The sequence below is a fragment of the Canis lupus genome, chromosome 24 (assembly GCF_003254725.2).
Source record: "Canis lupus dingo isolate Sandy chromosome 24, ASM325472v2, whole genome shotgun sequence".
Taxonomy (NCBI): domain Eukaryota; kingdom Metazoa; phylum Chordata; class Mammalia; order Carnivora; family Canidae; genus Canis; species Canis lupus.
In genome coordinates, this window is record NC_064266.1 from 28,525,909 (window position 1) to 28,670,087 (window position 144,179).

The following is a 144,179-nucleotide window of genomic DNA, read 5'->3' on the forward strand; positions in this document are numbered from 1 at the left end:
AATTCCTGGGGGAGGATCAGAAAGACCACCCTCCTCCTCACCCCCCACCCAGATAGCAGGTTGCAGGACTGCCCATTTCCCCAATGGACTTTCTAAATCAGCCCAAGAGGTCCGTAACCCTGGCTGACCTCCTCCCCTGGGAGGGCATGGTTTACCCCTGTGGACCTCTCCTTCTTCCCCTATAGGAAGCCAGAAGAATTCCCTTCTGCCTGCACCCCGCCCCCCCCCACACACACACAGGGAATCCAGCTATGTGGGCAGTCAAGTGGCCCAGACCAGCAGGAGGGCTGTGAACTGGGGATCCTGGCCCCAGGCTAACAAGGCAAGACTGCGCTCCTTCCCCTGACTCCCCCCCATACCGTCACTGCTGGAGCTTCTCGGAATTGCTCAGGAGCAATGTCTGACCCGCTTTCCATGTTGGAAGCTTTTCCTCATTCCTACCTCAGGCCTGGCTGGGCCTCTTTCTTGAGTGTCCATAGCTAGATGTGGAAAGCTGCCAGGCTAAGCCGGCTTGCCCAAGAAGCCTAGAACCACCCCATCCCTTTGTTAGCACTTCAGGCTCATTGGCTGAGCTGCCATCCATGCCTACCTGGCGGCTAGCAGGTTAATAACAGCAACTGAATAATGTTTCCTGAGCATTTACTATAGTCTGGGTCCTGACCAAAGTCCCTGACATGGAGAACTTCACTTAATCCATTCCCCCTGTGGCAGCCTAAAGGAGCTTTCTGAAACACAAACTGATCCTACAGCCCCCTAGCTGAAAGCTCTGCAGGGAGTTCCCCCTCGGGCTTAGAATAAAGACCCAAGCCCTTAGCCAGGCCCCTGAGGCCGCCTGCAGCCCCCTGCCCGGCCCACCCTCCCTCCCTCCCTGAACTCCAACGACCATCCTGGGCCGGCTGCCGGGGGTCTGTGGCAGGGCTGGGGTGGGCTTGTGCTCGCTCAGAGACCACGGCAGAAGTTTGTGGGCTGTCTCCCATATTGACTGGCTGTCCCCACCTCCTTGCTTGTCACCCAGGGTGGAAAACACGAAGCGACCAATTATTATTCACTGTGACTTCACACACGGAACACCAGCACAGACACACACCCGAACACTCTTTCAGCTTTTAAGCTTCTTCGACGTTGTTCATACTGCAAGTCGCCAGAAATTCCCAGTGGGTGCTCCCAATTAGGATAGTTCCCCCGTACAGACATCACTGCCTGGCTGGCTGACCGAAGGGCCCACCTTCTGATGAAGGGACGCTCGCGGCCCGGGCCCCAAATGCAACTTGTCCCCCACCCCATTTCACCTGTGTGGAAAATGCTTTCCCCTTCCCCTCCACCAGCCCCGCAAGACAGCCACGCTGATCCGCAGTCCATTATCATGCCCACTTCGCAGCTCGGGAAACTAAGGCTCCGAGAGGTAAAGCAGCTCACTCATAGGGTCCAGAAGCAAAGACCTGCGCTTTGAACGGGTGTCAGCCTTGGAAGGTCAGGTGGGTTGTGCTTTCGAGGGTCTGGCTGGAGACGGGGTGCTGGGAGAGTGAGCCCTGCCCTCCTAGAGCTTCGGGGCGCAGTGTCCACAGACTGCGGGGTTGCCTCCCAGCCCGGCTGCTGCGTGAGAGAGCGCGGGCTCGACCTCTTCTCCTGGCCACTCTGCTTCCCCTCGGATGGTTCACAGCTCCTGCTTCTATGTCCCAAGAGTCGCGTGTGGGGTCCTCTCTTTCTCACCAAAGACCTCCCAGGCTATCCTGGGGTCTGAATGATTCCCTGAGAGACCATTTCTGGGGTCCATTCCGCAGAGGCGCCTCCAAAAGCCACAACCACAGGCTATCCACTCCACCTGCGAGGTGTTTCCAGTTTGACTCTGCCCATGACTTGGCCTGGCGCCTGCTCCAGTCTGCAGTCTTTGAGCTGGGCTAGGGTCCCAGCCCTCCCTGGCCTCCCGGCCTCCAGCCTGGCCCTGTCCAGGCCAGCCAGTCCCCCTCCGTGCAGAGCTGGGAGCTTGTGCACGGATCGAGGCACAGCTGCATCACTGGGTGGTGGGTGCGCCCTGCGCACTGGATGCACGGGGTCTGCATTTGGGTCTCTCTACCACTCACTCATTGAGCAAATTACTTTCTGGGACTCAGTTTCTTTGTCTATTAATTGAGAATAACTCTTTCTCTATCCTTTTTTTTTTTTTAATTAGAGCGGTTATGGGAATTAAATGGGTTAATAAGTCCTTAGAATAATGTCAGGTACTTAGTATATGCTATTTTTTCATCTCCCTTCCTAAAGCCTCAGGGGCTGCTACTATACTCCCATCACCGCAGAAATTGCTCCTGATGATTGCTCCTCACACCTCCCTTCCATCCTTCCCCTTGGCTCCAGCTCATGACTCACAACTGAAATCACCAAAACTGCTTCTGCCTTCCCTGCCCAGCACTGGTGGTTCCCAACAGAGGTGTGATCACCTGTCTGGGGTTCTTATTCTGAGGCTTCCCTGACTCACTGTTTCTCAGATTATTATTATTATTATTATTAGTGCTCTAATGCTAGTGTAGCTCACGCTTGGGATCCTGAGACCCCAGATCCCACTCCTGCATCTGAGGGAAGGGAGCCACCTGAACCCAAGCCTGGCATTCAGTCTCCATCACCTGGAGCTCTGTTCTCTAGGGCTGCCTCTGACCACCTGCATGATGTCATCCAGGAGCTGGCCGAAAAGGTAGATTCCTGAGCCTTACCCCAGGATGCTATAATTTTAACAAGCTCACCAGCAATCTGCAAGCCCCTGGAGCCTGCGACCACTAAGCCACAAGCTCATCATGTGATGCAGCCTGATGCCTGTGGAAGCTGGGTCCAACCTGATTCTCCATCCTCATCTGCCCCATGAAGTCCTGTGCCCAGGGGCCCGTTCCCCTCAGTCATCTAGGGAATGCCTGTCCTTCCTCCCAGGTGCAGCTCCCTTGCCACCTCCTCTAGGAAGACTATCTAGCTCCACAAAGCCAAGCCCCTGCCTTCCTCTGGATATTTAATAGCAATTTGCTTATCATTGCATGATGTGCCTAAATTCCTCATGGGGCCTGGAGTTCTGGAGCTACCCAGGCAGGGTCCCCTTCCAATCAGACAGGATCATAGGAAGATGTCAAGACAGTGACCTGAACAGATGTGGCCTTTCTGAGCAGCCCCTATGCATATTTGCATTTTTGATGGCTTTGATCCTTCTTTCTAAACCTGAGGTAGGCACTGTCCCTCAGATTTTACAGATGAGGACACTGGAGTTTGCAAAAGCAGAATGCAGAGACTGCACTGCTTATAAAGTAGCAGAGCGACCTTCAAAGACAGTGAGGACATCACTCAGAGCTGGAGATGGTGTCATAAAATGGCTGATAATGGACCAAAGACCTTGTTTCTTCTGCTGGGCATGTTCAGTCCCCGAGGACCCACCTTTGCCTGCAGCACATCGTGGCTCTGAGCCAGGCTTGATCCCGGGGTGATGCTCGATCCCCAACATCATCATCACAAATGTGGGATCCATCTACCATGTGGAGTTACAAGCTGGCTTCATACGCCCCCAGAAACACAGTCAGAGATGACCCTCATGGGCAGCCTCCTCCATCAGAAGCCTGTGTGACTTCCCTCTTTATTACAGGGACAGAAGGGTTGGCCTGACAGGCGAAGGGCAGAGAGGGAGGAGAAATTAACTTGATGTCAGGTTTCCATTGCTGAGCTACTAATCTAATCAGTGACAACTTGCCCTCTGAGATGTACGGCTTTCCAAAAATTAGAAATATCCTCTCTTTTCCAAAAGGCTGTTGGAAGAGGAGATAATTACCCCAATACAATCTGTGCTTATTCTCATAGTTGTGTGTGTGTGTGTGTGTTTTTTTTTTTTAAACACGACAACATTTCCTACATGTGTTCAGTGAAGCTGAAAATGCTATTTTGATAATGGGCCCACAGAACGTTTAACAGGCCTGGATGACAATGTGAGACTTTCTTAAGGAAAGAGAAGGCAATGAAAAGCTATTATAGGAGTCATTAATGGGAACTGGGAGGTCTGCCGGAGACATCGCTGCAATTCTCAGTTTTGCTGCTTTCTTAATAAGGCTTTTTGGAGATCAGATCAGAAGTGTGGTCTGTATAAAACCTGGAGCTGCTGCTGGCCCATCCTTGCTTAGCCTGACCCTCCCCATCACCAAGATTGAACATCCCTTCTTCAAACACCTCCCCAACCACTGTTTCATCAAAATTGACTGAGTAGTTACTATGAGCTCATTCACCCATCATGTACAGGTGTCAAGTTAAAACTTATCTCTGTCAAAACAAACAAACAAACAAACAAACAAACAAACAAACAAACTTATCTTTGTCCCTGCAGTCCAGAGCCCTAAGGAAGGTGGAAAAGAAAGGAGAACAGTGTGATGGGTTCTAGGAGGGGGCAGCATAGAACTCTGTGGAATTAGAGAGTGGGGAATAACTCCTAGTTCCTGATCTTGAAAGATAAGTAGTACCCAGCACCAGAAATTGAGCCTCCTCAGCTGGGTTTAGACCCTGATCCATCCTTGAACCTGAAGCTGAGAGTATGGGAGACATTCTGATTGGCCACATGGTCACATGTCCATCCTTGGAAATGACAACAAAGTCAACCCCTGGGAAACTCATTGACTGAGTATAAGGGGAAGAGTGGTTCCCCAGTGGATGTTGTGGTCCTATTACCAGAAGCAGGGGAAATGGATGCCAAACAGGCTGAAGGAGCAGCTGCCGACTGAGAAGGTAGCCCCTTAGTATCCCCAATAGAGGTTAATACCATCTTCCATGTTCCGTAGACACAGGAACACACACCTCCAGAAACTTGCCCCCAGACCAAGTTACTCTCAGCCAAGGTGGACTCAATAAAGTTCAGTCTTAAGCCAAAGGTCCTGATTCTCCCTGGGATCAAGGGGAATTTTCGTCTTTGAGGTTCACGGGCACAGTCATTCTTCCAGAGGGAAAGAGGTGAAAATTACCTGGCCATTCTCGCTGATTTCCTACAATAATAAAACCAAGGTGAGTATCTCAGGAAACTTTCCAGCCACACTAAAAACAATAACCCAGCAGGGATATAATACTCTGAAGTGTATACTCTTACTCTAGAAGCCCCGAGAAAGGAGTAATAAACCTTACTATGAAATGAGTGAGGAGTGAAGTAAACTTAGAGAGAAGAAGTCTTGCTAGGAGCAGCATGTCATCCTTATAGAAATGAATCGTGATAAATGGACCCAGGTTGGAAGAACTGATAAACAGCTGTTTATGCTTGGGGGTATCCAGAAACTCTCCACACCCATGACTTCACTTAATGCTCCAAAGAAGCTGGAGAAGTGGGCAAGATTTCTACTTGAGAAAACTTGTAGCCCCAAGAAATAAAGTAAATTCAGAATTAGTTATGGGGGGAGGGTAATGGAAACCAGAACCAAGGAAATCCATTAGCATCTATTGTATTGAAAGGGTTGTAATGAAGTAGAAACCATTGCTACTCAACCAGTGGAAGTGGGAATTCCTTAGAGGGAGGTAACTATCCTTGTGTGAGAAAATCCTTGGTAAGTTCCTAGTAGGCTTGGACAACCCCAAGGTGTGGAGGTTCTTGTGCATGAAGCAAGGGGGGAATGTATGGACTTTCCTTACAGCACGGAGGAGGGGAGGAGGGTAACGGGAGAAGGCAGAGTGTGCGGGGAGGAGGAGGGAAGGGGCAGCTCAAAGGATCTCAAAGCATTTGCAGAATGGGACTTATCCCTTTCAACTTGTTTATGTTCCTGGGATGGAAACACTTCCTCTTCAGTTTGACCCAAGCACATGGCTGAGTGTTTGTTGTGGTTGTTAGGGTTTGTGTGTCAGTGTTGTGTTCAGTAAAAAGAAGGGAAGAGCCTTATCTGACGTCGAAGTCAGTATGGTTCAGGACAACGATTGCAGATTTTAGAGCAGGAGGCCGTGAGTCAGAGCGACTATGAGAATTGGGGGAGGCCTTGGAGAGGGTCATGGAAATGGGATTTGAGACCCTCTTATCCCAGTCCCATGGGGTTGGCTGACATCTGGGTACAGAAATCAAAACGGAAAAAATGAAAGAATGACTTTTTGTTCACGGTCCTTTTCACTGTAACGTGGATATCTCCTGATAAATCTGGGGAAATGTTATCTTTCCCCCCAATCTCAGGCTTTCTAGCACATTAACTTCCTGCAGGTAACCAGGCCCTCCAGGCTCTGCTTTGCTCAGAAGGACAGTTCTTTCTGTCTCATCCTGTTTTGATTTCCATACCTTTCTATACCGGTGGACTTTGTATGGCAGCCTCTGCCCCCAAACTTCCTAGAACACCTCTAGTCCCCTGCAAATGCCCTTCGCCTTGCAGAACTGCAGAAAATCAGAAATATGGGGCAGCAACAAGTGGAGACCCAGGAGGACTTCAGGAAAGCCCAGGAAGAAAGCCAGGATTCCACCTCCCAGGGTCGAGATGTGATCACCCAGCCGCAAGCTCCATGGGGCAAGAATCCTGTGTGTCGTGTCCACTCCAATGCCCACTGCCTGCTCCCCAGCCACCTAGGAGAGGAGCTGGTGAAATGCAGAGCCCTCAACACATATTTCTTCAATGAATAAAGAAATGAGCAACTCATCAGAGCCCCATGAATCAAATACTGTGATTCCTAGAGGCCAAAAAACTGAGGGGAGGTGGGTTTCTCCAAGTCACAGAGTCCTGGGGCCAGCAGAGGAATTCAGGTGAGTTTGGCTGCAAAGCCTGCCTCATGTCCTGTCCCCTGTGCTGCCCTTTCTTCCTTTTTAAAGAGATGAGCTTACTGCTGACTTGCACTGCAAACTGCTTCTTGCAGGGAGTTCACCCTCCACCCGTTGTAACACTTAGAGTGGCTGGCCACCAACAGAAGGCCTTAGGATCCCACAAAGAGCGGAAAGATTTGCAGGTATCTGGACTCCACTCCCAGAAATACCAGCACCTCTGTCCGTTTGAGAGCAAGGAGCCTACAGGTTAACCCTGGGTCCGTGACACGGCTCTTCCCTTCCTAGAAGGACAACTTGGGAAGTGCAGGCAGATCCTCATCAGACCCCCCTTAGCTTCTGTGGTTCTTTTCTCAGGGGACCACTCTTGTGCTGCATGAGCCCCCTCTTCCCACATATGCAGGAAACGTATTTCCTAGGAGTATTATCTCCCTGGGAAACAAGACTGTCGTGAGAAGTTGTGTGAAACCCCAACTCCCTTCTTCCAAGTCAGGACACCGCTAGAGCTTAACTTATGCTCCAGTGTGGTTGTGGCCTCAAGCTGAAGTCAACCCCGGCAAGACTTAGTCTGAGAACACATCCTCACTCGGTTCCCTACCCTCTCCTATCTGACTTCCCCTCCTTTACCTATTTCCCTTCATGAAAGTCACCTACACATGAATCCTCATCTCAGGGTCCCCTGGGCTTTGGATTTAAGACATACTTCCTGCCTTCATCAGTTTTTCATTGCTTGTGCCCTGCCCATGTCCCCTTCAGAGCTTGGTCTTCTGGGAAGTTGAATATACAAAAAGGGGTTTGTCAACTCCTAATCAACACAACTTGAAGCTTCAAAGTGGGCTCTTCCTACACTCCCTGGGGACCACATGATTTTTGAGTTGACAATCCTTGTCACAGAGGGAGACAAGCTGGAGAGTGGGAGGGCATGGGCCTTTTCCAAGAAGGCAGAAGTCCTAATCTCCACCTTCAGGGTCAGGAGAGTTGGGTCTGAACTGCCAGCGAGGGCTGATGTGCCACCACCCATCTCCTGGGAAAGTGTCCCTTCTGTCCAGCAAACCTGAAGTGAGGTTGCTCTGCAGAGACCCTGCCAGGCTGAGCTCCTTTTTCTCTCCCTATCCCCTGTAGGAGATGTGAGCATGACCTCCTCATAAAGACCCAGAGTTTATCTGTCGTATTTTCTGTGATTTCAAAAAAGAATTGAGAGTAGAAATGTATTTCTTCATAGGGAACCGCGTGACTGAGTGACACATCTCTGTTGTGAAATCTGAGCTACTGTCAAAGATCTGGAAGAAAAGGGAAGAAAGGGCCAAGGTGGCCTGAAGAGGAAGCACTCTCGCTATGTATTTGCATTTCTATGGAAACGGCCTTGGGCAGACATGGCCTTGGTCCTCTGTGGTCAGAGAGGATCATGAGGTCAGGTGCCTGGCAGTTGGTCAGAGGCTGCTGTAGAGACAGTTTGCAAGAGATGGGTTGGCACCAGAAAGCAAGCTCTGAAGGCCTCCAAACCTTCAACTGACAGGAACCAGTAACTCATGGGTTTCTCCCTCCATGTGTCCTGCTGGTCTTGCAACAGTCCCCTCCTGGGTGCACTTGCAGATAGGCCCCCCTCTTCATCCTCTCTCAAAGGGACTATGCCAGGGCACAGGGGAAGCAGACATCAGAGAGAGAAGATAATGGATGACCACGGGACCAGAGGATGGGAGAGGAAGAGGCAAAGGTTTCGTTGGTACCAAGTGGACCAGGTAGGATTGGTTCCAGGAATGCAAGGATGGTTGACTATTATCAGCATCAATCATGCAGATTAGTAGGTTAAAGCAAAAGAAAAGAAAAGACCATTGGATTTACTTTGAAAACTGCTGAAAAAAGAAAAACAGACAAAGTTATAAGAGTCAATTTCTTGTAGGAAAAACAAACAAATCCTATTAAAGTGAACATAGGAGGAAACGTTGAATACGAGGACACTACTAGAGTTTTACAACAAAATCATACGTAATGAGAAAATATCAGAATCATCCCCACTGATACAATGACAAGAAAGAGAGGCTGCCACCATGTCGTTTAGCATCCTTCTGAACGCCTTCATCCCCACTAAAACATAAGAGGAAAAAAAAAACAGGTTTAACTATTGGTAAAGAATGAGCAAAATTATCACTATTTGCAGATGAAGCTAGTATATAGAAAAATCCAAGAGACTGGGCTAAAGAATTGATATTTAAGAAGAGTAGAAAGAGACGTGACTTAATATAAATATATTTGAATGCCATTGTGTGCCTTTGTAGCATGATATATCATTTTAATCCTTACTGCAAACCAGCAGTATGGGTACAACCTTCTATTCTTACAGATGCCAAAACTCAGCCCCGGAGAGACTTAGTATCTTAGCCAGGGTCACACAGCTTCTAACTACTGGAATGTGAACCAGAGGTAACTCCCTCCTTACTCACATCCTTTGTGTGCTAGCCCAACCTGACTTTTATTTTTAATATAAATGTTACTATGTTAACAATATCAGTATTTTTTAAAGCTACCTTTCTGTTCTACTTTTTTGTGGCCTATGCTCCACATTGTAAATGAACAATATCTGTCTCCCCAAAGACCAGCAATGGTTCCTCAGAGTTCCCATGGTCAATGTACATGTTTTCAATAAATAAAAATTTTAATGCTATCAAATTACTCACTTTTACTGAATGTTGGTGTTAAGTCATGTGTAATCCATGAGCAAAGAAGGATATAATTTGGAACCAGAGTGGGTCAGAAATAATGAAGAGGCTGAAATTTATAGATGTTTGACTTGATATGCCTAAAAATTTTTCAAAACAAATTATTTATATGGTTCAGATCAAGGAGGCTGAGAAAAATAGAACATTTTGCCCAACATTCCATAGTTGGAGGCAAGATTCAAACCTACCTCCTGGTCATATATCTCAGCTCTTGCAGGAGGCACGTTTCACTAGACTTCAGACTCCCTCCCCTTCCTAGAGCAAAACTGGGCAGTTGGCCCAGAGAAGATGGGAGATCCTTTCCACACCCAAACATAATTACCCCAAACCACACCATCAGGGCCAGCTGCCATTTGCGGAGCACGCACTGTGTGTCGGGCACTGCGCCTACACAGCCTCATTTCATGCTCCCAGCAGCCTTGACAGGGAATGCTGTTACTGTTCCCATTTTACAGCTGAGAAAGCTGAGACTGAGGGAAGAGAGGTGTCTTTCCCAAGGTCACACACTTGGCAGCACAGCCAAGATTCATATCTAGAGTCATTCATTGGAAGCCAAAACCAATTCATTCTCGCCCTCTGCCGTGATCCTAAGCGTGCCGGCAAATTTGCTAAAATCTAGCCTCCACCCCTGCTCCTAAGCCCCGCATCATGCAGATTCCTAAGACCTACATCCAGAGGTTCTGATTCACGAGGTCTGGAGAAAAATCCAGAAAGCTGGAGCATCACAAACACACCAGGTGACTGCCATGTCCATTAGCCATAAGACCCTCCAGCCTCGGGCCAGGATCTGCTTAGGAAGATCCACCACCAGACAAGAAGTAGGTTAAGTCTACTTTGCCTCTCTTTGGAAATAATAGCCTTTTGAAGTCCCTGTCCGGGTGCGGCCAGAACACGTACTTTGGGGACAAGAGCAAGAATGGAACAGTTACTGTGGAAAGACTGGGTCTTGGAAGATGCCATCTCTCAGGCCCAGGAGTCACAGTCGTGCCCTCCCCAGGGAAATGGCAAGTCAACTCTTCCTACTCAGCTGTCATGACCAGGTAGAGAGGGGAACACACCAGACCCAGAGAAGGCAGGTGGGGGAGAGAGAGGAAACAGTGCCACCTTGGGCTCGGGAGACCATTTGGCTGTGTCGAATGTGCCCTGTTCATTTGGCAAGTCCTGCTGATCAACAACCTCCTCTGCTGTCCCCCGCTGAAGAATCCCTGATATGCACTGTGGAAATCCACATCCTTCCTGTAATCCACCTCCTGTGAGGAGCAGAGATTTCTCCTGGAAGTAAAGCCCGCCTCGCCATCTTGGCTGCCAGGTTGGCATCAGAAGAGCGGAATCTTGTCAGCTGCAACCCTCCCGGAAAGATGTTGCCACGTCCTGCCTTTCGCCGGGCTGCTGCTTCCAGCAAAACAAGCTGCGAGCGTGGCGCGCTGCCTTGCCTGGCATGTCCGGGAGCAGGAAGAACGTGCCCCCCTGCCAGCGTCCCCCGCCCAAGTCTCCTCCCTTCTCCAGGGAACTCCAGCTCACTGAACCTGGTACCTGGCCTTCAGGAAGACCAGAAACATCCTGTGGAAGGGGAAGGTTGAGGAAAATAGGGTGCGTGTTGGGGCAGAGAACTCTTTCCAGGTGCTTCCCCTTAAAACCTAGTGAGTGCACAGTATGTCCGCAGGCAAGTCTACACCAGCAAGTGCTTCTGGTTGAACTATTTCTAGCCGCTGATGGTGTCCTGCTCTGCACAATCAGTCTCTCTAGAGCTAGAGAGGAAGGCAAGACCCCAACTCTAGAAGCTTGGCTGAAAGTCTGTCTGATGCAGCTCCCCAACCACCATCCAAAAAAGAAAAGAAAAGAAAAGAAAATGCACCCAGGTACCTACACATGGCTACTCTTCTGATGACGAGCTGCTACCTGCAGCCCTACGGGTCCTATCTTCCCAATGAGGCTTTGCACTAGGAGACTCAAGGTTTATGATAAATATCAGGGTGGGGTGGAGACCAGATAGTCTGTTTCTACATCTACAGAGAGACTCTAATTCACTTACTCATGTGTTCATGCATCCATTAAGGCAATAAATATTTATGAAACATGCCAGGTGAGCAAGATGGATCCATTCAGCCTGGTGAGGGTGTCATAGATGATACAGCACTGCCTTTGGACCAGAGAGGCAGGATCCAATCTAGCCTAGGTGTGGAGAGTCAGGGCAGGCTTCCCGGGGAGGACAAACACCTACAATGAGGTCTGAAAGACTGGGGGTTGGTAAGGTATCCGAGGAGCTAGAAGACATTCAAGGTGGACACAGGATGTCATTAGGAGATGTCTTGTTAAGTCTGCAGAGCAGGTTTTACATCATATTGAGCCCAATGGGGACTCACTGAGATGTTTTAGAGAAATGGTATGAGCCAGTTGTATGTTTAGAAAGGCCACCTGGCTGCAGAGTGGAGAATTGACAGGAAGAGTAATCCAGGTGCCAGGAACCAACTGAGAAGACTGCAATGATCTGAGGCAAAAATAACAGGGGCACAACCATATGGAGTCAATGGATGGAGAGAACTGGATGAACCATAACTTATTTCAGAGATACCGGGTTTTTCTTTTTTTTCACTTGGACATATATATTTCCATTTTCAATGGCATGGAGGGGCTGAATAATGGCCCCCAATCGTGTCCACATCTTAATCCCCAGAGCCTGTGGATTGGTTACTTTATAAGGCAAAAAAGGAATTCAAGGACCCTTAAGGATCTTGAGACAAGGAGATTAATGCTAGATTATCCAGTTTGGCCCAATCTAATTATAAACACCCTTAAGTGGGAAACAGAGAGAAAGGAGAATCAGAATCTAAGAGACAGATTTGAAAGTGCTTTTCTCCTGGCTTTGAAAATGGAGGAAGGCGGTCAGAAGCCAAGGAGTGCAGGTGGTTTCTGGAAGTCAAAAAAGGCGAGGAAACAGATTCCCCACCAGAGCTTCCAGAAGGAATGCAGCGCTGCCAACTCATTTTGGGTTTCTGATGTCCAGACTATAAAATAATAAATTGTGCCATTTTAAGTCACTAAGTTTGTGAGCACTTGTGACAGCACAATAGGAAACATACCAAGAAAGAAACGAAGGCCTTTTCCCCAATAGTGACTGTGTGTTTAATTCATGAGTAAATGGGGCTTTGGAAGGTACGGGAGATCCTCTAAAGTAACAAGGGTTGGGAGCCCTCACGTTCACACTTAAAGTTTAAAATGGTCTCATTGATACTGGTGGGGTCTCAAGTCTGGGGAATGACAGGTCCATACATCCAGATGGAAGGGACAGCGATCAGTAACCCAACTGGCACATTCTGAATGGATGTGGATATTATATCTCAGTATCTACTCACATAGTCAGTTGTCCACTAACTGTATTTGTTGTTAATACACTCAATGAATTAAATCTGTGTTCTGGAACCTGCTTGTGCAAGCTACTCTCTGCCTGCCTCCTCCCCCTCCCACACCAAATGTTTAGCCCTAGGAAGAATTCACACCTATACCCCCTTCTCCCTTATGAACTCTGGGAAAATTTACCTGTATTCCACCCCAGACAAGATACTCAGCTGCTCATCTTCAGAAGGGTATAGGCTTTCATCGGGGTCAGGGTATGCCTTTTAGAGACATTAAATGCTAGATTTGAAGATTTGAACCCCATCCTCTACAGCAAGATGACCAACAAAAATGTATTTAAACTCCCTGAGTCTAGGTCTCCCCATCTATGAAATAGGCATCATGCTATATTACAGGGTTTAATTCATTTGCTTTTGAGAAGAATTCAATAAAGCAATATATGTCAGGTATTTGGCACAGTGTCTGCTGATAAAGAGTAGCTCCTTTTCTTCTGCTCCTTTTCTTCCGACCATGTTATTCCTTTACCACAGCAGCCAAAGTTCTCATCTTGGACCTTATCTTCTTCAAATTTGCTGTGGTTTGCAACAGATTGGATTTTTCCTTCTCATCCCCCCCCCCCCACTTTTCTGTCCCATTTTATTTTTTTAATCCTATAACTTGATATACATGCAGCAAGACAGCCACAGACCTAGTTTCGAACATAGGAGGTTTTCAATGGCCTGAACCAATGTGTGCCCCAATCCCCCTCCCCAAGGCCCTCCATCAGGGCCCTTCATCTTCATCCCAGAACAGTCTTCCCTGATCGCCTGCATTTCTGCAGCTCCTCCCACCCACAGTTACTTCCCTAGCCACACCCTTATTATGCCCTAGGACTTGACTAATTATTCCTCTGTTTTCTGTCCCCTCCCACCAGATGCAAGTTCCATGCCCTTGATTGTCACTTTCTCACTCGTAACACCATGGCTGACATGCAGCAGAAGCTCAGTAAATATGGTTGATTTATGAAAAGAATGAATGAATGAATGAATGAATGAATGAAAGCCTCACTTACATCTGGGAATGCCAGATGGAGCTGACACCTTATTCTGAAGTTTGTGTGTCCCTGAGAATACTTCCCCCACAATGGTTGTGGGACTTAGGCAAAAATATGGGTTAAAATGCACACACGGTGAATGGGATAGGAGAGAATTAAGATAGTTTAACCATCTGTGTTTTGTCTCTGGCTTGACTGGTGAGTGATGGGCTTTGAATGAAAAAGGCATTTTTTTTCCCTGGTGATGAAGACAGCCACAGGCAGCTTGCAATCATTGTGAGAGGTAATCACCCTAGAACCCACCAGTCCTGGATTCCTGACAGTGTGGAGACCCTGTGTGGGGTGGGCACCCAGCCAAAGCCATGTGTGTTGTGATCTGTCAACACCGCCAACAGGTTCAGGCAGCAAAAAGACCTGCTGTGGGAGGCGCCTGGGTGGTTCAGTTGGCTACGTATCTGCTTCGGCTCAGGTCATGATCTTGAGGTCCTGGGATTGAGCCCCACATCTGGCTCCATGCTCAGTGGGGAGTTTGCTTCTCCCTCTCCCTCTGCGCCTCCCAACACACTGCTTGTGCGCTCTCTATCTCTGTCTCTCTCTTTCTCTCTCAAATAAGTAAATAATATCTTTAACAATAAAAGACCCGCTGAGGAAGTACCAGGCCAGTAGCTGGAGCCAGGCTGCGTCCACCAGGCTGGGCAAGGAGAAAGGGGACTGGAAGAACAAGACACAGTTCCTCACGGGTCTCTGCTCTCCATTTGGGGTGGGGAAGACTTCTATAAAACAGTGTCACTGAAGACTGTCTTGGATATTTGAGACACTTAGGGCTGGGCTCACAGGCCTATCCTGCCATCTTGAGTGGGTTGCTTAATCTCACTCAGCTTTGGTTTTAACATGGGGATAATAATACCTTCATCATTATGAGGATTAAGTAGGATAACATATGTAAAACACCAATACAGTGCTCAAAACTGAGAAGCCTTCGATGAATGTTAGTTTTTGTTATTGTCAACGTTACCCTCTTTCCATACTCTTTGTGTTTAAGAGTTGTTTATGTATATCTTTATCTCATATCCTTCTCCATCTTCCCACTTACCCATGCATCCATCCATCATCCATCCATCATCCATCCATCCATTCATTTATTTATTCAGTCAGAAAGAATTGGCCTCTGTTCTCAGGGCTGAAGTTGAATCTCTGAATTTCCATAACTATTCAGGTGAGTTAGTCCACTTATTAAGCATGAAAATAAGCATCTTTTCACACATTATATACCATTGTTCTTATTCAATAGATCTGTAAGAGCCATTATATGGTTTTTAAGCCACACTAAAGTTTCTGACTTCTTCCATTTATTCAATAAATATTTCCTTTATTCAACAACTATGGACCAGGTTCTCTGCCATGTCCTAAAGTATAGAAAAAAATAAGTGGCTTCTAGCCCCAAGAAGCTAATAGTCAATGCAGAAATGGCCTAAGAAATAGACAATGATAGTACAGTGTGAAGAAATGTTGTGAAGTGACTATATGCTGTATGTTTTATATAACTGACAGCAGGCTCCTAAAGTTTGGTTTTTGAACAACAAATTATTTGGGTTGCCTCTAAAAAGAAAAAGCTCAGATTTTGATTACTGTGATACTGGCACATTGACTATTTAGTCACACACCCCCCTTAGTTCCTCTCTACACACACACACACACACACACACACACACTCACATACACACGTACATACACACACACACAGTTTCCTGCCATGTGAGTTCATCTTTTAGACTTGTGGGTCCCAACGAGGGGCAATTTTACCCCCTAACCCAGGAGATATTTGGCAATGTCAGGAGGCATTTTGGGTTGTCTCACCTTTGCATGGTGGTGCTACTGGCGTCTAGTGAGTAGAGACCAGGTATGCTCCTCAATACTCTACAATGCACCCTATCCCACCACTCACAACAGAGATTTCCAGCGCAAAATGCCAATAAGTGCCAAGGCTGAGAACCTTGTCCTGGACTCAGAGACTTATGTATGGTTATAAGTACACACACATGTCCAAGATATGGTTGGACCCAAGGATTATCTTATTTAGCCAGCTCTCTTTTTTTTTAAGATTTTATTTATTTATTCATGAGAGATACAGAGAGAGAGAGGCAGAGACATAGGCAGAGGAAGAAGCAGGCTCCCTCTGGGGAGCCTGATGTAGGACTCAATCCCAAACCCCAGGATCACGACCTGAGCCAAAGGCAGACAGTCAACCACTGAGCCACCCAGGCATCCCAAAGCCAACTCTCTAAACTCTGCTTATTCATGTCCAGGTACCAGTCTTATTCTAGAAATCCCATTTTTCAACAGTTTTGACACTTACTGGACAGCCTCTTATGAAGTGAATGCTTTCATATCCATTCTCTTATTTAAGGAGTATTGCAAAATCCCATTTACTAATGAGGAAGCTGAAACTCAGAGAAGTTAAGTCATTTGCCAAAGTTACAGAGCTATAAATTGCAAAGTCAGGGTTCAGGGATGGGTTTCACTAAATCATGGTCGGACGTCTTTCTTCTGGCCACTAATGTTTCGCCTTCTTTTGAGTAGCTTTGTCTTAAAGCAGTTTTTCTGGAGCGCCCCAAACCAACTTGCTGTGAGTCAGTGCTCAAAAGAGCCCTCTTGTTCATTTGGTTCCCCTAAAGTCTGAGACAGAGGGTGCCACCCTAAAAAGCAGACATGCTAGCTGCTGCAACGGAGAAGCTTCTATCTTTCCATGTGTTTTTGTCTCATTTTATTATTTGCATTTTTTGTAGTTTCTGTATTTTGTGCTTGCACAATTTGGAACAGCCCCGATGCCTGTGATCATGAAAGGAATCTTTGACAGACTCCTAGATATGGAAGGAGAGATTTTCCTAGGAGGGTGTACCCAGAAAGATCCTTCACCCCAGACCCCCAGCACCCCAACATCTTCTTTTCCAGAGGTGTTCTCTTAGACTTAAACAGGATAACTCTGGGGTAGCTAAAGTGACATCAAAAGTCCTGCCACCAGGCACCTTTATTGCTCCCAATCCCACTGAGTAAAATCTTTACTGCCCTCCTCCATGTACAAGTTACATAGCCAAACACAACAGGCACATAAGAAGTGCACATTTAATCTTGCATATAATGAAACAAAGAATAATTGCATAATGCATACATACCAATAAACTGGAAGCATTGCTATTCCTGGAGGCTTTGCTTTTTAAAGGCTTTCCCTTTGTTTAGCTCATTCACTCATTCAACAGATAATTACTAAGGTTCTATGAAACTCTAAGTCCCCAACTAGCATCTCTCTAGACAAAAAAAAAAAGGATGAGCATAAGCAGGCAGGCCCTATCCTCACAGAGCTTACCATCAGTGGCACATCTGAATTTTGGTCAGGTCTTTTTTAATGCATAATTATGAATCATAAGAAATGATCTGAGAAAGCGGTGTGGGGTCACTGAGGGTGTTTATCGGGAGAACCTCACCAGATCTGGCCAAGCTGGGCAGCGAAATATTCCATAAGGAGGGACCTCAGACTTAAACCTACATGATGATGCTCCAATCCGCATAAATTATCAGCAGAGCCCATGTCAACAGGCAGAGCTGGGCTGACCGCCCCCGGAGCAGTGCCTTAGAGCTGTGATATTCCAACTTTCTGCTTGCTTACTCACCAAAAGAGATTTGAAAAATTTGGTCCTTTCTTGCAAAGGGTACCATTTCTGCTATGTTGTGAATATTGACATTTTTTAGACAAAACTGTAAAATGTAGCCCATAGACTCTAAAGAAATCATAGCAATTTCATAACCACCTTCATCTATTTAAAAAAATGAACAAGCTCTTGTGTAACAGTTAGTTTACATTTTCTTTTTCTCCAAGAACTAATAGTTTCATTTTACTTCCCCCACAGAACTTTAAGCTCATGTAATATACTTTGATGCTTGAAAATCCTTTATTGATCATATTTATCCACTACAAATATATGTACATAAATTGACTTTTAAATTTTGTTTGTAATTCCTAGGGCTATTCAGTTCTAAGTATTAAAAAAGTATTTCTTCTGTATGGAGATATCATTTTTATTATTACTAAGCCATGCATTAGAACAAGATGGATACATTACAAATTTTGATAAATATTTATTAAGCAGAAATAATAAAATTGTATTGGAAATGTAACTTTTAATGAGAGGGATCCATGAACTGTTTATGTTTCTGGTGATGATTATGACTAATTACATGAAAGAAAGAGGATTCGGTATTGATCCTTTTCCTTTTGTTTGTTTCTTTATCTGTCTTTATAGACTTTAAATGCTTAGCAAATTTGTTCACAAAAACTAGCGTGTAGAAATGAAGACTTCTTTTTCAACCATTGTTACTCAAGGTATTATTACAACTGAGTTATGTACAAAAATCACACAATTATCTAGCATAATAAAATATTTTTAATGGTTTGAATTATCCCTTTATTTGGTGCCCTGGTAGTCTTTCATATGAGCGCAATGCACCACAATAAGATTCCCAATGGGTAAAAGGTATGTTGTTGTTGTTGTTTATTTTTCATTGGAAACAGGAGATTATGACATAAAAAGGAAAAATTCAAGGAGCCTTCTCAGTTAGACAAATATTAGAATTCCTTTGGTGGTTGATGATCCAAAAAGAAATTTATATGTCTTTCAGAAAAATATTTATAAATCTTTAGAGGTATATATATTTCAGCTTAAAGACTATTGGCTTTGAGGATCAGATAACAATCCACTCAACTTTGGAAGCTGATAACATCCTTGGTTTCATTTCAACCTGCTGACCTTCCAATACAGAGAAAAAAGCCATCTGTGTGGGTGTTCCTCAAACCCCCCTGCCTTTCCTCAGGATGAAGGGCTTCCCTCCAGGATTCTTCAGACCACACACAAGTGCATAGAGGAGTCCTCTGTTGGGAATTAAATACCAGGAAGGGACTGGGCAGGTGGAAAGAAGAATGGATTGTATAACTTGGTCTCGGAGGTCAGAGAAAGCTTAGCTGAAAAAGTGACATCTGATCTGAGATACAGCAGATGAACAGAAGTCAACTGGGCCATGACAGGAAGTGAGAGAGGGAGAGCATTTTAGGCAGACCAATACATGGAAATGAACTGAAGAAGGAAAGATCATGAGGGGTCTTGCAAGCTAGGAGGAAGAGAGCATATTTTATTCTAAGGGCAATGGGAAGTTATCAAATGGTTTTTTTTTTTAATTTTTTCAAATATAAGTATAGCTAACACACAGTGTTACACTAGTTTCAGGCATAAAATGTAGTGATTCAACAATTCTGTGTAATATACTCTGCTCACCACAAGGGCAGCCACCATATGTCACCATACAACCCTAGTACAATACCATTGACCCTATTCCCTATGCTGTGCCTTTTACTCTCATGACTCGTGCATTCCATATCTGGAAGCCTATATTTCCCACTCCTCTGCACTCATTTTGCTCATGCCTCTGCCTCTTTCCCCTCTGGCAACCACAAATTCATTCTCTGGATTTATAGGTCTGACTTTTTGTTTGTTTGTTTATTCCTTTGTTTTGGTTCTTAGATTCCACATATAAGTGAAATCCTAGGGTATTTGTCTTTCTCAGTCTGACTTACTTTACTTAGTGTAATACTCTCTCTGTCCATCCATGTTGTCACAAATGGCAAGATTTATCCTTTTTACGACTGTAATATTCCTGTGTGTATTTGTGTGTGTATGTACCACATCTTCTTTATTCATTTGTCTATCAATGGACACTTAGGTCACTTCCATATCTTGGCTATTGTAAATATTGCTGCAATAAACATAGGGGTGTGTATTGAATGGAGGTTTTTTAAAGATTTTATTTATTTATCTAACAGAGAGAGTGCAAGCAGGGGGTGCAGCAGAAGGAGAGGGAGAAACAGACTCCCCATTGAGCAGAGAGCCCTACATGGGACTCAATCCCAGGACCCTGGGATCATGACCTGAGCAGAAGTCAGCCACTTAACTGACTGAGGTTAGTTGCCCCCATGTTGAATGGTTTTAAAGGAGGGACTGACATGATCAGATTATCACGTTGCTAAGGTCACTCTGGAAACTACTGGTGGCCAAGCCCCCAAAAGAACCACAAATCCAGAAAGAAGGTAGACTGGGCAGCCCAATGCAGAAAAGGACTGTCACCTCCTCCATTCGAGATAGCAGACCTTGTTTTATGCAACCAAAGATCATTGCTTAACCCTTTGCAATCTCTTTGCACTTGTCTCCTTCTATCTCTGTACTCTTCAGTCACTTCTCCCCAAACCTGTCAGTGAACATTAATTTGTCTTTTTGGTCCCAGAATAGGATTCTATGATTATACCTGAACCCTGAGGGAATTCCAAGTTTAGAGAAGACAGTCTGGCTCTCCTTTCCCTTTCACTCCGGCCACAGACTTGCAGCCAGCTGCTGGGCTTCTACACATTGATCCCCAAAGCCTACTGCCTCCTCATCTACTGCTGGCCTATGCATGGATATCAGAGAAAACCACTTTTTATAAATTTTCCAAGCTATGAAACATTTATAATTGAAAATTATGATTCTGAAGGTCCTGTAGAGACCTCCATCTCCATATCTTTGTCTCTATTCCTCTCTTTTTTCTTTCTCTCTCTAACCATCACTTCACACATGCAGGCACACACACACACACACACACCAGATGTGGATTTCCAGCTCCATAAGAGATAAATAAAAATTACCAAGCCCCTATTGTACACCCAGAGTTCTGTGAAAACCTCCACAATTTCCCTAGAGACCTCTAGGCTCCCATTCCCACCAAATATTCCAGTTTGGGGCAGCCCCAACCCCCCAGGATTGTACCCCATTTGTTCTGCATTGACCCACACAACTATTTTAAATTCCCATCTAATTAAACATGAGTGGAAAGTGTGTGAGTGTATAAAAATCCTTGCTGATAACTTTGGGAAGACTCAGGGATTTACATGATAGCAACACAAACTACTTGAAATTGATTTTAAAATGGACAAGTTCCTAAAAATTACTAGAATTCTAAAACCTAAATTCCAGGCTCCTGCCTTATGCCTTATTGCTAGGAGTATTTCTAGTCTTTTTTTTTTTTTTTCTAGTCTTGACAGATTTCTTTCCTTGTTCTCTCTTCCCAAACCAAATTATTGATCTCTTCCTTTCTTTGATGACTGTTATGCCTGATGATTCATTCATTTGGGTCTCATCTTCTCCACAAAATCCTTTTCCCGATCCCCTTCCTTTCCCAAGCACAGTGCTGGTGTGGGCTGTTCAAATAATAAATATTTTCAACCCATTACACATATGATCATATGGCTCAGTATAGTACATATGATATGCTTTATAATGTAGTATAACACAACATAATATCTTTGAGAGGTAATCATAGTATATCCACAATGAATGATTTATAGCCCTAAGCAATTATATATATTAATAAAAATAATTGTGAAATGTCTATTTGACTATAAAAAGCTCCTTTTGGATAGAGTGATATTCCAGGTTAAACTGCATGAGTGTTTTATAATAGATAATGAGAAAAATGCCAGATTCCTGGAAGTAGATACATACTAAGTGACAAAATAATATATTGTAGAGTAAGTCTGGGATGTCTGGGATTGGAGATGGGAGAAACGTGATTTGTTTTCTTTCCTGTGTAACTTCCTAGAGTCCTTATCATATCACATGGGGATGCTTACAAATGTCTTGATATGATATTCAAAATTTTCTAAATATGTCCAGCCATAGAACACTTTTACCCAAAACATATTGCTCACTACTGTTCTGCAGAACACTCCTCAGAAAACACAGTAGCTGGAGGATTACTCAGATTGCATCTACTTCCTAATGCCCTGGCATTCTCAGCCCCCACCTAAACCTGTTAGTGAACCCTCTTTCTTGGTAAGAACACCCTTCATTCCCTCTTCTACCTTCAAGTCATCCTTTCTGGCCACTTCCAGGGCAAAAATATTTGGTCCAAGTTCCAGTGATTTATATTGATAACTTCTGTGTATTAAATGCCCATTTGAAACATGAAGTAGACTCAGTGAATAATTTTTTAGAGAAAATTGAATTGAATTGGATAATTTGAGCTCCTTATGAGTAGGAACCAAATCTTTGTGACCAGCTTATGGCAAGCACTCAATAAACAGTTGTGAAATGAATGAATAGTAACTAGAAGACAAACTGTCTACCCAATTCCTAAAGCAGAAAATAAGACATTGCATGAATTTACGTAGTGTAGTTTGGGGACTGGCCTTACAGTATTCATTGCAAATTTTCATTGGCCGTCACAGTCTCCATTCCCCATCAAGCCAATCTTCACATCTGTGAACTTGATGGTCATGTAAGACAGCATTCCAGCACTCCCACATCATCATTCTGATTTCTTAGAAGTTACATTGGCCTTTGACTTGTTCACACCCTATCCGAGTTCTAGATAAATGATTCAGGATAATCCTTCTCCATTTTTTTTCACAAGTTCTTGGTCAGTTAAGTTGAGAGCTGAACTGAGGAAGTAAAAAATGTAACTTGAATGTCTTAAGAAAACCACTCTAGTTTCTAAATGCATTGACTTTCTTGAGTTACAGTAAAAAGAGAGAAAAGCACATCTTAGAAATTGCTGTGGGTGCACATTTGTGCTTGGAAGCCCTCTACCCCCAAGAAACTCATGCAATGCATTTCCCAGAAGAGTACATATAGGCAACAACATGAGAGGGGTCTTCCCAGGCCACTGCCATGTGCCCTCTCTTAGCTCTTCAGTTGGGCAAGTTTTTTCTCCTCTAAGTCTACTTAAAATGGCATTTCATTCTTGAACAGAAAATGTCAGGACAGGGACTCTCTGACCTGTGTATTAGAAGTTTGGTGTCTGGTCTTGAGGCAGAAATGGGGATCACTATCACTTCACCAAACAGATGTCTGGAGACATATTTTCTAGCTGGTTCTTATCATCTTTTCCAGCGGGTTCTTACCATCTTCTCTGGGAAGCTGAGCCATGACTTCTAATGGCAGTTCCTATCCTTGGCCATCTTTGGCCAACTGTCTGTAGCCCTGTGCATGGGAGTTTGTAGGAGGAAGAAAATATAGATATTTCCCTGAGGACCTTGGACTTGCTTACTACCCAGATGAGGACTATTGAGACTTGGACCTGCACTTTATATCCAGCTAACATTGGGTTCTTTCCCCTCTAGCTCTAAGAAGCAGAATATACAAGAACACAAAATCTGGCCAAACAGACCTAAGTTCAATGCATGTTCCAGAATTTCCCAGGAGATCCTAGAATGTTCCAGATACAATGATCAGCAATAAATTTACAAAGATGAGTAAGACAAAGCTCTGATCTCAAAATGCTTCCAGTCTAGTGGGAAAGGAAGGGATGTGAGAAAATGTTTTATAGTAACTATGATAAAAATATTTCTGAGGAATACACCAATCTAGATTAACTTCATCTGTGATACTGCAGAGATCTAGACAGAGATGGGAATGTTTTAAGTGGATTTGAAATACAGGTAGGGTTTTAATAGATAGAGTTGGCTATATTTTTCTCTAAGAACAAAAATTCTCTAAATATAAATGGAAAACATAATAAAAGTTTTATTTCCTACACAGTTTACTTCTTCACAGAGTGACCTAGGTTCCCAGGCTGATTTAATTGGTTTCCCTAGGTCCCTAGGACCTCAGAACTCTTCTTCTGCATTTTCACTGGATCCTCTCTCTCTGTACAGTGAAGACACGGAATTTGAAAAGCTCTGTACAATGAAGACATAGACCTCTCAAGAGGCTTTAGGGCCCAGTCAAAAATTGCCTTACACCACTGCTATTCACATTACACTAGCCAGAAAGTCATGGCTCCACCTAACTACGAAAGAAGCTGGGAAATTTAGTTCACCTGTATGCCCAGGGGAGTGGTGAAATGGGTTTAATTAATTCATAGTACTGACTGTGCCAGAGTAGGAGAAGGAAGGGATGTTTCATGGGAAAGGAGTGGGGATCTAGCTCTGGCAGCATCAGGTGAGTGGTCACTCAATGAGAACACAAGCAGAACTTTTTTTCAAGAAAAGTATGTTTGGAAACGAATCAGGAAAATTAAAGGCAGAGCTTGAGATTATATGGGTTGAAAAGAATAAAATAAAAAGTTGGTTTGGGGTCAGATGGGACACAAACTGAGATACCCAACTGGGGTCTGCTCTTCGACAAGGATGATTTGGCCTATTTAAAAACATGACCTTTTTTCCTCCCTTTTCCTTTCATACATACAGATAGATCCCAATGCCAGAGACCCAAAGACCTTCAAGGGGGCTCAGGGCACACCCTCTAGTGCCGAGGGTTTCACCCCTGCCCTGAATCCCAGGCAAACTTCCCACACTATTGTGGCCTAAAGTAGCCAGCCCATGAGTCAAAAGTATAGATAGTTTCCAAGTAGGTCCGGGACGTTGGGTTCAAAGAAGATAACTTTGAAGAACAATGGAGGTACAGTCTGAGATATAGGTCAGGGGCCTGCACAGGAGAACTCTGGAAGAAGATGCAGACTTTGGCAATCAGAGCCAATGCCTACTACTACTGGCTTCTCACCCATCTTTGTCAGGCTTTGAGACCAGATGTGCAAACTGACCCTGATTTCCAAATAATTTGTCAAAGAGAACGCGGGGTTTTTTTTAAGTTAAAATGAGTTTCGATTTTAATTTACCTTGATAAATGATTACAAAATCCACAAAATTTCATGTAATACAAAAAAATTTTAAGTTACCTAAAATCTCACCACTTAAAAATTGAGCATCAAAATGAACATTTTCCTAGACCTTCTTTCCTTCACTCTCGCTCTCTTTTAATATTTATTTATTTATTTGAGAGAGAGAGCTTGAGAGGGGGGCAGGAGCAGAAGGAGAGGGTGGGGTGGAAAGAATCTCAAGCAGACTCCTCACCAAGCACAGAACCCAACTCAGGACTCGATCTAACAACTATCAAGGATAGTCTATCTCATAATGGAACTATACATCCTGGTGTCATGCTTTTATACTTTAAAAAAAGCAATGCTATTTATTGAAATTCAAAAGACATACACACACACACACACACACACACACACACACTCATAGAAACTGTTTTCAACTCATCCCTCATGGTAATAGAAATTCCTTCACCTAAGAAGTCTCCTTAGCCACTGAAGCCACTGTGTCACCCATCATTCTTCAGCCTTTCTTAATTTCTTGATTGACCAAATATTTACTGAGGACCTATCATGAGTCAGGCATTAGGCCAATGTAGGGAATAAGCAGTGAGCAAGATCAATACTGTCCCCATCCCCATGGAACTTAAGGTGCAGAAGAGTGTTCATTGGAGTATGGTTTAACATCTTAGGGCACCTGGCTTCATGGTATAGTGTAAGGTCCAGGAACCTGCATTTTCAGCTGCTGTCTAGCTGATATGGATGCACAATGCAGTTTAAAACCATTCTCCTGGAATGCCTGGGTGGCTCAGTAACTGAACATCTGCCTTTGGCTTAGGGAGTGGTCCCAGGGTCCTGGGATGGAGTCCCAAATCGGGCTCTCCACAGGGAGCATGCTTCTCCCTCTGCCTATGTCTCTGCCTTTCTGTGTCTCTCATGAGTAAATAAATAAAATAATTAATTAATTAAGTTTAAAAAAAAAAAAAAAACCATTCTGCTAGTAGAGCATTACCCAAAAAGGCATGGCAAGTACATATGACTGGCCCAAGACAGTAACCTATATCAAGAGAAGGCAATGAGCCAGGCTGATGGAGCTACCATTTTGGACAAAGCCCTGGTGAAATTATGGGTCTCACCTAACTTACAGGCAGATAGAGTTACCACTGAAATGGGAGGGGGGGGACTTTTTGTTTTTCACCAAAAGCAGCCTTTTTGCAGGTAATGGGCTATGGCAGATGTTTAAGGCAGGTTACATCCTTTGGGTAATCTGGTGGACACATTTTCAAGAATTTTGATGCAGGAATGTTAACCCCAATTTCTATAGAATATCTGCCAGCTGTGACTTCTTTGTTCCCTGACAAATGTCATGAGGACTTAGAATCTTTAGACAAATATTCCCAGAGGAAGAAACGGTGAATGGCTAAGGATGAGAGTCAACTTTCTGCTAAAAACTGAGTATCCTTCTTGAACTATACAGCTAAAAGATTTCTTTTCCCTTCTCTATTTGGCTAAAAGTTTCAGATCTACACTAAATGTGCAGGAGAGGTTAATACACAACATATATCCTGAGACCATGTGAAGAAAGGTCTAGGTGATGGGCACTGAGGGGGGCACTTGACGGGATGAGCACTGGGTGTTATACTATATGTTGGCAAATCGAACTCCAATAAAAAATATACAAAAAAAGAAAAGAAAGAAAGAAAGGTCTAGGTGAGAGGAAGCTGTGATTTCCACATTTAAATGACACTGCCTAGGATAGTGACATGAGACCAGGTGGGAATCCACTCACAGTATTCATGCAATTATGTAAATTGAATGAATACACTATTTGGAAGATATATAATATTCAGATGGCAACATTCAATCTTTAATCACCCTTCAGCCCTTTAAAGGTATGATTTTCTAAAAACTAATTACAAATATTATTTTATAAAATGCTGAAGCCATAGGGGTCTGCGTAAACCTCTATTACATAATAACATTAATTATTTCAATGAATGAGTAAATGAATGTTTGAGAAAATAAAATTAAAAGGCTGGCAATTCATTTTTAAAATCTCTGAAATGTTAAAATGATTATCACAAACTCAATACCTTTTTCCATGCTAGCCTATTATCTTTGTTTATACATATTACCAGCAAGGTTTAGTGTCTTGGTTTTTACTGATACCAGGTTAGACAAAGGAAAAGCTTAGTGTTTTTAGATTCTGGGAAAATTAAATATTAATTGCCACAAAGAGGTTTAACTGATAGCCCAAAAATGAGGGAAAAATGAAAAAAAAAAAACCCTCAGATTTAAAAATCTAAAATCATAGATTTCTGGTGGCATTTTGCATAGAGACCAGCAGCCCTGAATATCCTCCAATAGTTTTCAAAGCACAATACAGTGTCATAATTAATATTCATACCAATGACTTCAGGTTATCAAGAAGGTTTTGGAAAGCATCCAACTCAAAAGATGGAGAGATATCTGAAACAATTAACATTTCCTTCATGGTTACTTTTTAAAGTTTTGGTATTTTATGGGTTTGGCTTCCATGATGGGTAAAATTCACTTGGCCAGAAAACCTCTTTCTCCAATGACTAGAGTTGCCAGATTTAGCAAATAAAAGTACAGGATGTGCAGTTACATTTGAATTTCAGATAAACAACAAATCACTTTTTGGTATAAATTTAATTGCTTCCAATATCGGGGACATACTTATGTTCCATGCAATATCTGGGACACACTTATAAAAAAAAAAACTTTGTTGTTTACTTGAAATTTAAATTTAATTGAGTGTCCTGTATTTTATCTGGCAACCCTACCAATGACTCAAAGGGAACCTGGTGTTGCATCTCAGAGTTAGTACATTCTGGAATTCTTGCACTTGAGAAAGCTTGGCTGATTCTATGAGTCAATTCCATAGAGCTTTTCAGAAGAAATCTGTACTTTAGGACAAAATAACTTCTTAGGATAATGAACTCCCTCTGAAAGTCTCAGGTCAAGTGAGATCAAGGCTTGATACCTGCAGGAGGTATGCAAATAGATGTTCTAGAGAAGTAGGTTGTAAGGAGTCAGTTAACATTGTCAATAAGGCCCCTCGCTAAAATCACCTCCATGGAATGGAGTTCTGTGGTGAAGCCCTTGGGTTGTATTGAAGGAAGCTGCAGGAAAGGGCATCGTGACCCCATTACTAAAGGCACTACAGAATGTTGAGAATCCTCAGTACTCTGCTTCCCATCTTCAGGCCTGATCTCTCAAGAGAAGTCTTGCCTACCTCTCTCACACTTCTCCCTTCTCTGGGAGTTTCCATTTTAGCCCTATTTTTGCGTTTCTGTAATGGTCTGTGCTGTTCTCTGCAATATTGTGATTTATAGTAAAAGACCTATATTTGGGGATACCTGGGTGGCTCAGTGGTTGAGCATCTGCCTTCAACTCAGGTCGTGACCCCAAGTTCCTGGGATGGAGTCCCGCTTTGGGATCTCCACAGGGAGCCTGCTTCTCCCTCTGCCTATGTCTCCTCTATCCCTTTGTGTCTCTCATGAATAAATATATATTTGGTCTTCATCCCCATTTGTGCACAGATCTCCTAAGACTCTTGGAATTTCCTAAATGGTGAGAGCGATGAAGGTGTCTTATGTTAATGAGGTGACTTTTGGACCTCACTTAAGGATGAGGGCTGCTTCATCAGGAGAACCAAGGAGGTGACTAGAGGGATGTAATGTTCAATCCCACCCCCAGACCTCCTGGGAGGGGAAGGGAGGGGAGCTGCAGGTTGAATCAATCACTAATGACCAATGATTTAATGCACTGTGCCTACATAATGAAGCATCCCCAAAAACCCAAAGGACAAGGTCTGGAGAGCTTCTGGGCTGATGAACACATGGAGGTGCTGGGAACAGTGGCGCTCCTGGAGAGGATACAGAAGCTTGATGCCCCTTCCCCATACCCTCCCCTGCCATGTGCATCTCTTCCATCTGGCTGCTCCTGACTCCTCCTTTTATAATTAACTGGTAACCCGGTAAGGAATGTTCCTCTGAGTTTCTGGGAGCTGCTCTAGCAAATTAATCAAACCTGAGGAGGGGTCATGGGAACCTCTGATTTATAGCCAGTCGGACAGAAGTGTCTGGCATCTGAAGTGGAGGAGTAGCAGTCCTGTAGGACCGAGCCCTCAACCTGTGGGACCTGATTTTATCTCAGGTAGATAATGTCAAAATTGAGTTGATTTTGCGAACACTCTGCTGGGGTCCAGGAATTGCTTGGTGGTGTGGGAAGCTGTACACACACACACACACAGAATTGGATTCAGGAACCCAAAAATTTCTCTCACTAGATTCTGTAAAGGACAGGGAATGTTATCTTTTAACTTTATTTTCGCAGGGGTTGAATACTATCTAGTGGGCAGTAAGCACATAATACATGTTTGAATGGATGGAAGAGAGGTTGGATAGATGGAATGGATGGATGATGATACAGTTGAATATATTCCATTGAGTTTTGGGGGAGGAAAGTATTAGCTCTTCTCCCTGTATGAGACTATACATAAGCATTTTATTCCTATCAGCCAAGAAACTGAAAAAAGCCACAATGTCCCCACTGGTATATTAACCCCATGGAATCCTACTTGGCAATAGCAAGTAATGAACCCTAATGCACACAATAGGAATAAACTTCAAAAATATTATGCTGAGTGATAGAAAATGTACAACAGAGTACCGATATATGATTCCATTTTTGAGAAGATCTAAACGGACAAAACCCACTTAGGGCAGGAAAATACAGGAACAAAGTTTGGGAGGTGGAAGGAATAGGGATCAACTGGGAAGGGTCATGAGAACTTTCTGGGTGATGAGACTGTTCTGTGACTTGATAGTTATTCAGATTGCCTACAGGCATAAGCATTTGTCAAAACATTCATCAAATCTCGATAAATACATTTGAGATTTGTGTGTTTAATTGCAAGTAAATTTTTACCTTATAAGAAGAAGAAATAACTGTAAACAGATCTTGAAATCTGGTTACACGCAAAAGCATTTAGGAGGAATATAGTCATAGTCGCAATTTGCTTTGGAAGGCATCCAAAAAGCAAAACGGACTGATGGCTGGATTGAGGAATACACAGAAGACAGAAAAGGAAGCAGGTAAAGGAAAATGTTAATGGCAGAACCCAAGAAGCAAGCGTGGAGGTGTTCACCAGAAAATTCTGCCAATTTTGCTATATGTTTGAAATTTTTCATGATAGAATGTTGTCATAAAAAGAAACTTCTCCTTCACATAATGGTCGAGCACTTCACACTAAAAACAACTCTGAAGTTCTCAGGATATTGGAGAAACTTTCTTAGGAGGAGCAGTTACCCCTGAGGCATTCTGGGGAACTGGCCTCTCTAATGAGATCCACAAATACCACGTGGCCAAACTGGGTACAACTGGTAAGAATTCTACTCTGGTTATTTTTCATCACCCTGTCCATTGTGCACTTTCTCCCCTGGAAACACTGCCCATTTGTTTCAAAATAGGAAGAAGCCCATCCAGGGCTTCCCTTCCTCCTGCACCCAGCCTCTTGGTCTTCGACCGTTAGCCCCTTAGTGTCTGGCTGAGGGAAACCACATCAGCCTCCAGAAAAAGTTGATTAGAGGCACCTGCCTCCCAAGGTTCAAGCCGGGCTAAGCTGCTCTGTCCTGTACAAGCGGTGTCTGAAGATCACTCTCCCTGACACGTTTCTGCAGCTGCTGAAGAAGAGCATTTACTGGGGTGAAATGTAGGCCCGAGGGGAACTCGAACATCATGCCCACAATTAGAAGTGACATGTGACCCAGGATTTAAAAGCTGGCTGCCAGAGAAACGAGCGAGCTGTTTCTTTTGAGTTGGTCAGATTCAGAAAAACAGCCTTTGTAATTCCGTCTGTGAAAGGTCCAGAGACTTCTCAGTCTGATCAAAGAGAGAGAGAGAGAAAGTGAGATGGAGATAAGGAATGTCTTTTAAAAACAAAAAAATGGGGCTCCTGGTTGGTTCAGTCCGTTACGCATCTGCCTTCAGCTCAGGTCATGATCCTGGTATCATGGGATTGAGCCCTGCATTTGGCTCCTTGCTGGACAGGGAGTCTGCTTCTCCCTCTCCCTCTGTCCCTCCCACCCTCTACTTGTGCTCTCTCTTGGTCTTTCAAATAAATAAATAAATCTTTTAAAAAACACAAATAAAACCCAAAAATGTCACAGGCTCCCCCACCCCCATCCCCACCCCCTGTAAAAGGAAGATAGGAAGGTGACGAGGTCAATCCTGCTTGGCTGGAAAAGTCTGTGACTTTGTGTCACCTCCTGACTGCAGGATGTGGGAGATAAGTCACAGCGGAACACCTCCCTCTTCAACTACAGAGTGTCCCCAGCCAGGGAATTGCAGAATCAAACAGCTATGATGCTGGGTATTCCAGCCCTCTTGTCAGGAAGTCTGGGTCAGGTGACCTTCTACTCAGAGACAGATTTAAATTCCACCCACTGATACAAGGTGGGGCAGTGGGTTCCCATCACTGGAGGTAGTCAGACTGACACTGGACCGAACATGAGAGATCATTAAAGACAATGAAAGGATAAAGAGGTTTTATGGGCTGAATTATGTCCTCCTCCTATGCATATGTTGAATTGCCAACCCCCAATCCTTCAGAACATGACCATATTTGGGAATAATCTTTAAAGAAGTAATTACATTAAGTGATGTTAGAGTAGTGTTCTAGTCCAATACCACTGGTATCCTTACATGAAAAGGGAGAGACACCAGGGCCATATGCAAACAGATGATCAATGAAGAACTCACAAGAGGGCCACCATGTGCACATCAAGGAGAAGGGTCTCAGAGAAAATCAACCCTGTTGGCACTTTGATCTTGGACTTCTAGCCTCCAGAGCTGTGAGAAAACAAGTTTCAGTTATCTAAGCCCCCCAGTCTGGGTTTTTTTGTCAGGTCAACTCAAACAAGCTGAGAGTAGATGGTTTTCCAACTTCCATCTTTGAATGTAACCTGGGTGGTGGCGAGATCTTTGACTCATTCACTAGGGGATTCCAAACATCTGCCATAGTCCTCGATGGAGAGTAGGCATTCTATAAATAAATGTTGAATGAATAATGAGTCTTATTAGACTTTCTCAAGAGCTCTCTGTTAACTGGAATTTCAAAGCCAAGCATGGTGCCTTTTAATCATATATGTGGGCCCTTGATATATAATTCTATTACATTCATTATAGCATATAACATTTTTGGGGTTTGATTTTAGAAAATGTGGGAAATATAGGCATTAAAAAAGAAACTAAAGTCCTCTGGAATCGTAACCCTAAGATGTAACTATCGTGATCATCTGGCTCACTTTTGTCATTCATAAAAATATATACACACATGGAATATAAGAAACAGTGCAGAGGACTTATAGGGGAAGAAGGGAAAGCTGAATGGGAAGTCATCAAAGAGGGAGAAAAACCATGAGAGACTCTTAACTATGGGAAACAAGTTGAGGGTTGCTGGAATAGAGGTAGGTAGAGGGGATGGGGTAATTTGGTGACGGGCATTAAGGAGGTTGCTTGATATGATGAGTACAGGGTGTTATACACAACTGATAAATCATTGAATGCTACATCTGAAACTAAATACGTACTTTAAGTTGGCTAATTGAATTTAAATTTAAATATATACATATATATAAGTTTAAGACAAACTGTAGATGCAATATTTTTTTCTTCTTTTCACAGAAGATTGTAGTATATTTTCCTATCTTATTACATATTTTCTCAAATAGAATCTGTCAGGTATGCATATTATTCTACGTGAGAATGGAATATTGTTTAATCATCTAAAAACAAATATAACAGAAAAAATGAAATAAATTTACATATTAAAAAAACTTCAATTTTTGAAATTGCATTTAGGGAAGCAATGTATTTTCCTATGTTTTCATTGGCTCTCCCTCTGCAATTCTTTTTTTGTGCCTCTGTGATTTTAATTGGCTATTTGAGCATTTCCTCCTTCTTTTATGATTTTTCTGTTATTTTATATTTAGAAAAAATTTCCCCATCTCCGAAACAGTTAATTAATAACTTCCATTTTCTTTGGGGACAATGCCATTACCAAGCCAATATATGCTCATGATACAAATTTTGAAAATACATGAGTTAAAAGAATTTAAAAAGTCATCACTAATACTAATACTCTGACCTTTTATTGTTTTTCTTCCTATCAATTTTCAGTGTATATTTTTACATATTTGTTATCATATAGTACCTATAAAATTTTATATGCTAATTTAAAATTTATCTAAATGATTATAAAATGAACATCTGATCTCTGTATAAAATCTAGAGACTACACAGTGTTACTTGCAGAAAATGAAAACAAGTAAATCTGATCCCTCAGGCAGAACCACTGTTAACATTTAGTATACAATATTTCCTTCCAGTTTGTTGTTGTATATATTTTCACACAATTGCAGATGTGCAATATGCACAAAATTGCACTGATTTTAATTGTTTTTTCATCTAAAATTAATACATACTCATGATAGAAAAGTGTGTATCCAAATGCATAAAATAGAAAATTAAAATCATGAATAATGGTACCATTCAAGAAAATCACCATTAACTTTGCATATTACCTCATAGAATAATATTCACATGTGTTCTTTGAAAGTAACAAAAGAATATACTTATAAATCATATATGTGGTACATATAAGGCCATATTCACAGGTTTTCTGCATAAATTATAAGCTTAATAATTAGTATAAACTAATCAAGTCGCTTAATATTTATTTTCTTCTGTATTTTGAGAGTTCTCAGCTTTGTCCTCCAAGTTAGTGACTTGATTTTCTGCAGAGCAGTTCTATGCTCTATTCCCTCCAATGATAATTTTAATTATCTTTTTGCAAAGTCTCTTCCTGTGTCAACCAGCTTGTCACTTTTCTTTTTCCACTGATTTTTGTCTTGTGGTTTTCTGCCCATTATTCAGGATTTATATGAGGGCTTTTTTTTTTTTTTAATTTTCTCTGGTTTGTTGTTGTTGTTTAATTGGATTTTTTTATTTTTGATAATTGTAGTTCACATGAAGTTTTAGGAAATAATACAGAGATCTCATGTACCCTTTCCAGGTTCTCCCAATGGTAACATCTGTAAAACTATAGTCTAATATCCCAATCAGGATACTGACATTGATGCAGTCAAGATACAGAACTGCTCTGTATCCTTCTTGTTCTTTTATATTCACACATACCACTGTCACCCTCTCTCTGCCTCCCTTTTTCCCAGCCCCTGGCAACCATTAATCTGTTCTGCATTTCTATAATTCTGTCATAATAAGAATGCTATATAAATGAGATCATATTTTACATGACTTTTGGGGGTTGATTTTTTTCACACATTATTTCCTGACAGTCAACCAAATTGTTTTGTGTTTTTGCATTTTGAAACATTTACATAAATGACACAATTTTTTTTTAAATGACACAAAATTTTGGTGACCAGACCTTCAGGTGGTTCCCATAATCACCATTCCCTTGTATTTATACACTTGTCTAATTCTTCTTGTGTGTAAGTTAAGTGAGAGCAGCAATTTGCTTCTAACCTATGAAATGAGATTTTTAAAAAATGATACAATATATGTGATCATGTTAATGTGATTTGAGCATTTCCTCCTTCTTTTATGATTTTTCTGTTATTTTATATTTAGAAAAAATTTCCCCATCTCCGAAACAGTTAATTAATAACTTCCATTTTCTAAGAAAATGTAAGAGTGTAACACCATCTTGTTATTTGTCAATCATATCCCAATAAAGGTGGAAAATAATGCCATTTATACCAGAAATATTCCTTTGATATCTGGCTTAAAGCTATAGTGTGTGTTCATGAGAACACAAGCTTTCCTAGAAATATTTCAACACAGCTACACAAATCTAGAGAATCCAATGGAGTATTATACTCAGTGAATTGTTTTACATAGATTCATTGACTACTCTTTAACTTATTCTTAAAAGGAGGATCCAAAGTTTGCCACCATTTTATAGATGGTAAAACAGATGAGGCATAGGTGAAAGGCATTTCAGAGTCCATTTCCTTCCCTCCTTGACCATATCAGTTCATTTCTGCTTTATTTTTTCAAAGGTCTATCTTCTTCGTGACCATACTGAATTCTCTGATGACAGGTTAATGCTGCCAAGCTGGCAACTTGAAATGAAGTAATTTTAAAACCTGCATTCTAATAATGGGAGTCGTTCACTTTTGAGCCTATAACTAATTCAAAAGCAATTGAAGTCTCCCAAAGAGAGCCCACTGTAGTGGGAAGCAATCCCCCGGGCTCCAGAGTGAAGCCGTGAGACAGACTAACTCCATCAGGCAAGTATGCAGGCAGGCAGGCTGTCTCCTGGAAGAGAGAGAGCCCAAAATAGAATAGGGATAGAGTTGATCACACCACAGTCAGGCTACCTGATCAACTCCCTTAAAAGTCCATGTTTTTACAAAACAAGCTAACCCTGATCATTACACTGATGGCAAGCAGGACTTAGACATTTGTGCATCCATCTCTTGATAAATGCTAACAGAACAGTACCATTTAAGTGTGGGCCATCTGTTATGCACTGGACACTAGAAAACATAACTGCTCTATAGTTTTGAGCAGCCCACCGTGGTTTCTTTAAACACGAACTGAGTGACTTCAATGTGTTTGAGGCAGCAGTCGGTATGTTTCTCCTCCTATCAGTCTTGAGATTTCATGAGAATGCACACTGTAAAATAACAATTACAACTAAATGGAAGTGTCGCTGGGGCACCTGAGTGGTACAGTCGGTTAAGTGCCCAACCATTGGTTTCGACTGAGGTTGTGATCTCAGAGTTGTGAGATCAAGCCCTGCTTTGGGCTCCACCCTCAGCATGGCTTGCGATTCTCTCTCCTTCTCCCTCTGGCCGTCATTATTGTGCTCTCTCTAAAATAAACAAATCTTTAAATAAATAAACAAACAAATGTGTCACTAACAAAGTACACAAAAAGAATGGGGGAAACTGGCTCTGTCAGAGTAAATGTGCAATGACTTACAGAAAAGGGAGATGCTGTTTGAATGGGATAATTCCCAATAGTTATGAAAAGTGGGGAAATCCCAACTGATTTGGGGATTTTGTGTCTCTGCAGCCCTTCATCCACATGGCTGGTTTAAAACGTCCAAGAAATGGAAGGCAGAACAATCAACAAAATTAAAAGACAACCACTGAATAGATATTTCAAATGACATATTTGATAAAGGGTTAGTAGCCAAAATATATAAAGAATTAATATAACTCAACACCCCAAAAACCAAATAACCAATTAAAAATTAAAAAATGGGCAGAAGACATGAACAGACATTTCTCCAAAGAAAACAAAAGGTGGTCACCAAATATATGAAAAGATACTCAACATCCCTTGTTATCAGGGAAATGCGAATCAAAACTACAGTGAGATAGCACCTCACACCTGTCAGAATGGCTAAAATCAAAACCACAAGAAACAACAGGTGTTAGTGAGGATGTGGAGAAAAGGGAACTCTCATGCACTGTTGGTGGGAATGCAAACTGGTGCAGCCACTATGGAAAACAGTGTGGTTACTCAGGAAATTAAAAATAGAGCTACCTTACAATCCAGTAATCACACTCTGGGTATTTATCCAAAGAATACAAAAACACTAATTTGAAAGGATCTATGCTTTCCTAGGTTTGTTGCAGCATTATTGACAACAGCCAAATTACAGAAGCAGCCCAAGCGTCCAACAATAAGTGAATGTATTAAGAAGATGTGGTATATATATATACAATAGAATATTATTCAACCATAAAAATAATGAAATCTTGCCATTTGCAGCAATATGGATGGAGCTAGAGAGTATAATGCTAAGTAAACTAAGGCAGAGAAAGACAAATACTATGTAATTTCACTCATATGTGAAATTTAAGAAACAAAACAAATGAGCAATGGGGGAAAGTGGGGAGAGAGAAACAAATAAAGAAACCTTAACTATAGAAAACAGACTGATGGTTACTAGTGGGGAGGTGAGTGAGAGGATGGGTAAAATAGGTGATAGCAATTGAAGAGGACATTTACCATGATGAGCATTGAGTAATATACAGAATTGTTTAAAAAGAAGAAAAGAAAGGGAAGACAGTTTTCACTGCTCAGCTCTGGATTTCAATCTCAGAGTCCAGGACAGATAGTCTTGAGAGATACATTTCTAGAAAGAGAAAAGGATTTTCTTAGATTTCCCCAAACTAGATGTTTCCATATTAGGAATAAAAACTGGGAAGGAATAACACGTGGTAAATCTTGGGCAGACCAGGTATAAAAATGGTGAAGAGAAGTATTTCCGTTCTCCGTGCCAGAAGGGTTCAGCCATCCCTTGCTGGAGGAGGGCACAAGAAACTCAAGAGCACAAGGTAAATAAAAGACTAGCAGCTCCCTCCCCATGACTTGGAGGAGGGATAAACCCCAGTGGGCAGGAGCTAAAACATTCAGATCAGAATGCCAGATGTCATTCTTCTAATGCCACAAGGATGCAGAGGCAACCGGTGCAGGGAGCAGGGTGGGGGAGGGGCAGTGGGGGCTAGTGCAGGGTGGATAGTAGAACACTTACTGCAAGGGGTAAAGAAAATGACTGAGTCATTAACCTAACGACAGAGACATCAGGTTTCAAACGGATGATACATCTTTGATTGGCAAGTCCAAGTATTTTTCATCACAAGAAGTCCTGATGATTTGAAAGCAGGAGAGTTCAGTTACAGAGAGTTGTAAAGGTAGTTACATTCATATAAGATAAGAAATGAGTAATTTAAAAACCAAAGTAGGATGTTAGAAATATTAATGAAATAGATGAGCTCTTCAATGGTATTATGTCAAGGGAGCCTTCAAGTATCTGGATACTTAACCAATTAAATATCCCTTCCTTTGGGTTCACTAAAGAACAGAGTGCCCAGGATCGTAACAGTAGGTGGTAAGCACATTTCTTTGCCTTCAACCACAAACCAGAGTCATATTAACCCATGCTGGGTCAGATGGAGGATACTTTTTTAGAGATGATTAGTTCTCATTGGTTTCACACTTAACCACATCACTGGAATACCGAAAAAGGTGTCCAAAACAAGTCCTGCTTCATGGAAGCTCTGCATGACTCCATGCACCATTATTTCCAAAGATAAGTCTTGCTCCTTTGCAAAATGAAGGTGAATTTCCTCCCATCAAGAGGTGGAGTTTATTTCCCTGACCCCTGAATCAGGCTGGCCTTGTGATAGCTTTGATTGATAGAATGTCAATGGAAGTGATACTGTGAGGGAGCCCAGCCCAAGCCTCCCTAGACCTTCCATTGTCTGTCTTTATGCCCTTGAGACCACCATGTGGACCACCAGTCTAGCCTACTAAAGGTGAAAGTCCACATGCAAGTCGACCAGGTCATACTAGACAATAGTCAACACTAACTGCCAGACTTAGAACAAGGCTGTCTTGTATACCTCATCCCCCCTGAGCCCTCAGCTGAAGGCAGCCATTTGTGCACACCTGGTTTGAAGCCAACACAGGAACCTCCCAGCTGACACTCAGAATTATAAGAAAAAAAATAATTCTTCTTGTTTTAAGTCACTAAGTTTAATGGTGGTTTGTTATATAGGAATAGATAAATAAAACAAATAGCTAACATGGTCCGTTCCTCCTGTTGGACCTGTGTGATCAGCATCTTAGATTCTGAAAGGTAATAGCACCAACAGAGGTAGGAAGATAGAGGGGGGAGGATATAGCAGAGCAGCAACTACCCAAGGAGATCAAGCAGGGACAGGTTGAGGATTAACCAACTGATGCTGATCCACTGCGTTTTGCACTGGAACAAACTCAAGCTTCCCTTTCACTTTGCTTGTTGACGAGTGTACAGAGAGGGACACAAGCCTGGGTGTCAGGATCTGTGGGTTCTAATTACTCACTGTGACCTTTAGATGTATCGCTTAAGCCACCTGCGCTTCAGTGTCATCACCAGCAGAATGTCCTCAACCGCCCTGCCTATTTCACAGCAAGGGAGTCTGTGAGGATCCAAAGAGAAAACCACTCTGGAGACTCTGAAGCATGATGCAAACATGAGACATTTCTATAAATGAGATTCCATGCTATTAATTAGATCCATCGCCATTTATTGAATCCACAGCCCCCTCAAATTATTTGATGGGATAAAAGGAAATATTTTATGGCTGGAAGTCATCACTGCCATCATCTCACAAATGCATGCTTTTACAAAAAGGCGTGTCCAGCATTGAAACCCAGAGCACAAAGAGCAAAGTGTCCCAGAAGGATCCCTAAGCCACAGAAAAAGAGGAAAATGCATAGTAACATGAATCATCTGAACCGCCTGGCCTCATTTCCAGATCTACAAAATTGGAAAACTTAGAGCACTATTTACCAAGTTCTTGAAATGTTCTGGGGTAGAAAATGAAGAGAATAAACCATCACTCATCACCTGCCATAGGCCTGGTACTCTATGAGGATATTTTCTATGTGTACCTTTTATTATTCCTTTCAACCATCCCAGGAGATTACAGAAAAGGAAACTGATTTTCAAGGAGATAAGCAATATTATAAGGTGCAAAGGAGGAAGATGATAAGATTAGGAAAGTTTCTACAGATGATAGAGAATATGTCATGGTTTCGAAGAACAAATAAAATTTTAAGTCAAAAAAAAAAGTTAGGCAAAATGGCTAGAAAAGAAACAGGCATGATGTACAACTAAGAAAAGAAGATTCTCCTGGAGGTGTAGTTTGGCTGGAGCATAGCTGTGTATACATAGTATGGGAAGATGAGACTAGAACATGGGGTTGAGACTTTCCATCAACAAGTGTTCAGTCAGAACAGCAGAGCCAGCACAATATATATGGATTCACTAAAGGGAAATTCTCATGCAATTGTGGAAGCCAGTTAAATAGTCTCTGTAAGGCTATTATCTTTGCATCTAAAGCTGCTTCTTAAAATTAACAGGGCAGGCAGTTAAGAAGATAAGATCCAGAACAGGCGGGAATTTTCACAACTCAATAATATAAAGATAACTAAGCCAATTTAAAAATGAGTGAAGTATCTGCATAGAAATTTCTTCAAATAAGTTATGTAAATAGTCAATAAGCACATGAAGTGATGCTCAACAGCAGTAGCAGCAGTAGCCATTAGGGGATGCAAATCAAGACCACATTGAGATCCCACTTCACAAACACAATGATGGCTCAATCAAAGAGACAAGTAATAATAAGTGTTGACAAAGCCGTAGAGAAACAAGAATCCTCGTAAATTGCTGCTGGGAATGTAAAATGGCTAGTTTGGCAGTTCCTCCAAATGACTTACCATATGACCCAGTGATTCTACTCTTAAGTGTGTACCAAAGAGAAATGGAAACATATGTCCACAAAAAACTTGAACACAGATGTTCATAGCAGCATTATCCATGATAGCCAAAAGGTGGTACCAATGTAAAGGAAAAAATAAACAAAATGTGGAACATCCATATGCCGGAATATTATTGACCAGTAAAAAAGAATGAAGCACTAAAACATCTTACAACATGGATAAACCTTGAAAACATATGCTAACAGGGAAGAACTAAGACACATATTGTATGTTTCCATATATATATATATAATGTCCAGAATAAGCAAATCTACAGACACAGAAAGTAGGGTAGAGGTGAGAGGCAGGTGTATGGAAATAGGGAATGACTATTGGATATGGAGTCTCTTTGGGGGTTGATGAATATTCTACAATTAATCATAGTGATGGTTGTGTGTCTCTGGGAATATAGTAAAAACCAATGAATTGTACAATTAAATGTGTGAAATGTATTGTAAATGAATTATATCTCAGTAGAGTTGTTAAAAAAAAACATGCATGAGCTGGAATCCAATAAGAATGGCTAAAACCGTTGTCCATTCTTCTTATTTCTGACCTTCAAAACAAGGAAATCCTGCAGAAGCTGGTGTCTTCATCATGGACCTCCCCTTGTATGCTGGACTTAGAAGTCAAAAAAACTAAAGGAGGACCCAGGGGAAGGTGAAGTAATCCAGGCCCAGGTGCTGCTTAACGCCAACAAGGTGAGCCAATAGATCACTAATGATGTATGTGCGCTACAAAATGGCAGCCACTTTTCTTCCATCCTCCAGGTCTCACAAGAGCCCTCTTTGTGGCTCTGGCTCGCTGTGGCTAGACTCAGAAGAGAAGAGATTTTTGGGAAATGTAGTTCAGCCTGGACAAGCTGAATTATTCTCAGGCCTTCAGCTTGGACTGAATTACACCCCTGGCTTTCCTAGGTCTCTAGCTTGCTGACAACAGGTCGTGGGACTTGTCAGCCTCCATAATCATGTGAACCAATTCTTCATAACAAATCTCTTTGTATATATCCTATTGGTTCTGTGTCTCTGGAGAACTCTGGCTAACACAGTGACGTTTCAAGAAATGGTAGGTAATTACCTCCAAAGAATGAAGGTGGAAACAAAGATGAACTGTTGTCAGAACAGCAACTGGATTAGGACCAGAAATGCTGTAGAATAAGAGGTAGATTTTTTTTTTATCAAGTCTTCCATTAAAGAGTTGAGCCCCCACGTTCATAAATACAGAGTGAGTAGACAAGGTGAGCAAGGTAGAGTGTGCATTACTCCAAAAGCAAAGGAAAATATACCCCAACAGGTGATTTTGTGAGTGTTGTCCATAACCATGTTTTCCCTGGGTGAAATTTTTGAAGACCACACAAGGAGAGATCCAGATCTGACTCTGATGCTAACCATGGCAGCAATTTTAAAGGCAATTCACAGGGTCACCTGGGTGGCTTAGTGGTTGAGCGTCTGCCTTTGACTCAGGTTGTGATCCTGGGATCCTGGGATCAATTCCCGCATCAACACAGGAAGCCTGCTTCTCCCTCTGCCTATGTCTCTGCCTCTTTCTGTGTGTCTCTTATGAATAAATAAATAAAATCTTTTAAAATAAAAACTAAAATAATAAAGACATTTCACAAAAAGAAAAACAAAACAAAAAAACACAAGTAGCAAGACAGACAAGTGCTCAGAGTTTTCAAGAGCTGCAGGGCAGTTTTGTAGAATGGAAGACAGTTGAGTGTACTGGCAGTGATCAGACCTGGGATGATATAGGCTAATTCTGGGAAAATGTTGTGGATCTATCAGAGAAGCTGATAAGATGGCAGAGGTGAGGAATGCTGGGAAGATAACAGGGTCCATGGCGTTCCTGTTGTGCTGATCACCCACTTGGCAGGCACAAGTTACTGGCTGATCAAGAGAGCTTCAAGTCCTATTTGTCTCAAGGGGAAGCCATATTGCCCAGGAAATCATACCCCCCTGAAAATTCCTGATCCCGATTCCCCCCATTTCCCTAAGAAATGATATCTTAATTGATTTTTAATTATTTTCATTTCTCAAAGTTAATTACCCTCCAAAGTTATCATGATGGCCAAATCACTCTGCCTGTCTGTGTACGTGTGTGATGGGTGTGTATGGGCGTGTGGTTTGTGGGCTTAAGCAGGTACATGAATTTACAATCATCTGTGATTGTCCTTCTTGGTCAGAGATAGTTGTTGCAATCTTGATACTACATGTGTGATGAGAGCTGAGAACAACCCATCGGTACAAGAAAAAAACAACTGGAAAATGTCTTCATGCTGTGTCTAGGATGGAATTTCGCACACTTGCTCAGTTCATGACATACTGGGTATCTCAATAATATTTCATTTGCATGGCAAATCTGGGCCGAAAGAAAAACCTGTTCCCTGTATTAAGTTGTTAGGCCCAAAGAGCTTAATAAGTAATTATGTCCTAACAACTTAGCAGCCATTTGAGGAAAATAATGCACATAAATGAAGTTCCCAACCACCTCCACTATCTGCAGCCTCAATCACCCTATCTTTGTTCCACCACTCCTCCCTACCTGAAGCATCCCCCTGCCCAGTTCTCTCCCTACACACAGTTTCTATCTTCACAACACACTTAAGTATTACCCTACCCGCCTGTCACACCCTCCCCTGCTTCAGCCTCCCCACTTTGCCGTGAGAATTGCTCATGCTTTCCTCCATGCTTCCTGAGGACTCTGTCCGTACCCTTAACACAGTATCCGTTATTCACTGGTGATAGACTGCTTATGTTTAAGTGAGGAAACGTGTTTAATTCATGGCTCTCTCCTCAGCTCCTAATGGGGTATGCCAACTTGTAATTGCTTAATATACATTATTCACTGAATGAATGATCAATGTTAACAATCTCACCCAGAAACCTTTAGGTGACACCGTGTGAGAACTCTAGGTGCCAGGCTGCATATAAATGCACAGCTCTGTATATGTGTGTGTATATGCAAGTCTACATACACATGTGCAAGCCTATGTATACATTTGCACTTATAATGTACGTATACATTGTACCTACACATCTGCCTGCATCCTAGTTTCCTGAATATTGGTTCTGGATCCTCATCCTGGGCAGATCACAGAGATTCAATTACTTACTCAATATCACACAGCTAGTATGTAACAGAATTAGAATTTAAGCCCAGGTGAATTAGCTCCATGTTCTTAACCAATATGCTCCCCTGTGTCTCATTCCTCCTGGCTGAATTCTTTCATAGGAGCATGTATACAACAAAAAAGTCTCCCAAAATAAGTGAAATGAACTGCTTGTGATTTGCCCCCAACCTCAGCCCTACTGCCCGCTGCTTCCCCAAAGACCCATCCACTGTCATAAAATCTACAAATTCAATAAATTCAGCACACGAACATGTAGTGCCCTAATCTGTACTAGACAGTGGGGCAGAGTGTGGCCCCTACCATGGCTAAAAAGAGAAAACACAAACATCATAGACTATAAGAGGAAAATATACAAAGTATATGGGAGTATGGAATAGGATATAGCATCTCATGCTGTTAAGAAAATCACAAATGACCCCAGAGGAGGACACCAGGCTCCCAGAAAGCAAGGTCCCTGTTCAAACCAGCCAAAGTGAATTCATTCCAAAATAAGTAGTCAAATTCTGAATGATGCTGGTGCATTTGAGGCAACACCTCATTGCCCCAAGACAAAGAGACCAGGGAGCCCACCCAGCTCTACCAAAGCCTTAGGCAAGCCATACCCTAACCCTGTGTTTTGGTATCCTCCATCTGCAGGTGCTCTATGGAGTAGGCTGAACTCAACAGACTATCTTTAGCTCCAAAGCCTCAGCCCATTCTATATTAGATTCCAAATATGTAATAAAATATTCATAATAGTTCTCCAAAAATAAGAAGAAAGAATAGAATTTAAAGTAGATGCAGTTATTTTAAATTTTGGCAAAAGAACCTAGAGATCAATGGCCAGTGGCCACAGAACCCATAGGGATGTAGAGTCTTTCATGCGTAACCCATCATTCTTCTTGAGTATCAGAGCGATAACACTCACATCACTCCCTGCAGCCCCCTCCCATACTCTGAAACTTTCCTTGTTGGTGAGCAATATTTAATATCGCTGGGCACTACCTTGTGCCCAGAATTGTACTAGACTCTTCCTATCTATTGCCTTACTTCACCTTCTTAGCAATACTGTGAAGACAATCATCCTACTTTCATGGATAAGAAAACAGACTCAGAAGTTAAGTTATTTGCCAAAGGTCCCCCCAGCAAAAGCTAGTTGAGAATATTATTCTACATTTAATGGCCTTTTCACTCTTTACATAGCTGGCTTTGACAGTATGTAGTAGAGTAGAGGAGGCAAAAGAAGAAATGAGTTAATAATAAGGTAAACATTCTGAAGACAAAGCCCAGAAAATCAAAAGATTATATTACATCAAAGTTTTCACAGCATATTCATCCTCCGTTAAAAACACAGCATGTAAACTCTTTGAATAACTTACTTAAAAAGAAAGGAACCTATGTTATTTCCTTTCCATGCCTGTTTGCTGCTACCTTGCTTGCTTTTTCACATTTGCTCAAGAAAATGCCTCCACTGGATATAAACACTGAGAAGGGCAACTTTGGGTTCCTTTGAGTGTAGGATAAGGTGTGCTGAAAATCACACTTACATTCCACAGCTTGTTACACCAGCCATTCAAGAGCCAACGCAGTGTACATTGGTTTATAACCTCTGAGAAGCAAGCACCAAATGGAAGTAGATGCACAAGAGATTGGTTGGGTAAAAGACCTATAAAGATAAAAGAAAGAGAGAATGGGAGTAGATTGGAGAGAATCTTCAGACTGTAATGCAGGTCTGACACCAATGAAAAGAAGAAAGAAGTGGAGAGAGGGAAGAAAACCATCCACCAAAAGGATAGGTCTGTGGAGAATCATCATCTGCCACAAAGTTCTCCATATGAAAGATACTTAAGTTGATGGAATGAATAAACCATCTCCACATTTAAGCTACTAACCTATGCTTTAATGTCTCCCATTTGAGGCCATTCATTCATCAAATAGATACATGCATCTACTACATACCAAACATTATACTGGGTACTGGGGATGCTGGTATTCATGGTTCCTGCCTGCAAGAGACAAATAGTCATCACAAATATGAACAAATATTTATTTTTCTAAGTGCTCTGATGGCGGAATACACAAGGCACTTAGATGATTGCTATGGTTAGTATGTGTCTGTTGCAAGAAACATAAAAACAAACTCAAATTGGCTTAAATAGGGTGGTTATTGCTTCCCATAAATGCTTTGATAGCATAGTTGTATTTTCCTCTCTTTCTGTGTTCAGAAAGGGCATCTGTGACCTAAACATTTCTCTTGACAGGACCTCCATATCTATGCACCAATATCTCTATTTTTTTCTACCAAGCCCACTAATACCACAGTCTTGATAATCTCTTTTCCAAGGTGTAAGAGGCAGCTGATGAACCAAGTGAAATCATCTACTGTGCCTTTCATCCCATCTCAATCACCTCCATACTTGAGAGTATTATGAACAATGACCACTTTCTGCTACCAAGATCTCTATAATTTGAGATGCCTTGAGTCGTGAATAATAAAAAAATTTAACTCAGTGGTTTTCACTAGAAAGAGGATGTATGGGTGAATAATGAAAGCCTTGATGTAAGGAAGTATTGGTGTGATTCAGCAGCTCAACAATGTCATCACATCTATCTCTCTTCTGTTTGCCATAGTACCAGCTTCATGCTCACACAGGTTGTGCTTCTTGGTTATAAGGTGGCTGCCAACAACTACCACACTTTCATGGACCATATCAAGAGAGAGGGGAGGCATTACAAGTAGGAACTCTCTGAAAAGAATGAGGAAGTGCAATTCCAGAAACTCCTCAGAAACTATTCTTCTGATTTCATTGGTTCCAGTGGGACCATAAGCCCAGCCCTGAACCAATCACCATGTCCAGGGAATGTGGTTTTTACTAACTAAAACAGTCCTGAATCATGTACAAGTGTTTGATCTTCTTCCCACAAAGCATATAGGTTTGCATGGGAGGGGTGCTTATATCTGAATAAAAATTGGGGTTTTCCTAAAAATAGATACTAGGGCTGTAAACACAATTTCCACTATGATTATTATGATGATGCCAGCAAACATTTACTAAATGCTTCTCTGCATGAGGCCTTGATAAGAGCTGGTGAACACTACCTAGAATGGGTTTATAGCATATCTCCAAGAAATCCAGCCAGAGAAGCTTGAGCCTAGCCCTTCTGAAGCAGAAACTCAACCCGGTTCATTTGAAGCTTTCTCATCCCTTTCCCTACCTCTGAACACCCTCATTTTACTGCTTTGTTTGCTTAAAGCCTGAGGCAGACATAATTACTAAATTTAGGCAAGATCCAAAAGTACCCCATAGGTCTTTCTACTCAAACAGAAATTATTTGTTCTGATGAGCCCCACTCATCACGCCCTGACCTTGGAACTCAACTAATTTTTCACAAGAAAAATTCTGGGTGCCTCTGATCCCTGCTGTTGAAGATGTTCCCATTAAGAAGGCCATCTTGCCTCTCTCAGCAGGGACCTGATTGGAAACTAGCTATGAGGACTTTAGAACCTGGCACTAAAGGTGAGTAAGTTGGGTTTTATGGAGCACCTGGGAAAGAAATGGAAATCAGATCCCACCTGAGCCAGAGTGACCTCCCTGGTTCAGAATCATCCCTGTGCCACTAAAGTTTTCCAGGAATCCATAAGGAAACAAGCATCTGCCCAGAACATCCCCCCATCGCTGCCTCCCTTCCCTTGGCTGACTCCTCTTCATCCCTCAGTACTCACCTAGCTTGACTGTTCCTCCAGGAAATCTTGTAGTCTCTTCCCTCAACCTCACAGATTGTATAGGTTCCCCTTTTGATGCTTGCCACACTCGTCACCCTTTTTATCTCCACCGTATACTTCACCCATGTTAGCCAAATGGCTTGATGACTTACCTCTGACCCCCACTAGATTATAGATGCCTAAAGGGTAGGAATACAGTCTATTTTCAACTATATTCTTAAACTCTATATCCTTAACTATATCCACTATAGTATCTGGCCCACATTAGGGGTTCAATAATTATCACAGAAGAAAGGGAAGGAAGGAAAGGAATATGTACACAGGCACCCAGAGGAAAAATGTCTTGTTGATCCTCTTTTCAGTTCCACCAGCCTCATCATAGAGTTCTTGAGTTGAACTTGGCACTCTCTCTTTTCTAATCCTGCAAATTTTGTTGATGATGAAGTATTGTCTCTGCCTGCCTTCTCCAACCCCAGATTCTGGGAGGTCAAGGGAGTGGCTGGCAGAAGAAGCCTGAAGGGGATGATGCAACCTCAAAATTCAACTAGGAAAACCAGATCTTCTACTCTTGGTGGTGTTGAGAGCAGTAGGGTGCCCCACGGTTAGCGACTTCTTTCTCTCTGCCTTTTCCACAGCATGAGGCATTCAGGCGAAAAAAAGTATTTCATGCCAAAATCAATTGAAGAAATACCGGCCTAAATAGAAGAAAGGAAGTTTCTTTAATGAGGAATTTCTTAGAAGCTGAATATAATGCAAGATATAAATCAGTATGATAAGGATAGAGGATTCATTTTTTCCCCCAAATTAGTAACCAAGTGATTTCTTTTGGGTAGGGATTACCAGTATATTTAATCACTGTCTTGTAGAGTAGTACTTCTCAAACCATTTGTGGCATAGAGCAAATTTAGGTTTATTTTTATTTCCAATTTGCATGGCCTTACTTTGCATGACTAGAGTATAGCCCATGCTACACGCCATTCACCACATGTGTTTGACAGTATCTGCAATGACTATATTTGCTTCAAGAAGACAATCCATTGAAACTTTAGATGTTGGAGCAACATTTAAATTCTTACTATAAATTTCTGTGTTTACCTTATTGCATACCGGTAAAAAAAGAGTTTGTTGAGTAATATTGCCATTAAACACCTGTTAGATAGAATTCCTCTCTCTCAAAATCTCTCCTACTAAGTCAAATGTCCAAAAGCATTTCTCTCTCCTTCTGTCTCAGAGAAAAAAAAATGTAACTGGAGAGTGAGCTCATGAGCCACCATCTCTCAATTTCCCATATTAATTTCCAGGCTTTCAATTAATTGGTTTTTCATCATCAAAATCCCAAAGTAATAAGTAGCAGGTATGGCAGGTATGCTGGGTGGATAAGAGTATGCCATGGACAGGAATGGCATTATTAATGATCTTATCATTGATAAAATTGCAATTTTTAAAAAATAAAGCCTTAGGTTTAGCTCGCACATGTGTCTGAGACCATCTTGCATGCCTGAGAAAAGTTGCTGATCCTAAAGATTTTTTTTTCTCTTTGTGTTGCAACTTGAGCTTCTTTTGATGTTTGCCTCTTTGGATATTACTTAAATAATTAAAGCAGCTATTTTTGACCTACTTTACATATAGGAAGTTTAAATTCCATTATTGAATTAGAAAATTATCTAAAGGTTCCTTATTAGAGAGAAAATACCAGATAGATGATAGATAGATAGATAGATAGATAGATAGATAGATAGATAGAATGAATCTGGATTTTTTTTAATGAAAAATGTGGATGCCATGAAATCCAGATGATCACAAAGCCCCATTGTGATTCTCTGCAGCCCCCAGGTACAGACTTCCTGCTAACTTCAAAGGGAATTGAAGAGGAAGAAAGTACAGTGCCTTGGGAATGCACCCCAGGCTTTTGCTACCTGGTGAGAAGGTTGCAATGTCCATGTAGTTTATTTCTACTAAAGGACCTGATGGAAGAGTTCATCTGCCTTCGTGGGCAGCCATCAGAACCAGTTCTGTAGTGAAGAAGGAGCATAGCTCCAACCACAGGAGACTTTGAGCCCGGTTCCATCAATCAGGACTGATTCTGTGGAGTCCTGGACAAGTTGCCTACCTCTCTGCACCTCTACATCCTTATTTATAAGATAGAAATAATAAAACTAATCTTCTGGAACAGTTGTAAAGATTAAAAGTAAAGTTTTAAACTTCCTATCATGTAACATACTCAGTAAAGGGTACTTTTATTATTATAATAATAATTATTATTAATATTATTACATATGCCTGGGGATTCTCCTCTCCCCATATAAGATACAATGGGTCTTTTCCCTCAACCACTTCTTCATGAAATCCAAGGTTTTACACACTCAACCTGTCAGCCCAGCTTCCCTGCTTGTGGCAGCCTGGAAGAGATCCACACAACCATGACGCCAATGTCACTAGCAAAGTCACAGTGGAGATGGTCTCTCGTCATTGGTCTTAGCCCTCTCTTACTAGTTTTCAAAGGCCTGGCCTCACTCAACTTGCTTATAGCTCTCATACTTCTAGCCTTGTTGATGACAATTTGAGTGCATCATGTTATCACCTAGGATAGTACTAGAAGATGTTTAGGAGATGCAACTGTGTACTACATACATCCCTCTCTCCATTCAGAACACAACCCAGGGAACTCAGCCCTAACTTTTATGATAGAGGAGCAAATACTCTGCATATTCAGGCAGGAGAGGTCTTTATTCTATCCGTTCTTCAGTCTTGCTTCCTATGTCTAGAAGATCAGCCACTCTCTCAAAGTCCTCCTGTTCCTCTCCTGTTCCAGATGGAACTCTGCATAGACTGTCCTGTTCTGTTACACATTCCTAAGTGAAAGCCTTAAATTCTCCATTCTTATTTATGCATTGATTCAATGACCCATTACTCTAAAGGAAGGCTCTAAAGGAATCAATGATGAGAGGGAAATAAAAGATGCCATCTCTATCCTCATGAGAAAGGCAGACATTCATCAAATAAATAACATTACAATTGTGTTCGTGTGCTGTGCAGTAGTACCTGGTACTATTAAAGGAAATAATAAGGGGAATTGACTTGGCCCAGGACATCAAGGAAGGATTGTCTAAGGCAGTGATCCTAGCTTCAACCTGAAAGATGAGGGACATTAACTAGATGAAGTGAAGGCAGAAGTGGAGGTAAGAGGTTATTTCAAGTAGAGGAAATATATATTTGGAGGCCTGAAGCTATGGCGTATGCAACTGAATCCCCCGGGAAATGAGAGTGAGACTCATGAGACAAGAAGGCAACATCCGTATTATGTAAGACTTTGTAGGACCTCTCACAGATTTTGGTCTTCTGCCCGATAGCAATGAGAAGCCACTGAAGTGATGTCAGTGGTTGGAAGATGATATGATAAAATTTGCACTTTCAGGAAGATGTTATTGGGTTTTCTGCTAATTGGATATCAACCATCTTCATAGATCTACTTCCAAGACCAATCTCTCAGCTGGCTTTGAGACAGGGAACCAGGAAGCAGCATGAGTCAGGGGCTCCCTATAATTGAATGCCTCTAATCTCTGCTGCCCTGTTGGTGATGACTTGAGCGCGCCATGATTTCGTCACCTTCCTTATCTTGGCTTCTGGTGCCAAGGAACTTTCAGCATATCCAGCTTCTCTCTGCCTGGAGGGCAAGAAAATCACCACCCTTGATGCCAGCATCTTCCTCTCTGCAGAGTGGGCTCAAAATACTGAGTTTCCGCTTCATTAAAGGTCAAACTCATGGATGAGTAATCCTTACTAAAAACTTTTATCATTTTGGATTACATTCTCCCTTGCATTTATTGCCAAAACCAACATATTAATAATTAATCCATGAAGTCCATGAAAAGCAGTCCTCTTTTTCCACTGCTTTATTTCTCATTTGCTGCACAGTAGTTACTCAATAAATATTTGTCATATAAATGAACTTTAGAAATATTTTTACAAGAAGAAAACTAAATAAATCACTCATCGTCTTACCATTCTAAAACAACTTACTATTTTTTATAGAATGTTTTTGATCTAATGTTTATAGATATCTATATTGAATTAACTTTTTAGCATGTAATCCTGAATTATATATGACATAGACATTGTTTCCCATATGTTTTTATCATAAATATGTGAGTAAACCTCTTAATTAGCCACTTGGATCTTCCTGGTATGTATGCTGATGGACACAACTTGCATGCATGACAATACATAAACAGGCAAGAATATATATGAGTAAAGCTATAACCCCATAAATTAATTGGGGATCTTTTTCTCCATACAGAGGCAAAAGAAATGCAACACACCTCAAGGGAAGAAGGAAAGAAGGAAGGAAGGAAGGAAGGAAGGAAGGAAGGAAGGAAGGAAGGAAGGAAGGAAGGAAGGAGCAAGGAAGAAAGAAAGAAAGAAAGAAAGAAAGAAAGAAAGAAAGAAAGAAAGAAAGAAAGAAAGAAAGAATTGGAATCTAGGAATCAAAAGTAAACTAAAAGTTTAATTTTTTATATTATTTAAAGCTTTGAGCACCATTTTTCAAGCAAAGAAATAGGATTCTAAAGATAAATCGTATTTGTCCAAGATTACAGATCTAGGAATCTTGATCCCTGAGGCTGATCCCCTGGCCAACTCTTTGGAGCCTCTCTCACTGACATCAATAAGCAGAAATGTTCTAAAGAAATGAATAATTTTACTTAATGTTGATACAGATTGTAATAATGCATCAGAAACTTCATTTTTTAAGAGTGGCACCAGCCCACATTAACATCCTCATTTGCAATCAAAAATATTGCAAAAAATATAAATTATTGTGACCAAAAAGGATAGTCACATAGGGAGGTGCAGTTAGAAGAAATATTTTGTTTTTTCACTAAATAATAATCAGTCCTCTATTTTATAAAGTTCATCTTCTGCCTATTTTTTATAGATTCAGATAATAGTGGCTAATCTCATTGTCATAAAATCTGGGAGGTAGATGATATGTCTGGAATAGTTTGACTTAAAATGTTTTCTCTGTGACATGGGAAATGAGGGGTAATGAACATCTCAACCAGAACAGGAAAGGGGACTGAAGATCAGCATTCACACAGCCCCACAGAATGGCCAAGAGAAACCAAATCAGGACCAGAGGTAAGGGAGTAACATGGAAGATCTCACAGAAGACATTGTTAAGGGAAGTTTCTGATGCCTTTCTGGTTGAACTACCTCCATCTTGGCTCAGGTCCCTGCTGTCCCCTTTTCTCTGTCCCCAACCACACCAGGCCCCTCTTCTCACACAGGTTATGAGAGTGTAGACAACTGATAGGATCAGAGTAAGCATTAATACCTGAAAAGAGCCTGGGTGCTGGGCAGGAAAGGCTAGGATAAGAATGAAGAAATCTGGATTCTACTCTATATTCTGACTCATGAATAACCAAGACAAATCCTTTCCCGTCTCTGAGAACACCCATTACAAGTCTTAAATGCCTCCTCATCCCTCCATGGAGGCTCTTGTCTCCTGGACTCCCTCTGATGTTCTGATTATTTACTTTCCTCGGAATGCTGAGTCCTCAGCCTTGGCTATGCCTGTACCACCCAGCCACAGGCCCAGGCTTTCTGGTTCCTCCTCCACTTCCAGAGTTAGAAGGAACACCCCTGCCCCTTCCCCACATGGTGGTAGCTGGCGACCTGAGCAACCACCAAAGAAGCCAGAGGACATGATCCAGAAGTTGGAGAATTAACTGTCCATGGAATGAATCTTGACTAATGGGGAAAAAAAAAATGGAAGGGACCCAAGTGAATAAATTCCCTTCTCTGCATCCCATGAATGACTCCATTTCTCCCCTAGCCAATCCGCAGAGGTCCTTCCTACAGAGTGACCTGACCCATCATGAAGGAGTATCCAACCTAGTAATATGTCACTTCTCACTGCTTCACAGAGTTCTTTCTTGATTTCCCTATTTTCATATTCTTATTGTCCTGGGTCTATACCTCCCATGTGGAAGATATCAGACTTTAGTGTTTTCAAGAACAAAGACTAAGCCTGTGCCTTTTTCTTCAGAATAAGAGATACAGAACCTGGGTAATCACATAGTCACCTCTGGGTCTGAGATCCTGGAGTCCGGGTTCTAACCTTTAATAGAACCTTGACCAAGTGCTTCCACAAAGCAGACAAGTCTTGCGTTGCCCATAATGAATTACTCAGGTTCGGATACCACTTTCTGCAGTGGGAAACAGTTCCATGAGGTTTCTAGCATTCCTCCATTTTACAGGTGAGGAAACTGAGGCTCAGAATGCTTAATGAAGTTACCCAATGTCATGTAACTAAAGAAGAAGAGCCAAAATTCAGACTTAATCTGATTCTTTGTCCTACATTCTACCAAAGCTCCTTGATTATTGGAAGCAGATGTTAATGTGCATCTCTCTGCTCCACATGACAACTTACCAGCAGCAAAACTGCCAAGTTCAAGGGGAAGGGTCAGGGCAGTATAAAACAAGGAGGTACTCACCACTGACTGCTTTGCCCCAGAAATATGTTGCCCCTCCCTCTCAACAACTCTAACCCTCTCTGGGTTCTTGATCCTTCCCAAATGGCCCCCTCTCCTCTCCAAATAAATGCCATGAGTTTCTGTTCAGACCCTCAATACATTTGACATCTTAAGGAAGGTCACTGAGATTAATTCTTCCACACACAAGACCATTCTCCCACTTACACTTGCACACAAGCACACGACTGACCTCGTGGTTTGTGAAAAAGGTGAGCACAGTTTCAGGCCTAATGATGATCAAAGCAGGAGAAGAAGATGGTATTTGGATGTCAGAGGTGTGAGGACTACAGCTTACATAGGCCTCCGCAGCGAGCATGTGCTTGGCCTCTGCAGGGTTGAGGATTCAAACTCACATGAAGTCAAAGACTGAATTTCACATATTGAGACTGAGTCATCCCTGTAGTTCCAGGAATTTGAACATCTTAGTTTCCCAGGACAGATGATGTGAAAGTATCTCAAGAAGTATTGATTAGTTAATTGAGAGATTAACTGATTGACTGAATGAATGTATGAATGAATGAATAAATGAGTGAGTGAGTGAGTGAATGAATGAATTCTGCTGTTTCTTATCCACTATGAGCACAAATTACCTCTTCCTTGGAAGACATTGCACCTTTGATGTCAGGCAGCTTTGTGAGTCCTATTGTTAGGCTGTTAGCAAGTGACTTTACTGTTGCTGGACCTATTCCCTCATCTGAACCGAGAGGATTATAATCTGCATCTGGAAGCACTTTGTAAATACTGGAAGGCTTAATTCATAAACACTACCTGACACACAGAAGTGCTCCATGGATGCTAGTTCCTTTTTCTTCTTTGTCTTCTCCTCCTGCATGACCTGAATTCCTTAGGCCCTGATGCTTAAGAGCTCAAAGCCAAGGTCAGTAATGTGGGTTCCTGTGCTGGTTTATGACCAGAAGAGCCTATACCATAGAATCCTCAAGATCACAGGCTCTGAAAGCCAACTGTTTCCATTTGAACACCAACCCGATCCCTTATAGCTGTGTCACCTTGATTAAGTTACATTACCTCTTTGAACATGTGTTTCCACATTTGAAAGATAGGGGAACACTGCTTCCCTTGAAAGGATTTTGTGAACACACGTGGAGTTCAGAATAATGTCTAGGCCTAAGACTGCTTAGTAATCTAACTATTATCTCATACATATCAAACTCTACTTGAAATTTAAACTCAAGCCAGAAGCAAAGTCTCTTTCTGTCTAACATGCTTAAGCCTACAGTGTTTTCTTTCTTGCCTGACCCCCAAGGCATCATCTGGGATTAGGCTGATGATGGTTTGCTCTCCCTACCCATGCTGCCCACCACCCCATCTCCCCAGACCCCAGAGAGCTTGGGGACATTCGGAGCAGGCCCTGAGGATTAGAAGTATAGGGACACTGAAGCAAGCCCTCTTAAAGGATCTTCTGAAGCAAGATCCCTGTGCAGAACCCTGGTCTTGGGAACACAGAGAGGCCCCAGTGAACTTCCTCTGAGGCTGCTTCCAGCAACACACTCTGCTCCCTTGCACAGAACTCTGCAGGCTGGGTCAAAATTCATGAGGAATTCATGAGATTTTTAGCTTGATGATGGGGCCTGAAACCACCCCCCTCCCTCTCCAATTTTTCTATGTGTTTCTTTTTAGGTAAATAGGTGCATGAGGACACATTAAGGTTTATTAAGTAAGAGGCAGAAATGCTTGCAAACTTTTACAGCTCCTCTTGGACCTATAAACATTTGCCCTCAATCCCTCTTTTCAAGGCAATAAAACCTGATGGAAGTGAGCCCTGGGACCTGGGGGTGAGGGTGGCTCTGCTCCCAGCCTATAGCTAAAACCAGGGAAAAGCCCCAGCAGCTGCCTCTCCTGGTCCATCCTCCATAGGAGGACTGTGAAGGAGCCCACAGAACCAAAACTGCTAGGAGTCCAGAGAGCCTGAGTCTCTTCAATGTATATGTAAAAACTAGGCAAGGAAGATCTCAGGGAGGCTGGGGCAGCATGGGGACAAAGGGGAGCCTTCGGAGGCTCTGCAGCTAGAAACCTCTAGAACCAAGAAAGAGATAGAGTGCAGAGGATGAGATGGTGGGCAGAATCCTGGGTCCTGATGCAGGCTCTGCTACTCTCTCGGCAAAGGGCCCGAGCAAGTGATGTGACCTCCCTTTGCCTATTTCCTCCTGTATCATGAAGATAATGAGCTATCTGGATGAACACAGGAGATGATCAATGTACATCAAGTAACAGTGTGCTGAGAATATAGTAAAACATTCAAGGATCAATGACAAATCATTATGTAAACTGCAGATTGAACATGCACTCCAAAGGATTTGGAGCATAATGGCATATGTGGTTAATAAGAGTGTCACAGAGATCATACCCTGTGTGTATGTCTTGGTGGCAGGCCTGCCATCTTCTCGAAGAGCCCAGAAGATGCCCTCAAGCATGTTGGCAGACATCAGTGGTGCTAAGAAGACAGGCCAGCCGGAGTTGCATCTGAGGGACCTATCACTGCATCAGCTCCCAGCACAGGTGGTCCTGATGTTGCCCAGTGAGCACCATGAGCAGAGTCAGCAGGCCTGGGCTCAGGCTTTGGAGGGACAAAGGATAACTTGTAATCCAGTGGCAGACCACATAGCACACGGGATCCAAAACCATGGCAGCATAAAAAGAAACCAGGACCTGTGGCTCAGGTGTAAGACCCCAGGTGAAGAGTGCGAGCTCCTACTCACCAGTCTTTTCTTTCATGCTCCTTCCAAAAAAGTGGATTTCTTAATTCCAATCAGTGACATATTCATTCATTGGGTCTGTGAACAGAACCAGATTCCATCTCAAATATTTGAGGGATTCAATAGTAGATCACTGGGTGTGTACTAGTTGGGACAGTTGCATGGATATGCATTCTAGCCCACAGAAAGGTGACTCTAACACCAGAACTCAAAAATGGTGTCAAAAGGTGGCTAGTGAGCACCTAAAGCAACTAATATACAGGTAAAACCAGACCTTTATTTTGAACTTCAGACCACATACCAATTTCAAAATCAGTTTTGGAAGAGTCGATATTTAATGTAAGTAACAATACCAAAAAAAAAATTCTATACAAATACTTCATACCTCCAATTCCAGGGCCTATGAACAAAAACCACAGAGTAGAAGAGAAAAATGGGAGGATGCTAGCAGAGAAAGTAAAAATGATCTAGAAATCTTCATTGAAATGGGAAGAGCTAAATTTAACAAAGGGCACAGAAGTTTTAACAAAATAAAGAATATAAAGGTATTAAAACACTCAACAAAAAGCAAGAGACCAAGGAAAAAATAAAGACATATAAAAATAAATTCTAAATCAAGGTGATAGAAGAATGAGCTTAACAGTTATATGTATAAATGTGAGTTCAAATGTGTTAAAACAGGGGTGCCTGGGTGGCTCAGTCGGTTAAATATCTGCCTTTGGCTCAAGTCATGATCCTGGGTCCTGGGATCAAACCCCACATCACGCTCCCTGCTCAGCGGAGAATCTGCTTCTCCCTCTCCCTTTGCCTGCCTCTCCACCTGCTTGCTCACTCTCTCTCTTTCTCTGTCAAATAAATAAAATCTTTTTAAAAAATGAAAATAAAATGTGTAAAAACAGTAATCTATGGAATTGTGGAATCACTATATTGCCACTTGATACTAATTTAATGATATATGTTAGTTATCCTGGAATTAAAATTAAAAAATTAAAAAATTAATTAAAAATTAAAAAGTAAAATAAAATATTTTCAAGAGTCAGTGAAAAAAACAAATAAAATAAAATGTATAAAAACAAAGATCCTTTGATATCATCAGAATCCAAATTTAAACAGAGGTATGATATTTTTTTTAAATGGATAGTCAGTTTTAAATGAAATTTTAAAAGGAAACAACAGTTACAATGTTCCTGTCAGACAAAAGGTTAACTGAAAAAGAGAAACCCCGCTTTCTAATGATAAAAGCTCAACAGCAACAAAGAGAAAGAAAGAAGACACAAGGAATAATCATCAAAAAGTTAACAGTGTTCATCTCCCAGTTTTTAAACTACGTGTGAGTTTTATTTTGTCACTTGGATTTATGTGCTTTTCCTCTTACTTTCTTTAATGTGCATAAAGAGAAAACAGGTTGGAACTGCTTCCCTTTACTCCTGTCCCCATTGTCAAGGACGCTAATGAAGCTCAAGCATCTCCTCTCCTGGACTCCCCTGAACGTTACAAATCCCACTCCCGTTTGGACCAAACCCGGTGCCTCCTCAGGGACGTGCTGAGCCTGCTCGAGCTCAAGAGCAGGATGAGTGCCCCTTGGCCTGACTCCATGTGGGTAGCACCAACACTACCTCCTCCCAGCACCAGGCTGGTAGCTTTAAACCACCAAGATGGGTGCAGGTTATATCACAGGAATCAGCAAATGTTACCAATTCGGGTCCCCCGCTGTCCCCACACCTACAGAGAGCTGGTTGTTAAACTTTGGTGGGCAGGCCACTGCTTGTGCTCCCATAAATCTGTGTGTGGCCCTCTGTAGAGTGTCATCCTGTCCTCTAACGTTCCACCCACTTTTCTCCACCACTAACTTGTGAACAGAGGTGAGACATTTCATCATGAATCTCTAACCCACGAGGGCTCAGCACCTCGTTGGCAGAAGGGGGAAGAGGAGGAAGAAGGAAAGGAGGGAAAGAGGAAAAATGGAAGGGAGAGAGAGAGAGAGAAGGAAAGGAAAGATGTTCACTTTCTTTCTTCAAACGGAATGATATTGCCAAATTTCTCTCAAAAATATCAACTGTAGCCATTCCTTGGGGCATGAAGTTCCCCAACTAGCTATCACCCAGAAGATCACCGCTTCCTCGTTCCTGATTTCTAGGAAGAAAAAATGCTTTGAAAAGCAGCCATTAACCTCTGGATCTTCCAGCCAGACCGGGTCAGGAAGGCAGAATGGGGTTATCATTGAAGAGACATCCCTTAATCCCAGTTACGATGACAAATCCCAGTTTGACTTAGCACACTTCCCGAGATGGTACAATTCTGAGTCTGTTTCCTTATTCAGCACCTGGGAGTCAACTCTCCCTTCCCACCACCTTCTACCATTTCACTGAGAACCAAGTATTGAGAAAGGACTTCACGAACACAAAGTCCTCAGGACATTTACCTATTTGGTTCTTATCCCCTTTTCAGAATGTCCTGGAATCTCTTCAAGAATCATTCTGCAGTCATAGCCTACTAGGTATCTTTTGGGGAGTAATGTGTTCATTGTGGCAAGACACCCTAATATATGACCATTAGCGTAAACTCCCCTTCTCCAGGAATATGGAGACCCAGGCCAGAAGAGGCTGGAAGGCCAAGGAACTTGTAGAAGTTAAACAAAACAAAAGAGAAAACAGTAGCTAGCTCAACTGGTTTGGCCAGTTTTTCAGATGCGCACTAGATGCATCCAACCAAGCTGTGATTTCCATCCTCCCATTCAAATTCCTTCAGGTTGTGTGTGCAGTATGTGTGCGTGGCCAGTGCTGCTTACAGAAGGAAATGAAAACCACTAATTATTGAGTAGCCACTGGATTTGTTCATTGGTTAAACAAATACTGATTGAACAGTGTGCCAGGCACAGGCCTGGGCCCTAAGGATACAGATGAATAAGATGAACTTTTGGCAGGCACGGTTCATTGGAGGAAGGGGCCCCAGCGAAGCAATAAAAAAACAAATAAATAACGTAATATAGGTCATAATAAGCTCCAGTAAGGAATAAAACAAAGCCCCCCTGTGGCACATAGTAATGGAGAGCGATGTATTCAAGAGGGCCAGGAGAGAGGATTCTCAGCAAAGAAGACCACAGAAGCCAAGAGCCTGAAGATGGAATGGAACTTGGCACTCAAAGAACATAAAGTGGCTGCAAAGGTGAGCACAACTGTAAGCAAGGAGATGAGGAGGGAAGGCAGACAGGCACCAAGCACACAGGGCATGGTAAAGAATATAGACTTTAATGTAAGTGCAACAGGGAGCAATCGAGGCATTTGAAGCCATGAAGAGACATGAGCTGGCTGCAATAGTTTTCTTCTGAGTGTTGTGTGCAGAGCAGATGGGGGACATGGGGATGAAAGCAGAGAGATAAGATAAACTGCTGTGTGGACTCCCTTTCATCGGGTTGAAAAGACATCTAATCCCAATTAGGCAGCAGAATTCAATGCATGCTCACTAAATCCAACATAAAATTTTCAACGTGGACTCAATTGCCCAAAGGAAACATTTGGTGTCTCCACGCCTCTCTCATACTTGTAACTACATAATCTTGGACAAATTACATCACCTCTCAGAACCCCAGTGTCTCCATTTGTAGAAGCAGTTTAGCTGAATCTTCCAGAGTATCCAGTAAATGTTATACTCCTTGGGTTCTTGGAAAGGAAAATGACTCATATCTGCTGGAAATAGCCCAGGTAGCTCCAGGCATTTCCCCGGGGCCGGCCACAGCCAAGCTCGGGTGGAGCCTGAAAGGGGCCAGGGTGGAGACCTAGAAAGGCCTGGGTACCTGATCATGCAGTGCAAAGTCCCACGTCCCAGGCTGCAAACCTTCAGCTCAGGAATGCAGCGTGGGTGGGGCCTGCTAGTGATGGAAACAGCAGAGACAAAACCAGGAGGTCCTGAAAGAAATAATATAGATAAATATTTAAATAATGGTAGCATAGGAAACATGTTTTACTAAAATGAAAAGCAAAGGCACAAACCATAAAGGCAAATATTGATAGGATTTATTTTATGAAAAATCCAAGCATATCCTACAAATCAAAAACAAAATTGAGAGTAAAACAATTAGAAATAGGGATGCCTGGGAGGCTCAGAGGTTGAGCATCTGCGTTTGGCTCAGGTTATGATCCCAGGGTGCTGGGATGAGTCCCGCATCAGGGTCCCCACGGGGAGCCTGCTTCTCCCTCTGCCTATGTCTCTGCCTCTCTCTGTGTGTCTCTCATGAAAAAATAAATAAAAATCTTTAAAAAATAATTAAAAATGGACAAGAGACATGAACAGGCATTTCACAGAGGAACCATAGTCAATAAAGATATTAAAGAGTATTGATGATCAAGAAACTACAGATCGGGGCACCTGGGTGGCTCAGTGGTTGAGCATCTGAGTGGCTCAGGTTATGATACCAGGGTTCTGGGATCGAGTTTCGTATCAGGGTTCCCATGGGAAGCCTGCTTCTCCCTCTGCCTGTGTTTCTACCTCTCTCTCTTTGTCTCTCATGAATAAATAAAATCTTAAAAAATTTTTGAAAAAGGAAACAACAGACAAGGCAACAATGACCTATAATTTTATACACATTCAATTGGCAAAGATCAAAAGTTTACATTACTAAGTTTAAAGTGGATTTAGATCTACAGACTCTCTTGCTTACTCTGGTAGAGTGAGACATGCTGGTATAATGGTATTATATTACCATTTTGGAAAATAATTGAGTAGAGTCTTCTAATAATAAGTATTTATATATTCTGTGGTTCAGCAATTCCACTCATAGGTGTAATTAAGCATGTATACCAGGACACACAGCCAAGAAAATTTGGAGCTACCATTGTTCACAATAGTGAAAACCTGGAAACCACTTAAATATTCACCAATGAGAGATAGATTAGAAATGTCATATGGATCAGTAAATGGTAAAATTTCACAAACTATCACATAGTAGTCAAAATGAATAAGCTTATGATGACATGACATGCAACCATGTGGAAAAATTTTAGCAAAATTGTATTAAATTTATAAAGTACTGAAAGATTACAAATAAGTCCTTCAGGCTCCTGGAAAAGTTCTATAACTTGGAATAAGATGTAGATACATGGATGCTTACATAAGTAAAGCATTTTTCTTCCCCTCAGATTTTTGACCTATATACTTAATCCTTTGTATACTTTATTGTATGTACATCATGTCATTAATAATTGTCCTAAAAAGGATTACAAAAGGATTTTTATGAAATTACAAACCACAAAATTTTTAAAAATCTTTTACTACTACAACTCCACTTTTATTTAATTAAACTAAATAAGAAGAGATTCTAGATGATGGCAATCTAAGATAAGAAGAGGTATGAGGAAAGAAAGGCAGACGACAGCCAACCATGTTCATACGTAGCTTCTTGTCAAGTAACATACATAAATTTTAAGAGCTGAGATTCAAACACATATCAGCCTGACATGAATTCATCATCCTTGATTAGTATCAGGGACTTCTCAGTCCCTGGTCCAAGTAGGATTTCTGCTGCTCACTTTATGAACTTAACACTTTGTTTTGGATTAAATGGAGTCCTGAATGTCTCTCATTGCTCTGTTACTGTGGAGTTACTCGCACTTTACATTCACCTCCCACAAAGTGGGATGGTAGATTAAAGAAAGCCACGAATTTGCTCAACTGAGAGAATGCTGTAGAAATGAGATTCTGGGCTTCTGTGAGGTCCTAAGGAGCCTTTCAGCCTCCACCTGGGCTTTTCATACTACTCTGGGAACTCCACCAGCCTGCTCTGGAAAAAGCCCAAGAAGCCCCTTGGAAAGATTCACTTCAAGAGAACTGAGTCCTCCGGCTGATGATGCCTAGTTGCGTTCTGACACCAGCACTTAGACCTGTGAGTGAGCCATCTTGGAAATGAACCCTCCAGTGCCGGTTGAGCTGGCTCAGCTGACAGTGTGGGGCAGAGAGGAGCTGGCCCACCAACCTTGCCCCAGATGCTGATATATGAGAAAAATAAAGGATTGCTATTGCTTTAAGTTAAACCACTGAATTCGGTGTGGTTTGCTACGTGGCAATAGATGGATGAAATGGTGGGTATTCTTTCTTAAGTGATGAAGAAAGGAAAGAAAGGATGGAAGGAGAGAGAGAATAAGGAAAGCATTTGCTGCTTCGTTCCATGGAGAAATTGCACACTTTGAGTAAAATTCTCTTAGTGAGCCAATGCACCCTGGCTCCAGGGCTTCTGTGATCCCTCTGGACAGAGAGGGGTGCAGTTTGGGCTCTGCATCAGGCTGTCCCTGAGCTGCTCTTTTTGTCCTCAGCAAGATCAGAATGGTAAAAAGCTGGAAGTTCTTGGTGCAATCCTACACTTGTCTAAGCAACTGCAAGGGCAATGTCTACAGCATGGAGGCAGAAGTTTTATTTATGCACTTTCTTGTGTATTCATTTATCCTGTCAAAGGCATTTTCAAACTTGTCATTTTAACCCCATGGAATTTTTCATCCATTTTGGAATTTCAAGCACCATGTCACTGAATGGTGAAGGTGATGTAGGGGCAGCCGAGTCCATTGAGCAGCATAAATCCCATGGCCTCTGCCTCCAGGTAAGCTAATCCCTGGTGACCTGCTGCCAAAAACATTCAACCAAAGGAAGCTGGACCTTAGCCATGAAGCGACATTCTTGTGCAAGATACTCTTCTGAATGGTGGCTTCCTTCTTCTCCTTAAATTGTGATTAAATCCTAACAAAATAGACTCTTTTTTCAGGGTTTCTAACTTCTGGAGTGGCAAATGGAATCAAAGAGTCCATTGACACAAGGCTGAGAAATAAATAAATGTTCCAAGACACCTGGAATATCAGTCATTGGCCCATTTGTTCTCAGATCCATTCCCCACACTTCCTCTCCGCTCTATGTCATAAAGGGCTAAATCCTGCAAATTTCATTCCCCAAATCCCTCAACACTGGCTTCTGATTAGAGTTGACCAGTCTTCATCAGAGGTACTAATGGGGCGCTGGGGAGAAGGAGAAAGGGAGAAGCCAGGTTATCTCTCCCCATCAGTCTTCCTTTCAGACCAGTGACTGAAAATTTTCGTGGTTCCCATTAGTGCAGGGGGGCCTTGGCTCCCAGGTTCCCAGGCTCTATCAAGCCCATCTCCTCCCTTTATACATGTATACCATTTCTAAACTATTGATGTCTCATTCCGGAAGTTCTGGCATGAACACTTCGGTGTCTACCGTCATTTCTTTGGTTTCTTCTATCCAGATTGAACCCTTCAAATTCCTTCATCTTAAGGTTGCTGTAATATTTTACAGTGCAAGGAAGACCCTCATCATTCTGCCCTTAGTCAACCTAATACAATCAAATCTCTACACTTAATCCATAAGCTCATTTGAATCAATGAGGGATTGATGTGTAGAGATCTTGGAATCTGAAAAAAAAAAGAAATAAAATACAACTTCAACACTTTTTTTAACTATGTGGTTTTGACAAACTTTGCTTTTCTGAGCCTTAATTCATTTACGTGAAATAAGGGTACAAATATCTACCTCACAGAATTGTTGGTAAGGATTAAAAATTATGATGTATAATGTATCTCTGATTATAAAAGATCATCATTCTGTTATTCTATTATATACAACTACTCACTGAGGGTCTCATGCATACCTGGCTCTGTGCTAGATGGTGAAGCCTTAGATTTTCTCAAGTTGATCTGGAACCATTTAGACTGTCAACAGTCAGAATGAAATGAATCATTTATCCATGCTATGTCTCAGTTTTCTACCCTGTATAATGAGATTGATAATGACAACTACTGTTGGTAGCTGTTGTGAGAAGTAAGTCAAGCAGGCCCTCTGAAGTGCCTAGCACGGGACTAGGGATATAGCTAGCACTAGATAAGTTTGTGTCAATTAAAAAGGAAGGGGAGGAAGAGAAGGAGGAAGGAAGAGGAGTAGGATAAGGAAGAAGAGGAAGGAAGAGGAGGAGGAGGAAAGAGAAGAGGGAGGAGGAAGGAAGAGGAAAAGGAGAAAGAAAAGGGAGAAGAGGAAGAAAAGAAGGAGGAGGAAGAAGAGGAGAAGAAGAAGGTGGGAGGAGGAGGAGAAGAAAATGAAAATGATGATCCTGTTCCCAGGAGCAATTCATAGGTGCCTCTGCCTGGAAGTGAGTCCAAATAAACCCTTTACAAAGCCTTGGAAATTCACGCAAAGAAGTCTGTCCAGCTCCTGTGCTGTGAGCAATGCCAAAGGCCCATGGAAAGCAGAATCCATGATGACAGACCTGGCCTGCTTTCCATGGAGAATGAAGTCATACAAGGTGGAACAAGTCACTGATGGACCAGTAGGGGATGCCAACCCTTTGTGTGATGAGTGCCAAGACTAGCCCTCTGTGAACATCAGCCTCTCTGTGAAAAGGCAAGGATACCACAGGCTTAGACCTGACTTACTGTAACACAGCAGGACTGGATTAGATAATGTCTACAAAGTACTTTGGACTCCTTGGAGAATGGTCATCTATAAATAGCAGGTGGTGGTATTATTATTAATCAGGTAACTTCAGTTTCTCATTGAAGCTAATTGCCACTGAGGCCAATGGGACATTTACTTGGGTGTAGCATAAGAATCAAGCTTTATAGTCGCAATCCATGATTTATTCATCAATAGATTAGTAGCCAAGAAAGAAATACATCTCATAAAGAGCAGTGGTATGTATTATCTAAGGGAGGCTCAAAAGGGAAAAAAAAAATTCTGCTTTCTTGGTCATAAAGGCTTGTATTTTAGTCCCATCTCTACTCCAATTGGGTCCATGAATAAAGTGACTAACTTCACTTTTCTGAGCTTCAGTTTCCTTACCTGTAAAGGAGAAATAATAGTTCATATCTCTGGAAGGGGTATGAAGATGGAATGAAGTAGTGAAGGTTTCATCCACAAGCCTACCATCAGGCATGGGATCCCTGTGGCAGCTCATAAAGTCCATTTCAAATGCTTGGGGCTTGTCATTTGTCACCACAAACTTCTAAGCTATCTTGTCTACACCACCCTTTCCCTTTTCAAGTTTGGGATTAGGTAACCAAAGAAATGGGCCCAGCTTTCAAGCCAAAGAAGTAGAGAAAGGTATTTCAACAGAAAGCAAATAATAGGCATGCATTGTGACCCTATACCTCACTCTTCCTGGAATAAGATTGAATATTCTGGCCCAGTTTGACTCCAGTCAACAAGGAGTGACTTTTGCTGCCTGAAGCCTAGGCAATAGCTGCCTTCTACACTCACTCCTTGCTTGCTGGCTATTGGAAAAAGAAATTGCCTTACATCTTTGGCTTGACTGATGAATAAGAGACAAAAACCACTCTGAGGCTGCCTCTGGGCCTGCAGAAACCATAAAGCTGCCCCCAGTAAACATAAGTGGCCCATCCTCTGTGAGGAACTAAAGATCACTACATCATGATGTTGCATCGTATAACACAATCTGTGGAGCTCAGCAGAGCACAACTAACAAAAAGAAGGAGGAAGAAATAGAGGAAGAGGAAATGAGGGGTGAGGGGAAGAGGAGGAGAAGAAAAGGCAAGGAAAAGAAAAATAAAGAGAAAAAGAAAAAGAAAAGAAACAACCAAACCAGAAGACCACCATGTTAGTTTTCTATTGCTGTTAAAACAACTTCAAACTTAGTGATTTAAAACAACACAAATTAACATCTTACAGTTCTATAGGCTAGAAGTCCAACACAGGTCTCACTGAGCTACCATTAAGGTATCAGTTGGGTTGTGTTCCATTCTGGAGACTCTGGGAGAATCCATTCCCTCCTCTTTTCTAGCTTCTGGAGACTACTCACCTTCTTTGTCTTATGGTACATTTAATGTCCTCAAAACTAGCAGTGTGAGGGCACGTGGATGGCTCAGTCAAGGCTTGTCCAACTCTTGATTTAGGCTCAGGTCATGATCTCAGTGTCCTAGCATCAAACTGTGCATCAGAGTCCTCACTCAGCACAGAGTCTGGTTGGGATTCTTTCTCTCCCTCTCCCTCTGCCCCTCTCCCTACTTGTTTTCTTTCTCTCTCTCTCTCTCTCTCTCTCAAATAAATAAATAAAATCTTTAAAAAAAATTAAAAATTAAAAATAAACAGCAAAGTCATATTTCTCTGACACCTCTTTTTTTTTTTTTTTTTTTTTTTTTTTTTTAGGAATCTTCAGTAAGCTTTGTTAGTGGTAGTGTACATCGATTACAATCAGAAACCAAATTAAATGAACCTACAGAATGAGTAAATTCTTAACCAAGGTTAGTTAGTTGCTTAAAACATATTTGGCAGATTATCTGTTTAAAAAGTCAATAATATCAGTTCCCATTGCAAATTAATACCAAAGATATAACTGTTTTCAATTTCCATAATACTTGGAAGTCAACTATAAATTAAATAAGGTCCCAAAGACCATATACATATGACAAAATTATCCATAAACAAAGCTAAATGTAAAAGAATTGTTCAATTTACTTGGTAGCTTTTTTTTCATTTTATAAAGTTATTTAAAACAGTATGTGTTCTGTATCACACATGGAAGTTCACATCCAGATGTCTTTTCTGTTAAATCCTTACTTTTTCCATTATCAAAATCTGACACCTCTTCCATTTTCACATCCCTCTCTGACCACAGCCAGGAAAGCATCTCCATTTTTTAAGAACACATGTAATAAAATTGGGCTCACCGAGATAATCCAGGATAATCTCCCCATCATGAGGTCAGCTCATTAGCAAACTTCATTATATGCCCAATCTTAATTCTCTTTACCATGTAAAACAACATTTTCACAGGTTCCTGAGATTGGCATATGGGTGTCTTTGGAGAGTCATTATTCTGACTATGACAACCACTCAGCCAGTTGTTTCTAAATTGTAGTCCCTGGGCTATTTTTATTTGAATCATCAGATGAGGTTGATAAACATGGATATTCAAAAACCACACCCAAGACCTTCAGAATTTGACTCCTTTAGGGGTGGGGCCCAGGCATGGCAGGATTTAACAAGTTCCCAGGTGTTTCTTTTTTTTTTCCAAGTTCAGAATCCAAATTGTGTACATTTTATTTTATTTTGCTTTTATTAGCTTCAAAGGTAGAATTCAGTGATTCATCAGTTGCATTTAACACCCAATGCTCATTAAATCATGTGCCCTCCTTAATGCCCATCACCCAATTATCCTGTGCCCCTCCCCACCTCCCCTCCAGCAACCCTTGGTTTGTTTCCCAGATAAACAGATAAAGAAGATATGGAATATATATACAATGGAATATTATTCAGCCATCAAAAAGAATGAAATCTTGCCACTTGCAATGATGTGGATGAAACTAAAGAGTATTATGCTAAGTGGAATAAGTCAACCAGAGAAAGATGAATACCGTATAATTTCATACATATGTGGAACTTAAGAAATAAAACAGGTGAACATAGGGAGAAGGGAAGGAAAAACAAAATAAGATGGAAATTAAGAGAGAGGAAATTATGAGAGACACTGATTCCCAGCTATTTCCAAGGCACGGTCAATTTTAAGAACCGCTGCTCTAAATAGTCCTCCTATGAAGCCATTATCTCCCATTGACAAATTGAGAAGTTTCTGCAATTTTTTTTGCTTTGTTTGAATTTGTTTCTCTAATCAATTGATGAGGCTGCTTGTGTCTAGAACAAAAGATTCTAATTTCACATTGTCTAACAATGTATCAAGTAACCGAAGTATGTACTCTGAAGGAGATGTCACCAATTTTAGTCCAATAAATGTACCATCATATCACCAAAAAGCTTTTTTGTTTGTTTCTTCATACTTAAACAATCATTTATCCAGACCTTTGTGTGGGGATAAATCCTGTGCTTGGTGATGGGACACTTTGATTTTTTTTTTTTTTTTTTTTTTTTTTGCAGTCTATTGTAAAAAGCCCAAACTCTACTAAATGGACTCCAATGCCACTTGGCCTGGGTCTTTGAGACTAATCCACAAAGAGTTCTATTGCTTTCTTTTTTGATTCAGTGTCCATTCATTTAGAACATGAGATGCACTGCACAGTGTTCTCCATTTCCAAGAATGAAATGTCCTGTGTGCCCCATCCCCCTTAGCCGATTTCCCTGACATCAGGGGAACATCAGGACATCTAGGCTAAAAACACAAGGTGAGCAACAATGTTGGAGCTCAGGCTTTGGAGCCCCCACACCCTCAAGGCTAAAGCTGCCTTCTTGCTCATTCATGACTATAGTGAATCAAAGAGGGTCACCAAAAATAACAGTACACAACATCTTTGTGGTTCTACTATGCTGGCTCTTCCCATATTACTTTATTTGGTTGTCACAATTCTGGAAAGTGGAGCTGACTGTGTAAATTTACCCTTGGGAAAACAGAATCAGAGAGGTTAACACTGTGCTCATTAACAGCTATTAAGATAGGCCCATCTGGGATTCAGTAATAAAAAAAACAAAAAAAACAAAAAAAACCTCCTCTATCTTTCTCAGGGTGAGACATGTCCTGCATGAGTCTGAACCCTGATAGCCATCAGTGCTCCACTCTGGCCATATTTGTGAAAACCAAAACTACAACCCAGACCCGGTTGACATAAGAACTGGGGAAGATAGAATGCTTGGTTGAAATGTCTAGATTTGAGGAGATAGAATTCTTTACTTCCCTTTTATAGCAGAAAACAGGCTTAAGTCAAGGAAAGGTGTGAAATTCTGCATGCTTATGCAACTCTCAACCCTTAAGAATATGTGCAGTCAAGAAATTAGATGGTAAAAACAAAATAGATGGTAAAAACATAGGTGGCTGTCTCTCAATTAATCAATTTAATTAAATTTCAAAAGAAAATAGTGAGTTTCTACCATTTGCTAGACATTGCGAGGCACTGTATACCTTACAGAGCTTAGAGTCTAGGGATAAGTAGCCATCAAACAATCATTCGAATCAAATGAAATTGCTAACATGTGATTAACTCACCTATAGAAATGGCATTTCATATAGTTAAACGTAAAATCACACAACCAACAATATTGGAATTGTGATTAGACCTAGGGATACTCTAAAACAAGATGGACATTACATTTAAAAACTGAAAGACAAGCTGTGTGTCTAGAGCACAAGAAGTCTTAGGGAGACATTGGCACCATAGAGGAGGGCAAGATCAGACAGGTCCTGGGGACCAAGGTAAGGACTTTGTATTTAATTCTGGTGCAAAAATTTTTCATAGAAAAACTTTCTAAGAGTTGCACAATGAATCCTCATATGCCCACTATCTAGATTCTACAATTAGCATTTTGCTACATTTGCTTTGTAACTTATTATCCCTCAAACCATCCATCTGTCCATCCACCCATCTGTCCACCCATCCATCTATTTATTTCTTGACATATTTCATGGCAAGTGGAAATCACTTACATGAATACTTTATAGAAATATTGCAATATGCATGTCATTAATTGGAGTTCAATAATTGTACACAATTATGTCCACTATCTAGATCCTACAATTAGCATTTTGCTACATTTGCTTTGTAACTTATTATCCATCAAGCCATCCATCTGTCCATCCATCCATCCATCTGTCCATCCATCCATCCATCTTATTTTTTGACACATTTCATGGTAAGTGGAAGTCACTTACATGAGCACTTTATCCAAATATTGCAACATGCATATCATTATTTGGAGTATAATAATTGTACATAATTCTCAAGGAACATTTCCATGACATGAAGTTTTGAATCTTAGGGTGTCACTCAAGAACATTAAAAGATTTGCATCCAGAGGGGTAACTTAACCAGAGTGGCATTTTTTCAAGATTACTCCAGTTTATGGTATTTAATTTCAAGGAAGCATGAAGAAAGAAGATTGATGACACGAATCATTTGAGAGCTACAAAAATGGTTTTGTGAGGAAAGATGATGAGGGACTCAGTGGTGGCCAAGACAAGTGGATAGATTTAGATGTTTTAGGGGTAAAATGGACAGAACTTAGTGATAGGTTTGTGTTGGGGTGATAAGGACAGGCAGGGTTTTCTGAATGGTCGTATTGCTGTCTTCCGAAATGAGCTGGGCATTGGTAATGGGGTTGGGAGGGAGAATCGTGAGTGCAGGATTGGAAATGGACTTTCAGGTGCAGATTTTAATTAGAAAATGGTTAACACTGAATATGTAACTACCTTGCCCTTCCCAGTCAAAAAACCCTTCTCTGAAGGATTCCCGTCCTAGTTAGCATTTCCATGTGCACACCTAGGAAAGGCACCGCCCTTTGTTGGGGTTCAGAATACAGACTTCTGAGTCAGTATCTGAGCTCACACTCAGCTACTTTGGAATCATCTGGAATCTCATCTTTTTATCTTTCAGTCACCTTTGTTCATTTCTGGAAGGGCTGGGAGTTGACAAGACCCAGCCTGGCAACTCTCAGATGCTCTTCAAAAAGAAACAAGAACACAAACCTGAGGAGTCTTAATGGAAGCCAGTGCCTATAGGCTGAGCAGCCTGGCTCAAGTGTTCCCAGATGTCAGGCAGGTCCTGGAATGTAAAGACCACTCCTTTTTGTCGCCCAGTGTCCACAGGGGAATGGCCTGTTTACTCAACTCTCACACTCCTGCCCCTTAGTTCATTCCTAATGCCAAACAGATGCATGAAGGGGAAAAAAAAAAAAACCTCATTGACTACTTGGGACTTTTGACTCCCTCCTCTGCCCCGGAGGACTGGAGCTTTACTGGGCAGCCCAGCAGAAACTGGCCGATTTTTCATAGGGGATGTGTGGTGGCTCTGTCATCTCTGGTGTGAGTGCCTAGAGGACATCAGTTGCTCATCTCCATACCCACAGAGGGGCAGGAAAGGTTTGAGGAACGAGGGACAGAGAGAAGCCATCCTACTCGCTGAGCATTTAGGATATTCTAGGCACCAGTCACAGCAAAAAGATGCATCAAACATAGTCTGTACCTCGTCGAACAGAGAGGGAGTGACAGATAAACAGACATTCAGGCAGCAGCGCAATTGATGACATGATCAAGGTCAAGGTACAGAGAACACCGACACGGCCAGATGTGGGGTTCCCAGGGCAGGGGGAGTGTGCGATGAGTTTTGACAGATGACCAGGTGGACCTTCAACAAGGGAGGGACAGCATCTGCGAAGACAGTGAGGCTTTCAACGCAGCACACATCTGTCCTCCGAGGCCAGGTGTCTGAGGACTTTGCTCCGGTGTCATTGCTCTGCAGGCTGGGCACTTTCCCATACCCTTCAGACGGCCCCATGACAGACCTTCCAAGTTCAATACATGAAGGAGCTTTGAAATATTAAGACTTTTTCTTGCCCCATCACCTTTGTCCTCCTCTTGTTCTGTGTGTTGAATGACAGCAAAGCGTAGCAGAAAGGAAGGAGGTTGTGGGTTTGAATCCCAGCTCCACCTTCTAGAGTCTGTGTGGCATTGGCCAAATGAAGTCTTTCAAAGGTGGTGGATAACACCTGTCTCACACAGTGGTTGTAAGCATGCAATGAAGTAATACACTCTCCAGGCAGGTGATAACAACAGTTGATCTTCACTAGGTCCCTACTGGCTACTTGCTATGACTTTCTCCTTGGCTCCTTATGGCATGCAGATGCATAGATGCCATTGTTTACTTCATCTTACCTGGGAGGAAGCTGAGGCACAGGGGTGGGCTCACTCGATAGAAAGAGTATTGTAGCCCAGGCAGGCTGATGGCAGAAACAAAATGCTAACAGTTAAGTTACAGCCCCTTCTTGTCCTCAAGCTTTTAATGATTTGGGGGTCTTAGACTCTTCTGAGAATCAGTTTGTCTTCCAGAAAAACCTTCATGCATTTTCTTGCATTCCATGCAAGTTCAGGGGGTTCCCAGAGTCCCTAAAGTCCATCCATGGACTCCAGATGTATGACGCTTGGGACACCAAGCACAAGGCCACACTGTGTAGAACTCACCACACGCAGCCTCCACCCAGGTGAGGAGGAAGTCAAGAAAGAACCAGAAAAGTGGCCCAGGGAAGGTGCATCCAACTTGCCCAGACTAGTAGAAGCTGGAGTCTGCCAAGGGATGAAGTCGGCACAGAGCAGCCTGCCCAGGACAGGGAGGAGGACGCGTCAAATGACAACCAGAGGCAGGGTGAGGCGGGCTGGCTCTGAGCCAAAGAAGCACCTCCTAGAAGCCCAGAGCATCTGACTCAGGGCAGGGGTCACTGAGGCTATAGGACCTGCCAGGAAATCACAAGGGAGAGGCTCGCAAGAGCCGGAGCTGTGTGCAGGTAGCAGCTACAGCAGTGCTCAGCCTGGGCTGCAGGGCAGGGTGGCGCTGGGACAGCCCAGCCATGTGCCTGCCAACCAGACCAGCCCCGGCCTGGGGAGGCTTGAGGAAAACCCAGCAGGTCCCCCCTCCAAGAGGTGGCTGATCAGGACAGGCTCCCAGGAGGCCTTGGGGGGAGGGAGTGGGCTGGGCCAAGCAGGGCGACTTCCCAACAGCCTGCGGGGATGGGGCTCCCAGCTGCCCTGGGAGGATTAATTCAGCCCACCTTGGGGAGAGGAGGGGGGGGTTGCACAGATTGCCTTTTTCTACCTTCCAGAAACACCTACAGGGGTTATTTTTTCTGGCAGAGGTTTCAAGTAGTTGCAAAGATGTTTGGTTTTTCAACTTTTTTTTTTTTTTTGAATTATTATAGACTCACCAGAAGTTCAATAGTAATAACAGCACAGGGAGAGCCTTGAACCCTTTGCCTAGCTTCCTCCCATGGCAGCATCTTGTAAGTGTCACACCACAGCAGAAGCAGAAAATGGGCCTGGGTAAGTTCTGTTAACCAGGCTGCAGCCCTCATTCAGTTCTCAAATGCGCGTGAGTGCAATGCTTTGCATTTGCAGGACAGCTGGCTCTGGGCTGAGCCGCCTCCCAGGGCTGAGCCCTCGAAGTCAGGTTGGTGTCGGTGTGATTGGGAGGCCGGGCAGGAAGCAGACAGAGGGTCGGGGCGAAAAAGAGAGACACAAGCAGCAATCATTCCTCGGAAACGGGTCTTTGTAGATATAATTAAGCTAAAGACCTTGAGATGAGATCATCTTGGATTATCCTCGTGGGCCTTGAATCCAGTGACGAGTATCCGTACAGGAGAGAAAAGCACAGATGGAAGAAGAGAAGGTGTCCAGACACAAGGAATGCCCAGAGCGCCTGGAAGCTGGAAGAGAAAATGAAGGATTGCTGACACCCTGACTTCAGACTTCTGGCCCCCCAGAACGGGGACAGCATGCATTTCTGGTGGGTTTTAAGCCACCAAGATTGTGGGCCGTTCATTCTGGCAGCCCCAGGAAACTCATACGTTCTTTAATACAAATGACACTTCGCCTTCACAAAGCAGGCGGACAGACGTTATTCCGTTGCTTTCGTACCTGGGCAGGAATGTGGATCCCAGTTTACCAACAAGGAAACGGAGCACAGAGCAGTCCTCTCACTTGCCCAAGGACGTACAGCTGATAACTGGTTGTGCTGTGACCAAACCCATCTCTGGCTCACTCCCAAACCACCATCCTCCCTAAGATCTTTGAGGGCCTCGTAGAGGAACAGCTGGTTGCCTGTTGGAGCATGTTTTTGTTCTAAAACCTTTGACCTCTCTCTATCTAAAAACAAAACAAACCAATACGTCTTAGGAATCCCAAAAAGGACATGTACTGGGTTACCCTCTGGCTCACGGTGCCTCCATCTGAGACGGGAGGCCAGAGGAGTTGCCGAGGACAGGAGTGTGGGCCCCCAGCACAGCAGGCCGTAGGAGAGGAAGGTGGGGCCTGCGTTCTCTAACAGAATACCTGCTGGCTTCCACTGTGGAAGTGGAAGCTGTGGACAGCTGCTCTTCCTGAAGGATCCCCAAAGGACCCCTTGAAAGCCAAGTTCTAAGCCAGCCAGTCTCCTCTGTGCTAAAGACCAAGTCAGGCCAAATTATCCTCCCAGCCTCGTCCTGGCCTGTTGGAGCCTGTTCGCCCTGTACACTGCACATTTTCCCTCGGAGTCCAAAGACTTTATTTTATTTTATTTTTTGCAAAGATATTACATATACATCGGAGGGGACAAAATTGAATAGTTCAAAAGAAAATAGGAAATATTTGCTTCCCACTCAAGACAACTGAATTCTCCTGCCCAGAGAATAACCATAACAAGTTTCTTGGGTGAGCCAGGTCTTTATGCAAGCATGTACAGGTAAATATATCCTTCTTTTCTTCAAAAGAGAGGATCCCATCTGCATCGTCCTGCACCTTTTTCCATTTGATGTAGCTTGAGGATTTTCCCACAACACTGCATGTTCTTACTACCAGCTACCATAGTATTTTCTTGCATAAAAAAAACCATAATTTCTATAACCTGCCCCCTGCGAAGCAACACTGGGGACATTTCCAACATTTTCTCCCTATAAACAGTGCTAGTACACTTACCTTCATGAATAGGTAAGAGTGTATCTGTAGGATCAATTTCTGAAAGAGGAATTATTGCCTCAATGAATACATGCATTTTAAATTTGAATAGATACTCTGACATTGCTCTTTGAAAGGGTTGTATGAACTTTTACAATTAGCCAGCACTCAGGATCTGTTTCCTTGGGATTGTACCCTAATGGTGCGTGATCAAGTTATTGCCCTTTGCAAAGCAGATAAGTAACAATAGACATGAGTGCCACCAAGGAGCTGGAGGTATGATAGGAATGTGCACACATGAATGTATATGTAAAAATCATTGAATTATAAACTTAGTGTGCTCATGGTACTTTATTGTATGCATGGTAGACCTCCATAAGAAAAGAAACAAAACAATAGGAAGGAAACACAGGATGCCAAGATTAAGTACTGATCGGTATCCTCTTCCAATAGGGTGGTCTTGCAATGTCTACCTGAACCCATAAGGATGGTGAGGTTCCCATACAGGAGTCAAACATGTGAAAGAGGGTTTCAGACACAAGGAAGAGCAGAGTCAAAGGACAGGGAAGGAGCCTGACTTATTAGAGGAAGTGAAAACAGCAAGCTAGGGAGACTGATCCCAGATGAGGTCCAAGAGGTTATCAGGGGCCAGATCAAACAAGGACTCTTAGGCAAGAAGCTTGGGTTATTTTTCTCATTGCAATGGGAAGCCATTGAAGGAGGCAAATCATGTGAGTGGCATGATCCACCCTATATTTAAAGAAAAAAAATCACATGGAGAGTGGATTTTAGGTAGGCAGAAATGGAAGTGCAGAAACCATTTAAAGGGCTGCAGCCTTCAAGCTGAGACGTGGTGGTGGCTTGGATCAGCACAGTGATGAAAATGGACAGAGGTGGGAGGATTGCAGACATGAGGAAGAGGGATGATCTGTGGGATGTCTGTATGGATGATCCATAGGGTGAAGTATTAATGGAGGAATGAGACAGTAGGTGTAGTCAAAAGACACTGCTAGCTTTACTAGCCAAGTGGCTGGGTCATGGCACCATGTTCCAGAACTAGAAGACAACTTAAGTAGGTCTTGGTTAAGACCATGCAGAGAAGAATAAAAAGTCTGGCCTTGATTGTATTAAATTGTGGGTGTCTAACAGGCAAGAGACATCAAACAGGAATCATCCAGGAGGGAGCCCTTGAGAATTGTGAGCTACCTGTCTGCACATGCACTTAGACCCAAACTACCACTGTCACCCCTGCCTTAGGCTAAAACCTCAGTATTTGTGGGCATTGTCTTTTTTGTAGTTACAGCATCAGACACTTCCATCTCATGGGTGTAGCCCTTCTCTCCACAATTTGACTCTAGCTCTCCATGGACTCAGACTAAGTGTTAAGCCTCCTAAGACACCAGGACCATAGCAAATGCTCCCAAAATGGGCATGTGGCTGAACTGATGGTTCTTTACTGATTTAGTTCAAGGAATCTCAGAAGGAAGTAATCAGCTAAGCTCACACCACTATCCAACAGGAGCAACAAGGAGGTGGCCATTGACAAGAGGAAAGAAGAAAGTCCTCTCAAGCACCTGAGCCACCTGGAATCAGAAAATCCCAGTGGCAGTTATTCCAGCACCCGGATGACCAGACCAAGAAGAGGTCATGGTCAATGGTGATGGGCCAGGTGCCACATTCACCAAATGGAAACTTTAGAAGGTTCATGCAATCCCATAGAAGGCCTGACTTATTTTGGGGGGGGACCAAACCCTACCAGCACTCCATCAAACCCATGTCAAATATGCCCAAGTAAGTCAATGTTTCCTGAATAAGGCTTCTTCTGTCTGTCCCCACAACCAGCCATTACCTTAATCTCCCCCACCCCAAATACACACACACACACACACCACCCACCACCTCCAATTTTAGTTCATTCAATCCACCCCCTGCATGGATGCTAGCACATAGATCTGTTCATTCTGCCTCCCTTTTTAAAAGCCCTCGATGGTTCCCACTGCTTTTAAGATAAAGCCCAAAATCCTTACCCAGCCACAGATGGCCTCTTGTGATATGACCTCTGCTAACTTTTCCACCATCTTTTCCGTCCTTACACCTTGAGTTCCAGACTCAGACTTTCTTCCTGTTCCCCAAACATTCCAGGCCCTGCCACCTTGTCTCTTGGCATTTTCTTGAAAGGGTTAATTCTTACATAAAAGAAAAAATATGGGAAGATGTTAATCCTTATTGGTGCACAGGGGAACAGAAATCAAAAAAAAAAAAAGGGATAGTCTCTTCCACCAATAAATTGGTAAACATTAAAAAGATTTAGAATATCTGATGGTAAAAGAGGGGAAAGCAGCTGTGCATCACTCTGCTGGTAATAACATATCAACTTTTAGAAGGCAGATGTGCTATGACCACTGCCATCAGATTTCCAGGACCCTTTTCCATTGAAGCCCTTGGACAAAGATAAGTGTATAAAGCATGTTTCCTGCAATTGTATTTGTCACAGAAAAAGTAGAAGACAATTTAAACACCACCCTCCTCCTCCCCTCCGCTCCCCCAAAAAATACAAGGACAAGTCACTTATGGCACATCCAAACTGTTGACTTCTCTGAAGTCGTTAAAAAGAATGAAGTAGATTTGGAAAGATGAGCATGATATATTGTTAATGCCAAGGAAAGGCTGTAAAATAGGATAATATGATCCCAGTTTGGATAAAAACTAAGAGAGGAATACAGAGACAGATCTGGTAGACACATCATTTCTGCTGCTGGTGTGGTTTCCCCTGGGCAGTGGGAATGCAGAATCGTGAGCAAATAGGAAAGACTTTCACTTTGTACATTGCTCTATGATTAGCACATTTTTCCACAAGTATGCCCTTCTTCTGAAATTAAAAAAAGATATACATAATAAATAATAATTAATAAAAATCTTTGGAGGGCTCCAGGGCAAAGAGCAGTGACAATTGCTATCGATAGTTCATGAAGAATCAAGCCTTGGAGAACATGTGAGATTGTTCCCCAATATCTAGAAGAGGATGGGGGGCAGCCCCAATGGCTCAGCGGTTTAGCACTGCCTTCAGCCCAGGGAGTGATCCTGGAGACCTGGGATCAAGTCCCACGTTGGGCTCCCTGCATGGAGCCCGCTTCTCCCTCTGCCTGTGTCTCTGCCTCTTTCTCTCTCTCTCTCTCTCTCTCTCTCTCTGTGTGTGTGTGTGTGTGTCTCATGAATAAATAAAATCTTATAAAAAAGTTTAAAAAACTTTTTTAATTTAAAAAAATTTTTAAAAATAGAAGCGGATGGGGTGGGGACAGAGGGAGGGAGAGGAGGGCCATTTCACTGGGCCTCAATCCAAAGAAGCCTGCAGGTTCCAGCAGCACTTCCAGCTGCATGTTTGTGCAAAGGAACAAGATGTCATAAGAACTGAGTCAACATATGAACAGTGTCTGGGCCCTTGTGAGGATCTCTCGGGACTGCCCATCTCCGAGAACCCATCATCTGGCCATCGCTTAGAGCTCTCAGCTCCATACCTGGTCTTGCTGGAGCCAAGCATTGTCCCTGCACACAAGACCTGGTGGGAGCATCCCGCAGACACAGAAGTCCAGGATGAAGACCTTGAGAGGGGAGGGAAATGAAAGGGAGAGAGTACAGAGACAAGTGTGGTGTCTGGACCTCAAGTCCCCTCTTTGTCCCACCCCAGATTCTCATGCCAGGATCGTAGCATGAGGAGGAGGAGAAGAACGGGATACACACTGTGCTGGTCATGTTCTGTGTCTTGACCTCGGTGCTGATCACAGGACTGCGGTCAGCTTGAGAAAAATCAGCAGCTGGACGCTTAGGATATGTGTACATTTATATTATACTTCAGAGGAAATTGTTTATAAAATAAACAAAGTAGGACACCTGGGTGGCTCAGTGGTTGAGCATCTGCCTTTAGCTCAGGTCATGATCCCAGGGTCCTGGGATCAAGCCCTACATCAGGCTCCTTGCAAGGAGACTGCTTCTCCCTCTGCCTATGTCTCTGTCTCCCTCTCTGTGTGTCTCTTGTGAATAAATAGTCTTTAAAAATAATAATAATAAAATAAAATAAGTAAAATAGAAAGAGATGTACCAATTAACAAAAACTCACACAGAGAAGACAGAGGGGACCTAGGAGGGAGGATTCCTTAGACTCTAAGAGAACAAAAGGAGAGGAACCTGTTGCTCCGTCGGCACATCCTGAGAATCCCAGCATCAGCAAAGGTCACAGCGATGGTGGTGCCCTGAGCCAATATTTAACAGCACAGATGGACTCACGGATGTCACTGTAGAGGCAAACACAGAGATTTAGATACATGGGGATTGTACTTATGTATTTGATGTTGATGGAAGGGCACACTCAACTAAGAAAGGTGGTTAGTTACCCTGAGTGAGTCATTTTTATGTTGCACTTTATTTCATCTCCATTTGGTTACTTTTACAACAAACATGTTTTAAAAATTACAACACTGTAGGGCACTTTCTCTTCTTGTTTGTTGACAACTCACTGAGTATCCTTTAGACCACAGGATTGTCCCCATGATGTTTTTGCTCATCTTAGAGTGTTGTGAACCCCCTCCCCCCGCACTGTGCCTGGCACCTTGTCCCAGAACCACCTGGGGGGAGCACAAGTATGCACATTCCTGGACCCCTTTCCCAGATTTTCTGACCTAGAACACCTTCTGGGACCTGTGAAGCTATATTTTAAGGTGACTCTCTTGTTGTTCACCATAGTTTGATGATTTCGAATTGAACGGCAAATTTCTCTCTTTTTGGTATTCCCTAGCCTTTTTATTGTATTCTTCCTGTGGCCCAGGGTATATCTTGGTCCTGTCTCTGCTTCTTCCACCAGACTTCCAGCCCCTTGAGAGAATTGATTATATCCAACCCAACTCGATTTCCTCAGAGTCAAACACAGGACTGTGACATGAGGTGATTGATAAAGATGTGCTGAATGAATGAATGAATGAATGAGTCAGTCAATTAATCTCAATCTCACACAACCATCGAGTTCCTGAGGATGAGACTTTCCTGGTGGGCCCAGGGCAGATACACAACTGGGCTCGGTTCAGGTATGTTTTTGTCACTCTGAGAAACTCTCACCTGTGACCCCAGGCTGTTCTGGATACAGACAGGCCAGACTTGGGAATAGGGAAACCCCAAAAGCCAGGGGAGCCACCAGAGGAGTGACCCAGTTATCCAGATTATGGGATTCAACTGCTATGAGTTGGGCTCTGCCTTTACTCACCTTAAAAGGACTATGGCACAAACCATAAGCTAGTTCGGGATCCCTCAGACCAGAAAGGCCCGCCTCCCCTAGCAGCATAGAAACCTGCAGTGGGGGGGTGGGGGGGTCAGTGGCCTGGGTTCAAACCCTTGCTCACTTTCTAACTGCAGATTTGGGGTTGGCTCCACAACAAGCCTCAGTCTGTAAAATGAGAAATTGGTAAAATGAGAAAGGCAATATTTAACTCAAAGGGTTGTTGTGTCAGATTAGATAATTCGCACAACAAATATTCATTAAGCCTCTACTGTGTGCCTGGCACTGTTCCAAGTGCTAAGGAGACGGCAACAAACAAAACAGGACAAAAAAAAAAAAAAAAAAGATCCTGTCTTCAAGGAGGTTAATTCACATAAAGCTGAATGAGTCCCTAGCACAAAATAGCTGCTCCAGACAGCCACAGGAGACTTTACGAGAGACCTGCCATAAAGAGGAGGCTTCAACTGACTCTCGGCTCCTGGAGCTAAGAAGCAACACACCCAGGGAAGAGGTTTAGCAAAGGTCAGCCCCAGATCCTTGGCCAGGGCCAAAGGGGTATTGTCAATGCCCAGGAAATAGAAGCTTTAAAACTGGCAACTCTATTCTGCTCAGAAATGGGAAGAAATGGGAGAAAGTGAGCTGTGTGAACAGAGCACAGAGAGAGAGAGAGAGAGAGAGAGAGAGAGAAAGAGAATCAGATGCCAAAATGTGCCCAAGCCACAGCAGCGCGGGTTCAGCGAACTCCCTTGACTCTGCTTCTTGGAAATAAGTATCTCCCTTTTGCCAGAAGAAAATAAACAACAGGAAAGTGCTTCATGATTCAGTAAGTCAGGGCCTCGGAGGTGCAAGTGGGTTTGCGTGTGTGACTGTGGCTTTGCACGCACCCAACACGTGGGGGAAGGAGCACGGCTTCCTGGAAGGGAGTGTGGGCCGTGCTCCCGGGTGTTTATGCCTGTGTCCTGTTACATGTGCGTATGTTTACGCGTGCCTCTGCACTTTTGCACACACATGGACAGACGTGTCCGGGTGCAGAGGGGTGTGGTCACGTGCACGTTTGAGTGTCTGTGCCTCTGCAGCTTTGGCCTTGACTTCTAAGGACCTGTGTTCGTGACTTCTCCATGCATTCCTGTGTCTTTCTGTCTGTGAGTGTGGCCGTAGGTACCTTCAGGCATGTGTGTATGTGTGTGCATGTGTCTGTGTCTGTGTCTGTGTATGTCTGTGTAAGTGTGCTTGAGGGAGGAGCAGGGAGAGGAGGGGAAACAGAGACTCAAGGGAAGCCGAGGGTGGGGCCCAGAGCCTGCCAGGAAATGGGGATGTGTGCCCGGCAGGGACTTGAGATGTTCCTGTCACTGCCAGGGATGCAGTGAGGAAACAGCCCCACAGGGTGTCCAGACGGGGCCTCAGGAAAGGGCCTTTGGGCTCTCTCAGATCGGGTGGCTGCTCTGGCCTCGGGGAATAAGGCAGCCATCTGGGACTACAGAAGCCCAGGGAGGTGTCCCAGGGGCTCCCTGTGGCCCACCCAGGAGACCTGGTCCAGTGGATCCCAAAAACAAGCAGTCAGAGTCAGGGGAATCCTGAGACTACTTGTCAGCCCCTGAGTGTGGGAATTAGAACTCTCCAGCAGGGTCACAGAGGCCGCCCCCAACTCTCGAGCACTCATCAGGGCACCTAGAAAGGAATAAGCCAGTGAAACTCGGGGCCCTCGTGGTTGGCCATTCGGCAGGGAAGCTGTGCGGAGGACACCCCCCACCCCACCTGAGAAATCGTGGCATCGGGAAGACCAGGGAGGGAGACAGGATCCCTGCGAGGTGAGAAAGATGAACATGCCCCGAGAGGCTTTGCAGGCAGCCAGGACCCTGCCATCTAGGGAAGGATGGAGGCAAGTGTCCTGAGATGGTCACCCAAGCTGGGAGGGTCTGCAAAGCAGTTCAGGAGGACAGCTGCCCTGTGTCCCCAGCTGTTTGCATCCTGGGGGCTAAGTGGCCTCCATGCTGTGGCCTCTTCAGATGGAGACCTCCCGGAGCCTCCAGCACCTGCATCCCAAGCAACCACATGTTGCTGCATGTGGAGAAAGAGTCTGCCTTCCTTTGGTCCCTGGCTCAAGCATGCAGGAGGAGGCCCAGGCCTGAGACACACGGCTATCCACCTCTACCCTGGGATTTTCTGATGGGACTCAGCCTTGGTGTCTGTTTTCAGCGAGAAAGGCCAGCCCAGGGCCTTAAACACCAAGATGGGTTTGTAGAAAGCTGATTATCTGCCCATCTGCTGAGAGGGGCATTCAGTGGGCATGGGGTGAGGATTGAGGCTCGAGTTTTTCCGGGAGCCACGCTAGCCAGCTGAAGCCCACAGAACTGACCCCTTGCCCTTCCACTTCAGCTCTCCTGCCAATGCCATGGCCCATCCTCAACCAAGATGCTCCTTTCCTTCTGACAGGCCAATTCTGTTTTAGGGCCCCAGGAAGCCCCACATGTGACTGCCTAGGATTCAGAACTCAGAGAGAAATGGAACTCAAACCTCGACCAGAGATGGTCCAGGGCTTCTATTTCTCCTCTGTGTGAGTCCTTCCAGAAAACACCTTTAGAGAGAGCCTGAGACTAGGGACATGGTCATTTTACTCTCACTGCATACCAATGACTGTCATCAGGAAAAGAGAGAGAGACCGCTGTGCCCTGGCACTGAAATGGGCGAAGGGTAGTGAGCATGAATTATGTATTACACGAGCCATAGAGATAAGAGTGGAATGGGGAAAATCATAACCCTATTAATAATGGAAGTGCAGTTTGTAAACTCTCCACCAGGCATAATTTGCATTGCAATATAAACAGGGAGTATAACACAGAGCAGCCGGCAATGGCGCTTCAGTAAAATGTAAAAGCCACCATTTCAAACATTAAAAGTCATGATTAAATTATAAGAATTTGTTCAGCGGAAGGTACAAGGAGAAGGCATGTGCTCTGACTCCATCAGAGTGCAGGGTCAGCCCTCCCCGCGTCTGCCACAAGCGTGAATCAGGGTCTCGGGTCCTTGAGACCTGGGCAGGTATTATTACCATCCTTAGCCACTGCTGGTGTTGATGAGAACTTTCGATGCACACTGTTCGGAGCATGTCGAATGCAGCCGTTCATTGATTCTGGAAGCAGCCCTGTGAGGGAGCCGCTAAGGCATTTCCATTGTAAAACTGAGAAACTAGGATCCCATAGAGGTTACATGATTTGCACCAGGCCGGGCGAGGGGGACTCTGGGCGTGTTGTAATCGAATGGAACCCAGATGTGGTGACCTCTGCACCAAGCCTCTGAGGCTCCCCAGTCTCTTTGGTAGCTACTCAGGTGGCCCTTCACGGGCATCTCAAACAGGGCTGGTGGGACGTAAAATTGGAACGTCATTTTAAAAATAACCTGTGGTCCGGCAGGAACTTAGTGGACCTTTGATCAAACTGTCCTCCAATCTAGGGATTGCTCTGAAAAAAAACTTAACATCATTATGATCTTCATTGGCTATTGAGGTCTGTTGTGATAATTAGCTACTTATATATAAAATCTCTGGGTACAGAGATTGTTTTTATTTCCACATCATCACGTGGAAAATGTGCCCAAATGTCCAAAAATCGCTGAGTGGATGCGCAAGCAATGGTGAATTGCTCTGCATCCCAAAGGAAGGCAGTTGATAAAGAATTTGTAATAACATGGAAAATGCACTTGTGAAGTAAAATGAGCAAGATCTAAAGTGATAGACTTGGGGCACCTGGGTGGCTCAGTCAGTTAAGTGTCTGCCTTTGGCTCAGGCCATGATCCCAGGGTCCTGGGATCCAGTCCCACGTCGGGGGTGGGGGGGATTCTCTGCTTAGCAGGGAGCCTGCTTCTGCCTTTCCTTCCGCCTACCACTCCCTCTGCTTGTGCTCTCTCTCTTCCTCTCTCTCTCTGTCAAAAAAATAAATAAAATCTTAAAAAAGAAATAAAAGGATAGACTCTCTATGAACTCAACTTGGTAAAGCAATCCATAGAAAAATGTAAGCACATACCCATAAGGTTAATAATCTCTGTCCCTTTATGTCAAAAGTATGGGTAGTTTCTTTTTCTCATTTCTGTATTTTCAAGCTATCTACAACAAGCTTGTTACTTTTAGAATGGAAAGACTGTGTACACAAATGTGTGTGTGTGTGTGTGTGTGTGTATACATATACATATATATCCTGGCACTTAGTATATGCACATTTGAAGGAGCCCTCACTACCTCAATTGCAGGCACCAAAAAGAATGGGAACAGCCCTCTACGTCTCCATCGTTTCATCCCATCCTACAATATCCTATGGTTCCCACTATCCTAGGAGCTTCTCACCCAGTATGATCAGCTCCCTCACTAACCTGCCAGCTCAGAGCCTCCTGGACCAGAGGATGGGGCACTGTCCTCACACAGGTGAGCAGCACTCCACTTCTAGAAGCATTACCAACCAGCAAGCAACTGCCAACATATCAGTAGAGCTAGAATTTGCAATCCATGCTTACTACCAGACAGACTAAGCAAGCAGTCTTTCCTAGGAACTGCAGCTGGGTGTGCCTGCCCTCCTGGTGCAAAGGCACAAGTCAAAGAGGAGTGCTGGCTCTACGCTAACCACTTGGCTCTGCGATCTCAGGTAAGTCACCTGAGCTCCCTGCACAGCAGTTGCCTCACCTATAAAATGAGAGTTTGGGACATGTTAAAGCCCCTTTCCTACAACAAGCCTAGGAAACAGAAGCTCATGTGAATGTGAGACAAATCTAAATGTGAAATATTTTAATGTAGTTTCAGAGTGTGCAAGTGTGTGGTGACTTAGGGCCCAGCTGCCTGGCCCAGTTGTGTGGCTGGCTGCAGAAACTGAGGCCAGCTGAGCTGGAGCGAGATGGCACAGCAGCGTGAGACTGTAGAGAGGCTTGCGCAGGGCGGCTGGGCTCCCAGCCCCCAGACTGGCCAAACTGTTGCCATCTGGAGCAGACTCAGCTGGACTTTCTTGCCAAGAGTTGCTGCCCCACCTAACATCCTGGGAGAAAGAGAGATCCTAGCATTGGGAGGGTCAGGCATCCCCTCAGCAGATGGTGGAAGCCGAGAAGGTAGCTTGGCTCTCCAGGACAGGAGAAACAGGATGCCACAGGCCTGGGGATCTGGAAGCCCCTAAACTGCCAGGAGGGTGTAGAGACTCTGAGCCCAGGTTAAGGGGGTTGCTGGCAGCCAACAGCACTCCCCCACTGTCCTCAGCACATTATTGACATTCCAGAGAGGAGAGGCAGAGAATTAATTTCATGCTGACTTCCTCCCCCCACACCCATACCTCCCCTGCCCACACAATCCCCAGCCAAGTCCAAATGAGGGTCTGAGTCTTGCAGGAAGACAAATGATCACAATTAGGAAAAGGCTTTGAGGCCCCCACATTCCATTCCTCCATCCATTCCTCCCCAGCATCCCAGTGACGCTGTGTCCCCAAGGGCTGGACACGGTGCATGCAGTTGGTGCCCAGTAAATGTGTGCTGGCTCTGAGCCACATGGGTGTTCTCTTAGCTCTGCTTCCATGAGCCTTGGCCAAAAGAAGCTCTCCTTCCATTCCTGACTCCTACCCCTTGTGAATTCACCCATCCTTTTTTATCCTGTTTGTCACATCCTGAACGACTATAAGAAAAATTAGACGAGATTTTAAAGGTTTTTCTCATCACTTAACATCAGTCATTCAAATAACTACCTTTACTGGCTGGCTTCAGAAGAATAAAAGCATGGTCTTTGTGTTTAAGAGCCTTAATACCTGAATGAGAAAAAAGAAACTATCAGAAGTTGTATGGAAAGGATCGAGGGAAGAGAAAACATTTACCAAGCACTCAAGATGTCCCAAGCTCTGTGCTTTGCATATTATTTCACTTATCCATAATAATAAACCCATTGCTCTCCCCCATGACATGTAAGGAAGCTGAGGCTCAGAGGATTGGTGTCACTTACCAAGTATAGATTTCCTTCTCCCTGCCTGGCAATGAATAAGCTGGACCTTGGACTCGGGTAGTCTAGAGTCTTGCTACTCAAAGTGTGCTCAAAAGACCAGACCAGCACCGGCATCATCTTGGAGCTTGTTAAGAACGCAGAATCTGAGTTCCCATCTTAAACATGTTGAACCAGAATCCACATTTTAATAGATCCTTAGGTGATCTGTTTGAGAAGCGCTGATCTAGAGCATGGTTCTCCGTCTTGAGTGTATCAGTGTCCCCTAGAGGTGACATTGGTCAAGAGGTCTGAGGTAAGAACCTGAGACTTTACATTTCTAGCTGTTTGCAAGCTGCTGCTGCTGCTGCTCTGGAACCAGGGATGGCATTTTGAGAAGCCCAGATCTAGAAACATCCCTCACAGCTCCAGCCATTCACCCTTTCTTCCATGCATTTAACGGGCTTGAGTTGAGGTCGTGCTATGCACCACTTGGGACCAATGTTAAGCCATGGGGGGTTCAGACATAAGAGAAGGTCCTAGCTCCTGTTCCAGCAGAGGAGACAGATAACATGTCAATTAAGCACAAACCATCCCTCTGTGCTGACGGAATCTGAGTGCTATGGAAGCATCAAGGAGGAAGAGGCCAAGAGAGTCTGGGGGCCAAGCAGAGAAGGCATCGCAGGAAATGTTTACACTTAGGTCATAAATAAGCTGGAGGATCTCTTCCTTGGAAGTTCATAAGAGGGTAGGGTTGTTTTACTCATGGGGCTTTGTAAATTCAGTGCTTATGGGATTATTCAAGGGCCTCCAAAAACATTAGGGCTTTTCAAATACAGCTCCAATATTATTAGAAAAAAAATTAAAACAGAAATAAATGTTCATTAAATGCCTGCAAAGTACTCCAAATGGCCACTACTGAACAGCAGCTCAACTTCCATACTTAATCTGAGATGTGAGTACGTTTTTAAAATGTTTCCGGTGATGTAGGATGGGACCTCCAAAAGTTGGAGACCCTCAAACCTACAAATACTCTCAGCCTGTCCTACAGGAGGCGGCAGCCCCAGGAGGCAAGGAGCATGTGCCACTAACTCCGTGCTGCCTCGCCTGTGAAGGTCTACTGCTGACAATGTCCCAGGGGCTCCTGGTGGCAGGAGGCCTGGGGGGCTTTCTCACAGCTGCCTTCAGCATCCCCTTCTGCTTTCAGCCCAACTATACTCGTGACTGATGCTGTTTGTCACTCGTCACCCAGGGGTCATGGAGAAAGCTTGCCCAGGTGCCTGTCACAGTCCAGGGATGGCCATAGGCCCTGACACCTTGTCACGGTGTCACCCTGACCTGATTTTATTGGCCTTTACATGTCACTGCCCAAAGAGGCATCAGGAGACATTGGTAGCCAAGGGAGAGGGTCCCGGGAGCCCTAGTTCTATCTGCGGCAGGCAGGGAGGTGGTCAGGGGAAAGCAGGGAGGAAGGGCACAGCACCGCAAGCCCCTGGGATGATGGGATGATGAGTGCGACTGGGACAAGATAGAAGGTCACAGAATGGAGTCTGTCCTGATAGGAGCCACACAGATATCCCCCCTTTGGGAAATCAATTTTAAAGAAATCATCAAGCACACAGCCAGAAGTTTCTGTCCAAAAAGGAGCATTCTGGCACCATTTGTGAGAGGAGAAAATTGGAAATGCATCATTGCCTGGGCCACCTGGGGCCGGATCCTCGCTCTACAAGCCTCGGTTGCATCAGCTGTAAAATGGGAAAAGTAATAACACTCTCAGTGCATGAATTGGCTGCAAAGATTAAATGAGATAATACATGGAATGTGCTTTGCACAGCACTTGCCACCAAGTAAAGGTTCACTAAATAGCCAATGCTAAAATTATATCCAAAAATAATAAAAATAAATAAATCAGTTACACAAATGGTGGCATGCCAAGGAGCGTGAAACACTGTAAGACTGCAATTCGAGGTGGTTTCTTTCCAAAAAGATTTACTGATAAGGAGGACAAACTTATGGTATAATGCACAAAATATTTTTCTGTCTTTTTCTATATAAAAAAGTGCATATTTTATGATGGAGGAGTGGATTTTATGTTTCTTAATGGAACTTCAGGGTTGTAAAGAGGCTATGGCTGTTTCACTCTGAGGGGTGAACACTCAGGACTGGGGACGGAAGGGGCCCAGGAAGCCAGAGGGAGCCAGGAAGCATGTTTCGCCTGAACAGCTGATTTCCAACTCTGAGAAATATTTTCTGGTTCTCCCACACTGACTTAGGTGTGTGTGTGTGTGTGTGTGTGTGTGTGTCCGTCCCATGGCACATGGATTCCCCCAAAGCAGTATTTCTAATTGTTCTCCACCTAGGAGTTTGTTTAAAATGCAGCTTTAAACCCCAGATGCCTGGTCCGAATCTCCCGGGAGTGAGTACAGGGAGCATCCTGAACTCTGAACGTGCAGCTGAGCCTACTGGAGATTTGTATGTGCAGCATACAAAGAGTTTGGTGACTCTGCAGATAAGGATCTGATCCTGCTCACTTCTGATCTCCAGTGCCTGGCACCAGACCTAGTTCATAAGGGACTCAACAAATGATTATTTGATGAGCAGATTAATCAATTAATCAACTAATTTATCCTTCCAGCTTTGGGGGAAACTCATGCACCCTGAGCTGTAACTCGACTATAAGTCCCCAAGGATGGGAACTAAAAACACCTTGTAAGCTGGCAGTGTAGATGTTCAGTAAATGTATTGAGCTGACAAATTAATCTTTACTAATATTGGTGAAAAAAAGTAAGACTCTTCTTTACCTAGAAAGGCTGTCTTCCTTAACTTGTAAGCAGTTCACAGTCACAGAGGAAACACCTAAGAGCAGGAAAAGCACTGTTGGTGGAGCCCACCCATGTGACCGCAGACTCCGGGACCCTGGGCAATGAGTCACGGATTCAGGAGGTGAGTACCCATGACAGCATGACCTTCACAGGAGAAGACTGAAGAAGAAAACAAAACAGGTAATTGTAGCTGCAGCCACCTGTCCCATGTGCATGGTTCTCCAGAGTTAACAGGGTGTTTCGCCTCCCTTGAGCTTTGCCATGACACGCTGGGGTGAGTCTCACTATCACAGATAAGAAAATCGAGTGCCTTGTCCAGGTATCTTCAGCTACTCCGTAGCATCCCCAGGCCACAGGAACCCTGGCGATCAGACTCCTATTTCAGAATTCTTTGCCAATACAATGATGAAAGACTGCCATTCTCTTTTGCTTGCTCTTTTCAGCCCAACCATGGGCAAATCCAACTGCAAGAAACAGCCAGTTAAATGTGTCTGCTGTGCCCCCCAAAGATTTAAGCAACAAAAGATGATTTCACAGGTGCCTCTGATTCACTCACTTTAAACAGCTTGACCGGTTCAGCTTGTTTGCACACAAATGCAAAAGCCATTAGGAAGCCCAAGTGCCCACACTGTGGATTTTGTTGCAAGTACCAATGTTCCAGGATGGTTCCCATTACTTACCCAGAATTTCAAAATTGGGCAACGAATGTAAGTTACTGAGAAGATTTAAGAAAAAAAAATAAGAAGAACAATGCCAGAGAGGAAAACAGAAAGAAAGACAATATTTTTCAAATATTTTCCCAACTGTCATTTTAATAATGGTCTAACAACAGAGTATGCTAATTTCCCTCCACAGATACCTGTGAATGCAAATGCAAAATAAATAGTAATTAATGTCTTGGTGTGAAAATCAAGCAATTGGTATTAATTTTGCATCAGACCTGAGATTATGCACATTTAAAATCATGATCTGTTTTCAACAGCAACAGTGACAATCATAAAGACAAAATGGTGAGGGGAGGCTCTGGGGTTAATAGAATCCACATAGCCACCCTGGTGTGATCTCTCCCTCCAAAATACACATGAACATTTTCAGAGCTAAGAATCACAATCAACCGAGTCTCAAGTTCTGAGTCTCAACAATAAAATTTCACGAACTACATCCATGGGAGGGAACCGATAAAATCAAGCCATTACTGATGGCACATCTTAACTTTTGAAGCAAAGTGTCAAGGCCGATAGGCACAGTCAAACCCCAATTCACAAGCAGTGACCCCAGATCTATACCGATTAAAAAAATAATAATAATAAACCAGACACCTTGTAGTGCGCTCCAGGAACTTTCCAAAGTCATTTTTGCAGGAAGAGTCTTTCATTTCCGGTGAGAAATTATCATATGACTTCACAGTGGAGGGAAGAGAAAGGGGTCCAAGGTGGGGTATGAGGCAGGCAATGGTATAAAAAAGAGGCCCAGAAGTCACGCTTCGTAGAGGTTGTGAATTTTCAGATATTATTTCTAGAAAAGGAGACAAACTATCTCAGAATGTCCAGAAATGAATTATCTGTTTCATAATCTGCAGAGAACCAGAGGGGGAAAGAAATCTCAGGACAACCCAGCAAAGCACCCTGCAGTCAATGCATTCAGGAAAACAGAAATCCATCAGATCTTTTTTTTTTTTTTTTTTTTTTTTTTTTTTTTTTTTTTTTATCTTTTATAATCCTGCTTTTTTTTTATTTATTTATTTTTATTGGTGTTCAATTTACTAACATACAGAATAACACCCAGTGCCCGTCACCCATTCACTCCCACCCCCCGCCCTCCTCCCCTTCTACCACCCCTAGTTCGTTTCCCAGAGTTAGCAGTCTTTACGTTCTGTCTCCCTTTCTGATATTTCCCACACATTTCTTCTCCCTTCCCTTATTTTCCCTTTCACTATTATTTATATTCCCCAAATGAATGAGAACATATAATGTTTGTCCTTCTCCGACTGACTTACTTCACTCAGCATAATACCCTCCAGTTCCATCCACGTTGAAGCAAATGGTGGGTATTTGTCATTTCTAATAGCTGAGTAATATTCCATTGTATACATAAACCACATCTTCTTTATCCATTCATCTTTCGTTGGACACCGAGGCTCCTTCCACAGTTTGGCTATAGTGGCCATTGCTGCTATAAACATCGGGGTGCAGGTGTCCCGGCGTTTCATTGCATTTGTATCTTTGGGGTAAATCCCCAACAGTGCAATTGCTGGGTCGTAGGGCAGGTATATTTTTAACTCTTTGAGGAACCTCCACACAGTTTTCCAGAGTCCTCAAAACTATAGAACACTTCTGAAAGAAATTGAGGAAGACACAAAGAGATGGAAAAATATTCCATGCTCATGGATTGGCAGAATTAATATTGTGAAAATGTCAATGTTACCCAGGGCAATATACACGTTTAATGCAATCCCTATCAAAATACCATGGACTTTCTTCAGAGAGTTAGAACAAATTATTTTAAGATTTGTGTGGAATCAGAAAAGACCCCGAATAGCCAGGGGAATTTTAAAAAGAAAACCATATCTGGGGGCATCACAATGCCAGATTTCAGGTTGTACTACAAAGCTGTGGTCATCAAGACAGTGTGGTACTGGCACAAAAACAGACACATAGATCAGTGGAACAGAATAGAGAATCCAGAAGTGGACCCTGAACTTTATGGGCAACTAATATTCGATAAAGGAGGAAAGACTATCCATTGGAAGAAAGACAGTCTCTTCAATAAATGGTGCTGGGAAAATTGGACATCCACATGCAGAAGAATGAAACTAGACCACTCTCTTTCACCATACACAAAGATAAACTCAAAATGGATGAAAGATCTAAATGTGAGACAAGATTCCATCAAAATCCTAGAGAAGAACACAGGCAACACCCTTTTTGAACTCGGCCATAGTAACTTCTTGCAAGATACATCCACAAAGGCAAAAGAAACAAAAGCAAAGATCTATGCCATCCTATATGGTAGGCATTGGCTCTCGGTGGCTATTTTAATATCAATTAATTTCACTTAAATAAAATGAAAGACTCAGTTCATAAGCTCATAGACACACTCTCAGTGCTCAGTAGCCATGTGGAGCTAAGTGGCTAGCAAATTAGACAACATAGGTAAGGAATATTTCCATCATTGTAGAAAATTCTGTAGGACAGCTTTGATCTCGAGCCTATGAATGTAAACTCCAAGTGCTGGATGTCTTTCACTTACTTGTCCTTCCCTACTCTCTGCTGTGCCCCAAGGAGGTGAACCTGTATTGGGTGCAGTAAAAGAATTCTTTGTCCTCTGGCTTCTGGTTGACTTCAGCCATCAAGGGGCCTCAGCACAGTACCTTAGGACAAGAGGTAAGGTCAGGGGATTTGTTATTCTGGTTTCCTCTCTACTGGTCACTTAGATGCATGTCTCTATTGAAAGCCACAGGTGAAAGAAAGAAAGAAGAAGAAAGAAAGAAAGAAAGAAAGAAAGAAAGAAAGAAAGAAAGAAAGAAAGAAAGAAAGAAAGAAGGAAAGAAAGAAAGAAGGAAAGAAAGAAAGAAGGAAAGAAAGAAAGAAAGAAAAGAAGGCCACAGTCTTGTCAGGTAATCTCCCATAGGGCTCTCCTCTCTGGGCTCCGGTCCCCACCCCTTCCTTCCCTGACACCTTCAGGCCTAAAGCAGGGAAAGGTTCCTCAAAGGTACAAAATTTGGATTATTGCTTCCTCTGCTTTTGCATCCCTGAACTCTTCCCACACCTTTGGAAATAGTCCCTTAATAAATATTTTATCAATAGTCAAAATTAATAGATTATCCATCCTAGCTCTGCTCTACCTTAAATCTGAGAGAATGACTTTATTAACACCTACAGAGGCAATGGGATTTTTAGTCTTCTAGGGTCAAACAATGGATTTAGAAATATCTCTCTTCATTTAACAATGATTAAACAGAGGAGAATAGGATAGGGGTTGGCAAACTTTCTTCTTTAAAAGGCCAGATAGCAATATTTTAGATTTTACAGGACATACATTCTCTGTAATAATTACACAGTACTGTGAAACAAAGCAGTCATAGACAATATATTAATGAGTGACTGTGGGTATGTTCCAATAAAACTTTACTTACAAAAACAGGGAATGGGCTAGTTTGGGCCTGTAGATCATAGGCCTGCAGACCATGGACCATGGTTTGTTTGTCATATTGCTCTGGTGTGTTTCCCTAAAGATATAGAGAAAAGACATGCCTCTAAACTTGTTTACTAAAAAAAATATAGAAGATTTTAGAAAGTATATGTATTTTTTCCCAATAAATTGTAAAAAGGCATGGCTTCTAGAGGGGGGAAAGGAGATGAAAAATGAGACAAAATACAAAAGGAAGACACAGGCTAAGATGAAGCAAAGTCTGGCCAAGATCCGAAAGCAGGCAAAGAAACTATAAATGCACTCTTAGAATCACAGTTTACATTAGAAGTAATGAAGAGCAGAATTTATACTGCAGAAAACTGAGTTTCAGAGAAATAGTAACTTTGCAATATATCTTTTAGAATCTAGAGTTGAAAATAATGAACAAACAGATGGCATATGTGAAAACAGAAAAGTGATCCAATTTGCAACAAGAAAAAAGACACGTTCCTTAAAAAGTCTTCAAAAAAGTAATGACACTGAAACACCAATCAAATCTATAGTAGAACATTCTTGAACTGAAAGAAACGATCTAAGAATGCAAAACAAAATGATATGTGCTGCACTGAGCATAATTGATAAAAAAGAAACCCACAACTTGACATCAAGAAAAAAAAAATTATAAGTATCCTCGGCAAAAAAAAAAAAAAAAAAAAAAAAAACAAAGCAAAATAAGACAACACACGTTGTTTCAAATGAGTTTTTTTTTTTTTTTTTTTTTTAAAGAGCAACGTCAGGTTGGGCTGGCCTCAGAACTTGCCTTGATTAAAAAGTCAAATTAAAGTGGCTCACAATGTGGAATGGTCAGGTGTATTTACAATGCAACCACATGTTAGAATATTATGCAACTATCAAAAGCAATGTAGAGAAAGTGGTTTTCTTTTTTTTTCTTTTTTTCATTTTTGTAAACTTATTTTTTATTGGTGTTCAATTTGCCAACATATAGAATAACACCCAGTGCTCATCCAGTCAAGTGCCCCCCACAGTGCCCGTCACCCAGTCCCCCCCACCCCCCCGCCCATCTCCCCTTCCAAAGTTGGTCAATTCGTGGATGGAACTGGAGGGTATTATGCTGAGTGAAATAAGTCAATTGGAGAAGGACAAACATTATATGGTTTCATTCATTTGAGCAAGTGTTATTAATGAGATTGGAAAATGTTAGAAATAAAGTCAGACACTAGGGGCGCCTGGGTGGCTCAGTTGGTTAAGCATCTGCCTTTGGCTCGGGTCATAATCTTGGGGTCCTGGATCGAGCCCCACATCGGGCTCCCTGATGAGCCCTGGAAGAACTACCTGGGAGACTGGAGGAACCAACAGAATTTGACAGAAACCCCAGGGCTGGCCAACTCCAATAACTGATGTCTTAGCAATTTGTGGAGATGTGAATTTAACACTGTAACCTCCTTGGACCTCCCTGATAATTCTGTATTCTAAACTCACTTTTGCTCTAAGTAAGCAGAAGCTTAGGAAGAGCACTGCTGTGCCCTGTTCCAGGAAAACAAATCAGGAGTCAACTCCAGAGATCTTACCTAGCTCTGAAATGCCCACCTCTTCCGAAGGAACATTTTATAAAGTCAAATTTCCATGCTGGGCTTGCTGATGGCCTTAAGGCTTTGGGGAGTGTTACAAACATTGACAAGGCAGTCACAAAGAAGGAGGAGGGAGTGTTTGTTCTGGACTTTCAAGTTCCTCATGACATGGAGAGCCTTTGTTCTTCTGTTCATGCATTAATTTATCCTAAACATGTGATACAGCAACAGACACGACATTAGACTCACAGGTTGGAAAGAGGAGAGGTAGAGGCCGTCTGGCAAGGGTCAGGGGAGCAGTCAAAGAGGAAATGGAGACACATGACCCGGTGTGCAGTTTAGAAAGCCTACTCTGGGAAATAAGCAAGTGGTAAGTGGTTTCTTACACTGAGAAACCATGTATTTAAATAAAAACAAAACACATCCAAAGCAAATGTTATACACATATGTAAACATATAAACACATGCACTGATTGATTATGTATCATATTTATGGTGTGTGGCTGCCTGTGGGGAAGAAAATAGAATTAAATGGAGGACTTCACATTTATCTTTAAAAACGTCTTTCTAGGGGGACCCAGTGGCTCAGTCGGTTAAGCATCTGCATTTGGCTCAAGTCATGATCTCAGGGTCCTGGGATTGAGTCCTGCATCAGGCTCCCTGCTCAGCAAGGAGTCTGCTTCTCCCTCTCCCTCTGCCCCTCCCCACAGCTTGTTTTTTCTCTCTCTCTTTCTCTCGTGCATGCCAGCACGCTCTCTCTCAAATAAATAAATAAAATCTTTAAATAATATCCTTCTGAAAAGAAAAGACTCAAAATAAATATAACACGCAAACAGCACATATTGAGCAATGACATTAATGTGAAATTCAAAAGAAGGGAAACTACAGGGGAGTTGGAGGCGGAGGATGAGCAAAATGGGCTAAGGGAAGTGGGAGATACAGACTTCCAGCTAGGGAATGAACAAGTCACGGGAACAAAAGGCACAACATAAGGGATATAGTCAGGTGATACTGTAAATGCCATGTAGATGTACAGAACAAAGCATAATGTATAAACGTGTTGAATCACTGGGTTGCACACCTGAAACTAATGTAACGTTGTGTGTCAACGATATTAAAAAAAAAAGAAGAAGAAGAATCAGTACAAAAAAAGAAAGACAAACCAACCCATACTGTAGCCTGTGGATAGAAGTTCCCTTTTGTGGGGGTGGGAGGAATGGAATGATCAGCAGGAGGCAAATGGACAGGCTGGTAATGTTCTGTTTCTTTTATAGTGCTGGTTACTTGACTGTTCACCTTGTGAAAATTCAACAGCCATACAACTATGGCTTACATGCTTCCATATGTATGCTGTGTTTTAATAAAGGATACATGGATGTTCATGATGGAGATATGTGATAGATGTTAGATGATAGGTAGATGACAGAAGATACATAGATACATAGATAGATGACAGATAAAATATGGCAGAAAGTTAGCATTTGTTGATTTGCAATGGCAAATATATGGGCATCAGCTATGCACTTATTTGTATTATCATTATTATTGTTGTTGTTGTTATTATTATTATTTTAGAGAGAAAGCTCATGTGAGCAGGAAGGGGCAGAGGAAGAGGCAGAGAGAGAGTCTTAAGCAGGTTCCACACTCAGAGGGGAGCCCAACATGGGGCTCAGTCTCACGACCCTGGGATCATGCCATGAGCCAAAATCAACAATTGGATGCCTAACAGACTGAGCCACCCAGGCACCCCTGTATTATTTTCCACATTTTTTCTTAATATGTAAATAATGAAACCTAGAAAAGACTGCTGTAGCTGCAGTATATAGTGGAATAGAGACTGCAGAGTCAGACCTACAAGCCAGGAAGTCACTGCCAGAGCCAAGTCGGAGGAGAGAAGAGAAGAGCAGGTGGGGAGAGCGGGACAGTGAAGAACCAACAGAGCTTGGTGACCACATTCTGTCTTGCTTTGCACTCTGCATGATCAACACCGCTCCTGTCTCAGCTATCCTTGAACAGGAAACAGCCCCTTGTCATCTGCAGGGTGAGGGAAGTTTGGCCCTGAAGTCCCCTTCCCCTCCCTTTAGCCCACTGTTCCCCGATCCAGACACCCCCACCCATGTCATTCCTCTAGAACCATTTTATGGGTTTAAACATTAAACAGGAGATTCCCTGGGAGGGGTGATCCATTATTAAGTGAGACTTAATCAGCATGATTAGTTCATCTGATTAACAAGGTTCACCACCCCTTAGCCCCTCTCCCCTCTCTGAGAGGAGGTCATGCAGGGCTCTGGCAGCAGGTGGCAAAGGCTCAGGGCTTGGCGCTTCGGGCAGGGGGAGGGAAACTGCAGGAAGTGACTCAGAGTCATAGGGGCACTGAGCGCAGAACAGCATTTATTCATGAAACTATGAATGAGCAAAGGAAGGGAAAAGCCAGCCTTTACCAGCAACCCTGCAAACCTCCACCTGGCAGGGTCCTATGGGGCCATGCACATCCCACAGAAATGCCCGTGAGCTGGGGACACCCTAAGCCCATAGGCAGAGGGTTTCTGCTTCCCCTCCTCAGCATGGGCATGAGCCCTGCTCTTCTTACCAGCTTCGTTGCCTCCATCCTGTAGGAAGTAAAATGTGTGATCTGATTGGTGGATGGGAAGAGTCCAATCCTGCACCATATTTCATGGAGCAGGATCACTATTGTCAATCATGGGGGCTCTGCGCATCTCTTCCTCTTGCATTCTCAATAAGAAGGAGCCCACTTCTCTGCAACCTGCCTCTAGAAGACCAAATTGGTCTGTGATCTCTTCACGTTTCCTTCTCAGCTTGTGTCTGGTTGAATAAACTCAACCAGCCCACCCCAGAGCCCTGGGCAAAAGCAAACCCCCTTTAGCCTAATGCTCCCTGTGACAGATTGTACTATCATTCCCAATCAGATCTGTACCCTTTGTATGTGGGGTACTTCCCACTGAAGACACAGTATATTTCCCCACCCACAGAATATATCTGAGGTTGGGCTTGTCCATAGGATTGGCTTTGGCCAATAGAATATGGATGAAAGTGGCAGAGTGCCAGATCTAAGCCTTAGTGTCAGGCAGCAGCTCAGGTTTCCACTCATGTGCCATTGCCATGAGGTGAGCATGCCCCAGTTGGCCCACTGGACCACAGAAAAGGAGAGACATGTGAAGTAGAGCTGGACCCATCCTGTAGCTTAGAATCAAGTTCATCTGATTAACAAGGGCCAACTGACCTGCAGATAGATACATGAGAATAGCTGATTGTTGCTTTAAGATATAGTGTTCAGCAATTTGTCACACAGCAAGAGCTGATAGATCCCATCATCCTTTGTTCTCCAGTTCAGTGGAGAAAACAACTACTCTGGATTATCATCTAATATTTTGCCCAATTTTTCTCTAATTCTTTGTGTTGCGACTCTATCAGCCAGACCCATGAAGGGGAAATTTCAGTAAGCCGTAGAATTAAAGCACTAAGTCTAGAGTAATCACATGTCCCAGTGAGCCTGGACAGTCCTGATTTATACCTGTTATCCCACCAAAAATGCATCCTGATTGGGATGATTGAATCATGCATGATTAAGTTATATGGTCTCCCTCCGTAAACCCAAGAAGACCCATCATGCACTATGGCCTCTCTACAGTAACCCCAGGCACCCGTTTTTGGTCAGGAGATACTACAGAAATTGTTTCTAAAGCCATGCTCTGGGAGGCAGGGAGCCTGGACTGGGATTCTTACGGCACCAGGTGAGGCAAAAAATAATTCTTCTCCTAAATGCAGTCTCTCTATGTAAGGTCTTATAAAAGTGCTATGGGGTATTTTCTAAGAAATAAACTCCTTAATATGACTTCATGGTAGGAGTTCTATTTCCTTTATCCTCTGGAGTCCTGGGAAAGAAAAATATGCCCCCTGGCAGTGTTCCATAAAACTAATGATGTGGGGGATATGTGAATAATTGCCTGAATCACGGGGCTACGTATCTGCAGGAAATCTCTTGGCAATATAAGGAAGGGGCTCAGGACAGGTAATTGGAGTCAAGTGAAATAAGCTCCTGCTGCATCAGCTAGACACTCTCGTGGGTCAAGAGAACTGTGGCAGCCATCCCCATAACTTGAGAAAGTTGGACCTCCAGATAGTCTCTGTTCACAGCATCGGGGATCTACAAAGAGGGGTAGATGAAGAAATGAGTAAGGCAGGGCCAAGACTTTGCAGAGGCAGAAGCGCATGATGAAACAAGGCAGAGAGGGCAGTTTCCTGGCTGGCAGATCAGAAACTGAGAGCAGGACCCAAGCACTCATTCTCAGTGATGGAGAGTCTGGACGTGGCATCTGAAAGGGGTGTAAGGCGTCTTAGCACAGCGACTGACACCTTCCCCAACTAAGGAGCATCATGTTTGCTTCCTCTAGGTCAAGAATCTGTCCCCAGTCGTGGGCACTCTAGAGGCCTCAGGTGCCCATAGATAGGAGAAAGTACCCGAGAAGGAAGTACTTGAAAAGGTAGAGCAACAAATCCTCACCTCGTTGCAGCATATGATTCAGTAGTAACTGATTTCCTCAATCGCGGTACCTGGTGGCCATCTATGGAAAATGACACAAGATAATGTGCGTCATCAATTAGGAAAAAAAAAAAATCTGGCAAGGCTTAATAAATGTTTGACATGCACATAATTAAATTAATATGTTCTACAAATGTTTATTGAGCACGATTTCTGTGCCAGGCACTGCCTTGAAACACTAGAAGTGTGGCAGAGGTCAAGGAGACGTGGCCTCTGCTCTCCTGGAACCTTAAGTCTCAACCCTAGCCACACGAGAATCTCACCTGGAGAGCTTTAAGAAAGTGCCAGTGCTGAGCCTCGTCCGAGACGAATTACATCAGACACTTCAACTCCGGTTCCAAACCACTTGACTGGTAGGTGGGTAGATAGATAGATGAGTGAATGAATTCTCAGTGCAGGGTTATTCCTTTTGCAGTGCTGATACTGTGTTTCAGAATATCACACTCCCAAAATTACTAGCATGGAAGGAAATAAAGCCCTTTGATAATACCAGGTGAGGACATCAATGATCCTTAAAGCAAGGAGAAGTTTGGTCTCTGGAAAAGATGATTGGCCCAACTCCTTTCTTGTCCACTCCACCCCAGCAGCCAGGAGAGGACTCATATTCATATCATCAGAGACCATCCAAGAGGATAGTTTAAGTAATTCTTCCAGAGTCGTATGAAGGTGTGGATAAAATACCTTGAAATTTGATCAGGTAGGCACCCAGTTGAAAGACCCAGGACACCATTCCATGCCCTTTATCCTCAGACATTTGGTGCAGATGTACATGTGTGTCAGCACAACTTTGTAAATCATGTTTCTTCCTCCTTCTCATCCATCTGCCTTCAAAGCAGACTGAGGAATAGTCTCACTGAGGCCACGAAACTTTCCATTTCCCAAGTCACACATATAGACCCTATGTTAATGTTCTCTCCTGAACTATTTCAAACCATCCACCAAGTTGGTCAAGCCAGAAATCTCAGAGTCACCAATACTACTGCCTCTCCTTCACCCCCCAGTCGCAGTCAGCTCCTCCTTCTAAATCTCTCAGGAATCCCTCCAGTTCTTCCAGCCCACGGCCTGCCCCACTCTTACCCAAAACCTTATACAGGTCCCCTGACCAATGCGGGAGCCTCCTAGTCGCCTCTCTGATGAAGTCTCCCCTTTACATCCACCCTACACATAGCAACCAGAATGATCTTGCCAAAGCAAAAATTTGCTCCCCTAGAAAGCCATCAATGGCTTCATGCTATCTTTAGAGGGAAATCCAAATTCCTTGGGAGGCTCTATACAACCTGGCCTCTGCTTACTCCCTGGATCCACCTCTCACCTGATTCCCTGACTCTTACTCTGGGTATGGCATCCTCGGTTCCTCCTGGCTCCTTGCTTTCCCTCACTTCCTATTAATGACTATCTCTTCTTTCAGTCCTATCTTCACCCACCTACTATTCCTTTGCTCCACAGGTCTGGGTGAGGCATTTTACTCTGTTCTCCAAGACAGTTTCTCCAAGTCCCCCTAAATGATTGCTTTAAAGCAGTATCGTCTGAGCTCAACCAATTTCCTGTCTTCTCCTTGCCTAAGAGATCAGAAAAGACAGAGCCAGGTCAATCTTGTTTGGGATAGTATTTCCAGCCCCTAGTTTCAATTCCTGCCACAAAGCAGGTGCTTGATAAAGACTTTTGGAATGTTGAATACATACATGTACGAGCCGAAGCCATCTATTCATTCAACATATATTAACTGAGGGCCTGCTGTGTGCCTGGCACAGTTCTCCATGTATGGGATACATCAGTAAACAACAGGTAAACTCTGCCCTGGTGGAGTTTACTTTCCAGAAAAAGGGACATTATATATTCAGCAAACATTGGCTGAGCACAGAATCATAGTACACACACATACACACACACACACACACAAGTGGGGTAGCCTAGCTGGACAGATATGTGGCAGGTCAGTGCTCAAATATCTCACGTGTTTTTAGTTTCTACCTCAATGATAAACTCTCGTTATTTTGATATTACAGTCTTGGGATCTGCCAGTCTCTTTTTTTCTCCTTAACATTTCACAGAGCTTCAAACCACTTAATACAAGGAGTAAACTGTGGTTTGTGCTTAGTCAAGGCTTTTGGGACACACAAATGAATAAGGATATCTTAGAACTCATTCAACAGCAAATATTGCAAACAGGTGAGATGAGTCTTGTGAGAAGCCCATTCAAAGCAAAAAGAGAGAGTAACAATTTTTAGAATGGTCAGAGAAGGGAAAAAAGGTCTGCAAAATTCAGAAAAGCAGGAGCATGGACTGATCTATATGATCCAGTGCAAAAGTAAAAAGCAAAAGCACACAGAAATTGAACAAGTGACAGCCTGTCTCATGTTTTAATATAAGGTTTTTAACCTTGTTGCCTAATTATTATGTCTCAATAGAGGGGGCAAAAGCAAGTGTTTTTCTGCTCTCTATTTGCCTTAAAGCTTGGAGTGTAATAAACTAAGTTTTCTTCTTAATTGGTAGACACTTCTTATTCCTTTTCTTTAAAATAAGTCAGGCAGTCAGATCCCTGGTCAGGTTTTTGCAGCAAGTGTCAGGCCATTTCCAAAGTGAAAAGTCTACGAAAAGTATAACCGCTTCAGACTTTATCCAGACTGCTGGATAAGACTCACTGCCTCTTTTGCAAAACTCCTGGGCTGTGGGTCTGGTCTGCCAAGGCGGGGCTCCCAACATCTTGGAAATGCTGTGCCCGGCCACTACCCACTGCCCTGGCCATGCTCCTGCCCCCACTGAGCTTCGGGAAGTGGCTGCTGCCCTTCCCAGCGAGTCTGGCCAGAGGCAGACGCCGCTGGCAACCTTAACCCCACGTGGGCAGGCCCTCATCAGAGCCTCCCTCCAACCCTAACATTAACTGGCAAGTTTTTGGGAAGGGGAGGTAGACAGAAAAGTGGGGGGCCGTGTTTGCTATACAGAGCTTAAAGGAAACAGGATTCTGAGAAATGGCTCCTGGGACCTGAAAAACTGTAATTGCTGAATATGTTCAGGCATGTAAAACAGAGCCTCTTTCCCTGATCTACAGGGCAGGCCCCTGGGGGGCGGGTGCTGGTGTACACAGGGTCCGGCACTCTCTGAAGGATGTGGCGTGGACGGGGGCGAGGGGCGGGTCCCTCTGGGAGGGAGGAGGGCAGAGCATGGGAAAGTCTAAAATGCACCAGTATTCAAGGATGTGACTGAGGCTGGGTCCAGGCTCTGCATGCAAATCTAATGTACATTTCCTGTGCATCCTCATTGTGCCTGTGTGGACGAGACAGTATGCCTCAATTTACCCTATGAAAAAAGTGTGTGATGTGGGCATCTTTATTCCCATTTTATAAATAAGGACGCCAAGGCTCAGAGACTAATTAGCCTTCTCAAGGCCACACAGGCAAGTGGCAGGGCTCAGATACACAAGCAGCCTGTTCCAAGTCTCGTGTTATCTTTACTATGCCAAACACCGCTAGCAATGAAGACACCATGAGTAACATCGAAGAGCATAGGCTCTGGAACTAGATGGCCTGGGCATCCAATCCTGCCCCCTTACTAGCTGTGTGGCCTTTGGCAAGTTACTTACCCTCTTCATGCCACAGTTTTCTCATCTGTAAAACAGGGACAATAATTGTATCTTTCTCATTGGGTAATTAGGGCAAGTTAAGGTGCTAGTATTTGTCAAGTACTTAGAAGGCTACATGGTATGTAACAAAGACTGTTTACATGTCTCATATTTATTTTTAAAAAGATAAATGGAGAGAGGGATTGTTTATTTATTATTTATTTATTTATTTATTTATTTATTTATTTATCTGAGTAATCTCTACCCCCAGTGTGGGGCTTGAACTCATGACCCCAAGACCAAGAGTCACTCACTCTACAGATGGAGGCAACCAGGTGCCCCAAGAAAGGAATCCTTTTATTCTCACTACCGTGGAGCTCTTTTTCCAATATCTGAACTCAGAACATGCCTTACCTATTCCTAACATCATGGTGTCTGCAAAGTGCTTTTACTGCGATGACTTCATCTTCTTGTCACAACGGCTGTCCAGAAAGGAAAAGAAGATCATGCCCATGTTATGAAAGACTCTGAAACCCAATCATGTGAGGGCTTTCCAAGGTCGTTTAACAGATGATTAAAGGGAGCAAGGATTCCAGCCCAGTCTTTCCGACCTTGAATCCTATAGTGTGCACACACACCAAATAAAAGCATGAATTCCATGAATGTGTGGATAAAAGCTTGGCATGCATCCACCCGGGACCTCTGGGGGGACTCCTGCAACCATTTCACCCCAACTCCCTGATTGCACATGCTCTGGTAAAATGGCTCAACCCCCCCACACAAAGTCAGTGACCTCTGGTTTCAGCTGCTCCTCTGGACTGAATTGATGGAAGTGTCTCGACACATTCTTGGTCACTTTGTACCGAAGACAATATTGCATTCCCTTTTGTACCGAAGACAATACTGCATTCCGTTTTTGCACACAAAACAAACGGAAGCTTCAACAGTATGAGTGATTTATTCAAAAGTCACATGAGTTCAGTAAGTAGGGAACTGCATCAAGAGAAAGAGCTTCCAGTTAATTTTATGAATATTGTATGTATTGCCCAATATGAGTGTTCAACCCCATGGTTCCCTGTTTTTTTGTGCAATCAATGACCCAAATTCTAAGGAAGTTGGAGTAGGGCAAGGGGGGGAGATGGGGAAAAATAATAGAAAATACATGTACTTGGTTTCCTTTGAAGAAGAAGGGAGGAAGCTGGAAGAAGAAGGAGGTTTTGGGGGGCTGGGGAAGTCAAGAGTGCCTAGGTCCTTGGGAGGAACCAAAGCCAGAATTTTCAGGGACACGAAAAAGTGGCTGGTAGCAATGCTCGTGAAGACCCAACAGCAACCACCAATCTTGAAGGAATCAGTCCTGGCGTCTTAACGCTGATTATTGGTCCAAAGTAAAATGCCAGTGCCCATGCCTGTACCATTCCTCTGATGGGGAACTGAGGACCAAGGAGATGTCTGAGTTCCAGAGCCCATCTGAGACCTTTAGGTCCCAAGCCAATGGCTATTACACTCATTCAGGGTCCTCCTCCAAGGGGGTGCCTCACCTGCCTGTCTTCCAAATCAGGTCAGGACCCCGATCTGCCACTCGAGGGACTAACGATAAAAATGCCCACATCTCAAATACGTGCATGCTACAATTTTCTGATTGTAAAATCAATACAGGCTTATTTGAAAAGAACTCGGATCTGCTGGCATATGCATATATCCTGCAATGAATCAAAAGAATTTATTGTCGGTGGTTTCATTTAGGAGGCTTGTGGATGAGAAGGAAGACATTCTTGTTTTTGTACCCTTCCGTGCAGTTTTAAATTGAGAACTAGGTTTATGTGTCACTCTCTGTGCATGTGTGTGTGTGTGTGTGTGTGTGTGTGTGTGTACAAAAGATATCAGGGATCTGGGACATTAGTGTTTTTGTTGTCATTGGCTTTTCTATATTGGGGAGGGGGGAGAAGCAAGTTAATAATGATCTATTTTGAATAATTTGAAAACTAACAAAACATTCACACCTACAGCAATCACACTATCCAGATAAGAACATTTATCATTTTAGCGTATGTCCTTCATGCTTTAATAATGAGGACTATTCTACACCTAAATTCTAAATTCTGGGCCTTGTTTCTTCTTATTTTCATTTTATGCCATGAATACGTTTACATATTTAAATATTCTTCAAAAGCATTCTTTCAGTAGTTATAGAAGAGCCTTTGTATAAAATAATTTTTCAAAATCCATAAAAGCTCACATTCACGGAGCACTTCCGAGGGGCTTCTGGCTCACACAGCTTCCACTGGGGGGCTTAGGAGGGTCAGCACACGAAGCATTCAGCACCATGACAAAATGTGCTGCCAAAGGAGATCTTGCCAGAGACTCTGTCCTTCCAGACACAGCATGATTTCTTCAGTCACCTTTCTTTTGTAGGATATTGTTCCCAATTTATCACTATTAGATGATCCTATGATGACTATCTCTGCTCATAAATCTTTCTATCTCTGAATATTTCCTTAAGTGAAAATTCTTAACAAAAGTACCATTTGATCCATAAGAATAAAATTTTTAAAGGCTCTTGATACATTTCCCTAAATGATCCACTGATGCCTCTGCAACAGGGTTTAGGAGGGCAAAGTTGAGATCTCATTTTCACTGACTTATAACTTATTTTATTATACTTAAGATGACTTTTCCAATTTGTTAGCCATTTACGCTTCTTATCAGTCAACATATTGTTGCATAAAACCCACCTGCCAGACACAACAATAAATTTCATGTCACTTTAGCATTGGTGTGGAGGGGTCTTTAAAAATCAATGATATTCTCATCTGCAAAACTGAATTGTTATTTTCTAGAATGTAGGTGCACTTCAGGGTTGTGTTGGTGAAGGTCCCAGAAAGACATAGATGGTACACTCAGTGTGGGTCATGGAGGCACGTGTATGAAAGGGGCATGCACAGCGGTGAGGGCAGGGTTTGGCAGCCCTGGAAATGCTGGTGCAACATCCCGGAGCTAGCATCACCATGGAGCCATTACCTGCCCAGCCTACAGGGCAAGGAGCCGTTGCAGGGACCTGGGGAGAATCACAAGGAAGGAGCCATGCAGGAGGGAAGCAGCCCATCCTCAGAGGCCCTGCAGGGAGCAAGCCTGGGAATAAATGATCCCTCTGATTGCCTGGCTAGGCCTCCCACTGGCAATGGGGAACAGTAGCAGAGGGGCAGGAAACCCCGCAAGCTGAGGCCTGGCCTCCTGGAACACCACAGAGGGTGGGAAGGATGGAGCAGGTGTGGAAAATGTGCGCTCTCTTCAGTTTCTGATCTTTCTGTTGCTACTCTGAACCCACCAGAATTAAAGCTCCACAGAGGTGCTTAGTTGGCCTCACTTACCACTCATCCCAAGACCAGGAACAACATTTGGCATATAATAGATGTTTAATAAATGCCTGATGCGTACAGAAGGCATGTATGCATATATGCATGAACGAATGAGTGAATAAACTCCAAATCATCCCTGTTCCTTCTTGAAGCTTCTTTTTTTAAGTTTTTTTTTTAAAGATTTTATTTATTTATTCATGAGAGACACAGAGAGAGAGGCAGAGACACAGGCAGAGAGAGAAGCAGGCTCCATGCAGGGAGCCCAATGTGGGACTTGATCCCAGGACCCCAGGATCAGGACCTGAGCCAAAGGCAGGTGTCCCCTTCTTGAAGCTTCTATCAGAGAAAGCTCCTTGTAGAAAGCTGCAGATGTCCATAGAGAAGGAAGAGAAAACCCATTACTTGTCCCCTAATGACTGTCTGGTGATATGAGCTTGATGGGCCACTTCCCCACCATCCACCCCCCAGCAATCCTGGGTCTCAGGACAAGAGGAGTTCAGAGCTCTTTCTCCACCTCCTCCTCCACCTCTTCTCCCCTAGGCAGGTCCATCCTGGGGATACATTTTGGCTACTGTCTCCAAGTAGGACATTCGCAGTGACTGGGGAGGGCCTAGTGGTTGCTTCTACCCACTGTTTTGTCTGATAGGGAACCGGCTCCCTTAGAACCACTAGGGGAACTTGTGAACCACACAGATTCCTGGATCTCACTCCCCGAGATTCAGATTCAAGAGGTCAGAATAGGGCCTGACAGTCAGCATTGCTTGCAAAAGACATGAAGGTCATTCAGACAATCAGCTCTGCTTCCAGAGTGACCAACTACCCCAATTTGGGATCCCTGGGTGGCGCAGCGCTTTGGCGCCTGCCTTTGGCCCAGGGCGCGATCCTGGAGACCCGGGATCGAATCCCACATCGGGCTCCCGGTGCATGGAGCCTGCTTCTCCCTCTGCCTATATCTCTGCCTCTCTCTCTCTCTGTGACTATCATAAATAAATAAAAAAAAAATTAAAAAAAAAAAAACTACCCCAATTTACATGAGACTTCCAGTGCTAAAACCAGGAAAGTTCCAGGGAAACCGAGCTGAGTGGGTCACCCTACCTGCCCCTGCAGTGGGCCAGCGGACAGCACCTGTGTCATCTCTTCCTGACGGCTGGAGGCCTGGCCTTACCATGGTAAAGCAGTGGGGTCTGAGAGCCAGCTTCACCTTAGGGGGAAAGGAGGCCCCCTCCAGATGGCACGGGACAGGATCACCTATCCCCACCGACAGAGACCCAAGGCAGCTAGAGTAGAACTCCAGCCTGCACCCCGAGACCGTCTGCCCCAGCATGTGGGAAAGGCCTTGCTGCTGCAAAAGAAGTCTCCGGGGCCATTGGCAGAGATGACAGAGGTCAGCGAGTTCCCCACCAGCAAGTCACCAGACTTCACTTTTGTCTGCCGGGTGACTTAGGGGTCTGTCCCTGTCTCCTTGACGGATCACAGGCAGTATTGTGTAACTGCTTACATTTACTGGGTCCCAATCTCAGTTGAGACACCGAGCCAGCCATTTCATTGTCATGACATTTCAACAAGGCAGGGACTATGTTTGTCCCCATTTTCCAGAGGAGGAAGCTGAGACACAGAGAGGTCACAACTGGCTCAAGTTCATCCAGCTGTTGGAGGGTAAGGAGGAGGCTGGAATTCATAAACCCAAGTCCTTGGCGTGTAACCATGATTGTGGCCCGTCTAGGGGAAATCACACAGTCCTGGGTCCCCGACCTGATCTGGCCTCAGACTCCTCCTCTATTAAACGAAATTCATTTTTTAAAGCTACTGATGGTGCTAATGCTCTCTAAGCTGTTGCAAAGGTTACTGGCCCCTCCTGCCTTGCCCCAGCCACCTACTACCTCCCACCCCCACCCCTTGATCATGCAACTATAGTTTGTTCAGACTCTGCTCACACACATGTGACTGCATCCACATGTGACTTTTACTCGCTGCAGTTAGGACAGGTACCTTAAGATCTACCCTCCTGACAGAGTTCTAAGTCTGACACAGGATTGTTGTCTACAGGTACAGTGTTGTAGGGCACATCTCTAGCATGTACTCATCTTACGGAAATGAAATTCTTTACCCATTGATTAGCAGCCCTCTCTGTTCCAGTCACTGGCAACCACCACTCTCTATCCTTTGCAACTCTAAATCTGACGATTCTGGATGCCTTGTACAAGCAGAATCATGCAGTATTTTACTTTATCTGATTCTGAATCCCAGGTGATTTTATAATAAGAGTTCAGATAAAAAAAGAAAGTTTTTTCAGAGACCTGCCCAAAACAAAAGAAAGGAACAAGTAGATAGAGGATGAAGAGAGTAGAAGTATTTCAAGAACTTCTTTTTTGATGAAAGTTCTAACAATTAGGTACAGATTTGATGTGTGCATCTTAGTAGCCAAGGCAAAGCGATGAGATGCCACAGTTTTATTGTCTGCAGAAAGCAGCACCCTATCAGCCAACCCTGGCATCCCACTGAATGCCTTGGGTGAGCAGGAGGGTGTGACTCCTGCTTGGCCTCGGCACATCCGCTCCAAAGAAACGACCCAGCATTTCACTCCTGCTCTGCGTGATCACTCGGACCACCGTCTCTTCTTTCACTGTCTGTAATCTATCAACCACTCCTAAGAAGGAGGAAAGTGCCTGGCTTCATAGTTTTTGATTCTATAGCAGATGCACTAAATGGGATGGGATAAATGCCCATTTCCCGAGTGGGCTGGACACCCTCTGAGTTCACAGGGAGACTTCTTGGCAAGAGTCAGTTTACAAATGCAGCGTGCCCACTCCAGATTGCAAGAACTCTGAGGAAAATATGCCTTGGGAACACCAGAGAATTGAGAGATAGGGAACACCAGAACCAGGGCATCCTCCCGAAGGCAGGGGCCATCTCCACTTGGAAACAGTAAATTCACTCAAAGTAGAAGGCTCCATGAGAGTGCGCACGAATGCTGTGAAGTATAGACAACAGGAGGCAGCTGCTGCCCAGAAGCTGGGGAGGGGTCAGAGCTAGAAGCTTCTCTGATATGCTGAGAATCGCCTCTAGGAGGTGCCCCAGCACAGTGGGAGGACCTTTGGAGTCCACCGAACTTGGATTCAAATCCACCCTTCCTACCCATTCAAGGCCCTTTGCCTTTCCACAAATGATCTTACGTCTTTCCGCACAGCTTTTCCCCCATCTGCAGAAGGAGGTTATTACCATCTTCCCTGTGCGGTACCGGAGTTGAGAATGCAGGTCTGCACTTTACACCAGTGAGAATGGCTAAAATTAATGAGACAGGAAACAACAAATGTTGGCGAGGATATGGAAAAAGGGGAACCTTCTTGCACTGCTGGTGGGAATGCAACACTCTGGAAAACTGTGTGGAAGTTCCTCAAGAAGTTAAAAACAGAGCTACCCTACGACCCAGCAATTGCACTACTAGGTATTTACCCCAAAGACACAGATGAATGTTTCAATGTGTCACACAATGAAATGACAGGACACCTGCACCCCAATGTTCATAGCAACAATGTCCACAATAGCCCAACTGTGGAAGGTGCCACGATGTCCTTCAACAGATGAATGGATAAAGAAGGTGTGGTCTATATATACAATGGGATATTACTCAGGCATCAGAAAGGACAAATACCTACTATTTGCTTCGACGTGGATGGAACTGGGGGTAGTATGCTGAGTGAAATAAGTCAGTCAGAGAAAGACAATTATCATATGGTTTCACTCAGATGTGGAATATAAGAAATAGTGAAAGGGACCATAGGGGAAGGAAGAGAAACTGAGTGGGGAAAAATCAGAGAGGAAGACAAACTATGAGAGACTCCTAACTCTGGGAAACAAACTGAGGGTCACTGGAGGGGAGAGGGTGGAGGGATGGGGTAACTGGGTGACGGGCACTTAGGAGGGCATATGATGGGATGAGCACTGGGTGTTATACTATATGTTGACAAATTGAATTAAAATAAGATAAAATTAAATTAAATTAAATATACTATATGTTGACAAATTGAATTAAAATAAAATAAAATAATAAAATAAAATTAAAATTAAAATTAAAATTAAAATTAAATAAAATAATAAAATAAAATAAAATAAAATAAAATAAAATAAAATAAAATAAAATAAAATAATGCAGATCTGGGACCAGGCTGCCTGAGCTGAACTTTGGACTCACTGATGGGATGCTCTTGGGCACGTTCCTTTATGTTCTTGTCTTAATTTTCTCATCTATAAAATGGGGATAAGAATAAAATCTACATTCTATGACTTTGGGATGGACTATATGCAGTAAAACATGGAAAGCCAGTAAGACACTGGCTGGTATACACTAAGTGCATAATACATGTTACTCTTTGTGTGCATAATACATGTTACTTGTGTTTTGGACTCATCGAATGTGTGAATACACACCACGGTACCTATACCCCTTTCTTGTCTTGTCTGAGTCTAAGTCAGACCCTGGGAGGTAGGGTCCCTGCCCTAAATCCCAAAGGGGTCCCTGGAGCAGCGTCATGAGGGACGCCCAGGCCAAGATTTTTCCTTGGACGCGGCAGTGAGAAGAGAGTGCACTGGGAAGGGATTGGCAGCGCCTGCCCCCCAGGGAGTCATAGGAACAGAAATAGGAAGCCCCAGGCTGGTATTTACAGTAAGTCCTCAGCCCCTGACCACATTGTCTTGTCTGTGGTGCATTTATTTTGGGGACAAGCACTGAAGTCATTGCTGCCCGAAAGTGCTCCAGGCAGGCCCGCCTCATCTCCGCTTTCCCAGGAGACCCTGGGGCGAGGGAACCAGACCCACAGGCAGGCTCGGAGGTGCCCCACGTCTGGCAGGCCAACCGCAGGCCAGGCTCGGCCCCGGCTTCGAGAGGTGCTTGCAGCAGGAAGGTCAGAGGAGGAGGTGGTGGGAGGTAGCAACCCCATCCCACCCACTCCTGCCCTTAGTCTCACTTTCTTTTTCCTCCAAGGGCTGCCTCAGCCTGCCTTCCTGGCTATTAGGACTCTTCTCCATTTCTCATAACTCAGCAGGCAAAGCGGAAGTGGATTCTTCAAAGCCTCTCCCTGGCCTTGATGAGCAAATCCACTGTCTGAGACCTGGGCCTGGGCCTAGGCAGGACTCGGGTAGCTGCTCCCAGGGATGAAGGACAGACTGGATTCCAGATACTTTTGATTAGCAGGGGCCACAGAGCCTCTCCGGAGGGCAGCTGAAGGCTCTGCTTGAGACTGGGTTTCCTCTCTAGGAGGCGGCCCTGGCCAGAGCCTTCCCTTTCTGCCCTGGCCCTGGGAGGTGGGAATGGAGATGTGCCTGTCCTACCCCTCACCCTGCAGGCCAACGAATCTCGGGTTCTGGTGCCAGCTCTGCTCTGTTCCCACAATGTGCCTTAGCTCCCTGACTGCATAATGGAGAGGTTGAATAGGATACCAGCTTGTACCTCTCTTTATCTTTGAAGGAAACCTTTCACCAAACCTCGCTTTGTACCACGGGGCTTATCTGAAGGGAAGTAAAAACCTGTAGCTACATCTCCTTGCCTCCATCCTTACTCTCCTAACAAAATCCACACTGAGGAATCCCTTACGCAGGCCCTCCATAGTTGTGCAGGTTACACGCCATACAATCTCAGGAGATGCCATGCACGTTGTAGTCCACAGGGATGGCTCCTCCTGGAGATGTTCAGGGCATAACCAAGCATGGTGGTCCCATCTGCAGGTCATCACAAAGCACAATTTTAAAACCACTGGACTAAGAGCATCTCCTTGCAAGCTTGGAAATCTGCTACTCCTCTATCACGTTAGCATTAAGCTGCCACTTGGCTAATTCTTACTAAGGTATAAGTTCTCAATGGTTTTAAATCCACTGATATTCCTTAGGTGGGGTCCCTGTACACTCACTGAACACAAAACCTTTTCAATACCTACATTTAAAGGGCATTGCTGCAGAATTCTGTGCATCATCTAAGGTGGGAAAAAGATGCTGACGGTCCAGAAGTCTTTGTATCTGACAATTTATTCCAGAACACAAATGTCTTGCCTTATCTTTGACTGTGACTTTCTTAGGGCCAGGAATTATGCCTTTGGGGCATTTTTACTTCCCCAGAAGACAATGTCATTTTTACTAAACCAGGGAGAGGAAGAAACAGATTTATCCACCACTTATTTTTGGTCAGAAATAGGGCTAGCGAGTTTGATCCATATCATCTCATTTATTTCCACTACTACCCCTCTAGTTTTTTATCATTATCTTTTCAGAACTAGGAATGTGAGGCTAAGAGTAATCAAGTGCATTGCTCAAAATCACAAAATGATTAGGAAGCAAACCCATGATTCAATCCCATGTCTGATAAGCCCAAAGCCTTGCTCCCCCTCATGTGGAATGTCACCTGTGTGCTGGGCATCAGAATCCCCTGGAGGATGTGTTGAAATGTGTGTTCAACTCAAAATCTAAATTTCTGGAGGGGAATGAAACCCAGTCTTTTTTTTTTTTTTTTTTTTTTTTTAACCCACCCAGAAGATTCTAATGGTTAGCCTGATTTGGAGACTGTTTTGGAAGGTTAATTGGCCTTTGGTAGTAGCAATGATTTCACATAGCCTGCCTTTCATGCCTTTGTTCATACAATCTCCTCTGCCTTGGAGGACAGCTTCTGTCTTCAATCTGCAAAGGCCCAATCCTAATCCAACCTTCTCCAGGAGCCCTTCCTGGACTGCTTATCCAGCATGTGGTCTCTCCTTTGTTTCCTACAATCATCTTCTTGTGTGTCCCTAATGTCCTACCCTCAGCACACCCTGTACAGGAGATCTGCATGCTTCTTCCTCTCCTAGACTTGAAATGCTTCCTGAACAAATCTTGAGTTTTGCATATTTGTCTTCATTCACCCCTGTCCCCACAAAGGATACTAGATGCCTGGACAGAGCCTTAGATATGAATCAAAAAGCTTTTACTGAATTGAGTTGGGTTGGATCCAGTGATCAAGACACTTTATTAAAAAACAGTTTATATGTGGCCAGACTGCAGACCTCCCAAAACCTGTGGCTCTTTAGGGATTTTGGCCTTTTATGTCCCAAATCCCTTGGCCAGAAATTCTCTCTCCTATCTGTTGAATTTCTTTTGCTACTTCAACCATCATCTCTTTTGCAAAATCATGCCCACCCAGGGCAACATTTCTTACACCTGCCTCTGTGAAACTCAGGTAGGACAGGACCTACTACAAGTATTATATATTTTCTAATAGCCACTGGGCTACACAGTTCCTGAGAGTAGAATCAAGTTTTCTTCATTTTGTATCCCTAAGGCCTTAGCATTTGAACAGGTACATATTAGAGGTTCATATGAAGACTGAATGAATGAAGTGAGCCAATGAAGGGACCAGTCTGGGTAATACTGCTTGCTCAACAGATGATCCAACTCCCTAGACTGGGTCTGCACAGACTTTCCTGGGAGTCATTTGGGAGTTCTGGATGGGAACAAATGTCCCTAAAGCCAGCTGCCTGCTTCACAGCCTCCTAGATATGGAGTCACCTTTGGCCTGCTGCCGAACACCTGGTCCCAAACCAGGCTTCCAGTAGACAGTCATCTATCCTCCCATCTTCCCTTCCATTTTCCCCTTCTCGCTCTATGTCCTCCCCCATACAAGGTCCCCCTTAGGGGGCATGTTCTTGACTACTGGAACCATGTCTTGAAGCAGATCCAGAATGCAAGAACAACCCTCACAAAGCCACTCAAACAACAGAACAGGGGCCTGGCATGACCATCCCCGTCCTGACTCCCCACCCAAGTTCCAGAGACATCAGACAGTCATACACACTCGGGTCCCCAGGGTTCCATCAGCATGTCCAGATCCAAGTCACAAGGGTCAACCATTGTCCCTATTTGTGCCCATAATCAGTAACAAATGCAGGAACAAATCTTAACTTGCTTTTCTAGTACTTTTTAAAAGACCTTTAACCACAGAATTTTTATTAGCTCTTTTTTTTTTTTCATTTAATAGATGAGAAAATCCCTGCAAATTGAAGCCAGATGCACTTGCATGGCTATCAAAAGCCATGATATATTTATCATGTTCATTTTTATTTATTCAGTCTCCTGAAAGCCCTGATCATGGGGTTCCAGTGTTTCCTTGTTATTTTGAAAGCCAGGAGGCTAGTGGGTAGTGTGAGCCGATTCCCTATCAGGCCCCTAATTAGGCCTATAAGGTCTGGAAACTTCTTTGTTGGGGAAAGTGGGAAAAGCATGTAGAATGAAGATACCACCTCCATTTCCATGTACTCAATGGAACACGCCATCCTGCACATATAATCAAGCCCTGATATGTATTGTAATTGTGAAACTGGCATGGTTTCATATCTCATTAAAGTAAATAGTGTGATTAGAACAGTATGATGGACACTGTATAACTTCCTCCTCCCGTGTATAAACCGGGCCAGGTTTTTATGGTATCTCAGAGCTTCTCCATGAGCAGGCCATCCCAGCAAGGCCGTGGGCTCCTAGAGTCAGCCACAGATCTCATTCACTGGCATTCATGCAAGTTGGCACCACACCCACCAGCTTGGTGTTTAGGCCCAGAGAGATGGATCTCTTCAGCTCTATCCCAGGCTGAGTGAAAAGAAAAATCAATATTCCTAAGTGGAAAAAGACCCAATAAGTTGCTGAAAAAGTTACTTCCATTTATATCTTTGCTACTAAGTAGGCACTCATCCGGGCAGTCAAATGGCAAAGTCGTCAGCTCAGAGGAGATAGCCAGGCCAGAGCCCACAGCAGCTCTTGGGCCACCTTGCAGCCCCAGAAACTCAATTAAACTCCCCAGGCCTCGCTTCTCTCTTCATAAGTATTTATTTATTTGATTTTCTTAAGTTTACTCTTTGTGGTTAAAAAAAATAAGTCACCACAGGACACACACAGAAGAGAGTAACAATTAATTAAAATACATAAAACAGAGCTGAGATAGCCAATAGCCTTGAACTTGGAAGCAGCCAGGTAAGTCTTTTGAAAGACCTATCCCCTGCAGGAGGGTGCTGAGAACACGGCTGTGAAGAACTCACTCAATGGGAATAGAAGCTTTCGTGTCCAGAGATGTCAGAAAGTGTTAACAGCATGTGCCTGCTGACCACGCACTTGGTGCCAGCTCTATTTCAAAAGTGTGAAAGGTTCTTCCTAGCCTCGGAGTCAATGTCGATGCTGCTGAGAATCTGGAGGGAGATCAAGCTGAGGATCTACACAGCCATGCAGGGCACTACAGTCCCATCGTGAGGGATTCCCCCCTGCTCAGAGCCAAGGCAGGACTCCTGCCTGCGTGTAAAAGGGGCGGAGAGGCTCAAATGGGGTTTCTCCTGAGAATTGACATTGTCTAGGATGGAAGAAGTACAGTAATGAACTCTGTTCTTGGAGGAGTTGCAGAAAAACAAAAAAGAAAAAATAAGACAAAAACAAACTCACACACACAACACACACACACACACACACACACACAAATGTACACCTACTATGTGCCAGAAGCCATTCCAGTTACTCGGACAGCTGTCCCTGGAGAACCAGAACACCCGGATTGGGAGAGACCACGCCCAAATGAGCAGCTCAATCTAACACTAATTCCCACAAAGGCTTTCTACGTGGAAATATTCTTTTTTTTTTTTTTTTTGGAAATATTCTTGCAAGACAGCTTCTACAGAGCCTACTGTATATATCCCATTGCTCTCTGTTTCTACCACTTGACAACCTATCTTGGATATCATTCCATATCATTTGATGAACCGCGTCTGCATTCTGTTCAGTGACTACCATTATTGGCACCCAGAAATGTATCATTTCTTAAATGTAAAAATCTCCCAGATGTGTACGTTGAGGTTCTTTTCAGCGAGCTGTTGTTACAAACACGGATTCAATAAATAACTCTGGTCCACATGCCATATAAAAGTGTATCTGTAGGTCACATTTCTAGAAGTCGAATTGGTGATCAAAGAGAACGCGCCTACTGAATTCTGATGGATACGCTGCCTTCCTAGGGGCTGTGCCTTCACCAAGCACTCTCAGAGAGTGGAATTATCACCTGGTGTCCCTAAAAGCTGACCCCTAGCTATGGTTCCTTGGCTGTGATGGCCTCTTCTTGTAGAAACCTGTCCCGGCTACCAATTCATGGAGTCATAGAGCTCAACCCCAGATGAAACATAGGCCTCTATTCCTGGCAGCCTTGAACTCATCCTGGATACTTGAACCCAAGATGGCAAAGCCTAAAGAGGGAAACTCTCTGGTCACAGATCTGCCTTCCACATCCCCAGGTCTTTTTTCAGGATCTGCCTCCTCCTTGGGTGATTCTCACCCATGACATTCCTTTCTTTCCCTTCATAAGAATGCAATCCCAGACTCAAACCTAGGTTTGTCTAGACCCTCTAGACAAACACAGCAGAATACACCACCCCAGCATCCGTTCCAGATTTACCCACACGGTGCTTCGTTCTTGGCATTTTTCTCTCTCTAGTCATGGCTGCCTTCTAAAGAAAATGTGTCCTTTTTAATAAAATGTCCCTGTCCTGCTGAGGACATCAATGAGTTTGGATATATAAATATTGACCAAAAGGAGAGTCGGAGCTAGGGATGGCCGAACATTTTTGCACAATACGAGAGGAATCTGGAGGTGCCAAGAGCGACCCATGAAAGAGGATATGAACAGAAAGAAGGAGAAGGGGAAGGAATGAAAAAGCCATCAAGATTCCAGGAGGCTGAGGTGGTGTTGGCTGGGGAATGGGCCTGCTAGCCTTCTCCAGAACTCTTGGGACCCAAGGATATTTTGAAAAAGCATGTTATCTCACGTTCACTCGAAAGCAGCTTGTGATGCTGTAATGTACCCCTACTGCCAGCCATTCCTAAAGGCTTGGAAGGTGACTGGGTTATCAGCTCCTGATCAGCAAGCCCTTTCCCTCATCTCTCCAGCTATGAGCACAGCCCCTGCTCTATCTTCACCCTCAGACCCCATTTCATTTCTCATCAATAGTGTATCTCATCAACTGGCATCGTGTATTTGTGTATTCCTTCACTGTTCATCTCCCCACCAGAATACAAGCCCTGTAATAACCAGGACGTCATCTGCTTCCTTTGCCTCTTTGTCCCTATGGCCTAGAACCCTGCCTAGCTTATACCAGGTATTCAATAAACATTTGTGGAATGGATTGTGTAAATAAAGAATAACCACAATACAGGGAAAAGAAAACACTAAACCATTTGGATGTTGTTTAAAACTCAGCAGACTGAAAATTTAAGTGTCCCAGTGTAGCTGAGAAAACACTCATTTTATAAGGAACAGAGTGAAATTAAAGCCTGAAGGTTTAACTTAAGGGGGGAAAAAAAAAACCTGTGGTCCTGTTATCCTCATGTTTCACAGACTAATAGTATTCACAGACTTAGGTATGTAGAAGGACTTTATGAATTTCACATCTTTCGGCCTCATATGACTTCCTGCCATGAACAGGGAGGGTGTGGGTCCTGTCCAGATAGCCATGAGCATCCATGAGTAATTGTGACCAAGATCCCATTACCAAGCCAAGCCTTGCACTAGAAATTAGGCATACACCACTGAGGTCAGCACTTGGCTCCTCTGTCCTCTGTTCTCTGCCAGCCCAGACAACTTACTCCCCACCAGCGATAATACAAACTGTGCTCTCACTTTTTCTCCAACTACAGAAATGGAGAATATGCTATGGTTCATGGGAGGAAAGAATCTGAGAGTTCCCTGCGTGTCTACCATCAAACAATTATTTATCCACTCACCCTGACCCTTTTACCATTCTCCCTTGTGTATTCAGAACAAACATCTCAGGAAAATAAGACGCCATTCGCCAGATATTGGGGTCATTCACTCCACCCACCCAGAAGGCCAAGAGGCCAAAGGCAGCTTCTACAAGTCAGCTATGGCCAGAGTCATGCTCAGGCAACCAAAGGGGAGAGAATTCAGGGAGGCAGGGTCTCTGGCTCAAATGTTCCAGGGCCACATAAAGAGCAGCAAGGAGCTGGGCAACTATACCATGACACAAGACAGTGTAGAGGAGCTTTCTAAACTATTCAGAGTATCTGTCTACATGGCCTCAACTTACTTGAGAATTATTCTCTCCTAGCCTTCACTGAGACCATGGAGATAAATCGTGTTGGTGGAAAAATTATAGACCCAAATCCCAGTATATAAGTGCTCTTCTTAGAAGGCCAGAAATAAAATCATGTTTGCAATCCTCAATAGTAAGCACCAGGATAACATGCTGGCATTGTTCTTCAGAGTGAATTTGACACATGTCTGTTCAAATAATTAACAATCTCATTTTGATGGTCCCTTTCGGCAGAAATAAACAGGTTGTTATGACAATTTGTGAGTCGACCTACAAGCTATCTTCTGGAAAAATCAAAACTGTGCAAAGGACTTCATCATATTTTAACACCGAAATGAGAGTGGTGCACTTTTCTTTTCCTCTTCTTTCTTTTCACCTAAAATCTCCTGCTCTGTTGCACTCCATGATAGCAATCATAGGACAAGAAAGAAAGGAAAAGACAAACGGGCAGGCAGCTGTCAGAGAGGCAAGTTACAATTTACCGAGGGAAGAAAATGACACTTGACTTTCTGTATGATGTATTGGAAATAAATCAATCAACCATTGATTTAGTTATTTGTCTGAACATCCAACATCTGCTAGTATGGCACAGTATGTATCTTTCCTCATTTTCCTAGTACATTTTTTATAAATACAGTAAAAAGTAATCAAATAGCCAGTTTAAAAAAAAACAGTTGATACATAACACCTTTGACTACTTCTCCTCATTTTTGTATTAAACTCTTTATTATTTTCAGCTTTTTGATTGTATATTCTATAACCAGTAAAATCTTCTGAACCCATGACCCTGAGATCAAGATCTGAGCTGAGATCAAGAGTTGGCCGCCCCATCAACTGAGTTACCCATAAACCCCACCAGTAAAATCTTAAATAAAACTTAAATAAACAACTCAATTAACTTATACTTATGTATAAACCACTCGGGTAGAGTATTCTAACAATTCTCAGCAAGTCTTTTTTTAATACACACTTTATTTATTTAAGTAAACTCTATGCCCAGCATGGGGTTTGAACTCAGGACCCCAAGATCAAGAATCACATGCTCTACCACCGGAGCCAGCCAGGCACCCCTCGGCAAGTTTTCTCTGGCCCTTCCCAAGCTTTATCTACCTCTTAGCCTAGAGTCCAGCACTATATGTTTCCTCTCAGCTTTGTTTCATTTTCCTCATTCTTAAAATTCATGTTAACTGGAGTCATGCATTATGTTCCGTTTTGTGTCTGTCTTCCTTAGCTCAATATGACATTTTGGAGATCCCTCCATGTCACTGCATCTACCGTTGGTTTATTATTTTGCACTGCGGTGCAGTCATCTATTACATGAACACGCCACAATGTCTTTATCCATTTTCCTACTGATGAGCATTTGGGTTGTTTCCAGTTCCCGACTATGATGGAACAGCTGCCGTGAATGTTCTCACACAAGTCTTTCCATGGACATAGGTACTCATTTCTCTTGAGAATGTCATCACTGGGTCATAGGGGAGGTAGATATTTAACTTTGTTAGAAACTGCCAGAGAGTTTCCCAGGGTGGTTACACCATGATCCTAGATGCTTCGAAAATGGCCAAATTTGTAACTGAATACAACTGACACCCACACGTCCCAGTCCCTTCCCTCCTCTGATGAACAGTTAGCTCTTGAGGATGCAGACACTGAAGGGGGTACCATAAGGGATCACAGGGTTTGGAGTTGGAAAGACCTCAAAACTCACTACCCTCCCTTAGGAGTTTACAGACCTCATATAAGGTACTATTTTTAATTACATCATCCCAATATCTCTTTGTAAAATAGCTACAAGATATCTACTTACCCTATACGTTCTTTATGAGGATGGAGTGAGGTGATAGGATGAAACCATCCAGCGCAGGTGTAGACACATGGTAGACACTGGATAAAAGCTAATTCCCCTCTCACTCTCCTCGCATTATTTGACAAGCACTTCCCCCCCTCTCCTTGTAGGTTTTGGGGTCCTTGGAAATTTTCCTCTGTCTCTGTCTGTCTCTCTCCTAAGTCCCAAGGGATGAGGAAGGGGGAGACCTAGAAAGAGCCTGCAGGATAGAAGGCCAGGGGACCGGATGCAGATCAGGATCCATTTTCCCGCAGCAGAAGGGAAAAGCTCTATTTACAGTAGGGACCCAGATGGAACTGATTTGTTCAGAGCCATCTTATTCCTGAGTGTGATATTTGTCCACATCATAAAACCACAGGCTACAATGTGTCTGACATTATACCAAGTGATATAACCCCTCCTAATGATATTATAATAAATCCCAAATGAGGCAGCCATCACTGGGCAGCCTTTTCAAAGTGTTCCTGAAATAGTTTTTACAGAACAAGGGATCTGTGTGCCAAATGCAGACGCTCACATGAGGCCAGAGGAGTCAGCTCAGGCATACACATGAACACAACTCTGCCTTAGTTCTTGGCCGGGAACTTTTTTTTCTTTGTATATTAATCCATTGGCTTTTATGAAAATCAAAATGTTTCTCATTTTTTTTTATTTTTTCATATGAAGGATGAAATTGAACATTTCTAAGTGCAATAAAATGTCCCCCAGGGTGTTTTTTTCTTTATTATTATCCTTTAAATCAGCAGTTTCTGTGCCTCTTCATTAGGAAAAGCCAATGACCTTTCATCTTGGCTTCACCTCCCTTGGTGCTCAGAGAAAGCTGACCACATTTCCTGCCATCCTGGTGGTGGAAGCTTGTTTTGCTCTGTTTTTCTGCTAACAGGCATAGGTATGTTTCTGAGATACCATGTGATCTGCTTCCACAGCCTGGGGAGCTTGCTGACTCAGGAGCCATTGAATTAGTTCTAGGACAAATGTGCAGCCTGCTCTCAGCCTGCTCTGCCCTTAATGGCAAGAACCACAGGAAATCATGTGTCTCCACGAATGGGGTTGGAGGCACCATCTTGCTGGATTGTGGTCTTGGAATCAGTAGGACCTGGATCAAGAAGAAGTATCTGTTCTGCCTCACTGTCATGACCACCAACACCTCACCAGCACCATCAGCAGCATCACCACTTCCAGGACCAAACATTCGACACACCGTGTCTCTCTCATCCTCATCACTGCCCCACCCACCGGGCCCACAATCACTAGCCTTCAGCCGTCTCCACCGCAGTGGATCCTCTATTGTTTGGGTCTTCCCATCACACCTTTCTCCTCTCCATCTCCATCTATGTGGATCTGTCATTGGTCCAAATTGTGGCCCAAGACTCAAGCATATTTGTTTCACAGCTGTTCTTTTTATCCTGTCAGTGGGATCACAAGGATGGACTTGGTAAAGCCTAAAACTGCTAGAGAACATTTACCACCATTGGGTAAAGAGAGCTTACTGTGAAATGCACACCAGAGCTGCAGATCAGAAGAAAGGGGAGGGAGGGTGCACCTGGGTGGCTCAGTGGTTGAGCATCTGCCTTCAGCTCAGGTCATGATCCTGCGGTCCTGGGATCAAGTTCTACGTCAAGCTCCCCGCAAGGAGCCTGCTTCTCCCTCTGCCTATGTCTCTGCCTCTCTATCTCTCTGTGTTTCTCTAATGAATAAATAATCTTGAAGAAGAAAAAGAAGGATGAGGAGGAAGGGGAGGAGGAGGAAGAGGAAAGAGAAAAGGCTCCTGATCGAATTAGATGCCTATATTTTTAATTACTTATGTCAAAATGTTGCCTGTTTCACTTAAACAGGTTAGAATGGGGTTTATTTCACTTGAAAGTGAAAGAATTCTGGCCAAAACAACCATCTTGTCATCTAGTATTTTTATTCATCCCCACCCCAAATACACATAAGATTGGGGTTCCATATTGGAGTTTGGGCTGCTAAGCCAGAGCCTGGGGTTGAAATTCTAAGGGCTGATTATCATCTCCTATTCAAGTTCCCCCAAAGATGGTGGGATAGGATGAAGCCAGATTCCATGAGGAAAAGCAAGCACTTCACACCAAGGAGATGAAACACAAGATTCAAGTCTAGAAGAAGTAGGATAAGACCAGGTTTGCCACAAAGGCAAACAATCTAAGACAACTGCTTCCAACACTGGAAGAGTGCAGTGAGTTGCACTTAGGGGCCAATATTTTTAGTGGCAGTCATAGGGGTCTGACTTAAAAAATACAAGTCAAGACGGAAGGCACCACCCTCACCAGCATCATAATCCACTAAGTATCCAAAGCACCATGTGGCCATCAGGCATTTGGTACTTTCCTTGGGCTTTTAGTTCCAGGAGATACAAAGGAGGCCACTGTTTTTGCAGAAGTATATACTCCAACAATATATACAGAAAGACAAATTCAAAAAAGAAATGTTTATAAGCAATAGTAGGTTATTTTTCCTAAAAAGAATGACTAAGGTAGGAGATACGCGTGAGTCGGACTACAACAGAAACACCAAGGAGGATGTGTGTTCTCCTCGGGGGATCTGAGACACAGAAAAGGTGACATTCTGCTACAATGGGCATCACTTCTACTATCACCAGAATGGGGCTGCCTCCGGAGCAAGGGCAGGAAGGATGACAAATCCTTTCCCACAACTGCTAATGCTTTGCTAATAACATATTTTCTCTTTCTGATTTTCAAAGTAAATCATGTCGATCATTTATGTATGAAACACTTTTGGTTACAAGTAGCAGAAGCCAATGGAAGCCTGCTTAAGCCTAAAGGGGGCTGCAATAGAAAGCCATATGGGGTCATCCAGAACCCAAAGGACAGTCACCAGCCAAGCCTTAGAACAAAGCTGCAACCAGGAAGTCCCAGGCACGACCCCTCCTGCTTCTCTCAGAGTCCTTGCTCTAGTGTCTGCCCATCCCATGCATTCACTTTGAAATATTATTCTAAAATTACAGTTGCATCCTAAAGATGGCTGATTCTATTAAAAGAGGGGCACGGGCAGCCCTGGTGGCTCAGAGGTTTAGCGCTGCCTTCAACCCAGGGTGTGATCCTGGAGTCTTGGGATCGAGTCCCACAGGTGCAATAAAATGGCTCCCTGCATGGAGCCTGCTTCTCCCTCTGCTTGGGTCTCTGCTTCTCTCTCCCTCTCTCTCTCTCTCTCTCTCGCTCAGATAAATAAATAAATAAATAAATAAATAAATAAATAAATAAATAAAATATTTTAAAAAAATAAAAAATAAAAGAGGGGCACTGAATAGCTGAATTCTGTTTTCTTCTGGGTGTCCCTAAAGGGAAGCCAGACAGACCAGTGGGTACAAGCCTGGGCTCTGCAGCCTGATAACTGCATGGCTTTAAATCAAGCTTCCCATGTGCACAAATAAAAAGAAATCATGCCCTCTCGAAACAACACCTGCCATGAGGACAATACTCCATGAATGTTAACTATGATGATGATAAAAGGAGTCGATGACCAGTTCTTTTGGCTGAAGATACCCTGATGGGTTGCAGAAGAAGATAAGAGCTAACTTCGAAATTAGGAACCAGGGATTGCACAATCACTCAGAGAGTGAGAAGAATCCCAAGTTTCCAGTGGGGGGAAAAAACTGGAAGAAGAGGAAGAGAGAAAAAGTAAAGTAACATAACATGGTTAAGATAATAGGGCTTAACACACAATAATGTGGAGAACAGGAATGCCTGAAACCAGGGTTCTACACCCAGGGCTCTAGGTCCCAAGTGGTCCACAGACAGAATTCAGGGATCTTTGAACTGAGATGAGGAAAAAGTAACATCTTGATTTTTTTTACCAATCTCTAGTTGACAACTAGCATTTTTTAAAATTATGGACATAAGCAACCCATAACCATAGTATTAGCAGTTTTTGTAGCTTTTTAATCAATAGAAATTACAGATATTTTCAAACTATAGTTATATATATATCTCAAAATATCTTCTACACTTTGCTGTTTTTACATCACACTCAATTCTAGCTAACTAGAATTTCTTTTTTTAAGATTTTATTAATTTATTCATGAGAGAGAGAGAGAGAGGCAGAGACACAGGCAGAAGGAGAAGCAGGCCCCCCACAGGGAGCCCGATGTGGGACTTGATCCCAGAACCCTGGGATCAGGCCCTGAGCCAAAGACAGATGCTCAACCGCTGAGCAACCCAGGCGTCCCACTAGAATTTCTTGCATATTATTTAATGCATTACTAATAAAGAAGCACATGCATCACCACATCACAGATTTGTTTTTTCTTAAATATATGACAAGTTTATTTCAATATCATTCATTTCCTTTGTAATCCTCTATATTTTATTTTTTAAAGATTTTATTTATTTATTTGAGAGAGAGAGAGTAGGAGTAAGAAGGAAAGAGAGAGAGAATCTGAAGCAGACTCTGCACTGAACACAGAGCCCAATGTGGGGCTGGATCCCACAACTGGGAGATCATGACCTGAACTGAAACCAAGAGTCAGACACTTAACTGACTGAGCCTCCCAGGAGCCCCTCCTCTATATTTTATCATATGCATTTAAAAACAATATACTTGGAAGTTCTCATATGACTGCCCATAGGCTCTATGGAACAAACAAAAAAGTCTTTTAAGTACCTCTGTTCTGATATGGGACTTATTTGACTTTTATATTGTATAGGATAACCCATCTCCATGATATGACAGGAAACAGAGATCTTTAGTAAAAGCCTGGTTCGTGCAGCATATTCATATCCCAGGATGTTTGGGAAAGAGCTGGAAGTCAAAATAAAGGAGAAGAGAGTATGGCTCACCTATCAGTCATGATGCCAGGGCAGAGACATAAGAAGAACCAAAAAGACAGGAAAGAGCAACAGAATTACAAAGATCTTGAGATACTAGCAGAGGTTCTAATGAGAATTAAAGTCCTCAAGAAATCCCAGAACTAATGGGGAAGACAGAGACTTTCCACAGGACATGAGATAGTTACAGTTAACTCTCTCTAGTTCAAAAATGGCATGGTACCCCATCTGGTACCTGTGGATCCGGTAATCATTATAATATAAAGGACACCAGAAACAGAATAACCTTCAAGAAATAACCACCATTACTATGCTCATGTATAGTATTTTATGTATATACATGTATAGAGAGAGTTGACTGTATTCACATATGAGGGGGATCCCTAGGTGGCTCAGTGATTTAGTGCCTGCCTTTGGCCTGAGGCGTGACCCTGGAGTCCTGGGATCTAGTCCCACGTCAGGCTCCTTGCGTGGAGCCTGCTTCTCCCTCTGCCTGTGTCTCTGTCTCGCTCTTTCTGTGTGTCTCTCATGAATAAATGAATAAAATCTTTAAAAAATAAAAAGATACACATATGAATATAGTATATGCCATACAGAGTAATACTATATATATAGGAACACGTACATATGTATATGAATACAATCAATTTTCAAAATTAGAATTACAATGAATACATAGGAATCCTGCTTTTTAAGCTTCTCTTCATATCCTCAAACATGCCTTTAATCACTACCTAATGTTCTATCATATAGAGATGATGTCATCAATTCCTTTCATAGTTGACATTTAGATTAGATCTAGATTTTCACTCACAAATAATGCTATACATAAAAATCTTTGCACATAAATTTTGTGTATGTGGAACTCTGATTTTTTCCTTAGGATAAATTCCAACGTATAGGAAAACTAGGTCAAATTCTATTAACATTTTACCACTCATGGCTTGCCTGGGGAGGACATGAAGCTCCACACATTTTCCCCAGACCTCACTCTCTGTATTTATTCATCTGGCTGTTAATTCATATCCTTTATCATATCCTTTAGTAAACTGGTACATTTAAGTAAAATAATAATTTTAAAATATTTTACTATCCATGTAAAACATTATCAAATCATTTTTTATTATTCTTTCAATAAGCACATTAGCAATGTGTAAGAAAGTCCATCTTGGGGGTCCCTGGGTGGCTCAGTCAGTTAAGCATCTGACTTCAGCTCAGGTCATGATCCCAGAGTCCAGGGATAGAGTCCCATGTCTGGCACTCTGCTGGACAGGGAGTCTATTTTTCCCTCTGCCCCTCCCCCACTCATGTGAGCTCTCTTTATCTCTCACTCTCAAATAAATGAATAAAATCTTTTTTAAAAAAATCATCTTACCATATCCTTATTAGTAAAGGGTGTTATTCTTTTTTCTTTTTATGATTTGTTTTTTTAATTTTTAACTATAATATATGTTTATAGCAGATTATTTACAAAGTTGTCTACAGCAATTCCTCCCATTTCTGCATGCACCCCACTTGCCAACGTGAATTTGCAGCTTCTATCAAAAAGAACGATATGACAAGGAACAGAGATAAGTTGTGCCATCTGAGGCGGTCCAGATCAACCAATCCCCAGCAGACCCACCGGCTGACGACAGCAGAATGTCTGACGCTGGGAAAGACCAGCAGAAGAAACGCCCATCTGAGTGAGCCCAGGCCAAATTGTTGAACTTTGGAATTGTGAGCAAATAGAATAGTTGTTATTTTAGCCACTAAGTTTTGAGATGATTTGTTACACAGCAATATATAATTGATACAATGTTCGATTTCAACATTACACTTTAAGGGAAGAATAACAAAATGGATCCTTATTCTACCTCCTAACAGACAGGAGACCATTGCTAACAGTTTGATTTATTTTGTTTCTACTTCTTTTTATTTCAGTTTACATGTAGTGTATCAATATCATAATTATAAACAAATCTTGCTTTTAAAGACTGTTACAAAATTTTCAAAGCACACCAGCAAAGCCAAAGAGTTGGAATATAAAAAGCATAGTTACTTACAACTAGTGATGAAGAGATTATTTAATGCTAGAAAATATGTTACAAATATACATATTGGGTCAATTAAAATGCAATCATCTTGATAAATATGAAGAAGTAATTGATTCCCATTCCTTTAAAAAACATATAGAATATAATGAATAGGATTAACCAAGTATAATATAGCATGATGGAAATATCTATCTCAATTTTATAGTTAATGACAATATATAAGCAGCATTGCTATCAAAAATAAAAGAAAAACAAGAATATTTCCTATATTATCACCACTAGGAATCACTCTAGAAATTCTAGTCAGTGGAATAAGGAAGAAAAAAAATGTATGGGAACCTGGGTGGCTCAGTCAAGCGTCTGCCTTCAGCTTAGGTCATGATCCCAGGATTAAGCCCTGCATCGGGCTCCCTGCTCATTGGGGAGTCTACCTCTCCCTCTTCATCTGCCTCTCCCCTCGATGTACTCTCTCACTCTCTCAAAAAAATAAATAAAATCATTTTTTAAAAAAAGAAAGGAAGAAATTGATGTGAAACTATTTAAAAAGAAAAAACAAAAATATGAATATCTGCTCATTATATGACTGCCTACATCAAACTCAAAGATAATCAACTAAAAACATTAATTTAAAAACTAAAAAAATTTAAAATGGGCTTTAATGAAATAAATATATATTTTTCAATATTGCAATAATAACATATTAGAAAATCGAACGAAAATCTACCAGTTCTATAATTGTAAAAATATAGATCTCCCTTAACTATCTTAAAACATAAAACGTCTGGTAACAACTCATCAGTAAATGTGAAGGATAAGTTAACAACCTACAACATTGTCCTCCAGACGTGAAAGAAAATAATATGATAGAAAAACACCATTTTACTACATGGTAATGTCAATTATCTTTCCATTATTTTAGTCACATTAATTACCTTCCTTTATGTCTATTATACATGGGGTGACAACTCCAATCCAAGACTGCAATGGTGGTAGGACCCCACTGGGTCTAAGGGCAGAGCATCAAGCCAAAGAAGATTATTCTCAAGGAACAACTGAGTGGCTCAGTGGTTGAGCATCTGTCTTTGGCTCAGGTCGTGATCCTGGGGTCCTGGGATCGAGTCCCACATCAGGTTCCCCCCAGAGAGCCTTCTCCCTCTGCCTGAGTCTTTGCCTCTCTCTGGTGTCTCTCATGAATAAATAAATAAAATCAAGAAGGAAAGAAAGAAAGAAAGAAAGAAAGAAAGAAAGAAAGAAAGAAAGAAAGAAAGAAAGAAAGAAAGAAAGAAAGGGGGAAGGGAGGGAGATTATTCTCAAGCCTTAAGTTTCCATGTTGCTTTCCCCATTAGGTTTTGAACTGACATGGGACCTGTTAACACTTTCTTCTTTCCTATTTCTCCCTTTGGTAATGGGAATACCTACTCTATGTCTAGGGCACTCCTGTATTTTGGAAGCACAGAACTTGTCTGGCTTCACACATTCACATCTAGAGAGCAATTTGCCTCAAGATGAATCATATCTGGAGTGTAACTCATCTCCGATTAAATGATATTTAGATGAGACTTTGGATTTTTAGACCTTAGAGTTGATGTTGAAATGAATTAAGACTTTGGGGGTTATTGGGATGTATTTTGCACATAAAAACATGATTTTTGAAGGGCCAGGAGTGGAATGCTGTAGACTGAATGTCTGTGTGCCCCAAAATTTCTGTGTTGAAACCTAATCCCCCATGGCATTCTACAGTGAGGCCTTGGAGAGGTGATTAGGTGATTAAGTGAAAGGGATTATTACCCCTTATTGTAAAAGAGACCCCAGACCACCATCTCTGAGCCAGGAGGTGGGCCTTGCCAGACACTTCCCCATCTCTAGAACTGTGGGAAGTAAGTGTCTGTTGTTTATAAGCCACTGAGTCTACGGTATTTTGTATAGCAGCCCGAACAGACTAAACACAGACATACTTCCCTTCCCCTATTGTGGGGATAATGATCCAACTTCTCTTCCGTGTTCAGGACCAGTCACCCTGCCAGCACAGTAATTCCTTCTTCATTGGTTCCCCAGCATGAGGACTCCTAAGAGGCCAGGAGGCAGTCACAAATTCCAATCTAATTGACCCATCACTGTGCCCCTTGCTTCTCCCTTGGGTTCTAAATCTTCTAGACCACGAGAGCTTAGATCATGGGAGCACGATGCAAAACTTTTGCTATTGGATCACTAGGGTAATAGTAAGAGGAGCTTATGCCCCAGCGTGTGAACCCTGGCTATGGAGAAAACCAGCACCTGATATTAGTCACTGATTTAGTGGAGTTTCTGCATCCAGAACCACAAATTGCTGCCAGCCTTCTAGTGCCCTAAAAAGTCTTCAAATGGCTTATTCCAGAATTCTATCAGACTGACTGACTACTTGAGGATGATGGGGAACTCTGCAAAGCCAGAGAATGTAATGTACATGAGCCCATCACTGATCTTCATCTGTGGTGCAATGAGTTTCTTGGGAAGAGGATGCTGTGGAGAAATACTGTCATGGTGAGTAAGCCTTCTGTGAATCCATGGCAGTTTTGGCAAAAGGATTACAGGCAGGGAGGGCAAATCTATATCCAGAGTCCCATTGATACCCATATCTCTTTTCTAATGAGAACAAAGCACTGTCCTTTTTATGATAGAAATAATTCAGCGCACTGACTCTGCAACCAGGCTGGTGGTTCCCCTGGGGAACAGTGCCATATTAGGGGCTCAGAGTGGTTGTTCCTAGTAGCAGGTAGAGTGCTGAGCAGTCATTTTAACCAGATTAGACTTGGTGAATGAGTCCCAGTTGCTGAGCCCATGTGAAACCTCCATCCCTGCCACTGTGGCCATTTGGCTGATGACATACAGGCCTCAGGTAACAGAGGAGGTTCCAAGAGACTCCTAGGTCACATCTCATTATGCTAAGTGGGCACAAGAGCAAAGCAGTTGGTAGGGAATGGAGCTAAGAGAAATCAGGGAGACCCAGGATTTTAGAGAACAGGCTGGAGTGCCCAGAGCCAATGGTTGGGCATTGGGTGAGTCGGAAGAGTCAGGAGAATATTAGCCTCTTTCTCACAGTGTATTCTGGAAGTATCTTGGAAGAGCACAGAACTTATAAGTGATTGGCCATATGCATCAGACACCCCCATCAGCGGGCATTCCCCAGAGGCGAGAACTTGTCCTGTTCCACTTCCTGGCGGCATGATTTGGGAGACCCACAGAGGGAAGGGAATGCATCAGAGCTGATGAGCTCTCCAGGGGCCCACGCCCATCTCTGCCTGCAGCTTCATGGACTATTGATGGTTTCTTCATAATGGACCTCCCAACGGACCAAATCGAAGTGAAGATGCAAGCTCTACACCTCCCTCCCTTCCACCTTAGCCAAGCTTTTAACTCTAAAAGCCTCCGAAAAAAAAGGCCTCTCCTTTGTGTTACATTTTACCCCTCTGCTTCTGACATGGTACCTAATTAGCATGACTTGATGGCAAAAAAACAGGGTGGCACTGAGTTTCAGACCCTCCACTGTCTCTCTCCCATCACTGCCCCCAGCCTTCACTTGCCTTTTTCCTGTCTTCTCTCCATTCCGAGAGATCTCCTAGCAAGGCCTTCTGTGCTGCAGTCTTGGGACTCCGAGCACACACCACATGGGCCCCCTGGAAGCTCACCACCCTCCAACCTCTGATTTCAGGTGGGTGGCAGTCAGTGCTTGGGCACCACTGTGAGTGAAAAACAAGCCCTCCTGAAGGTCAGAAAACTGGACTCACGATTCAGGTTCTGCCCCTTACCAGCAGTGAGACTGTACCTGTACATCCCAGCCTCCCAATCTGTGAAAAGACTGTACCTGTACATCCCAGCCTCCCAATCTGTGAAATGAAGATGAGAACAGCCACTAGAAGACCTTTGTAGGGGGTAAACTTTAAATAATTTGTAGAAGTAGTGAAATTATTTTTAAGGAGGGGCAGATGGCAGTGCACCGAAGTTATAGCAAAGCCAGCAGAGGTGATGGGCTGCACTGGTCGTGGTGAGTGGCTGGCAGCTGGCCTCAGCTGGCCTCTCCAGAGGATCAACCCCAAAGTTCTTAGAGCTTTTAGTTCTACCAACACTCTGAGTAAAACGATGTTTGTCCTTGAGATCGCTCTTTCCCTCTTCAAAGTTACTATTTCCAAAGTATTTTCATTTTTAAAAAGGGGGAAATGTGGTTTATACCCTGAGACCTAAGTTATTCACAAAAAAAGCCTTCATTCTCAAAGGGTGACTAGAACCACCTGCCTCAGAGTGAGCGGCAATATTGTTTAAATGCAGATTCTAGGCCTTGGCATCGACCATTACTTAATTTCTCCGAGCCTCAGCTTCCAGGTCTAAAAAACAGGCTTAATAGCAGCCCTCACTTCAAACCTTGGTTAAAGAGTCTAGATGGAATGAATACATGAACAAATGCAAAGAGGAATGGCTTGGGAGGGGAGGGATAGAATTTGCAGCTGGACAAGATGACCCTAAATGTCCTCCTCAAATCAGGTCTTTGTTGCCCCAGATCCCCAAGGATGTCTAGGGCCTCTGACAGCCCACAGAGTGGTCCCCATCTAGGTCCACGATGCATCTTAGCCAAGTGTACAGGAAGTGGACCCATTGGCCGGGCACTCAGCCAAGGCTGGAGCTGTTAGGAAATGAGAATGCGCGTATTTATTGAGGAAAATAAAAATGTGCATGTGATGCTGCGGAGAGGGGATTTATGAGATTTTATGGAAGTGTCACCAAAAGGCCCACTCAGTCACTGCCAATGTCAGGTCTGCAAACACCTGCGAGCTCAGGCAATAAAGCTCCCTAATAGAGCGGGTGGGTGGGACACGTGGGTTGCGGGGAGTGTGAACCACGGGGGCAGGTGTTTGCACCACGGGGGCAGGTGTTTGCACCTGTGTGGCATGTGTAAGTGTGTGGATGGGGGAAAGTCAATGTGCACACACTAGTGGGTGTGCAGGAAAGCATGCATGAGTGTGAGCCTTGTAAGAGCATGTGGCATGGGTCACCGCAGGGGGACGACTGGGACAGGTGTGCAGAAGCGCACACATTACTCATGTTCTCTTCAAAGGATAGCAGAGTCCTGGCTGTGCCCACAAGAGAGTAAGTCATCACCTACCACTGAGATGAAAGGCCTGAAAGATGTCAAGAAAAGCAGATTCTCAGAGGAAAACATCTCCGGGTTGAGCACTTAAGAATGAGCAGAGTCAAAAAAAAAAAAAAAAAAAAAGAATGAGCAGAGTCTGGCTAGTGGGAGGAAGAAGAGTGATGGCTCATCTCCTCCGGTGGACCCAAACCCCAGAGACGCTGTGGCCTATTTGTTCCAGGTCTCTGAAGCTTCTGAGTTCTGTAAACCAGCCCCATGCCTTGCTGCTCTCCTGCAAGCACTCCCCCATGCTCTCCATTGTCTTCCCAGCCCTCCTGGCAAGCCTAGCAGAGCCTAGACAGGTTCACCCCTTTCTAAGTATCACTTGCTGTGGAAGAAGGTTCAAGGTAGTACAGAGAAGGTGTGATGCTGAAGAGGAGAAGACGAAGGGGAAGGAGAAGGAGGAAGAGGAAAAGGAGAAGAAGAAAGACTTTCAGGACTAGTCCCTCATCCATCTTCATAAAAATGGCCTTAAGATCCCACAGCAAGCATGGCCTTGCAGACCATGCAAGAACAAGGGACTCCCACTTCCTCTCTCTCTCCCTCTCACTCCTCCACAGCAGTGAGGGAATCATAAGTGTCGCAAGATCCCTTTGGTTGCCTATGGCACGCCATCATCACATGTGTCTTCTGGGCACGTGAGGAAGGTCACTTCCCTGCAAGACAGGGAGGAGCTGCGGGCAAGTGTGGTTTGTGAAAGAAAACCAAGCCCTTGAGTTTCCTGGCCCCGGCGAGCCAGAGTGATTGGCCCAGCTTGGAACCTGAGGTCAGGGGCCAGGAGTCTATGAACACCAACCCTGGGCCACATCTTCAGACGGGCACTTCCATACACCCTACCTCGTAATGCCCATCCAGACTCAGACAGGGGGAATTAGCATAACCTTGACCTGAGCTACAACTTTGAGGATTCAAGAGAGTGATAGTTGCTCAAAGATATAAAGATAGTAAATGGCAGGACTATCTTCCATTCAGAACCAGAGACTCCTTCTTGTTCCCTCAGCATCAACAGCGTCCCTCTCTCGGGGCCATTAAAACATTGCACCTGCCGCATCCTTTCACTTGTGTTCCCTGCTTCCTCCACCGAGGGCAAGTTTCTGCAGCCTAGGGACCAGCTCTGCCCTCCTCATCCCCAGGGAGCAGCACAGAAGCACACGGGGTGCTCATCGAAGGGAGGAGAGAGAAAGAAGGAAAGGTGAGAATGTTCAGTCTAACCAGCATCACCACTTCTGACTTCAGGAGGTGGTCATGACTCTCGGAGGGCCAGGAGGAAAATGTAAGGGCTAACATTTCTGCAACCTGAGCCTCTTAGATTCTCTCTCTCTCTCTCTCTCTCTCTCTCTCACACACACACACACACACACACACACACACAGTCTGCCCCCACTTCTGCCCCAGAGCATCTCCCAGTGGGCAAGTAATCTAATGGCCAAAGAGATCAGTTTCTGAACTCCCCCCTTAGCCAGAGCAAGCCCCTACCCTGGTAAAATGTCTATGTCACCCTCCCCTGCGGCCTTGGCTAGTGGTTCTGGGAGCTGGACAGGGAAGAGGTCTGTTCATCTTCTTGCCTATCCCCAGAGACCGGCCCCCAGTGCATGACACAGCAGACTCTCAAATGAGGACTCTGTGGCCAAACATTGTGCCATTGAGCTGGCTTGCTCAGTGTCTGTGAAGGGGGTGAGCAGGAACCAGGGCTGGATCTGGCTCCACTCCAGAAGGTCCAGGCTGTAGTCATTAGAATGACCAGAAGAAAATCCAATAGACAGATTGCTATTGACCTCTGATCCTCCCCCAAATCTTTGCCAGCCATCGCTCTGATTTTCAAAACTGGAAACTACCAGTGGAAGATCTTCACTATGAGCAAACATGATAGAAAGTTATAAATTCTGTGAACTACGATACGCTAGACCCGTGCTTCTGAGCGTTCGTGGGCAGGTGAACCACCTGGGGATCTTGTTAACATGCAGGTTCTGATTCAGTAGGTCTGAGGTGAGGCCTGGGATGCTGTGTTTCTTTTTTTTTTTTAAGATGTTTTTATTTATTTGAGAGACAAAGAGAGAGCATGAGCAGGGGAAAGGGCAGAGGGAGAGAGAGAGAGAAAGAATCTCAAGCAGACTCCCCATGGAGCTGGAGGCGGGGCTCGATCTCACAACCCTGAGGTCATGATCTGAGCTGAAATCAAGAGTCAGACGCTTAACTGATTGAGCCAACCAGGCGCCCCTGAGATGCTGCATTTCTACATAACTCCCAGGTGATGCTTCTGGTCCATGGTTCATACCTAGAACAGCGAGGGATCCAAGCTCAAGATGGCTGGTGTTGGATAAATCTAATATTCCTCTCCTCCCTTGCCTCGACAAGGAACCCCAATGTCTGCGAGGGAAGGCCCAAGCTCCCTGTGTTGCAAGACCCTTTCCCAGCCAGGACCCCACTGCACCCCACCTGCCCCAACTCTGTTCCGGACACACCAAACAGCCAGCCCTCTTTCACCTGCCTGTCTTTATACCTGCTGCCCTAAAATGTTCTTTCCTTCTTTGAAGCCTTAAGAACTCCCTCCTACTCATCCTTCCTCCATCCCCAGCACCTGTTTTGCTTTTGCTACTTGCTGCCTGTTTAGACTCAAGCAAGTTACTTCAGGTACTTCAAGCACATTCCTTAACTATAAAATGGGATAGTAATAATGTCCACCTAACAGGGGGCTTTTCTAAATACTAAATAAGATGATGGACATAAAATTCCTAGTATGTCTTGAGACATACCAAGTAATCAAAAAATAAATAAATCACCCAACTTGACTATTATCTCCTCCGCAAAATCTTCCTGAGTGTTTTCACAGAGCTATTTGCTGGTGCTCCCACGATATTTGGTTTCCATTTCTCTGATGGCCCTTATCATCTGGCGTGGCAATGGCTTATTGCCTGGACTATTTTACCTAAGTAGTCATAAGTGGCTGGAGGTCAGGAGTGTGTTTTACCCACCTCTGCTTTTCCAGAATCTAGTACGGAGCTCAGCAAAAGGAGCCAGCATGGCCACAGCCAGTAGCATTCAGGGGGGCTCCGCATCTGAGGGTGCCATATCCAACAAGAGCGGTGTGGTTAACCAGAAGATTCGGGGAAGCAGAAGCTCTGTTTAAATGAGTTTTCCAGATAACTGAAGATTTACATCCAGGAAAAAATTACTCTTCATTTTTAAACAACTTACCAACATTTTCCTAAATGTGTTCCCATACTGAAACAGAACATGGGTCCTAACATCACCTTCCCAAGATGACTTGAGGACACCAACAAGACATTAATCATTGCCCCCCAAGGATAGGGTGACTGCATAGCTGGTAGGTTGAGACAGTTCTGATTTGCACTCACTGCCTGGTAGTGTTATTTAGACCATCCTTCCAGTCTGCTGGTGAGTCCCAGTTTGGGAAAGAAATGACCAGGTGACCCTAACCAGACATAGTCTATGCTGGATCAGAATGATGGCCTGAGGGACCCCTGAGATGAATATGAATATTTGCAGTGAGTTTTTAAATATGACCCCAAAATTCTTTGACACTGGTCTCATTAAGAGATGGGGTCTCCTCCCCCTTCTTTGAATGGAGGCTGGTCTATGACACCCGACCAAAAGCACACAATGGAAGTAGTGTCCAGGGCTTTAAGAATCCTGGAGAATTCCATCTCCTGGTCTTAGGATGCTTCCTCTCGGGACACAGTTACCATGCTGTGAGGAAGCCCAACACATGCCTGCAAAATGCTCCTACAGAGAGACCAGGAGCCAGAACCAACTGGCCAGCCACGTACAAGTCATCTTGGAGGCAAATCCTCAGCCTTGCTTGACCCGCCGCTGCTGACACTGCATGGAGAACAGCCATCCCTTCTCTGCCCTGCTCAGTTGCAGATTTGGGAGCAAAGTAAGTGATTGTTGTTATTTTCAACCACCTGTTGAGGGGAATCTTTATGCAACAATAGATAATCAGAGCATTTGTCCAAAAAAAAGAAATGCCATTGGAGCGTTCAGTGTTTGGAGTCCTGGAATCTATCAGGAATCAGCCCAGCCTCTGCTTTCTCCTTCAAGATCAAACCAACGCTGTCACTTCCAGGAGAACATGTGAGGACGATCACAGGTTCTGAACATAGAATCTCCAGGTCTCTTCCTGTCTCTGCGAAACCTCAAGGAAATCAACTGTCTTGTGTGAGCCTCAGTTTCTTCATCTGTAAAACGGTGATGTAAAAAGACCTGGGCCATCGTGTCAAATAATGAATATAAAGCAGAGATTGGCAAACTCCACTCGTGAGGGGCCAGATGATGAATATTTTAGGCTTCGGGGACGATACGGGCAGTCACAACTACTCAATTCTGCTATGACAGCAAGAAAGCAGACACAGGCGTACATAAACAGATTGGCATGGCTGTGTTCCAATAAAGCCTCTTTTGCAGAAACAAGATCTGGCCTGCGGGTCACAGACTTCAGACCCCTGCAATAAAGGATTGGGAAAGTTCCTGGCATCCGTGCTAGCCACCATTAGCATAAGTATTATTCTTGTTGATATAAATGCAACTTTCTTTAGGCAGAAGACTTGGTTGGGGATTTCACCAGCCCTGTAACCACAAGGTTCACCAAAAAGTGTTCACGCTGAGATAATGAGCCAACCTAGCAACAAGATGAGTCACCCCAAGTCAGTGACATGGAGGAGTTTCAGAAGTTGCTCTGCCATCATCCTTCTGAGCAGTTTTGACCAAAGCCAAACTTACCTCCTGAATCAAGGTAGTTCATCTGTATAATGAGCGTATGCATCGCAGACCTTCCCTCAGGGAAACTGAGGTTTCAAATCCAGAGCTAAGATGTATCCTCATGTGTCCACCACATCCTTCAGCTGAGAGCCCCTGGGCAGGGATTTTGGAGGAGTCCAGCTTCAGGGCAATAAAAGGAAGTGAGTAAGGGAGGAGGAGAAGGAGGGCCCAGGAGGGGCAAGAACAGGGAAGAGGCTGGAGGAAGCATGCCCCCATGACTGCCATCTCTCTCGGGCACCCATTCACTCACTCTTCACGTCTGTGTAGTACTTGCCAATAGGAGCCAGGTCCTGGGCTGAGAGTGGGGTCACTACAAGTGATCAAGACTCTCCAGTCCCTGCCTTATGGAGGGGCCCACCTCCAGCGAGGGGAAGAGGTCATTACGTAAGTCACAGCAGTAATGGTGTTATGTGTTATGAAAGGGGAAGTGGAGGGTGGGGACCACCATTTGGGGGCGGAGGACCTGGCCCACTGGGGGGTCAGGGGAGGTCTCCCCAAGGAAATGACACTGAAGCCACGACCAGGGGACTGAGTGGGGCTGAGTCACCATCCTCTGCTTTCCTCCTCTTTTTGAGTTTGCCTCTACGCTTAGATAAACCCACCTCCTGACAGCCATCCATGCACAAGATCACTCCTCCTCCCTTTTCCTGTGCCAAGTCCTCCCTTGCCTACACTGCCTTTTAAAACATTTCTTTTCCTCACCTAAACCTTTACTGAATCTTCAGTGCTTTCAGGATAAAGACCAAAAGCCTTAATAACATGACTTACTAGGCCTTGTGTGATATGGCTTCTAAAACCTCTCTGGCCTGGCTTCATGGTCTCCCATTGGTAACTCTGCTCTGGCCACCCTGGATTATTTTCTAGGCCTTCCTACCACAGGCCCTTTGCACATGCTCTTTCCTCTACTTAGAATTACTTTTCCCTTGTCTCTTTACTTAGTTAACCCTGACTTGTCCTTCAGCTCTCAGATCACTTATTTCCTCAGGAAAGCCTTGCCTGACCTCCCCCAACTCATTAAAAATCTCTCTTTTAAAGATTTCAAAGTCCCTCTAGTAGCACTTACCACAGATGCAACTTCCATGATCAGTGCGAAGATTTATCCCCGATCAATGTGAAGATTTAACCAATGCCTGCCTGTCTCTTCAAAGACACCATGAGCCCCAGAGACTTATCTGTATTATTTGCAGCTTCACTTCAGCACCAGGACCTGGCACATAGAGGGAGCCTGGCTAAAATATCTATTCCAACGATTAAAATGTTGGATGCAAAGCTCTGGCTCTGGTGCCACAGCATGTCTAAATTCAAATGCTTGAGAGTGGGGGAAGGGGGGGGAAACCCAATCCACAGAGCGCATATGTGTTTTCTAGTTAGAATTCCTAACAGCAGGTGTGGCACGGTGAAGGAAGAAGAATCTACCGTGGACTTAGGAGAGTGACGTTAGACTCCTATCTCTACATGCTCTTTGGGTCTAAGTTCCCCCATCTGTGAAAAGAGTGAAAGAACAGCTCCCCCTCCCCCCGCCCCCAACCTCCTCCTGGACTTGCTGCACACAGTGAGAGCCCTGCAAGGATGCACATCAAGGGTTTGTGATGGCCCAACATCCACTAGGGAATCAAGAGACAGGCATGAGTGTCCCTGGTTCCACTGCTCTGTGCAGGCACAGCTGGGGCAGGAAACATGAGGCCTGGGAGGACCACCAGGAAGATGAGAATCTGAAGCTGCCCGAGCCACCACGAGCCCTGCCGTATTGATCACCAGTCTTGCAGAGGGAACATTTGCCTTTCTTCCCCTTCCAAATAATTAAAGTATAATATTTTATGGCCTGATAAAATTTACTGGGACCCTTGGCACGTAATTATAGTGCTTCTTTAAAGGAGACCCCATAAAAGATGCATGATTAGAAAGTTAAGGATCTGGATAGAATTACAACGATGTGACAAATAATTTACAAGTGATAAACTGTCCGAGGGGAAAAAAATTCCAATAACCCCTGATGAAGACTAACAATTAAAATAATAAATTCCCCAAGAGCAAGGGTAAACCTTTCTTCTTGGTCAAAGGCTTATACTCCAAGAGCCCAGCAAGACGATTATCAAAGTCAAACCCCAGGGCCCCCAGGCCATCTGTCCTTTCTGAGCATATGTATTTATTTTTGTACTTAGGGACTTACTTATTTAATATTTTAGTCATTCACTCATCTACTAGTTTATCTTTTTTTTTTTATTTTTAGTCATTCTTTCATGCCATCACCAATTCTGTTCATCACCCTTTCTTTCACTCTATCAGCCCACACTTCTATTCATGTATTCATTCTTCTACCCATTCATCTGTGTCCATCTACTCATTTATCCACTTATTAGCTATTTATTAACTCATTTATCTACTTATTCATTCATTTTCACTTTCCCTCCATCTACCCATACATCAGACCACGCCATCCACATGCATTGTTCACTTGAGCTACAAAGGCTTTTCACTGTGTTCCAAGGCAACACTGTCCAACAGAGCTATAATGTGAGCCACATAAGTGATTTAAGATTTTCTCAGAGCCACATTAAAAAATGAAAAAGAAACAAATGAAGTTGACTTAAATAATAATTACATTGTGTAATCATCATTTTTATTATAGAATAGCATGCCTTTTAATATACTTCATATAGCTATTTTAATATAAAATGTAAACACTATTTAATGATGTTTTCACTCATTTAATTTAACTCGGTATAGCCAACACATGATCCTCTCAACGTGTAATCGATATAAAAATATTAACCAGTTCTTCGACATTCTTTTTTTCATCCTAAGGTTTCAGAACCCAGCGTGTACTTTGCACATGCAGCTCAGCTCCATCAGACTAGCCACATTTCAAGGGCTCCAACATGTGGTCCGTGGCTACCATCTGGACATCTGCTTCTAGGTCTTTGAAGATGAATCATGGAGCTTTGCCTTTGGAGAGCTCACGCTTAGGTGAGGACGGCATAAAGACTTGTTGACCGTGAGACACAGTGCATGTCCCATGCATTATCTCCCTTAATCTTCACATTAACACTCTAAGATACTCCCATGTCTACTTGGGGAAGCTAAGACTCAGAGAGAAGTGGTAAACAGTTCTGGAATCAAGTAACCAAGCTCCCCAACACCCAAATGAGCAGAAAGAGCAAGGACTGAGCAGGTATGGAAACTTGAAAGTGGGTTGCCCAGCTCTGTCCACAGCCTGTGAGGGCCTAGAATCAGGCACTGAGCTGCCCAGGAGGTAGGGAAAAAGCCACACCGCAGAAAGATCTTTCCAGGCAAAGCAGACATGCAGAACGAAAGGACGAGAATTAACACTCAGGTATGTCCAAGATTGTCCCTGAGTTCTTTCAATATCTCATGGCAGGGACCCAGGGTGTAAAAAAAACATATTTGGGAGAATAAAAAACGTTCACACAGGTCATAGCTAGCCTTTTGCACTGCAAGTCATAGTCTTCGATCCACTCATCATGGAGACCGAGGATTCTGTGGCCAGTTATGTGCACAGTGCCCAAGCCTGGAGAGTGTGATGGTAAAGCTGATGCCAATGATGACAGAGTGACAGAGTTGATGGCCATAAGAGGAACAAGAGCTCACGCTACTGAGGCTTTTCACAATGTTTCAGGTACTTTGCCAGCACTGGTTTCACTGACCCCTTTATGTCAGAGATGAGGAAACTGAGGCATTTTCCCAGAGCCTGCAAAGTGTCATCTGCTGTGTATTCCTCGCCGAGACACCCTCATGAGCATTCAGCTGGACACTGGCCCTGCCAAACAGGACACGGGCTGTGGGATGGCCACTGGGGATGTGGAGTACCCTCAAACGCTGTTTCCACAAAGTTCATGGTCCAGTGGGGAAGAGGAATCTGTAGCAAATAAAGGCCTTTCAGCGTTCCCGGTGCTGTGCTAGACATCCAAACACAGCAAAGTGGAGACAAAGAGGGTGAGTGTCACTCCCCTCTGGGGGTGGGGAGGCGGGCAGGAAGGCTCCACGGAAGGGGTGATGCTCAGGGGTGATGCTCAGGCATCGAGAAGCTTCCTCTGGCGCCCCCACCGAGAAATAATCTCTCTCCCTTCCCCAGATTAGCCCCTTTGTCGGGTCCTCAGAGCACAGGCTGCGCCCCAGGGACAGTTTCCGCTGCCCTCCCCCTCCCTCCCCAGCACAGCCCGCTCATTCTGTAATTCCCCTGCAGGCACCAGGGAAGCTTTACACTTACTCAACGTCATAATGGATCAATGGAAAAATACAATCGCTTGGATTTCTGAGAATGTATATATTTGTTTAAAAACCCCTGTCTTTCTCGGGTGCAGACAAAACACTGCCAGCTTAACACCTCCCGGAGATGCACTGTGGGAAGATTTCAAGGCTTTAGCTGTCAGTAGCAATATCAATCAGGCGGGGCTTCCCAGTGGCCTCTGCTCTGGCACAGGAGACACATGGCACAGGAGCCGAAGGGGGGAGAGAGGGAGCCAAAGTCAAGTGGACATAGAGCGACAGAGGTGGAGAGGACAATTGGGGGAGGCCCTGCAAGACTCAGAGGGGTGGAGGACACAGAGGCAGGGAGACCCAGGCCAGAAGCAGACTAAGTAAGTCAGGAGCCAAAATTAGATGAATGAAGGTCAAATAATCAATGAGATGGGAAGGAGAGACAGACGGGAAGGAAAGGCTAGTGACGGAGCTGGGGGGTGGGGGGAGTCTAGAGCACGCACCCAGCACCCACTTTGTGCCTTTGCTCAGGAAGGTGTCCAGTGGCCACCTCAGGCCACGAAGGTCTGTTCTACTCACTGCTACCTGCTGTTCTCCCCCAGAAAAGAACGCCCAGGGGATTTCTTCTATAGAATTTCTCCGCTTTTTCCTATTCACTTGTTTATCATTTACTCCCTGAACCACCACTGTCTTACCATCTCCTCGGAGCCCAGAATAAGGTCTGACAGAGAACAGGTGTCCTTAATAACTGAAGAAGAGATCATGAATAAATGAATGAATGAACCCATGCATGTATGGCAATGACGGTTAATCAGCCTCCAAAACCCCTCTCTGGCTCCTCACGTCAACCGGCTTGAAAGAGCGTGATTCTGTGGCTGGGTCGGGGGCCAACCGGGGGTGCATGCCTGTACTCAGCAGCTGGGCAGAGGCCTGGGTCGCCAGAGATGGAGACAGGTGGAAGCAGGTACAGGGGCCTGCATCTGAGGCTGCCGCACATCAGCCGGACCAAAGAGGATCCTGGGAAGGAGGTGGCTGGGGAGCATAGCAGCTTCCCCCCTGCTTTAAGGGTCCCTCTGGAGTTCCCTCCAGACAGAAATGGTTTCATCCATGACTTTGTTTGTTTGTCTAGAGTTGAAAATGGTCCTGTGGGCAAAAGTGCATGACTCCCACTTGTGATTCTCGGGGAGTGAAACTCCCTAATTTAATGGGACTCCCATCAGCCCCATTAGGACTAACGCAGCCTCCCTCCCCTGCAGGGCTCTTTGCCTCTATGGAAAGTGCTCTCAGGAACCATTTTGCAAGACCAGCCCCTCCTGACCAGTGCCCGAGAGCACTCCAAGGGGGAACCATTCAGTCCACATTGGAGTGCTTTGGCTTCCTGGAAGTCCCTGGTGAAGGCCAGTCAGCTTTTGGGAGCCAGACAAGAGACCATTATGTGTATTTGCATCTTGAGGCCAGCATGGAAGCTGTTTTGGGGGTTGCTGGGGTGACCTGGCTGCAGGAGAGGCAAGAGGAGGCTAGATACAGCTTGGTGGAAAATAATCTGGGTATGAAATCCCAGGGTGAGGCGACTTCTCCAGGCCACTTATAGTGTGACCCAGAAATAGTGACTCAATCAAACAACAGCATGAAAGCAACCCACAACCCCCCATTCAACAACTCTTTCTTTCTGCCTTTGACCTGCCTGCCCTTGCTCACATTTACACAAACTTCACACACTTGCATTCACAGAATAAATTCCAGGTCGCATTCTGCTTTCCTGGTAATTGTGTAATAAACATCTTGCATGTTCCAATGAAACCACTGACATTGTTGACAATTACATTGATGACCACGACTTGACTTACCAGTCCCCTACAAATGATCCTTTGAGGGTTATCCAGGTTTTTGCTGCTATAGACACTGATGTAATAAATATCTCTGCTTATGTCTATTCCTTTCTTCAGGATTATTTTCTCAGGATAAATATCAGGGTGTGACAATGTATTATCACATCGTCCCCAAATTTGTAAGAATTCAGAGGGTCACAAGTAGTGTTTGTGTATGTGGTTTTCAACCCACCCTCATCAGACTTGGGAATTAAATAAATTTTTTCTTTAGGTGATTGATGCAAATTATTGTAATTCCCTCAGACAGAATTAAGAAAGAATATTTTTTTAAAAAATCTTTATTCTTTATATTATTCCATATGTGAATTTTGGTTTGTAGATTTATTCAGCTCATCTTCTCTCACCCCTTTTCTGCATCTGTAAATTTGGGTGTGAATCACCACCCTCTGAAAAATAAGGAATGATATATTCAGGGGATGACGTTATAAATCATGGGCAGCACTCAGAGCTTGGAATAGGGTCCTCACAATGGCATAGGGGCTGCTGCACAGCTATATTTTCTCCCAGCCAGTCATCTGCTGACCTCTGACTGGACTAGACTGGGTGGTTACTGATATGAATGCACTCTGTGCCTCGGGCACTGTGCTCAGCACTTTACAGAAATATCTCACTTAATCCCTACGGTGACACTGGGAAGTAAACTTTAGAATCTCCATTTTACAGACGGAACTGAGAAAAGTCAAGTTATTGGCCCAACTTCACCCAGACCAGACCCAACATCACCCAGACCAATCAGGATTCAAGCCCAGATCTATGGGTTGATCATGATGTAACCACTGCACTAGTCTCTGGATGGAAAATATGACCAAAGTATTTTTAACATAGTTAATGAATGTGCTACCTTCTGTATGAGTTATGGTTCTCCAGAGAAACAGAACCAATAGAGATATGCATGTAAGAGGAAATTTATTATAGGAAATGGCTCATGTGATTATGGAGGCTGAAAAATCCCACAACCTGCCATGTACAAGCTGGAGAACCAGCAAAATGGGTGGTGTAACTCAGTTGGAGTCTGAAGGCCTGAGAAGTCCCACTTGGAGTTGGAAAGGCCAAGAACTGGGAGCTCCAATGTCTGGGAGCATTAGATGGACGTCCCAGCTCAAGTGAAGATGAGTTCATCCTCGCTCTGCCTTTTTGTTCTGGTCAGGCCCTCAACAGATTGAATGATGCCTATCCCCACCATCTTCTCTACTCTGTCTACTGATTCAAATGCTCATCTTTCCCAGAGACATCCTCATAGACATATCCAAAAAATGTTTCATTGGTATCCCTGGCATCCCTTAGCCCTGTCAAGATGACACATAAAATTCACCATTACATTATATCTACCCTGAAAGAGCTCATGGCCCTCTGAAAAGGTAAGTAAGGAGAGTCACAAAAGCACATCTAATAAAGACCCATGTGGTTGGAGAGCTGTGGGGGCACAAGAGAACCCCTTGCTATGGAGCTGAGGAAGGCTTCCTGGTAGGGTATTGAGCATGAATAAGAACTTGCCTGGTGGGCAAGGGTCAGACTGCAGAGGAAAAGGAGAGCCAAGAGCTGGACCTCACAGGAAATCTGTGTTTGCAGGTGGAAAGAGCGCTTATGGGTAACTACAGACGGTGCGTTTTTGGAATCAGACAGACTCAGTTTTGAATTCTGCTAGCTGTGTGCTTAGACAGTCATTTCACTCTCTGAGTCTCAGTGTGCCCTTCCTGAGAACAAAGATCATTGTTTCACCACCGTGTTGGAGGGACTGAGCAACACATGAAAGTAACGTGCTCGGTCCAGCATTAGGCCGAGAAGGGCTCAGAAATGGTACGTCAAG

The 144,179-nt window shown here is 43.5% G+C and overlaps 1 long non-coding RNA gene across 2 annotated transcripts in view; it reads right to left on the reverse strand.

Moving 5' to 3' along the window:
* Positions 1–142,659: 142,659 nt before the first annotated feature.
* The window catches only part of LOC118352195 (uncharacterized), a 5,282-nt gene continuing 3,762 nt past the window's right edge, over positions 142,660–144,179 (reverse strand). For both annotated transcript variants that reach the window (XR_007405668.1, XR_004808949.2), the window contains exon 4: positions 142,660–142,758. This is a non-coding gene — a long non-coding RNA (uncharacterized LOC118352195). The remainder of the gene's footprint in view (positions 142,759–144,179) is intronic.